A 144,179-nucleotide genomic window follows, 5' to 3' on the forward strand; every position below is an offset into this window, starting at 1 on the left:
AAAGCACTGTAAATGGTTTTTGTGGAAATTGAAGTGAATTACGAATTGTGTTGCCAATTTGTGAATGAAATTATAACTTTGGAAATTTATTGGATTCTTACGGATCATTTGAATAAAATGTTTGGAATTGTTTTGACTCACAATTGGCATGACACTGATACTATGTTCCTCCTCCATTAATGGGGTGAGTGTGATTATTCCTCCCTCTTTGACTTATCAGTCTGGGGTGAGTATGATTATGTTCCTCCCTCTTTGACTTCCCAGTCTGAGGTGAGTATGGATGAGTACTCATTATATAGCTAGCTTCCTCCCTCATTGATTTCGATTATTGGGGTGAGTATGTCTTGTCGTGGTGTACAACACGGCATATATGGAAAAAATTGTGTCATGGCCTAAATTGTGTTATTGATTGGCAACATTGTATTATTCAATTATTTGATCGAATGGTGTTATTGATTTGTAAAACGATATTATTCAGTTATTTGATTGAATTGTGTTATTGATTTGCAAAACGATATTATTCAGTTATTTGATCGAATTGTGTTATTGATTTACAAAAAGGTATTATTAAGTTATTTGATCAAATTGTGCATGAATTGGCAATACGGTATTCTTAAACTATTTGACTAAATTGTGTTATTATGAATTTTGATAATTTGTGAATTGGAGTTTAAATTCCTTATGACATTCATTGTCTTGAATTTAACTATGGTTTTAAGTATCCACTATTGATATGATTTATGAATTGTGAATTAAAATTGTATTTGGTTAATGTTGTGCACCACTGAGACATTGTCTCGTGATAGCTTTATTATTGCCGCAGTAGAGAGACAGTGAGGCAGACTAGGCTGCTAATACATCCAGTGAGGGATTACCTGGTATAATGAGTATACCAATATTTTGCATTTTGTACTGTAATGTATGACACTGTATGTACATTTTGTTTTTGGTTTTGAGCAGTTGTAAATTCAAATTGTACCTTGAAGTTGTAAATTTATTATGAGTTATTTGACTTGTAAAAATTGTATTATATTTCCTTATCTCAGACTTTGAAAAATTTCTATGGAATTGAGTTGAGGAATGTGTTGTATTGAGAAAAATGTTGGAGTTGAGATTTGGAAAATAATTGAAGTGCTTTTTACAGGTTTTCTGAAGAACTGTTTTGTCCAAAATACAAATGGCACCTTGCCAAAATTTTTACAGATATTCCAAATAAATCAAATGAGTTAATTGTTTCACTTGATTCACCAAAGTCTTTAACACCTGTAAATAGTGCTCACCACTGTAAAAGAAGTAAGAAAAGTTTTTAAAATCCCTTGTAGTGTATTTAATGGGTTATCAGTAGACGGAGTTGGTAATTCATTAGGTATACTACGGGATCATGTTATGCCTTACAGAGGGGTAGGGTGTGACATGTTTTAGTGGTATCAGAGCAATGGTTTTAAAGTGAATTTGAATCGTGAATTTGAAATCTTTTTGTCGGTAACTACAACTGCTCAAATGTTTGATACATACAGTACATTACATTATAAATATGCACTAACGGGAGGAAATCTCCTTGTATTATTGTACAGGAGGTCAGGGAAATAAATTTTGATGCATTAGTGATTAGTCCTTGAGATAAGGATTGTGATAATAAGTGAAATTACTTTTGAAAGAGTTTGTCGGCGAAAAGTATTTTCTGACACACCATAAATTATAAAGCTAATTGGTGAGCCTACTTAATGCAAGGCAAGAGGACGTAAAAGTAAGATGCAGTAATGGAATTGCTCTAGATGAGGGCAAGGAGGTTACTGTTAGAAATTGCTAATGGATATTGTAATCAGAATAAGATTCGAATATCAGTGAATTCAAAAAGAATAAAAGATAACAAAGTTTGATCTATTGGGATGTATCGTAGTAACTATGCAATGTTCTTGATGTTTATACTGTAAGTCGCAGACACTGATCGACTTGAGATTATTGTGTAGAGATACGTACTACCGGATAGTATACCTAGATAAGTATAGTTACCAACGGCATCTGCTTTGGTATAGTTATGTTGTGACGAATTTAATTGTTAGAAATAAGTTTGAAAATCCTACTTAGGATCTAAAAATTAAAAGTTAGAATATCGAAAGGTTCTGATCAAAGACAAAAGAAAGTAAGTTATAGAATATTGACAGATAAAAAGAGTTATGGAAGTAAAAATTCGAACAGTTGGTTCAGATATAACAAAGAAATATTACGAATGTGAGGAAGACTATGGACTAGAATGGTCAGAGGACCAATGACTAGATAAATGATTCTAACATGACCTTGAGGGTCATTCAAGAAGGAACATGAATCGAAATATTAGACAGGACAATAGCAAGAGAAGATTGGTGATATACAAACAAATTAAACGTTGTATTAGATTGTTAAAAGTCTTATACAAATTTGAGAAAAAGAAGATTAGTCGATCGTATAAAAAGGAAAAAAATAAACGTATGACTATTGTAAGATAACTATTGGGTAAAATTTCGTGGACGAAATTTATTTAAGGGGGGGAGAATTGTAACACCCCTAAGTTCGGTAGTGCATTCTGCTGTTCCGGTGACCAGTGCTGTCCGGACAGCTAGGATGCCTAGAACCACACCTTGATATGAGAGAGGAGACATAAATAATGAAATACAAGAAAAGAAAATACAAGAAAAACAAAGGAAAAAATCATAGCAAAGAAATGTAACCGAATAAGTGAGCCGGGAAACCTAGCGATGGGTGACCGCACCGGGAAGTCACGGCGTGGACCGTTGACTGGCCCTGGACTGCGGGGAACCCTGGAAAACATTTTTAGGACATAAATAGAACCTTATTGAAGAATAAATATCATTAGAAAGATCAAAGAAAAATTAAATAATTAGTACAAAGAAAAGTGAGAAATCGAAAAACAGACAAAACCCGGTAATACCGAAAAATCGGGAATGCCACCCGAACAGGGGCATTATGGTCATTTGACATCCCGAAGTGTCTTTTGACCTAAATGTCCATTAAAAATAAATAATATTACACTTAGAAAATGAAATGAAAAATTTGTTTAGTGGTACCTAAAATAAATAGCCAAAAATGGAGTGGAAATGGTGTAAATAAAACATTAAACTTATAATATGGTTAAATAATGTGAGTGGGCCACTAAGGGAACAAATTAAAGACATAATGGGGCAGGTGTACACTCATCTCACCATCTGCAATTCATCTTCCTCCTTTAGATTCAAAGTGGCCGAATTCAAGAGAGAAGAGAACCACCATTGATGTTTTGCATGAGCTTCATTCTCTCCCTCCATTCCACCTCTAAACACTTAGGTTCTTTTATGAAAAATGGTCTACACATCACAAGGAAGATATTGATACCAATTTTGAGAAGTTTGGTGAAGGTTTAGCAAGTTACAATTAAAGGTAAGTTTGCATTTTTGAGAATTTCTTTGTTAAAGTTTATGTTCATGTTATGGGTGTTGGTTTGGTGAAGGAAAATTTTGAGTTTGAAGGGTTATTGTTGTTTTCATTTTGGACAGCCATGAGTCACGTTTTTGATGAGATATTTGTGCATATAATTGATGAGAAATGGTGTTGATCATGATGAATTAGTAACCTAGTGAATTATTTCATGTTTATATGGTGATTTATGCACTTGGATGGGAATTGGTAAATTGGATGGCACTTTAATGTTGAAGAATGGTTTATGCAGCTTGGGGACACTTGAGAAAATGTATATATTGAAGGAAGTGTAGGAAGAATATTGACCTAGAAGGATTGATGATATGTATGTAGATTGATATTGTAAAGTGTATGTAAAATTGGTAATGCTTAGGTGTGTATGTAATGGTACTTAGAAATTGTAAATGTGAATTACATTTGGTGTGTTGAGGGTAATGGTAATCTGCCCAAAGTAATGTTAATGTAATGTAGAAAATGCTTTTGGTAATGTACCAAAACAGATTGGTAGGTAAGTAAACAAATTGCAAAGGTAAATGAGTGTTTGAAGTGGGGTGTGAAAGGCATATTGAGGGCAGTGTACATTTTAGCCTATAACCTTAAATGTGTAACCTCAATTGGTATGAGACCAATTTGAGGTGAAACTAGGCACAAAATGTGCCAACTTTCATTGAGAAACCATACCAAAATTCTGCTTGCAAGGTGACCTAAGAAAATGACCAATTCGGATTAGGTGCAATTAGAACCTGAAAAATGACCAATTGGGCAGCAGTGAGTGTTTAGGCCATAACTCACTCAAAACAGGTCCAATTGACCTGAAATTTTAACCATGAATAGTTAAGACCCATACCTACAAGTCTTATGAAGACACCAAAGCCCAGAAATGACCATAAGCAAGTCAAAAAGCTTGCACAAGTTCGGGTCCAAAAACTGGCCGAACCATAGTTGACCAAATTGACCTAAAATTGACCTAAAATGGTACCATTTGACCAGCAATAGTATAATGACCATAACTTGGTCTACTTAACTCGGATTGACCTGAAATTTTGCCCCGCGTGCAATAAGACCTAGATCTACAAGTTTGTAGTTTTGACCGAGACCCAAAAACCGAGGAAACTAGATCGTCCGGTTAGGTCAAACCAGTGTCCCGGAATCCAGCAATTTGCATTAAAATGCACTAAACAAGGAAATGACTTTGGTAAAACGTACCAAACCTAAAACCCTATCGAATGTGACATATTAACGACACTAAAACCTAATTTACCTAAAACGCAACGAGTGTCGGTATATTAGGTGATTAAGTGAATAATTGAGTTCAGTGCATTATTTACCAAACACCATCGATAGAGACAGTTTAATTTGGTACTGAAACACTTCAAATTGTGTTTCTCAGTTAACAAGGACTCAACAAAAGGGAAAGAAATACTGAGTCAGGACCAGGAGACAAATATCAGAGGTTTGTGCACAACGGCTATTTCTTTTGAAATTTTCAATTGAAATAAATATTGACTATTTGTATATTATTGTTTTAAATTGTGGAAATGTGTTTGATGGACACTTATTGATTGAAAAACATTGTGAATGGTTTGAAACTGTGAAAAATTGTTTGAATGATATTGATGGATACTTATTGATTGAAAAGCATCAGTAAATGGTTTTGTGGAAATTGAAGTGAATTACGAATTGTGTTGCCAATTTGTGAATGAAATTATAACTTTGGAAATTTATTGGATTCTTACGGATCATTTGAATAAAATGTTTGGAATTGTTTTGACTCACAATTGGCATGACACTGATACTATGTTCCTCCTCCATTAATGGGGTGAGTGTGATTATTCCTCCCTCTTTGACTTATCAGTCTGGGGTGAGTATGATTATGTTCCTCCCTCTTTGACTTCCCAGTCTGAGGTGAGTATGGATGAGTACTCATTATATAGCTAGCTTCCTCCCTCATTGATTTCGATTATTGGGGTGAGTATGTCTTGTCGTGGTGTACAACACGGCATATATGGAAAAAATTGTGTCATGGCCTAAATTGTGTTATTGATTGGCAACATTGTATTATTCAATTATTTGATCGAATGGTGTTATTGATTTGTAAAACGATATTATTCAGTTATTTGATTGAATTGTGTTATTGATTTGCAAAACGATATTATTCAGTTATTTGATCGAATTGTGTTATTGATTTACAAAAAGGTATTATTAAGTTATTTGATCAAATTGTGCATGAATTGGCAATACGGTATTCTTAAACTATTTGACTAAATTGTGTTATTATGAATTTTGATAATTTGTGAATTGGAGTTTAAATTCCTTATGACATTCATTGTCTTGAATTTAACTATGGTTTTAAGTATCCACTATTGATATGATTTATGAATTGTGAATTAAAATTGTATTTGGTTAATGTTGTGCACCACTGAGACATTGTCTCAAATGATAGCTTTTATTCCGTCGCAGTAGAGAGACAGAGGCAGCAGACTAGGCCGCTAAAACATCCAAAGGAGGGATTACAGTATAATGAGTATACCAATATTTTGCATTTTGTACTGTAATGTATGACACTGTATGTACATTTTGTTTTTGGTTTTGAGCAGTTGTAAATTCAAATTGTACCTTGAAGTTGTAAATTTATTATGAGTTATTTGACTTGTAAAAATTGTATTATATTTCCTTATCTCAGACTTTGAAAAATTTCTATGGAATTGAGTTGAGGAATGTGTTGTATTGAGAAAAATGTTGGAGTTGAGATTTGGAAAATAATTGAAGTGCTTTTTACAGGTTTTCTGAAGAACTGTTTTGTCCAAAATACAAATGGCACCTTGCCAAAATTTTTACAGATATTCCAAATAAATCAAATGAGTTAGTTGTTTCACTTCAGTTCACTAAAGTCTTTAACACCTGTAAATAGTGCTCACCACTGTAAAAGAAGTAAGAAAAGTTTTTAAAATCCCTTGTAGTGTATTTAATGGGTTATCAGTAGACGGAGTTGGTAATTCATTAGGTATACTACGGGATCATGTTATGCCTTACAGAGGGGTAGGGTGTGACACTTTCTTCATGAACGTTGGCACATTCTGTGCCTAGTTTCACCTCTAATTGGCCTCATACCAATTGGAGTCACACACTTAGGGTTATAGGCTCATTTGCACACTGCCCTCTACATGCCTTTCAAACACCAAACCAAACACATTTACCAACTACATCTTCACTTCCCCACACCATTATGCATTTGGCACTAACCATAACCATTCATTACCTTACATTATAGGTCAACTTGGATAGAATATAACAATTTCACAATGCACCAAATGCAACCATAATTCACAAGGTCCAAACCCAACAATATATACACATAAACTTTCTCATTATTACACATACTTCCATTATCAATTTACATACCTTATCACTACTATTCCACACACATATGCTGTCATTTTTTTTGTACAATACTTCAACAACAATTCATGAATTTAAAAATCAACCTTCACCATGAGGCTGCCCAAGTCACACATACATATCAAACTTCTATTTTCACTTTTCAACTTGTAATCACACTTTATACATGGTAATCAACTTCAATACATATAAGCACTTAATTTAACATCATTACCCATCAAATTCATATAAGAACAAACCATTTACCTTACACTTCCATGGCTGCCCAAAATGGTACACTTCAATAACTCACCAAATCTCATAATTTCTTCCATAATCTAACAACCCACAACCTCTACTACAACTTTAATGAAACAAGAATTGAAAACAACCACTTACCTCTTTTGAAGCTTCTTAAAAACTCACCAAAACTTATCTTTCTTGCTCCCTTATTGCTGCCCAAGGTGTGTAGGCAAAGATTAATGAAGGAAACTAGTGGAAAGGAGGGCTTAAATGGAGTTGCATGAAGCTTGGAAAATGGTGCGGCAATGGAGTTTTCATGGTGGATCAATTCGGCTGGATGAGAGGAGGTTGAAGATGATGGCATTTTCTATCCAAAATGGCTTATAAAGGTGTCCCAATTTATGAGTTAGTGGAGCACTAACTTGGATTAAAGTACTAAATTAGTCCAAGTTTCCAATTTGTAATTTTGTCACTATTTCTTTCACTTTTTATATTAGGTATCACACTTTTGATTTTCATGACATTTTCAAAGTTTAATATCATTTATTTTTAATGGACATTTGGGTCAAAAGGCAACTCGGGGTGTCAAATGACCACAATGCCCCTATTTGGGTTGCATTTTCGATTTTTCAGTAACACCGAGTTTTGTCGTTTTCTCTATTTCTCATTTTTCTTTGTACTAATTAATTAATTTTTCTTTGATATTTCTAATGACATTTATACTTCAATAGATGTTTATTTAAGTTTTAAAAATATTTTCTAGGATTCCCCGCTGTCCAGGGCTAGTCAATGGTCCACACTGCAACTTCCCGGTGCGATCACCCATCGCTACGGTTTTCGGCTCGTTTAACTTGGTTACATTTCATTGCTATTATTTTTTATTTATTTTTCTTGTATTTTTCTTTCTTGTATTCCATTATTTTATGTCTCCTCACTAACATTTAAATGTAGTTCTAGGCATCTTAGCTGTCCGGACAGACATTGGTCACCGGAACAGTAGAATGCACTATCGAATACAGGGGTGTTACAGCTTACCCACTTGTTTGAGGATGATAAGCTGTAGATACTCTATGGAAAACACCATATCTCCTCATCAATGTCTCAACAGTTCTATTACAAAAATGTGTGCCTCGGTCACTGATAAAAGCTCTAGGAACTCCAAACCTGCTAAAAATGTTTGACTTAATAAAACCTATGACAGCTTTAGAATCATTAGTCCTGGTGGCACCCATTTCGAAACATAATCAATAGCAAGTAATATATAAATAAAGCCAAAAGAAGAAGGAAATGGACCCATAAAATCAATACCCCACACATCAAAAATCTCACAAATAAGTATTGCATCAAAAATCTCTTTCTTGGCTCTACTCAAATCAAAACGCATAACCTTAGTAACCAAATAATTCACCAAATTAGCATACCAAGGGATCATACCTTGCAATTTAAATAACTGCTCATCAGGAAAAGATTCCTGTAGAGGAATTGTATCTTTTTGTGTCACTAATGTGCTCAAATGATCTACTACCAGGTTTTCAGCTCCTTTCTTATCTTTGATTTGAAGATTAAATTCTTGCAGCAAAAGGATCCATATAATCAGCCTTGGTTTTGCTTCCTTCTTTGCCAAGAGATACTTCAATGCTGCATGATCAGAGAAGATAATTATTTTAGAACCAAACAAATATGACTAAAATTTATCTAAAGCAAAAACTATAGCCAAAAACTCTTTTTTGGTCGTAAAATAATTGTGATGAGCTGAATTGAGTGTTCTGGATGCATAATAAATCACATGAAAGAGCTTCCCAACACGTTGCCCTAAAACTGCTCCCACTACATAATTACTTGCGTCACACATAATTTCAAATGGTATAGTCTAATCAGGAGCCTGAATAATAGAGTGTCACACCCTACCCCTCTGTAAGGCATGACATGATCCCGTAGTATATCTAATGAATTATCAACTCCGTCTACTGATAACCCATTAAATACACTACAAGGGATTTTAAAAACTTTTCTTACTTCTTTCACAGTGGTGAGCACTATTTACAGGTGTTAAAAACTTTTGTGAACTGAAGTGATAGAACTAACACATTTGACTTATTTGGAATTTCTGTAAAAATTTTGGCAGAGTGCCATCTGTATTTTGGATAAAACAGTTCTTCAGAAAACCTGTAAAAAAGCACTTCAATATGTATTTGCAAATCTCAACTCCAACATTTTTCTCAACACAACATTTTTCTCAACTCAAATCCGCAGTGATTTTTCAAAGACTGAGATACAAGAAATATAATACAAAACTATTCAAGTAAATGAAATCTCAAATTTACATTTACAATAATTTACATTTAATTACAAACCAAAATATTTTACAAGAGTTTCTATACAACTGCTCAAATAATTTACATACATATTATTACATGCATACATCAAAACCTATGTACATGGGTATACCTATGATATACCTGGAGCTGATCTGAATATATCTTCAAGGAAATTTACTTACTGCTCTATGCTCTTCTTACTCATGACAAGATACAAAGCTATCATTGAGTGGTGAACTCAGTGGTGCACAACTATAATTTAAAACATAGTACAATATACATTGACAAAATTTACAGTAAATAAATTGGGAATCTGAATACTCATCAAATTTCAAAACTCAAAATATTCGTTGCCAATAATGTAAATCATTTGTATAAATGACTTTGATCACAAAATTCAATTTATCAAATCATGACTAACCATTTAAGTAATTCAACAAAATCAATTATACATAAACCATAATTGAAATCACAATTTCTTACCATTCAAAAGCCATTATGTATCTCAAAAATCAATCTTTATCTCAAAACCATGTTGTATCTCAAAAATCATTCTTTATCTCACTAACTATGCAAGACTAATCCGATAGGGCCATCTTCGATGTGATTCTAACTCCCTATGGTCGGGGAGGTCGAATCATCGTGCACAGTACCATCACAATAATGAATCTTCCGCAAGGGCCATAACGATAAAATAAACTTAGATCTAACCTCAAATCAGAGGAAAATCTAAGCCTGTGCACGTACCATGGTAATCAAAACACAACTAACTCCATTGTCTTCTCAACAAATGAGAGAGACGGGTAATAACCTAGTCAAGCATCTATAGTGAGATATAAAACAATATCACAATCCATTTAGTGAGCATAAATCACAATACAATTCGATTCAAAGTCAATTTCAATATCCAATAAAGTTTTATGCTCATCACAATTCAAATCATACAATTGCATTTTTTCCATGAAAATTTCCATCACAATTCAAAACATGTTCTATCAAAATTTTCTAAAACATAATTTATTCAATCCATAACAATGCTTAATACTTGTGGAAATACCATTTCACAAAGCTGAATTCATACATACTATAACAATTTTCAATAATCATTGAATTAAATCCAATGCTTGTTAAACATAATACATAAGAAAAATATGTCATTTAATCATATGAAATATTCAAAACAAAATCAGTTAAAAACTAGTTGTGCACAAACCTCTGATGACTGTCTCCTGGTCTGGACTCAGTGTTTCCTTCCCTTTTCCTGAGTCTTTACTAACTGAGAAACACAATTTGAAGTGTTTCAGTACTAAATTAAACTGTCTCTATCGATAATGTTTGACAAATAATTCACTGAACTCAAATATTTACTTAGTCAACCTAATATGTCGACCCTCGATGTTTTCTAGGTAAATTAGGTTTTAGTGTCCTTTATATGTCACATTCGATAGGGTTTTAGGGTTGGTACGTGTTACCAAACTCAATTCTATGTATATTGCGTTTTCTTGCATTTCATTGCAAATTGCTGGATTTCGGGATACTAGTTTGACCTAACAGGATGACCTAGTTCCCTCGGTTTTTGGGTTTCAGTCAAAACTACAAACTTGTAGATCTATGTCTTATTGCACGCGGGGCAAAATTTTAGGTCAATCCGAGTTAAGTAGACCAAGTTATGGTCATTATACTATTGCTGGTCAAATGGCATCAAATTAGGTCAATTTTAGGTCAATTTGGTCAACTTTGGTTCGGCCAGTTTTTGGACCCGAACTTGTGCAAGCTTTTTGACTTTCTTATGGTCATTTCTGGGCTTTGGTGTCTTCATAAGACTTGTAGGTATGGGTCTTAACTATTCATGGTTAAAATTTTAGGTCAATTGGACCTCTTTTGAGTGAGTTATGGCCTAAATACTCACTTCTGCCCAATTGGTCATTTTTCAGGTCTTAATTGCACCTAATCCGAATTGGTCATTTTCTTAGGTCACCTTGCAAGCAGAATTTTGGTATGTTTTCTCAATGAAAGTTGGCACATTTTGTGCCTAGTTCCACCTCCAATTGGTCTCATACCAATTGAGGTTACACATTTAAACTCATTGGCTAAAATGTACACTGCCCTTGGTTACTTTGCTTAACACACATCAATTACACACATTTACCTTGCAATATGTTTACTTCCCTACCAAATCTGTTTTGGTACATTACCAAAACTATATATTACTTTACATTAACATCACTTTGGGCAGATTACAATTATCCTCAACATACCAAATATAACTCTAATTCCCAAAGTTCAAATACCATTACACATACACATAAACATCACTAGTTTTTACATACACTTTACACAACAATTTCATACACATATCCTTCAATTCTTAATGCCACAATTCTGCCCATATCTTCATGAACACATACACTTATCCAAGAGTTTCAAGGCTGCTGAAATTGTCCTTCAACACCAAAGTGTCCTACAATTCATTAAATCCCATTCCAAGTGCAAAATTCACCATATACATGTGAAGTAATTCACTAGGTTATTAAATCATCATGATCAACATCATTTCTCATCAAATATATGCACAATTATTTCATCAATTACATGATTACATGGCTGCCCAAAAATGGATATCTCAATACTCTTCAAACTTAAAAATTTTCCTCACAAAACCAACACCCATAACATGTATACAAAGTTTATCAAAGAAATCTTCAAAAATGCTAACTTACCTTATGGTTGGAGCTTGTTAAACCTTGCTTAAACTTCTCAAATTTGGTATCAAACTCTTCCTTGTGATGAGTAGACAAACTTTCATGAAGGGACTTGTTGGATTTATGGCATGAAAGTGAAGATTGGAGTTCATGCATGGAGCTTGGAAGCTTTGGCCATGGAGTTCTTCTTGGAGGCTTACGGCTGAATTTTTGAGGTTGAAGAAGGAAATGAATCTGCTGTCCAAATGCAGATTAAGTGGTCCACTTTAGGTGTGAGTGGAGCACTAAGTGGAAAGATAATGTTAATTTATTCAAAAGTTTCAATTTCCCACATTTAACTCCCCATTTTTGCTATTTACATTAGGTACCCCTAAATTAATTTTTCATTATATTTTCCAAGTGTAATATTATTTATTTTTGATGGACATTTAGGTCAAAAGACAATTCGGGATGTCAAATGACCATAATGCCCCTGTTCGGGTTGCATTCCCGATTTTTCGGTATCACCGGGTTTTGTTCGTTTTTCAATTTCTCACTTTTCTTTGTACTAATTATTTAATTTTTCTTTGATCTTTCTAATGATATTTATTCTTCAATAAGGTTCTATTTAAGTCCTAAAAATGTTTTCCAGGGTTCCCGCAGTCCAGGGCTAGTCAACGGTCCACGCCGTGACTTCCCGGTGCGTTCACCCATCGCTAGGTTTCCCGGCTCACTTAACTTGATCACATTTTTTTTGCTATTATTTTTCCTTTGTTTTTCTTGTATTTTCTTTTCTTGTATTTCATTATTTTATGTCTCCTCCCTCATGTCAAAGTGTAGTTCTAGGCATCCTAGCTGTCCGGACAACACTGGTCACCGGAGCAGTAGAACGCACTACCGAACTTTGGGGTGTTACATAGAGGGTGATCTCAATTTGTCAAAAGCCTCCTTGCACTCTTCACTAAACTCAAAAGAAACATCTTTTTGCAAAAGTATAGACAAAGGCAATGCTATCTTAGAGAAATCCTTAATGAACCTGCGATAGAAACCTGCATGACCAAGAAAAGAGCGTACTTCCCTCACAGTTGTGAGGTAGGGTAAGTTCACAATTAAATCAATTTTAGACTTATCCACCTTAATACCCCTATTAGAGACAACATGACCCAAAATAATCCCCTGTTCCACCATAAAATGACACTTCTCATAATTTAAAATAAGAATTTTCTCAATGCATCTCTCAAAAACATAAGTCAAATGATGTAAACATGCATCAAATGAATCACCATACATAGTAAAATCATCCATGAACACCTAAATGCGAGTATCAATGTAGTCTAAAAATATACTCATCATGCATCTTTGAAATGTGGCAGGTGCATTACAAAGCCTAAAGGGCATCCTTCTAAAAGCAAAAGTTCCAAAAGGGCAAGCGAAGGTAGTCTTCTCTTAATCCTCTAGTGCAATCACAATTTGATTATATCTAGAAAAGCCATCGAGAAAGCAGAAATAAGACTTACCTGCTAACCGCTCAAGCATCTGATCAATGAATTGCAGTGGGAAGTGGTCCTTCCTTGTTGTTGAATTCAGCTTGCTGTAGTCTATCCATATTTGCCATCCACTCTGAATCCTTGTTGGAACAAGTTCATTATCTTGATTTGCTACCACAGTGACTCCTAACTTTTTTAGTACTACTTGGACTGGACTTACCCATTTGCTGTCTGAAATTGGGTAAATAACTCCTGCATCCAGTAGCTTTAAAATCTCCTTCTTCACAACCTCCATCATCTGTGGGTTCAACCTCCTTTAAGCTTCTCTACTTGGTTTAGCCTCATCCTCTAGTAAAATCTCGTGCATGCACACTAATGGACTTATACCTTTGATGTCAGCTATTGTCCATCCAATTGCTTCCTTGTGTACTCTCAGAACTCTAATCAATCCGTCTTCTTGAATCTTTGTTAAATTACTTGAGATGATAATTGGAAGTGTCTCATTGTCTCCTAAGTAAACATACTTCAAATGCTCAGGTAAAGGCTTGAGTTCAAGAACTGGTGCCTGCACCACAGAAGGTAATAATTTTGTGTGAGATAAAGGTAAGTCAATCTTTGATACTCTATACCTTTTTTGAACAGGAGGTAATGACTGCAATGCCATTACCGCATTTTGAACCTCTAAACTTAATGGTTGATTAGTACTGACTTCTTGAATTGCTGCACTAATCACCACTTCTAACTCATCAACAATGCTTAACTCAAGAACATCCTACACAAATGTATCAACAACATCAATAGAAAAAATAGAATGGTCATCAGCAGGATACTTCATGGCATCAAAGATATTAAATTTGACAGTCTCTCCATCAAACTCCATGTTAAGGTACCATCATCCACATCAATTTTTGTCTTGGCAGTTTTTAGGAAAGGTCTTCCAAACAAAATCAAAAGCAGACTTTGATGTGGGAACACTATCCTCCATATCCAGAATGTAAAAATCTGGAGGAAAAATCAATTCTCTAACCTGTACCTGAAGGAACGGAAGCGTGAAAAACACAAGTTTATACCATTGAATTAAAAAATTTTCACCTAGGGTCACATGCATCATGCAAGATTTATTTTTATCTATTTGATTTCAATGATAAACAACATATTAAAACTCTTTTAATATGTTTTTGGATCTGTATTTTCCATTTAAGATTTTTATATTAATTAGATTAATTTTAGAACCCTAGATTAAATCAAGAACGATTACACTAACCTCTTGATGCACTGCAGCGTGTCTGTGCCTTTGAGATTCGTCTTCAGGACATCAGATGTTATCCCTCTAGCTTGTCCACACCAAGAACACCTATGGCAACACTTGAACAGCTTCTAAAGCTTTTTCTATTAATTAGAAATTCAAGTTCTGCCTTTTAACAGATTAGAGATGTAAACAGGACACTAGAAACAATTTCTAGTGTTCTTAATTCAAGAGATTGATGGCTAATCTCTTTGAATTGACGAGAGATGAAGAAGAATAGATGGAGAGCCTCAAAATGGCGTGACAAAGGAGGAGTGGCTGCTGGTTGTCATATTTTTAATTCATAATAACACTTATATAGCTAGGTCAGCACATTAAACCCTTACCACATGTCACCCTTTGATTAGCTCTAGGTTTAACTGACCCAATCACATTGTGCCAAGTGTCAAACCTATATTTAATCTTGATTTTAATCATCTTACATGATTAAAAAACATTTGGCAAGCTTATGTGTAATGCCATGTGTCACCATCTCATGGTGCCACGTGTCACACTGCGAAATGACCAAAATGCCCTTGTGTCTTAATTTTGAGTTCTTAACCCAAAATAATTATTTCTCTTCTTCTAATTAATTTATATCAAATATAAATTAATTAATTAATCTCTATTAATTAATTTCTCATTAATTAAATTTATATTTAAACACTTTAAATGTAAATTTAACTTATACTATACATCCAATAATCTAGATTCGGTTTCAAGTCATGCTAGGGACTTTGTAATCTAATTGCAAACCAAACCTATTTAATTAATCAATTAAACTCTTTATTTAATTAATTAAATCTTATTTAATTAGGTGATAAACTTGTGTATGTGTGTGACTTACTAGGCTCATCACTAATTGGCAATGAGATATGATATCAACTCTTAATACCATCAGAACTCTTTCTTACCATAAATGATTTCTCTAAATCATTTTATGCACCTCATAGACCATGGTTAACACCTAGCATAGCATGCCATGGACACCCAATTAGTAATAAGGTTTACCTTAAATGAACCTATAATCATATGTTACCATGCACTGGAATCTCTCTGTTACAAAATCCTAACTCAAGCTGGAGTCATGGTTTATGTCAAACTCCATTTGCTATGAATATTATGTTCTCTTTTAATTACAGTTCTTGATTAAAAAGATTTTCTCATCAGAAACTCTTTTATGAATAAATCTATCTGTCCTGGCCAGGAACTTGAAACATCAAGAACAATTAAATGAACATAGGATTTTATCTCTATTTACTTAGAGGAACAGATTCCATCTTGATCAACACCTACCTCCATATATAACTAGTAGGAGCCAACAAATGCCCATATACCCATACACAGTAAAGTATGAAAGCAGTATAAAACTCAAACTACCTATATACAAGATCACTGTGCTATCTCAGGTCTAAAGATTATATGCACTGATATGATTTATGACAAAACATTGACAAGAGTAAACTCCATGTGCTTGTCATAAGTGTCACTAGTTCGGCCTACTTATCATTTATAAGTGCCTATCATGTTTGTCATATGGCATGAGACTCACCATTCCATCTTATTTATATCTCATATAAATAACTTGGTAACAAACATGAATACAATCTTTCTGGATAAGTCATGTCCTTATTATGAAGTATCCTCGATTGTGAACCTATTTATGATACTTTGTACTAGAAATACTGTCACTCATATTATTAACAACTTAAGAATAGAATTTCTAACAAAATATCAATGGACCTTTTCTATTACACATAAATATATTATGTAAACGGAAAAGTTGAAATGCCTTTTATTAATAAAAATATGTACAAGATACATACTAAATGATATGCGCTAGGGCATACTACTAGCAATCTCCCACTAGCACTAGGGCCATTCATTACAATATCTTACACCTATCTTCTCAAGATGATGGTCTAGCTGAGTCTGTGACATAGGCTTAGTGAATGGATCAGCTGGATTTTCAGCTGATGCTATTTTCTGCCTAGCCACATCGCCTTGCCCAACTATTTCTCTGATAATGTGGTAGCGCCTTTCTATGTGTTTGGATTTTTGGTGAGACCTTGGTTCCTTAGCCTGTATGACTGCTCAATTATTGTCATAGTGTAATGGAACTGTTGACTCAATGGAAGGAACTACTATAAGTTCTGTCAAAAACTTCTTTATCCAAACAGCTTCCTTTGCAGCATCTGATGCAGCAATATACTCAGCCTCGGTAGTGGAATCTACAGTCGTGCTCTGTTTGGAACTCTTCTAACTGACTGCACCTCCATTACAAATGAACACATATCCAGAGGTAGACTTTCTATCATCGATATCTGATTGGAAATCAGAATCAGTATAACCATCCAATTGCAAGTCTCCACCTCCATAGATCAAGAATAAATCCTTAGTTCTTCTCAAGTACTTAAGGATATTCTTGTGACTATCGATGTTCCAAACTGGATTGGATTGATACTGCTAGTCAAACTAACAGCATATGTGATATCCGGCCTAGTACACAACATTGCATACATTAAACTTCTAATAGCCGAAGCATATGGAATCCTGGCCATCTTATCTCTTTCTTCAGGTGTCTTTGGAGACATCTCTTTAGAAAGATGGATACCATGTCTCACTGGTAACAATCCTCTCTTGGAATCAAGCATGTTAAACCTCTTTAACACCTTTTCTAAGTATAGACTTTGGGATAAACAAATTATTCTTTTCGCTCTATCTCTATATATGCGAATCCCAAGAATATAGGTTGCCTCCCCTAAGTCTTTCAAGGAGAATGTATTTGACAATCATACTTTTATAGTTGTCAACATACCTGTTTCATTACCCATCAACAGTATGTCATCCACATACTGTCACTAACCTTCTTATATACACATGGCTCATCCTCATTTTTGATAAAACCAAAGGATTTAATGGCTTCATCAAAATGGATGTTTCAACTCCTCGAAGCTTGCTTCAACCCATAAATGGATCGCTTTAGCTTGCATACCTTGGAACCATCTTGGGATTCAAAACCCCTAGGTTGTTCCATAAAAATGTTTTCTTCAATGTATCCATTGAGAAAAGCTGTTTTGACATCCATCTGCCAAATCTCATAATCATAGTATGCAGCTATTGCTAATAGAATTCTAATTGATTTAAGCATGGCAACATGCAAGAAAGTCTCCTCATAGTCGATTCCTTGCCTTTGGCGAAACCCTTTCGCTACTAGCCTTGCCTTATAGGTCTCTACCTTTCCATCAGAACCAATTTTTCTTCTTGAAAATCCATTTGTTCCCTATATGTACAATACCTTCAGGTGGGTCAACAAGATCCCAAACTTGATTCTTAGACATGGAATCAATTTCAGATTTCATAGCATCAATCCATTTTGAAGAATCTTTATCTGATATAGCTTCTTCATAGGTAAGTGGATCATCTCCATGATCTACTTCTTCATGAGTAGACAACTCTTGTTCTTCTTCATGAAGGAAACCATATCTCACTGGTGGGTGAGATACCCTAGTTGTTCTACGAGAAACAGCTATAGATGTTTCATCAACGGTTATAGGTTAACTAGATGGATCTATATCCATCTGATTCGTTGATTGGTCAGAATTCTCTAATTCCAACTCTATTTGCCTTCCTTTGCCTCCTTCTTGGACAAACTGTTATTCAAGAAATGTGACATCTCTACTTATCACAACCTTTTGTGAAGTAGGCAAATAAAAATAATATCCAAAACTATCTTTTGGATATCCAACAAATCGACCCTTTTCTGATCTGGTTTCTAATTTATCAATGTTCAGCTTTTTGATATAAACTGGACAACCCCAAATCTTAACATGCTTAAGACTTGGTTTTCTTTCATGCCATATCTCATAAGGTGTGGAAGAAACTGATTTTAATGGAATCCTATTCAGAATATACAAAGCTGATTCTAATGCAAATCCCCAAAAGGAGATTGGCGTATCAGTATAGCTCATCATACTATGTACCATATCCAATAGGGTATGATTTCTCCTTTCTGATACACCATTCAGCTATGGCGTTTCTGGAGGAGTCAGTTGCGAAACAATGCCGTGCTCTCTCAAGTATTCATCAAATTCAGTGCTCAAATATTCACCTCCACGATCTGATCGAAGAGCTTTAATACTCTTTCCTGTTTGATTTTCTACTTCAGATTTAAATTCTTTGAACTTTTCTAAGGATTCATGTTTGTATTTCATCAAATACAAATACCCAAACCTTGATTTATCATCAGTAAAGGTAATAAAATAATGAAAACCGCCTCTAGCCATTTCCTTAAATGGACCACATACATCACTATGTATTAGCTCCAAAATATTTTCAGCTCTTAGCCCTTGTCCAACAAAGGGTGATCTAGTCATTTTTCCCTGAAGGAAAGATTCACAAGTTAGAGTAGGCTCAGAGCCCAATGAAAATAAAATCCCCATTTTCTCCAATTTTGCAATCCTATCTTCAACAACATGACATAACCTTAAGTGCCAAATATATTTTGAACTTGAGTTGGTTTTCACTATGGCATTACATTCTTTTAGATCACTTGCATTCAATTTATGTTTGTCATTATTATCCAAATAATAAAGACCATCATTCATATTACCCGAACCAACATATTTATTTCCAAAATAAATATTACAAACATCTTCTTTGAACTGAAATTCACAGCCATTTCTAGTCAAACTAGATATAGAAATAATGTTCTTAAAAGCATCAGGTACATATAAAATATTATCCAAACACAAAACATGTTCGAACATGGAAAAAGATTTAAATCCTATGGCTAAAGCTTCAACAGTTAAGCCATTGCCAATCCAGACTCTAACATCTTGAGAACGCAAACTTCTACTACTTGCTAGTTCCTGCATATCATTAGAAATGTGTGAACTGGCACTAGTATCTAAAACCCAAGCTGTAGATGAACTATGCATATCATTAGAATCTAAATAACAAGATATGGACATACCTTCCGAAGGTGTATCCTTATTGTCCTTCAGAGAAGCAAGATACTCTGGGCAGTTCCTTTTCCATTGCCCATCTTTTTGGCAGTGGAAACACTTTCCTTTACCTCCTCCAGCTTTAGTCTTCCCTTTCTTTTAAGCTATTTTCTTAGAAGGACCAGGAATCTGAGGTTTCTTTTTCTTATTGCCCTTCTTCTTGTTGGACTTTCCAGTAGAAGAAGATGCAATCAAAGCTACCTCTTTTCCTTTATTGCCCAGCATATTCTTTTGGGCAATAACCAGCATGTTGAGTAAACCAGCTAAGGTGCATTCCTGTTGAGTCATAAGGAAATTTGTCACAAAATTCCCAAAAGACTCAGGCAGGGACTGAAGGATCAAATCTGTCTGTAGTTGGAAATCCATGTTGAAGTCAAGATGTTCCAACTGCTCAATCATCTGAATCATCTTGTGGACATGATCCCTAACATTCTATCCCTCAGACATCCTCATGCAGAACAGCTACTTAGAAATCTCATACCTGGCATTCCTATTGTGCTTACTATACAACTCTTGTAGGTGAAGGAGGATCTCACTTTTACTCTGCATGTTCTCATGCTACTTCTGTAACTCATTACTCATGGAAGCAAGCATGTAACACTTAGCTCTCATATCATGCTCCTTCCACTTGTCCAAAGTTTCATGTTCCTCTTGAGTGGCCTCTGGAGGTAAGGGACCAAGAACATTTGAATCTAGAACATATCCTATATGTTCAAGATTCAGGACAAGTTTCAAATTTCTTAGCCAATCAGAGAGATTAGGTCCTGTCAACCTATTGCGATAAAGTATGCTTGCAAGGATATTAGATGGTGGTGGTTGTTCTGTGCTCATTATTATTAGAAAATTAATTGCAGAAAATAACCAGATTAATTAGTAAATGTATCAAGTAATTAACCAAAATGATTATGGTCTTTTAATCAAATTGGTCCTCCCACTAACTTAGCGAATCCTACACTTCCAAAGTAGAAAATGGAAATCCTAGTTGGATGGATTTCTAGTGGGTGATTGAATTCTTATAATTCTATTGATCATCCTCAGGTACATCCGTTATTGGAATTACAATAAACTATAAGTGAGCAACTTCTTGCCCATCACATCTCATGTGAGGTTCAATCCTTTACCTAGCCCCTAATGCTCAAAATCTCAGGTATATCCATTATTGACTTATCTTGCATTAGTTAGGTTGATCCCATTGAGCCAGTAATTATGCAAATAATTTTAATGTCCTCAGGTACATCCAATATTGGCCACCAAACCATTTACATATTTACAACATCTCATGCTTAACAATTATTCTTAAGAAAATCTCTTAAATTAATTGTATCTCATGCAAGTATTTAAAATTTCTTAAAATAATTACCTCAATGGAGGGCCTATGTTATAATTACTTTAATTATAGCATTTCCAACTTAATCATTTGTTTGGAAGATTTTATCATCATCCTAATTACTATTAAGGTCTCACTTTGCACATTATCCAATTAGCATGCATATATCATATAATTGCATACATTCCCATACATCTCAGGCATTCATGGATAAGCAGTAAATATGGTATGATCATGGACTTTCTAAGGGATTCAATTCTGAGCCACCAAGAATTGAATCAGGGCATTTCTAGGTGCATTTCATTCATTCATTTTACAAGAGTTGCTGAAGCAGTACATAATCAACACTTGATATTGAATTCCTTCCACTGGTCCCACCAATGCTCTTGACCTCCTTGAACTTCTTGCAATCCAATATTACATAGTAATCTTTGGCATACCAAGGCGAATTCACAAGAACTTAAATAAATGAAATTACAACCCAAAAATTATTACAAACTTAGTAATACATGCCCAAAATAAATTAAAATAAATTAATTAATTTACAATCCCAAAGAAACATAAAAGAAATAAATCCAACCACATTGGTCTTTTATAGTCCATGATCATCCATCATGCATATCACTATTTAACAATTAAATAAAACATATATACTTAAATTAAATTGAATATCTCATATTCAACTTAAAATTCAGATTTGAATATGATTCAAATAAATTTAAAAATTCAGATTTGAATCTCATTCAAACAATTTTAAAAATTTAGATTTGAATCACATTCAAACAACCTTAAAATTCAGATTTGAATCACATTCAAACATTTCTTAAAAAATATGATTTGAATCACATTCAAACATTTTTAAAAAAATCAGATCTGAATATTATTCAATCAACTTTAAAAATTCAGATTTGAATATGATTCAAACAACTTTAAAAATTCAGATTTGAATCACATTCAAACAACTTTTAAAATTCAGATTTGAACCACATTCAAATAATTTTTAAAATTCTGATTTGAATCATAATTTAATTGTGTGATTAAAACTACTAATTAAACACTTTAATTAGTCAAAGAATAGGCCTTAGATCATACAACAATTGTAGAATTAAAAGCCAAACCTTGAACCACCCATGGAAGCCAAACATGCACACCATTGATGGTGTTTTTCAAGCATGCCGCCAAACCTCCATTGCAACCAGCAATGGATAAATCATCTCATGATCATAACATACAATTAAATCATATAATCAACAATCTAAATGGCAAATATAGTGGCTCTGATACCTTTTGAAGGAACAGAAGCATGAAAAACACAAGTTTATACCATTGAATTCAAAAATTTTCACCTAGGGTCACATGCATCATGCAAGATTTATTTTTATCTATTTGATTTCAATGATAAACAACATATTAAAACTCTTTTAATATGTTTTTGGATCTGTATTTGCCATTTAAGATTTTTAAATTAATCAGATTAATTTTAGAACCCTAGATTAAATCAAGAATGATTACACTAACCTCTTGATGCACTGCAGCGTGTCTGTGCCTTTGAGATTCGTCTTCAGGATACCAGATGTTGTCCCTCTAGCTTGTCCACACCAAGAACACCTATGGCAGCCCTTGAACAGCTTTTAAAGCTTTTTCTATTAATTAGAAATTCAAGTTCTGCCTTTTAAGAGATTCAAGATGTAAACAGGAGACTAGAAACAATTTCTAGTGTTCTTAATTCAAAAGATTGATGGCTAATCTCTTTGAATTGATGAGAGATGAAGAAGAATAGATGGAGAGCCTCAAAATGGCGTGACAAAGGAGGAGTGGCTGCTGGTTGTCATATTTTTAATTCATAACAACACTTATATAGCTAGGTCAACACATTAAACCTTTGCCACATATCACCCTTTGATTAGTTCTAGGTTTAAGTGACCCAATCACATTGTACCAAGTGTCAAACCTATATTTAATCTTGATTTTAATCATCTTACATGATTAAAAAACATTTGGCAAGCTTATGTGTAATGCCATGTGTTACCATCTCATGGTGCCACGTGTCACACTACGAAATGACCAAAATACCCCTGTGTCTTAATTTTGAGTTCTTAACCGAAAATAATTATTTCTCTTCTTCTAATTAATTTATATCAAATATAAATTAATTAATTAATCTCTATTAATTAATTTCTCATTAATTAAATTTATATTTAAACACTTTAAATATAAATTTAACTTATATTATACATCCAATAATCTAGATTTGGTTTTAAGTCATGCTAGGGACTTTGCAACCTAATTGCAAACCAAACCTATTTAATTAATTAATTAAATCATATTTAATTAGGTGATAACTTGTGTATGTGTGTGACTTACTAGGCTCATCACTAATTGGCAATGAGATATGATATCAACTCTTAATACCATCAGAACTCTTTCTTACCATAAATGATTTCTCTAAATCATTTTATGCACCTTATAGACCATGGTTAACACCTAGCATAGCATGCCATGGCACCCAATTAGTAATAAGGTTTACCTTAAATGAACCTATAATCATATGTTACCATGCACTGGAATCTCTCTGTTACAAAATCCCAACTCAAGCTGGAGTCATGGTTTATGTCAAACTCCATTTGCTATGAATATTATGTTCTCTTTTAATTCCAGTTCTTGATTAAAAAGATTTTCTCATCAGAAACTCTTTTCTTAATAAATCTATCTGTTCTAGCCAGGAACTTGAAACATCAAGAACAATTAAATGAACATAGGATTTTATCTCTATTTACTTAGAGGAACAGATTCCATCTTGATCAACACCTACCTCCATATATAACTAGTAGGAGCCAACACATGCCCATATACCCATACACAGTACAAGTATGAAAGTAGTATAAAACTCAAACTACCTATATACAAGATGACTGTGCTATCTCAGGTCTAAAGATTATATGTACTGATATGATTTATGACAAAACATTGACAAGAGTAAACTCCATGTGCTTGTCATAAGTGTCACTGGTTCGGCCTATTTATCATTTATAAGTGCTATCATATTTGCTATATGGCATGAGACTCACCATTCCATCTTATTTATATCTCATATAAATAACTTGATAACAAACACGAATACAATCTTTCTGGATAAGTCATGTCCTTATTATGAAGTATCCTCGATTGTGAACCTATTTATGATACTTTGTACTAGAAATATTGTCACTCATATTCTTAACAACTTAAGAATAGAATTTCTAACAAAATATCAATGGACCTTTTCTATTACACATAAATATATTATGTAAACGGAAAAGTGGAAATGCCTTTTATTAATAAAAATATGTACAAGATGCATACTAAATGATATGCTCTAGGGCATACTACTAGCAATCTCCCACTAGCACTAGGGCCATTCATTATAATATCTTAGACCCATCTTCTCAAGATGACGGTCTAGCTGAGTCTGTGATATAGGCTTAGTGAATGGATCAGCTGGATTTTCAGCTAATGCTATTTTCTGCATGGCCACTTCTAACAGTACCAACACATCCTCAACTACTCCCAATGGGTAAGCATACTACTAAAAGTACCAACACATCCTCAACTACTCCCAATGGGTAAGCATTAGAACGATAAGCTAATTGAATAATAACACTGGGTAACCAATTCTCGACTGCAACAGAGTCATCTTCTCTCTTGCCATAGAAGTCCACAGCTCCAAACTTCCTTAGCCTTTCCAGGTGTGATTTCTGCTGTGGAGCTGGTGGTGGTGGTGGTGGTGCTGGCATTACCCCAGCCATTTGTCTAAAGAAGTCGACCATTTGTTAAAACATGGCCTGTGGACGCTGAGCAGGCTCTGCTTGAGCTGGTGGAGCAGATTCTCTCATGCCCCCAGTCTCAGCTACTGCAGGTGGAGCATGACTCTCCACTTCCGCCTCAACGGCTCTCTGAGATGAAGGATCCATATCCTATGCAAAATAAGAAAGATAAACAGATCTGCGTTAGTGTCACCTCGACTCTTACAAATGCAATGCATGGTATGGACTCAATCTAGGCCCAGAAACGCCTAAACCGTGCTCTGATACCACTAAATGTGACACCCCTTACCCGTGTACAGTATACCCGAGTAAGTAATGCCACACGGTGTACCGGCACACTCTAATATTCCTCAATTAATTTATATCATGCTTTTGCATATAATTTATGAAATACAATTTATTTAAACCATTTATCAAAAGTATCATTCATTTAAGGTTCCGAAAATTTTAAAGAAAATCCGGCGGAGTATCGGCTAAAAATGGAGAAAACCGTTCTTCGGAACCTGTTAAAAACACTTCCAATATTTTTATTCCATCATCTCAAACTCCAATATCCAAAATCTCAACAATATTTCTCAATAGCAAATTCTCAATAATCTTTTCATTTCACAAACATCCATTTCTCATATACAAGCGATAAATACATGCTCAAATTTTGCATTCATAGTCATAACTTTCATTATTTACATGGACATCAAAATATATTACATGAGTTCAAATACATATGAAAAAGTAAAAATCTGCTACAAAATATCAAAATGACAAAATGACACCTAGTGCCCTACCAATGCACTGCAGGTAGTGAGGTGACACGGACACTGCGCAGAACTGCAGGATGGACTCACCCAGTCTGTGGTCTACTGGGCTCACGATCAGGATCTCCAGTACCTACGCGTGGCAAAAGCAACGCGCTAAGCAATAATGCTTAGTGGTGCAATAATAAAATAACAAGAAATAACAGATATAAATATGTATTGCATGTACATGTTTTGTTTGTCATGTATTTGTATAACCTTTCATTTATTTCTTCTACATTGCTCATTTTCATTCATTTGGTTGCCCAAGTAACCTACACTAGACGACTGGACTGGATAACGGGTAAACTGGCACTGGGTACCTAGTACCTCGGGCCGTCACACCATCGGTTACATATGCATCTCCCGGTGTGCAACAGAACAGCTAACAAGCTGTAAATAATATCAGGCACAAGGCCAAGTCTCAATACAAAGTCAGAATGGCTAAAAGCCATGAAATCACGGAATGGCATATTGCCATGTGCAGTACTGCTAACTGAACCCTATTGGCATGCCAAACTATCCAAACCAATCTTGTTAGGTATACTAGGGCATTTGAAACTTTTAAATTCTTCAATTTGTAAATTTCATGTTTTGGTGTTACTATTCACCTCATTGGTCAACAAAAATGTTGACTTTTGGATAGAAAATATGTTCATTGACTTTGGCACTCCCAACATACCACATTTGGTGTTTAAAACTTGTTGGCATTAAGTGTTAATACCATTTCAAAGTGTAACTCAACACAAGCAGAATTTTCAGTTTTGGTGAGTCAACTTCACTGTTCCATTGGACACTGTTACTGTAGGAATTTGAAGAAATGTAAAACATGAAAGTTGTTCCTTATTTTGTCTAGTTGAATTTCCTTTTTTGAATCACTCCATTTGGAGTTTTTTAGCTCCAGATATGGTCCAAAGACCCAAGCTGGCCGAATGTGCATTCTGCAGAAAATTACCATATCTACAGTGCATGAACAGTAACTAGAGTCACTTGGTTGGATGGGTTCTGGCCATAATTTGGGGTAGGTTCCTTCATGAAAGTTGTTTGTCTATGTCTTAACTTGTTGCTGTAAAAATTTCAGGTCAATTGACCAAATCTACAGTGAGTTATGGCCAAATGAACAGTTACTGTTCATTTGGCCAATTCTGCAGAATCAGTTTCAGGGTTCCGGATTGGGACCAAGTTTTGGTCCTCTTGCTTTGGTCTTTTGGGCATGGTTTCTTCAGCAAAAATGTGCCATTATAAGCCTAGTTTCATGTCCAATTGGCCAAACTTCAATTGGACTAACACAGCCCAAGTTATGGCAGTGCAAAGGGATTGAATTTTCAGTCCCTATGCTGCTGTCCTAGGGCAGTTTATACCTTGACTTTGCCATACCATTTTTCAGTCCAAATTGTATTCAACATACCTCAAATGGTCACTTATTGACCATTAGATTGTTCTTTAACAGTTTAGTAAGTCAAGTCAATTTTTCATGCCTCAAAACCCTAATATTCAATGCAATTTACCCATAAACCTCAACTAGCACCCTAGTTCAACATCTATATAGGTATATAGCTTAAATGTAACCTCCAATTCATGCTAAGTCCATTAAAAACATCCAAAACCATTCCTCTATTAGGGCTGCCAAAATTCAAGTGTTCATACCCATAGGTTTTTTGTTCATTTAAACTACAAATCTTACTAAGTTCAAGTCCAAAATCATGGAAATAAAGAGTTTAATGGGTATAAGTGCACTAACCTTGTTTGGGCAGAATTTCCAAAGCCCTAAACTTCAATTTCCTTCCTCTTGTTGGCTGCCAAGAGCTTTAGCAAGGTGCTAGGGCAAATTTTTGTGAAGATAACTTAAGGTTTTAAGGTTGGATGTTGGAAGGTTTAAAGCTAAACTTGAGCATCAATGGAGGAAAGGGGTATAGGGATTTCGGCTGGTCTTTTGGGGAAGGATGGCTGCTGGTTTTTCTTTCTTATTTTGGTCTTATTTTATGTCTTTTAATAGTTAGTCAAAGGATTGCTTAAGTGTGATTGGTGGAAGTTTTTAAGTGACCTCACATTATGTCATAAATGGGCATTTTATTGCATTTTCTTTTCTTTCCTCCACTACTCATTTTCAATTTAATTTCTAGCAATATTTCTTCATATTTTATGTTATATTAATTATTTACTCAACTGGACAAGTCGGCCAAAAATCACCTCTGAAGGCGAAATGACCAAAATGCCCTCCGTTTGGCTTAACGGGTCAAAATTGTCTGTACCGATTGAAAAATTTTTCTAGGTATTTTCTTGGCATTCTAATGCCATGGGAACCTCAATTACCATTCTATGGAGTCCCAAAAATTATTTTATAATTTTTCCCCCGAGTCTAGGGCTCCTCGTTGCGAGAACCGCAACTTCCCTCCGGTTACCCATCGCTTGGGCACCGGCTCGTTTTACTTGGTTGTATTTTATTTCTAAAATTTTTACTAAGTGTTTCTTATTAATATTTGAGTTAATTATGGTTCCTGACTTTAGTTTAAATATTTTTTCAGACGTTCTAGCTGTCTGGACCGACACCGGTCACCGGAACAGTAGGATGTACGGAGTGGTTACCGGGAGGGTGTTACAACTCTTCCCCTCTAATTTAAATTTCGTCCTCGAAATTTACCTGATGCAAACAGTTGAGGGAACTGTTACCTCATCATTTCTTCACTTTCCCAAGTTGCCTCCTCAGTGTTGTGGTGCCTCCAAAGCACTTTCACCAATGGAATCTGTTTGTTCCTTAACTCTTTCACTTCCCGAGCTAGGATCCGTAGAGGTTCTTCTTCATATGTCAAATCCGGTTGTATTTCAATTTCTTCTCTGGAGATGACATGCGAAGGATCTGAGCGGTATCTTCTAAGCATGGACACGTGGAACACATTGTGGATCTTGTCCAGCTCTGGTGGTAAAGCTAGCCTATAGGCCACTGGACCCACACGTTCAATAACTTCATATGGGCCAATAAACCTAGGGCTCAACTTACCTTTTCTTCCAAACCTCAACACCTTTTTCCACGGTGACACCTTGAGGAACACTTTGTCGCCAACCACATATTCTATTTCTTTTCTCTTCAGGTCGGCATAAGATTTTTGTCTGTCTGAGGCAACCTTCAAGTTGGCTTTGATTAGTTTCACTTTCTCCTCAGTCTGTTTCACCGTGTCCAGCCCTACCGCTTGTTCGCCAATTCAGTCCCAAAGACACCGAGTTCTACATTTTCTCCCATACAGCGCTTCATATGGGGCCATTTGAATGCTAGCTTGGTAGCTATTATTGTATGCAAACTCTGCCTGTGGGAGGTATCTATCCCAACTTCCCTCAAACTCAATGACACAACTCCTCAGCATATCCTCAAGGACTTGACAAGTATTTCACGTTATTGTTATCATTTCAAATCAATATTTGTATCAATTTCATTGGTTTCAATTGTTTACCTGGATTACTCTTTCTGATTGCCCATCCGTCTGAGGATGGAAAGCTGTGCTGAAATGGAGTTGTGTACCCAAGGACTCATGTAACTTCTTCCAGAATCTCGATGTAAACCTTGGGTCTCGATCAGATATGATGGAAAGTGGAATTCCATGCAGTCTAACTATCTCACTGATATACAATTCTGCTAACCTCTCTAGTGAGTAGTCAGTCCTAACTAGCAGAAAGTGTGCTGACTTTGTCAATCTATCAACTATCACCCATGCTGCATCATGTTTCTTCCGGGTGAGAGGTAGCCCACTTACAAAATCCATGGTGACCCGATCCCATTTCCATTCAGGTATGCGTATAGGCTGTAGCAAACCTGATGGAACTTGATGTTCTGCCTTGACTTGCTGACATGTCAAGCATTTAGTCACGTAGTCAGCTTTGTCCTTTTTCATACCAGGCCACCAATACTGAAGCTTCAAATCATGATACATTTTTGTACTTCCTGGGTGCATAGCATATACACTGGTGTGTGCCTCTTTTAGAATAGTGGCCTTCAATTCCCCATCATCTGGTACACACAGTCTTCCTTTGTAGTACAGACACCCATCTGCTTTCACCTCATAGTCAGTTGCTTTTCCCTCTGGGATTTTGCCCATAATAGCCATTAGCTTCTCATCTACCTTCTACCCATCTAAAATCTACTGTAGCAGGTTTGGCCTCACTTGCAACTTAGCCAAGATAGCTCCATCACGAACCAAAGATAGACGGGCATTCAATGATCTCAAGGCTGTTATGGATTTTCTGCTCAAAGCATCAGCAACTACATTTGCCTTCCCAGGATGGTAGTCAATTACACAATCATAGTCCTTCAGGAACTCAATCCATCGTCTCTGTCTAAGGTTGAGCTCCTTCTGGGTTGGCAAGTATTTCAGGCTTTTGTGGTCTGTGTAAATGTAGCACTTTTCACCATACAAGTAATTCCTCCATATCTTCAGTGCGAAGATAATTGCTGCAAGCTCTAGATCATGGGTAGGGTAATTCTGTTCATGTGGCCTCAACTGCCTGGAGGCATAGGCGACCACCTTCCCCTCTTGCATCAATACACACCCTAACCCATTATGAGAGGCATCACTGTAGACCACAAAGTCCTTTCTCGACCTCGTTGTGTTAACACTAGTGCCTCACAACATAGCCTTCAATCTCTCAAAGCTGGTCGACATTTGTCATTCGGTCAAATCTGACATTCTTGTGTAACAACTTGGTCATTGGAGCAGCTATTAGGGAAAATCCCTTCACAAATCTTCTGTAATACCCAGCTAGCCCCAAGAAGCTTCTGACCTCAGTTGTGTTTCTGGGAGGCTTCCATTCCATCACTGCTTCTATTTTCTTGGGATCCACCCTAATCCCATCAGCTGACACTATGTGTCCAAGGAATGCAATCTCATTCAGCCAAAAGTCACATTTGGACAACTTAGCATACAGCTTCTTTTCTTTCAGGGTTTGCAGAACAATCCTCAAATGCTCATCATGTTCTTCCCTAGTCTTGGAATACACCAAAATATCATCAATAAAGACCACTACGAACTGATCTAAGTATGGATGGAAGATACGGTTCATAAGGTCCATGAATGCTACTGGTGCATTTGTTAGGCCAAAGGGCATCACTAGGAACTCATAATGCCCATATCGGGTCCTGAATGCAGTCTTTGGCACATCTGCATCCTTCACCCTCAACTGATGATACCCTGATCTGAGATCAATCTTAGAAAATACTCCTGCTCCCTTCAACTGATCAAACAGATCATCAATTCTAGGCAACGGATATTTGTTCTTCACAGTCACTTTATTCAACTGCCGGTAATCAATACATAGCCTCAAAGTCCCATCCTTCTTCTTTACAAACAGCACTGGAGCTCCCCATGGTGACACACTGGGGCGTATGAACCCCTTATCAAGCAACTCTTGCAACTGAGTTTTCAACTCCCACAATTCAGTGGGTGCCATCCTATAAGGAGCAATAGAAATGGGTGTCAGACTTGCAGTGTCTCAATAGCAAATTCGACTTCCCTTTCTGGTGGCAAACTAGGCAACTCTTCAGGAAATACTTATGGGAAGTCTCTCACTGTGGGTATGTCACTCAAGTTTGGCTTAGCCTGCCTAGTATCCACCACATGTGCTAGGTAGGCTTCACAGCCTTTTCTCATCATTCTTCTTGCAACAGTGGCTGAGATGACATTGGACAAGAAATCTGTCCTTTCACCCACAACTGTAATTTCATTACCCTCCGGAGTTTTTAGAGAAATCCTCTTCAGTTTGCAATCAACTATTGCCTGATGACGTGACAACCAGTCCATTCCCAAAATCACGTCAAACTCATGAAAAGGCAACTCAATCAAGTCTGCCAAGAATTCATACCCCTGAATCCTTAACGGGCAACCCTTGTATACTTTGTTCACCACTACACTGTGGCCCAATGGATTAGTGACCAGAATGTCTTGGTCACTCTCCCCTATCAGTATCCCCCTTTCTATGGGTAGGTTGATGCAAATGTAGGAATGAGTGGATCCTGGATCCACCAATGCATGCACAGGTGTAGTGTAGAGGAAGAACGTACCCCTGATGACGTCCAGGGCATCTTGCTCCTCCTGAGCTCTCAGGGCATAATTTCTGGCAGGTGGTCTGTTATCTGGCCTCTCTGCTGGCTCAGATGTAGGCCTCTGAGATGGTCCCACAGCTTCGGATTTACCAGACCTTCTACCCCTTGGTGGTGCAGGAGCAGGTCTGTTTGCTTGTGTTGGAGCAGTTGTAGTGGTTCTGCGTGGACAATTTCTCAACTGATGCTCTGCTGACCCACACCTCAAGCAAGCACCAGTCACTCTCCAACACTCCCCCTTATGCCATTTCTGACAGTGTGGACACACAGAAGATCTCGGGCCGGGTCCTGAACCCCATCCTCGAGAGCCGCCCACCGATGGTGTGGGTGACCTCTCCTAGGGGTGAGCGTGGCTGGCCCCGAGATCGACCTTGACCCTGTGGCTGACCCGAACTCTGTGCAGGAGGACCCTTAAACTTCTTCCCAAATCCAAGAGCGGAACTAGAATGACCTGGTCCCCTCTTCTGCTGTCTATCCCTTCTGGTCTGTTCACTGATTCTTACTTTTTCCACTTTTATTGCAGCTTCCACTAACTTGGTAAATTATGTGATTCCCAAGGCAGTGAGCTGGATCTTGATGTTGTCATTTAGTCCCTCTTCAAATCTCTTGCATCTTTCAGCTTCATTTGGGACTATCTCCCTTCCATAGCGGCTCAATCTTACAAATTCCTTCTCATACTCACCACCGACAATTGTCTCTCGCCTGGGTTAATAAATTCTCTTCTTCTCTCTTCCGTATATACAAGACCACATATTTCTTCTTGAATTCAGAGAGGAAGAAGTCCCAAGTTCTGACTTCGCTGCACTTTATCGGGACAGTGTCCCACCACTCATAAGCATCATCTTGCAAGAAAGAGATGGCGACTTCAGGTTTTGCTCGGAGTGCGGTGAAGTTGTTTTAGTACTCGCCTGCTCTGCTCAACCAATTCTACCGCAATGAGTCATCTTCTCTCTTGCCATAGAAGTCCACACTCCAAACTTCCTTAGCCTTTCCAGTGTGATTTCTGCCGTGGAGCCGGTGGTGGTGGTGGTGGTGCCGGCATTACCTGACCATTTGTCTAAAGAAGTCACCATTTGTTGGAACATGGCTCGTGGAGGCCGAGTGCTCGCTTGAGCTGGTGGAGCAGATTCTCTCATGCCCCAGCCTCACCGCTGCAGTGGAGCATGACCCTCCACTTCCTCCTCAACGGCTCTCTGAGATGACGGATCCATATCCTATTCAAAATAAGAAAGATAAACAGATCTGCGTTAGTGTCACCTCGACTCTTACAAATGCAATGCATGGTATTGACTCAATCTAGGCCCAGAAACTCCTAAACCTTGCTCTGATACCACTAAATGTGACACCCTTACCCGTACAAGATACCCGAGTAAGTAATGCCACACGGTGTACCAGCACACTCTAATATTCCTCAATTAATTTATATCATGCTTTTGCATATAATTTATGAAATAAAATTTATTTAAACCATTTATCAAAAGTATCATTCATTTAAGGTTCCGAAAATTTTAAAGAAAATCCATGGAGTACGGCTAAAAATGGAGAAAACTGTTCTTGAACTGTTAAAAACACTTCCAATATTTTTATTCCATCATCTCAAACTCCAATATCCAAAATCTCAACAATATTTCTCAATAGCAAATTCTCAATAATCTTTTCATTTCACAAACATCCATTTCTCATATACAAGCGATAAATACATGCTCAAATTTTGCATTCATAGTCATAACTTTCATTATTTACATGGACATCAAAATATATTACATGAGTTCAAATACATATGAAAAAGTAAAAATCGCTACAAAATATCAAAATGACAAAATGACACCTAGTGCCGTACCAATAATCGCAGTAGTGAGGTGACACGGACATCGCGCAGAATCGCAGGATGGACTCACCCGATGCGTGGTCTACTGGGCTCACGATCAGGATCTCAGTACCTACGCGTGGCAAAGCAATGCGCTAAGCAATAATGCTTAGTGGTGCAATAATAAAATAACAAGAAATAACAGATATAAATATGTATTGCATGTACATGTTTTGTTTGTCATGTATTTGTATAACCTTTCATTTATTTCTTCTACATTGCTCATTTTCATTCATTTGGTTGCCCAAGTAACCTACACTAGACGATCGGATGGATAACGGTAACCGCACTGGGTACCTAGTACCTCGGGCCGTCACACACCATCGGTTACATATGCATCTCCCGTGCAGGCAAATGCTAACAAGTCGTAAATAATATCGGGCACAAGGCCAAGTCTCAATACAAAGTCGAATGGCTAAAAGCCATGAAATCACGAATGGCATATTGCCATGTGCGATCGCTAATCGAACCTATTGGCATGCCAAACTATCCAAACCAATCTTGTTAGGTATACTAGGGCATTTGAAACTTTTAAATTCTTCAATTTGTAAATTTCATGTTTTGGTGTTACTATTCACCTCATTGGTCAAAAAAAATGTTGACTTTTGGATAGAAAATATGTTCATTGACTTTGGCACTCCCAACATACCACATTTGGTGTTTAAAACTTGTTGGCATTAAGTGTTAATACCATTTCAAAGTGTAACTCAACACAAGCAGAATTTTCAGTTTTGGTGAGTCAACTTCACTGTTCCATTGGACACTGTTACTGTAGGAATTTGAAGAAATGTAAAACATGAAAGTTGTTCCTTATTTTGTCTAGTTGAATTTCCTTTTTTGAATCACTCCATTTGGAGTTTTTTAACTCCAGATATGGTCCAAAGACCCAAGCTGGCCGAATGTGCATTCTGCAGAAAATTACCATATCTACAGTGCATGAACAGTAACTAGAGTCACTTGGTTGGATGGGTTCTGGCCATAATTTGGGGTAGGTTCCTTCATGAAAGTTGTTTGTCTATGTCTTAACTTGTTGCTGTAAAAATTTCAGGTCAATTGACCAAATCTACAGTGAGGTATGGCCAAATGAACAGTTACTGTTCATTTGGCCAATTCTGCAGAATCAGTTTCAGGGTTCCGGATTGGGACCAAGTTTTGGTCCTCTTGCTTTGGTCTTTTGGGCATGGTTTCTTCAGCAAAAATGTGCCATTATAAGCCTAGTTTCATGTCCAATTGGCCAAACTTCAATTGGACTAACACAGCCCAAGTTATGGCAGTGCAAAGGGATTGAATTTTCAGTCCCTATGCTGCTGTCCTAGGGCAGTTTATACCTTGACTTTGCCATACCATTTTTCAGTCCAAATTGTATTCAACATACCTCAAATGGTCACTTATTGACCATTAGATTGTTCTTTAACAGTTTAGTAAGTCAAGTCAATTTTTCATGCCTCAAAACCCTAATATTCAATGCAATTTACCCATAAACCTCAACTAGCACCCTAGTTCAACATCTATATAGGTATATAGCTTAAACGTAACCTCCAATTCATGCTAAGTCCATTAAAAACATCCAAAACCATTCCTCTATTAGGGCTGCCGAAATTCAAGTGTTCATACCCATAGGTTTTTTGTTCATTTAAACTACAAATCTTACTAAGTTCAAGTCCAAAATCATGGAAATAAAGAGTTTAACGGGTATAAGTGCACTAACCTTGTTTGGGCAGAATTTCCAAAGCCCTAAACTTCAATTTCCTTCCTCTTGTTGGCTGCCAAGAGCTTTAGCAAGGTGCTAGGGCAAATTTTTGTGAAGATAACTTAAGGTTTTAAGGTTGGATGTTGGAAGGTTTAAAGCTAAACTTGAGCATCAATGGAGGAAAGGGGTATAGGGATTTCGGCTGGTCTTTTGGGGAAGGATGGCTGCTGGTTTTTCTTTCTTATTTTGGTCTTATTTTATGTCTTTTAATAGTTAGTCAAAGGATTGCTTAAGTGTGATTGGTGGAAGTTTTTAAGTGACCTCACATTATGTCATAAATGGGCATTTTATTGCATTTTCTTTTCTTTCCTCCACTACTCATTTTCAATTTAATTTCTAGCAATATTTCTTCATATTTTATGTTATATTAATTATTTACTCAACTGGACAAGTCGGCCAAAAATCACCTTTGAAGGCGAAATGACCAAAATGCCCTTCGTTTGGCTTAACGGGTCAAAATTGTCTGTACCGATTGAAAAATTTTTCTAGGTATTTTCTTGGCATTCTAATGCCATGGGACCTCAATTACCCTTCTCTGGAGTCCCAAAAATTATTTTATAATTTTTCCCCCGGGTCTAGGGCTCCTCGTTGCAAGAACCGCAACTTCCCTCCGGTTACCCATCGCTTGGGCACCGGCTCGTTTTACTTGGTTGTATTTTATTTCAAAAATTTTTACTAAGTGTTTCTTATTAATATTTGAGTTAATTATGGTTCCTGACTTTAGTTTAAATATTTTTTCGGACGTTCTAGCTGTCCGGACCGACACCGGTCACCGGAACAGTAGGATGTACGGAGTGGTTACCGGGAGGGTGTTACAATTATTTCATAATAAATTTCATAATTTATACATTCATCATGCTATTCATACTTTTCTTACATCATTCATAATGATCACAATTCACAACAATGGTGTTCGTATACCATTGTACTCAAAATATTATTCCTTTTTCTTATAAATAGAATTAATGTTTCATTTATATTTTCATGTGATTCATTTATTCATTACAATATTTATATGAATTCATAACTCATACAAGGTGTTATTATCTTATTTGTAATGGAAACATAAATCCTAATGTAAACCTCATCCCATTTATACTCAACAATCCATCTAGGTTAATGTCATTTCATATTCAAGTGGTATTACTTATGTTTTATTAGACCTACAAGTAATGGAAATAAATCTTAACTATATACTCACATAACTTAAATGTTCATTAAGCCATTTAGGTGAATTACTATTTCTATTCCAAATAATCCATGAATGTTTCATGGATTCTAAATTTTCATACCTTAATTTCCTCTACCAATTTAGTTATTATACTTTGTGTCTTTGTATTACTATTCACATTACTATTCACTCAAATTGTTGAATTTTTAATACATAATAAATTTATTGAACCTAAGTTCTCCAAGATACCACATTTTGCATTCAAAATTTGTTGGTATTGGTTGCCAATACCATTTCCAAGCTTAATGTTAATTGGGCAGAATTTTCAGTTTTCATGCCTTGTATTTACTGTTCTATTGGTCAATTTTGCAGTGGCAATTTAGCAAACTGATCAACATGAAAGTTGTTCCTCATTTTGTCTAGTTGAATTTCCTTTTTTGAATCGCTCCATTTGGAGTTTTTTAGCTCAAGTTATGGCCTAAAAACCATGACTGGCCGGATTGGGCAGAACCCAAAATTCTGGGTAAAATTGTTTCTGCCAGATTTGGTAACTCAAGTTTGGTTGGCAATTTGACTAGGTTATTATCATAATTTGGGTCAGGTTTCTTCATGAAAGTTTTTGTTCTATATCTCAACTTGTTGCTGGTAAAATTTCAGGTCAATTGGACTTTGCTACATTGAGTTATGGCCAAATGACCAAATACTGTTTATTTGGTCATTTTGCCCAGGCAGATTGCAGGTCACCCGGATTAGGGCAAACTTTTGGTCAAGTTGGTTTGGTTTTCTGGGCATAGTTTCTTCACCAAAGTTGTGCCATTATGTGTCTAGTTTCACCTCCAATTGGCCTCATACCAATTGGAGTCACACAACCTCAGTTATAGGTCAAACAATGCCCTGGACTCATAGGTCCAAATTTCCTGCATAAGAGAAGCACTCCCAATTTTCAATTTCACCCAACTTCCAAACTTCAATTCGCATTTATAACACTTCTAATAGTCAATAATCAACCTCAACATCATCAAATTCAAGTCACAACACAAAATTCCATATTTGAGCAAACCCTAAATCAACTTGCATAAATTTTAAATTCCAAGAGAATTTCTAGCACTAACCTTATTCCTTAGCTTCACTCAACTTCAATTCAACCTTCTAATCAATCAAAAACTTGAAGCTCCTTCTTGGTCCACCTTGGCTGAAGTTCCTCTTGCCCCAAACTCAATTTCTTTTGGTTTTTTTTGAGTGCTTTCTACTAATTAGGCTTTAGTTTAGAGTGGGCTATAATTTTTCCAAGAAAAAATTTGGTTGAGACTTAGGGTTTTAAGCTTTGGATTTTAGGTTTTAATGGAAAATTTTAGAGAAGAAGGGAAGAAAGCAAATGGATGGGAAGAAGGGAAAAAATGCAGATTTTTATTCAATAATTAACCTATATAATAATTAAATATTTAATGGCAATATGGTAAATAAGTAGAATGGCAAATTTGAAATTATTTTGAAGTTTATAATCATTATAATTTGACTTTTCAATAATTATTTTTAATTTTCATAATTTCAATTAATTAAATTAATTTAGCTTCATTAAATTAATAATCATCATTTTTGGTCAATATTGAACCCTCAAATTTAATTGACCAAATTTTGCTCTTACCGAGTTGTCGGTTTATCTTTCTTTCTTCTTTCTTTTACTCATTTTTAATTTAATTTTCATCAATATTTATTCCTATTTTATGTCATAATAATTATTTACTTGGACAAGTTGGTCAAAAATCATCTCCGAAGACGAAATGACCAAAATGCCCTCCGTTTGGCTTAACAGACTAAAATTGTCTGTACCGATTGAAAAATTTTTCTAAGTATTTTCTTGGCATTCTAATGCCATAGGAACCTCAATGACCCTTCTCTGGAGTCCCAAAAATTATTTTATGAATTTTCTCCCGGGTCTAGGGCTCCTAGTTGCGAGAACCGCAACTTTCCACAGGGTTACCCATCGCTAGGGCACCGGCTCATTTAACTTGGTTGTATTTTATTTTTAAAATTTTTCCTAAATTTTTCTTATTAATATTTGAGTTATTTATGACTCTTCACTCTAGTCTAATTATTTTTCCAGACGTTCTAGCTGTCCGGACCGACATCGGTCACCGGAACAGTAAAATGTACGTAATTGCTGCAGTGAGGGTATTACAATTCTTCCCCTCTAATTTAAATTTCGTCCTCGAAATTTACTAGGTGTTTTGGATTCTAAGATAATTCTTTTACCTTTCTATTGCTCCCTCTGTCTACTTCTTTTATATATATGGTACTATTTAGTCTTTTCAAATCTATTACTATACACTTAGGCATATCATAAAGGAAGGATACTTTACCTCAAATTCACATCTGGGGCTTCTTGCTCCTCTCCGACTTGGGTGACATTTGGAAGTGATGTTACTATTGTACTTGGTCCTTCCACGACCTCTGTCTGGGTCCGTGGTAAATTCCTCTTAGGACAATCTTTTAGACGATGGTCTATAGCCCCACATCTGTAACAGGCTCCAGTCAATCCTCTACATTCACCTTTATGCCACTTGTTACAATGGCCACATTTTCTTGCTAGTCCTGGTGCACTCACTATTAGTGTTTCTGGTTGATCTCTTCTGGGTATAGGCCTGGGTCTAGATCTCCTACTTTGATCAGATGTCTGACTTAACTGTTCTCTTGGCCTCTTATTACTAGATTGTCCAAATTTCCCCTTTTGCTGATCACCATTCCTCGTTTGTTCCTCTTCATGAACACAGCTAATATATTTCTTTCTGAACTCTATCAGAAAGAATTCCCAAGTTACGTCGGCTGGTGGCACTACCTTGGTTACAACATCCCACCACCGATATGCAGCTTCTTGTAATAATGAAACTGTACACTCCAAACTCTGTTCTGGTGTGCAATGGAGCTGCTGCAGGACTCTTTTAGTCCTTTCTAACCAATACTCAGCCACTTAAGAATCATCTTCCTTTCTACCATTGAAATCTATAGCTCCATACTTCCTAATTTTTCCTAGAGGTGATTTTCGCTGAGGCAGTGGTGGAATAACCCCAGTCATCTGTCGAAAGAATCCAGTCATCTGCTCAAACAAGGCCTGTTGGGGTTGTACAGGCACCTTTTGCACTGGTGGAGTAGGATCTCCTCGATTTCCAATATCACTCCCAGTCGAGATACGACTTACTACTTCTTCTTCTGCTGCCCTCTACGATTCTGAGTCCATACCTTAACCTAAAATAACCAAGAAAACATATCTGCATTAGTGTCACCTCAACTCATATGAATGCAATGCATGTTATGCACACTATCTCATTCTATCTATCTATGTCTAGGAACGCCTAAACCACGCTCTGCTACCAATAAATGTAACACCCCTCACCCTACTACAGTGTAGCCGAGCAAGGCGTGCTACATTCGGTGCTGGAGCACCCTAACTTATCTTACTTTATTTTTTTTTAAATAATTTTGAATTCATTTAATTTAATATCAATTATTTTTTTGACGGAGAAACCAGTGGAGTTTCCACTATTTTATTATCGTTTGGCATATTTCAATATTCACCTGTTTGAAATTCAATTCAATAATATTTCTAAAATAAAATCTTATCCATGCTAATCATAATTATCTCATCAATCATTCTCATAATTTTCTCATATTTCAAATCTCATCCAAACATTTCAATTTCATAATCATTTCCATACATTTCCATTCATACTCAATTCATATGTAAACATTCTCAAATTACATAAGCAAAATTTTCAAATTTTCTTAATTTACATAATTTACAAAATAATTACAAATTTTCATAATTTACATGATATATAAATTAATTACATATGAAAAAGCTAATTAATTAATTTACATCGCATTTCTATTAATTACCTGTTCATAATATACATTACAATACAACATTTTGTACAAAATATAAAATATAATATATATATATATATATATATATATATATATATATATATATATATGGGTCCTATCTACATGCATTGCTGAGGAGGTGACAAACTTTGACACTCTGCAGATCAAAACTCCCAAAATTCCCAGTCAAACGTCCATTGGGTTCTAGCTTCAGTACATGCGTGAAGGAAACAATTCCATCGCACTAAGCATTGCTGCTTAGTGGTGCAATAATATAACAAGGAAATAATATACAAATAAAGATAGAAATAAAACATAATTCAAATAATTAAGATTTATTTATACTTCACATGCGGTTTCTAAAATTTAATATGTTTTATCCTAATTTAGTCTTCTTTGAAAGTGTTTATTTCGCCAATGTACAGTAATAATGTACAAAGAAAAATGATATGAAAATAATAAATTTATGCTTATATTATTATATAAGTCACATTTGCAATATTTATTTATGTTATAATTTTCTTTGCTAATCTTTTAGCATTTTTTTCTATACTTGCTAGGTTGTCTCAGATTATTTCATAATAAGTAAATTTTGATATCGGTCCAGTTTATTTCGATTCTTTCTAATAAATAACTATTCTAATTTGTTTTAGGTCATCTTACTCATTTATTTAATTTCTAATATTTTTAATTGCTAATATTCTTAACTTATCTCAATAAATTTCACTGCCCAAGTAACCTATGACAGGCTGACTAAACTGGATAACGGGTCGTTGGCACTGGACACCGCGGTGCCTCGGGCCGTCATACCATGGGACGCGGAACGTTAACCACGTATGCAGTCAGTATGGCTAAAAAGCCATGATAACACATAATCGGGCATAAAAGCCATGAATACAGGCATAAAGCCATGAATGCGGGCATAAAGCCATGAATACAGGCATAAACCTTTGAATATAGGCATAAAAGCCTTTCGCAGTACTGCTAAAACAATACCCTATTGGCATGCCAAACTATCCAATCTGACACACATGTCTAGGCAATACAAGGGCACATAATATCATTAAATATTAATATATTGCGTTTTATGACTTTATTATTTCATAATAAATTTCATAATTTATATATTCATCATACTATTCATACTTTTCTTACATCATTCATAATGATCACAATTCACAACAATGGTGTTCATATACCATTGTACTCAAAACATTCTTCCTTTCTCTTATAAATACAATTAATGTTTCATTTATATTTTCATGTGATTCATTTATTCATTACAATATTTATATGAATTCATAACTCATACAAGGTGTTATTATCTTATTTGTAATGGAAACATAAATCCTAATGTGAACCTCATCCCATTTATACTCAACAATCCATCTAGGTTAATGTCATTTCATATTCAAGTGGTATTACTTATGTTTTATTAGACCTACAAGTAATGGAAATAAATCTTAACTATATACTCACATAACTTAAATGTTCATTAAGCCATTTAGGTAAATTACTATTTCTATTCCAAATAATCCATGAATGTTTCATGGATTCCAAATTTTTATACCTTAATTTCCTCTACCAATTTAGTTATTATACTTTGTGTCTCTGTATTACTATTCACATTACTATTCACTCAAATTGTTGACTTTTTAATACATAATAAATTTATTGAACCTAAGTTCTCCAAGATACCACATTTTGCATTCAAAATTTGTTGGTATTGGTTGCCAATACCATTTCCAAGCTTAATGTTAATTGGGCAGAATTTTCAGTTTTCATGCCTTGTCTTTACTGTTCTATTGGTCAATTTTGCAGTGGCAATTTAGCAAACTGATCAACATGAAAGTTGTTCCTCATTTTGTCTAGTTGAATTTCCTTTTTTGAATCATTCAATTTGGAGTTTTTTTTATCTCAAGTTATGGCCTAAAAACCATGACTGGCCGGATTGGGCAGAACCCAAAATTCTGGGTAAAATTGTTTCTGCCAGATTTGGTAACTCAAGTTTGGTTGGCAATTTGACTAGGTTATGATCATAATTTGGGTTAGGTTTCTTCATGAAAGTTGTTGGTCTATATCTCACTTTGTTGCTGGTAAAATTTCAGGTCAATTGGACTTTGCTACATTGAGTTATGGCCAAATGACCAAATACTATTCATTTGGTCATTTTGCCCAGGCAGATTGCAGGTCACCCGGATTAGGGCAAACTTTTGGTCAAGTTGGTTTGGTTTTCTGGGCATGGTTTCTTCACCAAAGTTGTGCCATTATGTGTCTAGTTTCACCTCCAATTTGCCTCATACTAATTGGAGTCACACAACCTCAGTTATAGGTCAAACAATACCCTGGACTCATAGGTCCAAATTTCCTGCATAAGAGAAGCACTCCCAATTTTCAATTTCACCCAACTTCCAAACTTCAATTCACATTTATAACACTTCTAATAGTCAATGATAAACCTCCACATCATCAAATTCAAGTCACAACACAAAATTCCATATTTGAGCAAACCCTAAATCAACTTGCATAAATTTTAAATTCCAAGAGAATTTCTAGCACTAACCTTTTTCCTTAGCTTCACTCAACTTCAATTCAACCTTCTAATCAATCAAAAACTTGAAGCTCCTTCTTGGTCCACCTTGGCTGAAGTTCCTCTTGCCCCAAACTCAATTTCTTTTGGTTTTTCTTGAGTGCTTTCTACTAATTAGGCTTTAGTTTAGGGTGGGCTATAATTTTTCCAAGAAAAAATTTTGTTGAGACCTAGGGTTTTAAGCTTTAGATTTTAGGTTTTAATGGAAAATTTTAGAGAAGAAGGGAAGAAAGCAAATGGACGGGAAGAAGGGGAAAAATGCAGATTTTTATTCAATAATTAACCTATATAATAATTAAATATTTAATGGCAATATGGTAAATAAGTAGAATGGCAAATTTGAAATTATTTTGAAGTTTATAATCATTATAATTTGACTTTTCAATAATTATTTTTAATTTTCATAATTTCAATTAATTAAATTAATTTAGCTTCATTAAATTAATAATGTCACACCCTACCCCTCTGTAAGGCATAACATGATCCCGTAGTATACCTAAAGAATTACCAACTCCGTCTACTGATAATCCACTAAATACACTACAAGGGATTTTAAAAACTTTTCTTACTTCTTTTACAGTGGTGAGCGCTATTTACAGGTGTTAAAAACCTTTTTGAACTGAAGTGATAGAACTAACACATTTGAATTATTTGGAGTTTCTGTAAAAATTTTGGCAGAGTGCCATCTGTATTTTGGATAAAATAGTTCTTCAGAAAACCTGTAAAAAGCACTTCAATAGATTTCCAAATCTCAACTCCAACATATTTCTCAACACAACACATTTCTCAACTCAAATCCACAGTGGTTTTTCAAAGACTGAGATAAAAGAAATATAATACAATTTTTACAAGCCAAAATAACTCATAATTATTTTACAACTTCAATGTACAATTTTTATTTACAACTGCTCAAAACCAATAACAATATGTACATACAGTGAACATACATTACATTACAAAATACAAAATATTGGTATACTCATTAAACCCGGTAGTCTCTCACTGGAGATACTAGCAGCCTAGTCTGTTGCCCTGTCTGTCTGTCTACCTAAGACAGCAATAAAAAGCTATCGCTGAGACAATGTCTCAGTGGTGCACAACATTAACCAAATACAACTTTAAATCATAATTCATAAATCATTCAAATAGTGGATACTTAAAACCATAGTTAAATTCAAGACAATGAATGTCATAAGGAATTTAACACAATATCACAATAAATCTCAGTAATCAAAACATGGTTAAATTCAAAAGACAGTGAATGTCAATAAGGATTTAAACTCCATTTCACAATATCACAATAAATCTCAATAATCAAAACATGGTTAAATTCAAAAGACAGTGAATGTCAATAAGAATTTAAACTCCATTTCACAAATTATCAAATTGCATAATAACACAATTTAGTCGAATAATTTAAGAATACAGTGTTGCCAATTCATTCACAACTTAGGCCATGACACAATTTTTCTGATCAATGCTAGCATTTAAGGGTACTTACCAAAGCACCTGCAGGCATTACGTATCGCCGTCCCTGCAAGCCCTTGGGTGGTACCTATCAGAGCACTTGCAGGCGTTACGTATCACCATCCCTGCAAGGTCTTGAGTTCACTCGTGAGAGTTCCCAAGAATCATAGGCGTTACATATCGCCGTCCCTACTTTGCTCTGATAACACTAAACACCTTTTATCTCAAAATTTCCAAAGTCATAATTTCATTCACAAGATGGCAACATAATTCATAATTAACTTCAACTTTCACAAATCACACTAAATCAATTTTTTCACAGTTTCAAACCATTTACAATGCTTTTCAAGCAATAAGTATCCATCAATATCATTCAAACAATTTCTCACAATTTCAAACCATTTACAGTACTGTTCAAGCGATAAATATTCATTCAAACACATTTCCACAATTTAAAACAATAATATACAAATAGTCATAATTCATTTCAATTGAAAAATTCAAAAGAAATAGTTGTTGTGCACAAACACAATTTAAAACAATAACATACAATTAATCATATGAAATATTATTCAGAGCAAAATCAGTTGAAAACTAGTTGTGCACAAACACAATTTAAAACAATAATGTACAATAGTCATAATTCATTTCAATTGAAAAATTCAAAAGAAATAGCCGTTGTGCACAAACACAATTTAAAACAATAACATACAATTAATCATATGAAATATTATTCAGAGCAAAATCAGTTGAAAACTAGTTGTGCACAAACCTCTGATAATTGTCTCTCGGTCTGGATTCAGTGTTTCCTTCCCTTTTCCTGAGTCTTTAGTAACTGAGAAACACAATTTGAAGTGTTTCAGTACTAAATTAAATTGTCTCTAACGATAATATTCGATAAGTAATTCACTGAAGGCTATTATTTGCTCAATCACCTAATATACCGACCCTCGATGCGTTTTAGGTAAATTAGGTTTTAGTGTCATTAATATGTCACATTCGATAGGGTTTTAGGGTTGGTACGTTTTACTAAACTCATTTCCTTGTTTAGTGCATTTTAATGCAACTTGCTGGATTCCGGGATACTAGTTTGACCTACCCGGACGACCTAGTTCCCTCAGTTTTCGGGTTTCGGTTAAAACTACAAACTTGTAGATCTATGTCTTATGGAACGCGGGGCAAAATTTTAGGTCATTCTCAGTTAAGTAGACCAAGTTATGGTCATTATACTATTGCTGGTCAAATGGCATCAAATTAGGTCAATTTTAGGTCAATTTGGTCAACTTTGGTTCGGCCAGTTTTTGGACCCGAACTTGTGCAAGCTGTTTGACTTGCTTCTGGTCATTTCTGGGCTTTGGTGTCTTCATAAGACTTGTAGGTATGGGTCTTAACTATTCATGGTTAAAATTTCAGGTCAATTGGACCTGTTTTGAGTGAGTTATGGCCTAAATACTAACTGCTGCCCAATTGGTCAATTTTCAGGCCTCAATTGTACTCAATCCGAATTGGTCATTTTTCATGTCACCTTGCAAGCAGAATTTTGGTATGCTTTCTCAATGAAAGTTGGCACATTTTATGCCTAGTTTCACGTCCAATTGGTCTCATACCAATTGAGGTTACACATTTAAAGTTATAGGCTAAAATGCGTACTGCCCTTAATTACCTTGCTTAAACATACATCAATGACACATTTACCTTACTATATGTCCACTTCCCTTACCAATTCTGTTTTGGTACATTACCAAAACCATATACCACTTCACTTTAAAGTCACTTTGGGCAGATTACACACATCCTCAATACACCAAATAAACTCAAATTTACAAAGTCTAAGTACAATCACATATACACCTAAACATTACTTATTCTTACATACACTTTACACAACCAATCTATATACATATCCATCAATCCTCAATGTCAATATTCTGCCAATACCTTCATGAACTCATACATTTATCAAAGTGTCCCAAGGCTGCCGCAAAGCTTCACCATGCCAAAGTGTCCATAATTCGTCAACTTCAATCCCCATTGTACAATCACCACATATACATGGAATTTAACTACTAGGACATTAAATCACCCTATTCATCATAATTTCTCATCAAATATATGTAAAATGAATCATCAAATACACAACTCCATGGCTGTCCAAACTGGATATATCAAGAACTCTTCAAACTTGAAAATTTTCTTCACAAAGCACACACCCATAACATGTACACAAAGTTTAACAAAGCAACATTCAAAAATGTAAACTTACCTATGGTTGGAGCTTGCTAAACCTTGATTAAACTTCTTGATTTTGGTATCAAGCTCTTCCTTATGATGTGTAGACAATCTTTAATGAAGAAACCTAAGTGATTAGAAGTGAAATGAGGGAGAGGATGAAGCTTCAAGCTACACGGCAATGGAGGACTTTCAATTCGGCAAAGTTGAGAGGGTTTGGAGAAGATGAAGTTTCAGGTTGGATAATAGATGTACACCTGCCCCATTATTCTTAGTTTATTCCTTTAGTGGTCCACTTACACTAATTAATTCATATAATATGTTAAAGGTGTTATTTACACCATTTTCACTCCACTTTTGGCTATTTACTTTAGGTACCACCAAATTAATTTTTCATTTTATTTTCTAAGTGTAATATTATTTATTTTTAATAGACATTTAGGTCAAAAGACAATTCGGGATGTCAAATGACCATAATGCCTCTGTTCGGGTTACATTCCCGATTTTTCGGTAACACCGGGTTTTGTCTGTTTTTCGATTTCTCACTTTTCTTTGTACTAATTATTTAATTTTTCTTTGATCTTTCTAATGAGATTTATTCTTCAATAAGGGTCTACTTAAGTCCTAAAATGTTTTCCAGGGTTCCCCGCAATCCAGGGCTAGTCAACGGTCCATGCCGTGACTTCTCGGTGCGGTCCCCCATCGCTATGGTTCTCGACTCGCTTAACTTGGTTACATTTCTTTGCTATTATTTTTCCTTTGTTTTTCTTGTATTTTCTTTTCTTGTATTTCATTATTTTATGTCTTCTTACTCATATCGAAGTGTAGTTCTAGGCATCCTAGCTGTCCGGACAACACTGGTCACCGGAGCAGCAGAACGCACTACCGAACTTAGGGGTGTTACAAATAATCATCATTTTTGGTCAATATTGGACCCTCAAATTTAATTGACCAAATTTTGCTCTTACCGAGTTGTCGGTTTATCTTTCATTCTTCTTTCTTTTACTCTTTTTTAATTTAATTTTCATCAATATTTATTCCTATTTTATGTCATAATAATTATTTACTTGGACAAGTTGGTCAAAAATCATCTCCGAAGACGAAATGACCAAAATGCCCTCTGTTTGGCTTAACAGACTAAAATTGTGTGTACCGATTGAAAATTTTTTTTAAGTATTTTCTTGGCATTCTAATGCCATAGGAACCTCAATGACCCTTTTCTGGAGTCCCAAAAATTATTTTATGAATTTTCTCCCGGGTCCAGGGCTCCTAGTTGCGAGAACCGCAACTTCCCACAGGGTTACCCATCGCTAGGCATTTAACTTGGTTGTATTTTATTTCTAAAATTTTTCCTAAATTTTTCTTATTAATATTTGAGTTATTTATGACTCCTCACTCTAGTCTAATTATTTTTCTAGATGTTCTAGCTGTCCGAACCGACACCGGTCACCGAAACAGTAAAATGTACGTAATTGCTACAGTGAGGGTGTTACAGGACACATGTCAGTAGCATGACCCAAACCCGAACAAATTCCACATATCTTAACAGTTTGCATATTCCCTACAGCCAACTGCCTTACTAAAGAAGTTAAATCAGAAATCTGTTTCTCAAGGTTAGATGTACTTACCTCATTGACCTTCATAGGTGTGTGATCCATTCTTATTCCAAACTGCCGAGTATTTGCTGCCATGTTAGCAATCAGCCTCCTTACCTCTTTTGGTGTCTTGTCAACCAAAGCTCCTCCACTAGCAGCATCTATCATACTGCAGTCCATTAGTAGAAGTCTCTCATAGAAATACTGAATCAAAAGCTGCTCACTCATTTGATAATGGGGATAACTTGCACATAGTTTCTTAAATCGTTCCCAATACTCATACAAACTCTCTCCATTGTACTGCCGAATGCCATAAATTTCTTTTCTTATGTTGGCAGTACGGGAAGTAGGAAAATACTTCTCCAGAAATAATTGTTTCATCCCATTCCATGAGTTGACAGGCTCTGACGAAAGTTAATACAACTAATCATTAGCTGTGCCTTCCAGTGAGAAAGGGAAAGCTCAAAGCTTGATTTGATCCTCTGAAACTCCTTGAGGTTTTATGTTGGAACCCACAACATGAAATTCTTGTAAATGCTTATGTGGATCCTCACCTGCAAGACCATGAAACTTAGGCAACAAATGGATTAGACCAGATTTCAACTCAAAAGCAACATTTAAAGCAGGGTATTGAATACACAAACGCTATTGGTTTAGATAAGGAGCAACCAACTCTTTCAAGGTTCTAGCAGCCATGGTTTCGTTTTTAGAATTTGAATCCAAATCCGAATATGAACTTAACTCCCTTGGAGATTGGACTCCTTCAGATGTACTCAGAATCTGCTTAGCCAATTTTCTCAACTGTTTAGTTGTTTTTTCAACTTCTGGATCAAAGATCAACTCACCATATTGAGAAGTTTTTATCATAAACAAAAAGAAATCGAAGTAAAAATAGAAAAATGCCTCAAAACCCTAAAAAACAATGGAATTTGTAAAAGGGTGGGGCCAAGGAATCCCATGGATTGATTGGTCTTGATCAGAACGTCGTTTCCTTCAAAATAGCTATGGGCTGCCCTTCAAATTCAACCAAAATTCTTAATGAATAGTAACACCGTAATTTTTTTTTTTGAAAACCTAAAAACAGCAACAACTCACAAACAAAATTAATAACATAATATCCTAACACTAAAAACATCAAATCCAATAAATTTCACTCCCCGGCAACGGCACCAAAATTCTTGATGGCTATCGAATCCACCAAAAATTAAATTAACTGAAATCATTAATAATGAAATATTTTCTGCAGTAAGTGGTAAATCTAGGTTGAACCCTAGAGACTAAATTATTAAATTTCGTGCACTTGTATAATGGAAAAAGAAACAAAGGTTGGGGGAGTAATTCACAATCCAAAGAAGAAATAAAAAATCAGAAATTAAGAACTAAAATTAAATATGAAATTCTTAAATTAAATAAACTTCAATCCAAGGTAATTTGCATTCCAATGCATTGATTTGATCATAGACAAAAGAAATACAATTATCTCTTATTGAATACTTAACTTAGATTTACCAAACAGCGAGGTAAAATCCCTAACTTCCCTATACTCATCAATTCGAGCCCAGCACTCTTGTTGACTCTAATTATTAACTAAATTGGTGTTAGTAGTATGCCCTAGAGCATATCATTTAGTATGTATCTTGTACATATTTTTATTAATAAAAGGCATTTCTACTTTTCCGTTTACATAATATATTTATTTGTAATAGAGAAGGTCCATTGATATTTTGTTAGAAATTCTATTCTTAAGTTGTTAAGAATATGATTGATAGTATTTCTAGTATAAAGTATCATAAATAGGTTCACAAGGATACGTGACAATAAGGACATGACTTATCCAGAAAGATTGTATTCATGTTTATTCCCAAGTTATTTATATGAGATATAAATAAGATGGAATGGTGAGTCTCATGCCATATGACAAACATGATAGGCACTTATATATGATAAGTAGGTCAAACCAGTGACACTTATGACAAGCACATGGAGTTTACTCTTGTCAATGTATTGTCATAAATCATATCAGTGCATATAATCTCTGGACCTGAGATAGCACAGTTATCTTGTATATAGGTGGTTTGAGTTTGATACTACTTTCATACTTGTACTGTGTATAGGTATATGGGCATGTGTTGGCTCCTACTAGTTATATATGGAGGTAGGTGTTGATCAAGATGGAATCTGTTCCTCTAAGTAAATAGGGATAAAATCCTATGTTCATTTAATTGTTCTTAATGTTTCAAGTTCCTGGCTAGGACAGATAGATTTAATCAGAAAAGAGTTTCTGATGAGAAAATCTTTTTAATTAAGAACTGGAATTAAAAGAGAATATAATATTCATAGCAAATAGGATTTAACATAAACCATGACTCCAACTTGAATTGGGATTTTGTAACAGAGAGATTCTAGTGCATGGTAACATATGATTATAGGTTCATTTAAGGTAAACCTTATTACTGATTGGGTGGCCATGGCATGCTATGCTAGGTGTTAACCATGGTCTATGAGGTGCATAAAATAATTTAGAGAAATCATTTATGGTAAGAAAGAGTTCTGATGATATTAAGAGTTGATATCATGTCTCATTGCCAATTAGTGATGAGCCTAGTAAGTCACACACATACACAAGTAATCACCAAATTAAACATGATTTAATTAATTAATTAAAGAGTTTAATTGATTAATTAAATAGGTTTGGTTTGCAATTAGATTGCAAAGTCCCTAGCATGACTTGAAACCAAATCTAGATTATTGGATGTATAGTATAAGTTAAATTTATATTTAAAGTGTTTAAATATGAATTTAATTAATGAGAAATTAATCAATAAAGATTAATTAATTGATTTATATTTGATATAAATTAATTAGAAGAAGAGAAATAATTATTTCGGGTTGAGAACTCAAAATTAAGACACAGAGGCATTTTGGTCATTTCACAAGGTGACATGTCACGACCCAGGGATGGGGTTGGGACGTGCTTGTTCAACCAGCTACGCACTGGGGTGGAAACTTCGTGTCCCACATCGGAAACGGGAAGAAAATATTTGGGCCATATATGTGGGAGCTTTCCTCACCTGGTCAGCGCGCTTTTGGGAATGAAACCTCCCAAGGGACAAATCCGTGAGGCCCATGGGCCAAAGCGGACAATACTAACTGGAGAAGGATCGGGCTGTTACATGACATGTGGCACCATGTGATGGTGACACATGGCACTACACATAAGCTTGCCAAATGTCTTTTTATCATGTAAGATGATTAAAATTAAGATTAAATATAGGTTTGACACTTGGCACAATGTGATTGTGTCAATTAAACTTAGAGCCAATTAGAAAGTGACATGTGGCAAGGGTTTTAAGTGGTGACCTAGCTATATAAGTGTTGTTATGAAAAGAAAAAAAAAAAAGCTGCTACCTCTTCTTTGTGCCGCCACCTTGAAAGGCTTCTCCCTTCTTTTCTTTTCATCTCTCATCTATTCTAAGAGATTAGCAAACAATCTTTTGAATTAAAAATACTAGAAATCGTTTCTAATGTTCTGTTTACATCTTTAATCTCTCAAAAGGCAAAACTTGATTTTCTAATTCATAGAAAAAGCTTTAGAAGTTGTTCAAAGGCTGCCATAGGTGAACTTAGTGTGGAAAAGCTAGAGGAACAACATCTGGTGTCCTAAAGATGCATCCCAATGGTACAAATACACTGCAGTACATCAAGAGGTTAGTGTATTTATTCTTGATTTAATCTAGGATTCTAAAATTAATCTGATTATTTCTAAAATCTTAAATGGCAAATATAGATCAAAAAATATATTAAAAGAGTTTTAATATGTTGTTTATCATTGAAATCAAATAGGTAAAAATAAATCATGCATGATACATGTGACCCTAGATGAAAATTTTTAAATTCAATGTTATAAACTTGTGTTTTTCATGCTTCCGCTCCTTCAATTGGTATTAAGCAATCCTCATCAAATTAATAATTGCTTTAAGAATAGAAGGTAGTTAAGCTGAACAACAATTTTTGAAGTATAAATCATTTAATTCACCCTATTATTTCCTTAAATTTGTATCGAAAACTGGGATCATAATCAATAAAACCTAATTGCTACTCATGTTCAATCTTACACAACAGTTATGGATTATGAAGATGAACTAGCAATTGATCACATCAAACAATTAACTAATAGGCCTTTTTAGCAAATCATTCAATAGATCAAAGACAATGAAATCAGAAAACAATAGATATTCAAAAAGACATAAATTAAATTAAGAACCTGATCTCACAAATCACGCAAAAGAACTTGAATCCCTTGAACTGAATTAAAAACTTAGCCACTCATGTTCATGGCTTATAGAAAATTAAAGAAGAAAATTGAAAAAAACTAGAATGTGAATTGAGAACGAAAGTCTGATTCTAAGGTCGAGAGGCTGCTAAATGCTTTTTGTTGGCTGCTGCCTCTTCTATATATAATAAATCGCCTAGGGTTAGGTTTAAGAGTCTTTCTCTCTATCAAAAACTGCAACTGGAGCAAAATTAGGAAACTGATTATTGACAGATACACGACCCGTGTATCACTACATGGCCCATGCCCGTGTAACTTACTAGAGCTAAATGGGTATGTCTTGCATTGGCACAGAAGGTTACACGAGTGTCCAGGATTTACACGGGTCAAGTTACAATGCCCGTGTACTTTGTTTCTTCCTCGATTCTCTGGATTTCTTCTGGTAGAATGTTACACGGGTTCATGGTTGTACTTACACGACTCGTGTACTTTGTAGCAACAACGCTTCTCAATCCTTTGACCTTTCCAAGCTTCCTTCCATACTTCTATGTTCTGGGATTTCACCAAAACCATGAAAAATACAGTAAGAGTCAAATTATTGCAAAAGCTAAAAATTTCTCCATTTAACATAATTATTTCATTAACTCTCTAAATATATGCCTAAAAGATAGTTATACTTTAATCAACTGAATTAGGCATAAAAATATCCTAGAAACACTAAATGTGATGGGAGTAAAATTAATAAATTATGCACTTATCACACTTCCTTTGTAACACCCCTATATTCGATAGTGCGTTCTATTGTTCCAGAGACCAGTGTCTGTCCGGACAGCTAGAATGCTTGGGACTACACTTAAATGTTAGTGAAGAGACATGAAATAATGAAATACAATAGAGGAAAATACAAGAAAAACAAAGGAAAAATAAGAGCAATGAAATGTAACTAAGTTAAACGAGCCAAAAATCGTAGCGATGGGTGACCGCATTGGGAAGTTGCGGCGAGGACCGTTGATTAGCCCTGGACCGTGAGGAACCCTGTGAAGTATTTTTAAGACTTAAATAAACATCAATTGAAGTATAAATGACATTGGAAATGTCAAAGAAAAATTAATTAATTAGTACAAAGAAAAATAAAAAATCGAGAAACTGATAAAAATCGGTGCTACCGAAAAATTGAAAATACAATCTGAAGAGGGGCATTTTGGTCAATTGGCATGCCGAGTTGCCTTTTGACCTAAATTTCCATTAAAAATAAATGATATTAAACTTTGAAAATGCCATGAAAATTAAAAGTGTGGTACATATTATAAATAGTGAAAGTGTGGTGGCAAAATTGCAAAATTATGAAACTTTAATTAATTAAACCTTAAAATTAAGTTAGTGCTCCATTAAGGGGAACTAGTGGACATATAGTATAGCATATTGGGATAGAAAATCTGTCATCTTCAACCTCACAAACAAACCAGTCAAAAACCTCCCAAGAAGTTCCTCCATGGCCGAACTTGAAGGACCTCTATGCATCCTTGATCCAAGCTTCCATTTGTTAAGGTTTCTTCATTAAAAGTGATCACCACATCATGAGAAACATATAGGCAGCAAAAGGAAGAAGGAATTTGAAGATTTACAAGCTTGGAAAAAGTTAGATTCAAGGTAAGTGCTCATTTCCTCTCCATTTCTTCATTAATGTTTGTCTTGGTGTTGAGATAAGTTGACTTGTTAAAGAAATTGAAAGTTTTGATGAATATGGACAAAGCACCAAATTGGCAGCCATGGAATATCAAGGTTAATGAATTATTTCTTCATGTAAATGGTGTTTTGAGGTGTTGATTTAAGTTCTTGAATGTATAGGAGTGATTTACCATGTATATAGTTTGAATTGTAAGTTTAAAAATTGAAAATGGAAGCTTAATGTATATGTGTAACTTGGGCAGCCTTATGGTGAAGATTGGAAGTGTGTAATTCATGGAAAGTTTGTTAAATTAGGGTACTAAAAGTGGCAGCATATGTATATGATTTAGTAGTTAATATATATGTAATTTGATGATGAAAGTTATATATAATGGTTAGGAGTATTATGTGGATATATTGTTTAGAATTGGATATTGTGAATTGGAAGTGTAATTGGTGCATTGTAAATTGGTTATATTCTGCCAAAGTGACTATAATGTAAAGTGATGAATGGTTGTGGTATGATACAAATGCAGAATTAGGTTTAGGAAGTGAAGTATAGCTAGTTGAATGTGTGATTGGTTGATGCTTCAAAAATGTATTAAGGGCAGTATGTGTTTTAGGCTATAAATGGAATTGTGTGACTCCAATTAGTATGAGGCTAATTGAAGGTAAAACTAGGCACAAAATGTGCTAACTTTCATGTTTGAAGCCTACCTAAATTCTATCCAGAAAGTGACATGAAAATTGACCAAATCCGGATTGGTGACTTTTGCAAACTTGAAAATTGACCATTTGAACAGCAGTCAGTATTTTGGCCATAACTCACTCAAAACAGATCCAAATGACCTGAAATTTATATGGTTGGAAAGCTTAGACATAGGGCTATAATTTTGGTTAAGACCACCAAACCCAAAAATGACCATAAGCAAGTCAAAATGCTTGCACAATTTCGGGTATAAAACCTGCTAGAGTTGGAAATTAAAAATGACCTAAGTTTGCCATTTTAGTGCAACCTGTCCAGCATTGGTAAAATGACCATAACATGGTCTAGTAAACTCTAAATGACCTAAAATTTATGACAAAATTTCAATAAGACATAGAGCTACAAGTTTGTAATTCTGACCAGAACCCAGAAACTGAGGGAACTAGGTCATCCGGCTAAGTCAACACAGCATACCAAAATCCGATAAATTGCAATAAAATGCAATACACTTGAAAATGAAATTGGTAATATATACCAACACTAAAGGACTATAAAATGTGACATATTGGTAACATTAAAATTAATTCATCTAGTGTGTATTAAAGGTCAACATTATAGGTTGACTAATGAAATGAATTGAAGGGAATAGTACTAAGAAAATTAGATATTGGATTTTATTGTTAGAAATAATTTAAATGAGTACTGAAACACTTTAAATTGTGTGTTTCAATTAGCAAAGACTCAGGGAAGGAGAAAGAACCACTGAGTCAAGGCCAAGAGGCTATTGATTAGAGGTTTATGCACAATAGTTATTTCTTTTAAATTTTCAGTTAAAATAAATTATGACAATTTGTATTTTATTGCTTAAATTGTAGAAAATTTGTTCGAATGATATTTGATGGATACTTATTACTTGAAAAATATTGCAAATGGTTTGAAACCACAGCTACCATTTATATTGATTAAATTCCTCGCTAGCTTATCTAGTGGGATGAATTGGCTTTGAATTCTGTCTCTGGCTGAAGTGTTGAGGTGTGTGCCAGTTGAGGATGAATAGGATGAGTGCTCATATAATTGCTAGCTAGCTATGTTATTCCTCATTAGGCATTGACTTTTGGGACAAATTGGACTTTGGAATCATGATTAAGCTGTGTGTGTGATTTATTGATATTCATTGAGACATTGTGAAATGGAGTTTAATTCTTTATGACATTATCTGCCTTTTGAATTTAACTATGATTTTAAGTATGCATAGTTTATATGATTTATGGTTTTAAATTGCATTTTCTTAATGTTGTGCACCACTGAGACATTGACTCAGCGATAGCTTTTTCATTGTTGTCGCAAGTAAGTAGACAGCAGACAGAGCAGCAGAGTAAGCTGCTTGTGCTACACTTTTGGGATTTTACCGGGTATATTGAGTATACCACCTCCTTGTAATTTCTGTTGTAATGTATGTGAACTGTATGTATATATTGTACTTGGTCTTAAGCAGTTGTAAACTAAAGTTGTAATATATTTATTTCTTATCTCAGCTTTTGAACTACTCAGTCATTTTGTAGTCTATCTTTGGAAATACTAAAAATTAATATTGAATTGAGTTTGACAAATGTTGAGAAATTTATTTGTGTTGAACTATTATTGGAGTTTGGGATTGAACAAATATATTGGAAGTGCTTTTTACAAGGTTTTGAAGAACTGTTTTATTCAAAATACAGATGGCACTCTGCCAAAATATTTAGAGAAATTATTGATACTTCAGATGTGTTATTTGGTTTCACTTCAGTTAAAAAAATTTTTTTAACACCTGTCAAAAGTGCTCACCACTGTAAAAAGAAATAAGAATAGGTTTAAAAATCCCTTGTAGTGTATCTAATGGGTTATCAGTAGATGAAGTTGGGTAATTCATTAGGTATACTACGAGATCATGTTATGCCTTACGGAGGGGTAAGATGTGACATGTCTTAGTGGTATCACAGCTAGTTTTTAAATTCTGTTTTAACCTGTAAATTGAACATTCTTTCTTCATAGTACAACTACTCAATGTCATGATTTGATACATACAGTACATTACATTATAAATATGTACTAACGGGAGGAAATCTCCTTATGTTATTTGTTCAGAGGGTATAATATCCTCTAATTGACTATGGAAGAAGGGGATCGTTCAGCCGATCAATCAATAGAGGCTGAGGAACAAGGGGAAGCCCCAGTCCTTCACAATGTGAGTGGATTAGCCGCACCAGCCATCTCAGTACCGCAATTCCCTGCTCAGTTTGCTCAACAGATAGCTGCAATGTTCCAACAGATGGTTGGTAATATGCCTACTCAAGCCCCACTACAGACACCAGTGGTACAACCAAAGCCTTCAGCTAGGCAATACGACAAGCTGATTAAATATGGGCCTACTGAGTTGTAGGGGATAGTAGATCCACTAGAGGCAGAACAATGGTTGGAGAGAATGGATAGGTGTTCAAGAAACTGCACTGCACAGACGAGCTAAGATTTGAGTATTCAGTGTCACTACTACAGGGGGATGCATATGACTGGTGGAAAACCATTCCTCATAGTTCGGTGGAACCTCCAATGCTAACCTGGGATGACTTTCTTCGGGAGTTCAAACAAAAATATGTCCCAGATGCCTATGTAGACCAGAAGCTACAGGAGTTCTTAAGTCTAAAATAGGGAAGTAGATCAATGGCAGAATATGAAAGGGAGTTTTCCCGCCTGAGCCACTATGCAGGAAGTCTCATTTCTACTAGTAGAGAAAGATGTAAGAGGTTTGAAACCGGCTTGAAGCCTAGTCTTAGACTACAAGTGGTTGGATTCAAACATAATAACTTCTCTAAGCTCATTTCTCAAGCACTTGAATTAGAAAGAATTGAGTCAGAAGAGGCCCCAGAGAAAAAGAAAACAGAGAAGACAGAAAAAGAGAAAGAGAGGAAGTCAGTAGATCAGAGTTCCAGTGGTCCTCTTGGAAAGAGGAAGAACTTTGGAGGACACAACAGGGGTGGTAAAAAGTCTGGTAGGGGAAGATTTTCGGGACAGAAACCTCCTCTATCTAGTCAGCAGACTACCAGAAATTCCTAGCCTCCCCGTCAATGTGAAACTTGTGGAAGAAATCATGGTGGGATATGCTACAAGGCCATAGGAGCCTATTATAATTGCAGGGGTACAGGACACATTGCCAAAGATTGCACCAATGCCCGTAGAGTTGGGCCACCTCCTACTACTGCAGAAGGGTCAGTTCAGAATCTTGCCACCAGAGGTTCACAACCACCTAGCAGAGGTAGGTGCAGGGGTAGAGGTAGTCCATCAGGCAGCCAAGGCACAGTGAATCAGTCAGAGCAAGGTAGTGCTTCAGTCAGAATCTACACAATGAGACAAAGAGAAGAAGCTGAGACATCTGATATTGTGGCTGGTACCTTCTCAACTTTTAATCAAGATGTGTTTGTGTTATTTGAACCGTGTTCTACCCACTCCTATGTGAGTGCTAGCATCATTGATTGCATTGCTGTTCCGTGTACAAAAATGGACTTTGAGGTGCTAGTAACAAGTCCACTAGGACAAGAGGTCAGGGTCAATAGAATGTATAGGGATTGTCCTTTGGTGATCCAAGGATATACTTTTCTGTCTGATCTCATTGAAATACCCTTCAGAGATTATGATATCATCTTGGGCATGGATTGGTTAGCCAGGCATCATGCCATGATTGACTGTAGACTGAAGACAGTCACTTTTGGTCTCCCTCAGTACAGTGATGTGGTAATACATGGGAAGAGGCAGCTATAGCCATCAAACATTATTTCAGCTGCACTAGCTAGAAAAATGATCAGAAAGGGGTGTGAAGCATACTTGGCACATGTGGTAGACACCCAAGTGGGGAGCCTAGCATTGAGGGACATCCCTAGAGTATATGACTTTCCAAATGTGTTTCCTAATGAATTGCCAGGATTACCTCCAGAAAAAGAGGTGCAGTTTGAGATTAATGTTATGCCTAGTGTGGATCCAATCTCCATAACACCATACAGAATGGCACCAGTAGAATTGAAGGAGTTGAAGTTATAGTTGCAAGAACTACTTGAAAAAGGCTTCATCTGCCCTAGTGTGTCACCTTGGGGAGGGCCAGTATTGTTTGTTAAGAAGAAAGATGGCGCTTTCCGCCTATGTATTGACTACCGGTAGTTGAATAAGGTGACAATAAAGAATAGATATCCATTACCTCGCATTGATGATCTGTTTGATCAGTTGAAGGGTGCAGCTGTGTTCTCCAAAATTAATTTGTGATCTGATTATTATCAGTTGAAAATACAAGAGCAGAGTATTCCAAAAACTGCTTTCAGAACTTGATATGGCCACTATGAGTTTTTGGTAATGCCATTCGGATTAACTAATGCTCCAGCTGCTTTTATGGATCTGATGAACACTATCTTCAGACCATACCTCTACCAATTTGTGGTGGTGTTTATTGATGATATTTTGACATATTCGAGGAATGCAGAAGAGCATGACAGACATCTGTGGATTTTACTACAGACCTTAAAAGAGAAACAGCTATACGCCAAATTGTCAAAATGTGAATTTTGGCTAAAAGAAATCTCTTTCTTGGGACACGTTGTGTCAGCTGAAGGGATCAAGGTAGATTCCAACAAGGTAGAAGCTATCCTTAATTAGAAGCCACCCAGGAATATCACAAAAATTCACAATTTTCTAGGCTTAGCTAGATACTACCGCTATTTTGTGAAAGGGTTTTCTATGTTGGCTTCTCTACTGACCAAGCTGCTTCAGAAAGATGTGAAATTTCAGTGGATGGTTAATGCCAACAGAGTTTTGATGAGTTAAAGAGGTGTTTGACTGAAGCTCCGATCCTTACTTTACCTACCCCGGGTAAAGAATACACAGTTTATAGTGATGCTTCTCACAATGGGTTAGGCTGTGTACTGATGCAAGATTAGAATGTCATTGCTTATGCATCACGCCAACTAAAACTGCACGAGAGGAACTATCCGACACATGACTTAGAGCTAGCAGCTATTGTTTTTGCTTTGAAGATTTGTAGACATTACTTATATGGGGAGAAGTGTTATATCTACACAGATCACAAGAGCTTGAAGTATTTGGGCACTCAAAAAGAATTGAACTTGAGACAGAGGAGATGGTTAGAACTGATTAAAGACTATGATTGCTTAATAGATTATCAGCCAAGGAAAGCAAATGTGGTGGTTGACACCTTAAGTCACAAGACTATGGCAAGTCTCAGAGTTTCTCCTTTGTCCATGGTACATGAGTTGAAAGCACAGCATGCCAGTTTGGAGATTGATAATGAGGGACAGACAGTAGTTGCGTGGCATGTACAGCCAGTGTTGATTGATCAGATCAGAATGGCTACTCAGAATGATGAAAAATATCAGAAGCTACTGAAAGAAGTCTAGAAGGGCAAGAAACTTGAATTCTCTATGAGAGATGATGGTTTATTGCTACATCAGGATAGAATGTGCATTCCTAATGATGTGGAATTAAGACAGATCATTATGAAGGAAGCATATGAGTCTCCTTTTGCTATGCATCCTGGTGGAACTAAAATGTACAGAGGGCTGAAATAGTAATACTGGTGGATGGGTATGAAAAGGGATGTAGCTGATTTTGTTTTCCAATGCCTAACTTGTCAATAAGTGAAGGCAGAACATCAAGTACCAGCTGGTTTATTACATCCATTGCCAGTATCAGAGTGGAAATGGGAACGGATAACTATGGATTTTGAGATGGGACTTCCGAGGACAAAGAATAGCCATGATGTAGTATGGGTTATAATTGACAGACTGACCAAGTCTGCTCACTTTCTGCCAGTTCGGATGGACTATAGCCTGGAAAGATTGGCCAAATTGTACATAGATGAGATTGTAAGATTACATGGAGTGCCAGTATTGATTGTATCAGATAGAGATCCTAGGTTCACTTCTAGATTTTGGGGTAGTCTTCAAAGAGCCCTAGGAACTAGATTGAACTTTAGCACGACATTCCACCCACAGATAGATGGCCAGTCTGAGAGGGTAATTCAAATATTGGAGGATATGCTAAGGGCTTGTGTGATTGAGTTTGAAGGTAGTTGGGATACACACTTGCCTTTGATTGGGTTTGCTTATAGCAACAAGTACCAATCAAGCATTGGGATGCCTCTATATGAAACTTTGTATGGAAGAAAGTGTAGAACTCCCTTATGTTGGGATGAGGTAGGTGAAAGAAAGATGATTTGGCCAGAAATTGTTCAGCAGACAGAGGAAAAGATCAGATTGATTAGAGATTAACTGAAGGCTGCATCAGACCGTCAGAAGTCCTATATTGATCTGAAGAGAAGAGATATTGAATATGCAATGGGTGATAAGGTATTCCTCAAAGTTTCTCCTTGGAAGAGAATTATGAGATTTAGCAGAAAGGGGAAACTGAGTCCTCGCTTTATCGGACCATATGAGGTTCTGGAAAGAGTGGGTCCTTTGGCATATCGGTTGGCATTACCTCCATAGCTAGAAAGGTACACAGTGTCTTCCATGTGTCCATGTTAAGGAGGTACAGATCTGACTCATCTTATGTTCAATTAGTTGAAGAGGTTGAGGTAAATCCGGACCTTTCATATGAAGAAGAACCCATAGAGATTCTGGCATATGAGGTGAAGCAGCTGAGGAACAAACAGATATCCCTGGTTAAAGTGCTGTGGAACTATCATTCAGACCAGAAAGCTACTTGGGAATGTGAAGAGGACATAAGGAGACAGCACCCACAACTGTTCAAAGAGTAAAACAAGGTAAAATTTTGAGACAAAATTTATTTTAATGGGGGGAGAATTGTAACACCCTTATATTTGGTAGTGCATTCTACTGTTCCGGTGACCAGTGTCTGTCCGGACAGTTAGAATGCTTGGAACTACACTTAAATGTTAATGAGGAGACATGAAATAATGAAATACAATAGAGGAAAATACAAGAAAAATAAAGGAAAAATAAAAGCAATGAAATGTAACTAAGTTAAACGAGCCAAAAACTGTAGCGATGGGTGATCGCATCGGGAAGTTGCGGCAAAGACCGTTGACTAGCCCTGGACCACGAAAAACCCTAGGAAATATTTTTAAGACTTAAATAAACATATATTGAAGTATAAATGACATTGAAAATATCAAAGAAAAATTAAAAATTGAGAAACCGACAAAAATCGGTGTTACCGAAAAATTCGAAATACAACCCGAAGAAGGGCATTTTGGTCAATTGACACACCGAGTTGCCTTTTGACCTAAATTTTCATTAAAAATAAATGATATTAAACTTTGAAAATGCCATGAAAATTAAAAGTGTGGTACATATTATAAATAGTGAAAGTGTAGTAGCAAAATTGCAAAATTGTGAAACTTTAATTAATTAAACCTTAAAACTAAGTTAGTGCTCCACTAAAGGGAATTAGTGGACATATAGTATAGCATATTGGGATAGAAAATCTGTCATCTTTAACCTCACAAACAAACCAGCCAAAAACCACCCCAAGAAGTTCCTCCATGGCCGAACTTGAAGGACCTCCATGCATCCATGATCCAAGCTTCCATTTATTAAGGTTTGTTCATTAAAAGTGATCACCACATCATGGGAAACATATAGGCAGCAAAAGGAAGAAGGAATTTTGAAGATTTACAAGCTTGGAAAAAGTTAGATTCAAGGTAAGTGCTCATTTCCTCTCCCATTTTTCATTAATGTTTGTCTTGGTGTTGAGATAAGTTGATTTGTTAAAGAAATTGAAAGTTTTGATGAATATGGACAAAGCTTCAAATCGGTAGCCATGAAATATCAAGGCTAATGAATTATTTCTTCATGTAAATGGTGTTTTGAGGTGTTGATTTAAGTGCTTAAATGTATAGGAGTGATTTACCATGTATATAGTTTGAATTGTAAGTTTGAAAATTGAAAATGGAAGCTTGATGTATATGTGTAACTTGGGCAGCCTTATGGTGAAGATTGGATGTGTTTGATTCATGAAAATTTTGTTAAATTAGTGTACTAAAAGTGGTAGCATATTTATATGATTTAGTAGTTAATATATATGTAATTTGATGATGCAAGTTATATGTAATGGTTAGGAGCATTATGTGGATATATTGTTTAGAATTGGATATTGTGAATTGGAAGTGTAATTAGTGCATTGTAAATTGGTTATGTTCTGCCAAAATGACTATAATGTAAAGTGATGAATGGTTGTGGTATGATACAAATGTAGAATTAGGTTTGAAAAGTGAAGTATAGTTAGTTGAATGTGTGATTGGTTGATGCTTTAAAAATGTGTTTAGGGCAGTATGTGTTTTTGGCTATAAATAGAATTGTGTGACTCCAATTGGTATGAGACCAATTGGAGGTGAAATTAGGCACAAAATGTGCCAACTTTCATGTTATAAGCCTACCTAAATTCTGTCTAGAAAGTGACATGAAAATTGACCAAATCCGGATTGGTGACTTTGCAAACCTGAAAATTGACCATTTGAACAGTAGTCAGTATTTTAGCCATAACTCACTCAAAACAGATCCAAATGACCTGAAATTTATATGGTTGGAAAGCTTAGACATATGGCCATAATTTTGGTTAAGACCACCAAACCCAGAAATGACCATAAGCAAGTCAAAATGCTTGCACAATTTTGGGTATAAAACCTGCCAGAGTTGGAAATTAAAAGTAACCTAAGTTTGCCATTTTAGTGCAACCTGTCCAGCATTGGTAAAATGACCATAACTTGGTCTAGTAAACTCCAAATGACCTAAAATTTGTGGCAAAATTTCAATAAGACATAGACCTACAAGTTTGTAATTCTGACTAGAACCTAGAAACTAAGGGAACTAGGTCATCTGGCTAAGTCAATATAGCATACCAAAATCCAATAAATTGCAATAAAATGCAATACACTTGAAAATGAAATTGGTAACATATACCAACACTAAAGGACTATAAAATGTGATATATTGGTAACATTAAAATTAATTCACCTAGTGTGTATTAAAGGTCAATATTATAGGTTGACTAATGAAATGAATTGAAGGGAATAGTACTAAGAAAATTAGATATTAGATTTTGTTGTTAGAAACAATTTAAATGAGTACTAAAACACTTTAAATTGTGTGTTTCAGTTAGCAAAGACTCAGGGAAGGAGAAAGAACCACTGAGTCAAGGCCAAGAGGCTATTGATCAGGGGTTTGTGCACAACAGTTATTATTTTAAAATTTTCAATTGAAATAAATTATGACAATTTGTATGTTATTGCTTAAATTGTGGAAAATTTGTTTGAATGATATTTGATAGATACTTATTGCTTGAAAAATATTGCAAATGGTTTGAAACCACTTCTATCATGTATATTGATTGAATTCCTCATTAGCTTGTCTAGTGGGACGAATTGGCTTTGAATTCCCTCTCTAACTGAAGTGCTGAGGTGTGTGCCATTTGAGGACGAATAGGATGAGTACTCATATAATTGCTAGCTAGCTATGTTGTTCCTCATTAGCCATTGGCTTTTGGGACGAATTGGACTTTGGAATCAGGATTAAGCTGTGTGTGTGATTTATTGATATTCATTGAGACATTGTGAAATGGAGTTTAATTCTTTATGACATTCTCTGTCTTTTGAATTTAACTATGATTTTAAGTATCCACAGTTTATATGATTTATGGTTTATAGTTTTAAATTGCATTTTCTTAATGTTGTGTACCACTGAGACATTGGCTCAGCGATAGCTTTTTCATTGCTGTCACAGGTAGACAGACAGATAGAGCAGCAGAGTAGGCTGCTTGTGCTACACTTTTGGCATTTTACCGGGTATATTGAGTATACCACCTCCTTGTAATTTCTGTTGTAATGTATGTGAATTGTATATATATATTGTACTTAGTCTTGAGCAGTTGTAAACTAAAGTTGTAATATATTTATTTCTTATCTCAACTTTTGAACTACTCAATCATTTTCTAGTCGATCTTTGGGAATACTAAAAATTAATGTTGAATTGAGTTTGAAAAATATTGAGAAATTTATTTGTGTTAAACTATTATTGGAGTTTGGGATTGAACAAATATATTGGAAGTGTTTTTTACAGGTTTTTGAAGAACTATTTTATTCAAAAAATAGATGGCACTCTGCCAAAATTTTTACAGAAATTATTGATACTTCAGATGTGTTATTTGGTTTCACTTCAGTTAAAAAATTTTTTTAACACCTAGCAAAAGTGCTCACCACTGTAAAAAGAAATAAGAAAAGGTTTAAAATCCCTTGTAGTGTATCTAATGGGTTATCAATAGATGAAGTTGGGTAATTTATTAGGTATACTACGGGATCATGTTATGCCTTACGGAGGGGTAAGGTGTGACATCCTTCATGGAAGTTGTTGCTCTATGTCTTACCTTTATTTTCCTTTTTGAATCATGTCAATTTGATTTTTAGAACTCAAGTTATGGTCGGATAACCAAAACTGACTCATTTCCAGATTCTAGTTCCATAACTGGGTGGCTTTTGGACTTAGAGTTTACCTAATTAATGGAACATGTTGCAGTCACTTTTAGGCATGGTGATCTTCATAAACGTTGTTTCCCTATGTCTTATGATCACTTATAATTTTTAATCACAAATTTTCAAGTTTTGTGGAGTTATTTACGGCCAAATAACTGATCTAGGCTCATGTACCCTGTGCCAATAGGGGCTCAGTTCAGGACAGTGATTGTAGGTCACTTTTTGAGGTTCTTACAAGCTTAATTTGAGGAAGGTCTGTAAAATACATTTGTAGCCCTGTCTCTCAGGTATCTAGAAAGGTATGGCTCATCTCAATTGGATTTTTCTAGTGAGAGTTATGACTAAAAGATTGTTCTGGGGTCAAGTGAAGTTTGGTCAGATTGCAGGTTTTAATACAGTGATTTGTTCTAACTATTTGACCTAATTCTTTAGATTTTTGGGTTTTGGTCAAAATACCAATTTTGTAGGTCTGTGTCTTGTGGATATTTTTTCACTGGTTTTATTGCATTTTAGTTCTTGTAGATCAAGTTATGGCCATTTTGACAAAACTGGTTGGGTGAGTTCATGTCCAGCAGTTTATGGGCAACACTGGTCTGGACAGTTTTGTGACCCAACTTTGGCTAGTAATTTGGTTTGGTTTTTGGCATTTTCTGGGTTCAGTGGTCTTCATGAAAATTGTAGCCCTATATCTAAGCTTTCAAATGGTATCAAATTCAGGTTATTTGGACCAATATAGAGGGAGTTATGACCAAAAGACTTATTACTGTTCATATGGTGAAATTCAGGGTTCACATTGTAGGAAATCCGGATTTGGTCACTTTTTAGGTCACTTTCTAAGCAAAATTTTGGCATGACCTCCACTTGAAAATTGGTCTATTATAGGTCATATTTCACCTCCAATTGGCCTTATACCAATTAGGGTCACACAATTTCATTTATAGCCTAAAATGTATATTACCCTCAACAAACACAACCTACACAAAATAGCACTCCCAATAATTCATTTGTCCTCTAACTTCCTTACTTCAATTTGACATTCAAGGCACTTCTAAATATCATCAACACATCTCAACGATCCCAATTGTAAGGTATAATACAAAAATATCAAAGTTAGGTCAAACCCTAACTAACAATTTCAACCTCATAAAATATCAATGTAAATCAACTTCTAATACTTATAAATGCATCAACCAACATCATTAAATCACTTTATATACATTAAAGTCATCAAAGACCCTCACGTACCATGGGTACCGAAATTTACTTCCTTCATAATTCACCAATTTCTTTTAGTTTCTTATAATTTTCACTTCATTTTAACCTTAACTCAAGGATTAATAAAGGGAGAAAAGAAGATTAGGCACTAACCTCTTGTGACCCACTTCAAACTTCAACCTTTCTTCTTCTTATGGGTATCTAAAGCTTCCCTATGGAGTGGGCTAAATTTTTAATGAAGAGAGGTTAAGGTTTTATGGGGAGGAAGCTTGGGAAATCAAGCTTTGAAAAAGAAGAAAATGGAGAGAAAGAGCTTCCATGGTGGCCGGCTCAAAGGAGGGAGAAAAGAGATGAGGAAGATGACTTGGTAGGTAGATTTTATCTCTTGTGCCATTTATATATTCTATAATTATTGTACCTTAGTCTTTATTTTATGTCATAAGCTTTTTTTTTTCTCTTCTTGTTTTTCCTATTTCAATTTCGTAAACTTATAATTTTAATTTATGTTAATTATTTCATTCTCTAAATTTTAATTAAAATGACTAAAATGCCCTTCATAGTGCATATTGGGTTATTTTTATTATTTTTGTACCAATTAATAAATTCTTCTTAAAATTTATTTTATTTTCTCTAAATTTTCTTTAACATCTTTAATGTCATTTTTACCTAAATAAACCTTAAAATTGGGTCCCAAAATTATTTCCTATATTTATTAAATTTTCTTTATATTTATTTCATCAATTTATGCTTCCTCACTATAGTTTAAGTGTAGTTCCAGACATTCTGGCTGTCCGAACAAATATTAGTCATCAGAACAGTAGAATGTACGGACTACCTATGGTAAGGGCATTACAATTCTTCCCCTCTAAATAAAATTTCGTCCTCGAAATTTACCTGATGTGAAGAGCTGAGGGAACTACTGCCTCATCATCTCCTCTCTCTCCTATGTAGCTTTTTTCGTGTTGTGGTGTCTCCACAAGACTTTCACTAATGTGATCCTCTTGTTTCTGAGTTCTTTCACTTTCTGTGCCAAGATTCTGACTGATTCTTCTTCATATGTTAAATCAGGTTGTACAATTATCTCCTCTGCTGAAATGACATGTGAAGGATATTGTAACACCCTTATATTTGGCAGTGCGTTCTACTATTTTAGTGATCAGTGTCTGTCTGGATAGCTAGAATGCCTGGAATTACACTTAAATGTTAGTGAGGAGACATGAAATAATGAAATACAATAGAGGAAAATATAAGAAAAACAAAGGAAAAATAAGAACAATGAAATGTGACTAAGTTAATCGAGCCAAACCCATAGCGATGGGTGACCACACCGGGAAGTTGCGGCGAGGACCGTTGACTAGCCCTGGACTGCGGGAAACCCTGAAAAGTATTTTTGGGACTTAAATAAACATCTATTGAGGTATAAATGACATTAGAAATATCAAACAAAAATTAATTAATTAGTACTAAGAAAAACGAAAAATCGAAAAACCGACAAAAATCGGTGTTTTTGAAAAATCGGGAATACAAACTAAATAGGGGAATTTTGGTCAATTGACACCTAGAGTTGACTTTTGACCTAAATGTCCATAAAAATAAGTGGTATTACATTTTGAAATTTTAATGAAAAACAGGAAATTTGACATATAATATAAATAGTGAAAGATTGAGGGTATAATTACAATTTAAGGGACTTTGGATTAATTAATGTTTTAATCAACATTAGTGCTCCACTAAGTGTGATTTAGTGGACCTATATAAGCCAAAAGTGGGCATATTTAACTTCATCTTCCTCATACCTTCACATTGCCGAATCCAATTATTCCCAAAACGTCCATTTTCATCCCAAGCAAAAGCTTCCATTCACCTATGATCAACCCATGGAATCATCAAGTCTTCTTCATTAAAGTTAGAGTACACATCATGGGCAACATAAAGACAGCGAAAAGGAGAGGAAATTCCATTGATTTGTGAAGCACAAGTTGAGGTAAGTGCCCATTTTCTTCCCTTATTTAACTAAAGTTTGTGTTAGTGTTGAGATGAATTGATTTGTTGAAGAAATTGAAGGATTTGATGAGTTATGGGGGTGTTCCATTTTGGCAGCCATGATTGTTGAAGAAACTTGATGTATTTTCACTTGTATTTGATGGGTAATGAGGTTAATTAAAGTGCTTAAATGTATAAGAACTTGATTACCATGTGTATGTGTGAATTGTACATTAAAAAAGAGGTTAGGAAGTCAATATGGGAGATTGAAGTATATGTGTAAATTGGGTAGCCTTGTGATGCATGGTAGTGTGTTTAAATTCATGAAATAGTTTAGTGAATTATGGTACCAAGGATAGCAGAATGTATGTGTAAATATTGGTGGAAAATTAGATGTGTTAATGGGAGGTATTCATGTGTAGGTATTGTTGAAATTGAACTTTAAAATTCTGAGTTGTAATTGATGTATTGTGAATTATTATATTCTACCTAAGTTGACCTAAATGTGATGTGTTGAGTGGTTATGGTTTAGTACCAATTCAGAATTTGGTAGAGAAGTGGACTTATAACAAGATTAATGTGTACGTGGATTGGTGTTTGAGAGACATGGAAAAGGGCAGTATGTGTTTCAGGCTATAAATGGACTTGTGTGACTCCAATTGGTATGAGGCAAATTGGAGGTGAAACTACGCACAAAATTTGCTAGCTTTCATGTTGGAAGCCTACGTAAATTCTGTCCGAAAGGTGACATGAAGATTGACCAAATCCGGATTGGTAACTTTGCAAACTTGAAAATTGACCATTTGAATAGTAGTCAGTATTTTGGCCATAACTCACTCAAAACATCTCCAAATGACCTAAAATTTATGTGGTTGGAAAGCTTATACATAGGGCTACATCTTTTGTATAGATCACAAAACCTAGAAATGAACATAAGCAAGTCAAAATGCTAGCATAAATTCGGGTATAAAAACTACCAGAATAGGAAATGACCTAAGTTTGCTATTTTAGTGCAACCTGTCCAACATTGGTAAAATGACCATAACTTGGTCTAGTGAACTCCAAATGACCTAAAATTTGCGGCAAAAGTTCAATAATACATAGACCTATAAGTTTGTAATTCTGACCAGAACCCAAAAATCATGGGAACTAGGTCATCCGGCTACGTCAAAACAGCATACCAAAATTTGATAAATTGCAATAATATTCAATCCACTTGGAAATGAAATTGGTAACATATACCAGCACTTGAGGACTATAAAATGTGACATATTGATAATATTAAAATTAATTCACCTAGTGTGCATTAATGGTCAATATTATAGATTAACTAATGTAATGAATTAAAGAGAATAGTACCAAGTAAATTTAGATATTCGATTTTATTGTTAGAAACAATTTAACTAAGTACTAAAACACTTTAAATTGTGTGTTTTAGTTGAAAAGGATATTGAAAGCATAAGGAACATTGAGTCAAGGCCTAGAGGCGACTTAAATCAGGTCTGTGCACAATAGTTTTTATATTCACTGCTTTTACTAGAAAAATTATTTAGAGAAATGAGTTATGAATAATTTTTTATTATTTTGGCTTTGGAAATTTTATTGGAAATTATTGTGTTGCCTACTTTGTAAATGGAAATTCTGAGATAAAATGTGATTTATGGTTTGTATGAAATATTTAAATATATGTGATTTGAAATTGTTTTTGATTCACACTTGGCATGGCAGTCCCTTACTATGTTCCTCTTCCATTTGTGGGATTGAGTTTGATATTTGATTATTTTCCTCCCTCTCTGGCTTGCCAGTCTGAGGTGAGTTTGGATGAATACTCACTATCTAGTTAGCCACCTCCCTCATTGATTTCGATTGGTGGGGTGAGTATGCCTTGTCGTGGTGTACAACACGGCATGTTTGAAAAAATTTGTATCATGGCCTAAGTTGTGTTATTGATTGGCAACACTGTGTTATTCAATTGTTTGATCAAATTTGTGTTATATGAGCTTTGAAAATTGTGATATGAAATTGTGAATTATTTGAATTGTAAATTGTCAATAAAAGTTTTATATACAACATTTTAAATTATTATTATGCACCAGTGAGTAAATTTTACTCAGCGATAGCTTTTTCATTGCTGTCGCAGGTAGACAGACAGATAAAGCAGCAGAATAGGTTGCTTGTGACTTCACTTTGGGATTTTGCCGGGTATATTGAGTATACCACTTCCTTGTAAATATTATTATAATATATGTGAACTATATGTATATATTATACTTGGTCTTGAGCAATTGTAAACTAAAGTTGAAAAATAAAGTTATAAATTATTTTGGCTTATCAAAATGTTGCATTACAATTCTCTTATTTCAGCTTTTGAAATACTCATTTATTTTGCACTTTATCTTTGGAATTGCTGAAAATGATATTGAATTGAGTTTGAACTGTGTTGAGGACACTGATTTGAGTTGAGCCATGTTGGAGTTTGGGATTGAACAAATATATTGGAAGTGTTTTTCACAGGTTTTTGAAGAACTGTTTTGCTCCAAATACAAACGGCACTCTGCCGAAATTTTTACAGAAATTATTGATACTTCAGATTTGTTATTTAATTTTACTTCAGTTAAAAAAAAATTAACATCTGTCAAAAGTGCTCACCACTGTCAAAGGTTTAAAATCCCTTGTAGTGTATTTAATGGGTTATCAGTAGACGAAGTTTGGTAAATCATTAGGTATACTGCGAGATCATATTATGCCTTATGGAGGGGTTAGGTGTGACATATTTTAGTGGTATCAGAGCTAGTTTTTAAATTCTGTTTTGACCTGTAATTTGAATATTCTTTCTTCATAGTACCACTGCTCAATGTCATGGTTTGATACATACAGTACATTACATTATAAATATGCACTAACGGGAGGAAATCTCCTTATGTTATTTGTTCATGAGGTATAATATCCTCTAATTGACTATGGAAGAAGGGGACCATTCAATCGATCAATCAGTAAAGGCTGAGGTGCAAGGGGAAGCCCCAGCCCTTCAAAATGTGAGTGGATCAGCAGCACCAGCCCCCTCAATACTGCAGTTCCCTGCTCAATTTGCTTAGCAGATGGCTGCGATGTTCCAATAAATGGCTGGTAACATGCCCACTCAAGCCCCACTGCAGACACTAGTAGTACAACCACAGCCTTCAGTTAGACAGTACAACAAGCTGATTAAGTATGGGGCTATTGAGTTCAAGGAGACAGTGGATCCACTAAAGGCAGAATAATGGTTGGAAAGGATGGAAAGAGTTTTTAGGAAGCTGCACTGCACCGATGAGCTGAAGTTTGAGTACTCAGTCTCACTTTTACAGGGGGATGCATATGACTGGTGGAAAACCATTCCCCATAGTTTGGTGAAACCCCCAGTGCTGACATGGGATGACTTTTTTAGAGAGTTCAGACAGAAATATGTCCCAGATGCCTATGTGGACTAAAAGCTACAGAAGTTCTTAAGCCTGAAGGAAAGGAACAGAACAGTGGCAGAATATGAGAGAAACTTCTCTCGATTGAGTCATTATGTAGGAAGCCTGCTTACCACTCCTAGAGACAGATGTAAAGTTTTGAGGCCGGGTTAAGGCCTAGTCTAAGAATGCAAGTTGTGGAGTTTCGACACCAGAAATTCTCAGAGCTAATATCGCAAGCCCTGGAATTAGAAAGAATTGAGAATGAAAAAACAGTTAAAATGGGTACAAAAGAAAAAGAGAAAATTAGAAAGACTACTGATCAAGTTCCTGATAGTGGGTTAGGAAAGAGAAAGCACTTTGGAGGATCTAGCTCACGCGAATCGGGTAGAGATAGATCTTCTGGACATAAACCATCCTGATCCGATCAGCAAAATTAGCAAAGACCCAGAAATGCGCTGTTGGATCGACTTTGTGAAACTTGTGGTAAACCACATAGTGGGGTATGTTATAAAGTCATAGGAGCATGTTTTAATTATGGAGAGACTGGTCATTTTGCTAAGGATTGTATAAATCCACATCGTTCTGGATCATTTATTACACCAGAAGGATCAGCCCAAGTTTCTACCCCAAAGAGTTCAACATCAGTTAGTAGAGGCAGAGGTAGAGGTAGGGGTAGTACACCTGGAAATCAGAGTACTGTGAATCAGCCAGAACAAGGTAATGCTTCAGCTAGAGTATACACTATACAGCAAAGGGAAGAGGCTGAGACTTCTGACATTGTTGCTGATACTTTCTCAATTTTTAACTAAGATATATATATGTATTATTTGACTCTGGGTCTGCATACTTTTATGTTAGTGCCAACATTGTTTGCCTTCCTACTGTCCCTCATATAAAAAAATAAATTTTGATATGTTAGTGATTAGTCTTTTTGGAATTAGTTATGAAAGAGTTTGCTAGCGAAAGACATTTCCTAGAATACGATAAATTATTGAAAATCGATAGATAAAAGAGTTGTGGAAGTTAAAATTTGAACAGTTGGTTTAGATATAACAAAGAAATGTTATGAATATGAGTAAGATAGTTGACTAGAATGGTCAGAGGACCAATGATTGAGTAAGATAGTTGACTAGAATGGTCAGAGGACCAATGATTAGATAAATAATTCTAACATGACCTCAATGGTCATTCAATAAGGAAACATGAATCGAAATATTAAATAGAACAATAGTAAGAAAAGATTGGTGTTATACAAATAAATTAAATGTTATATTAGATTGTTAAAGTCTTACACAAACTTAAAGGAAAGAAGATTATACGATTCTATAGAAATGAGAAAAACTAAGTTCTCACTCCATAGGATTACACAAGGTCCTAGAAAGAGTGGATTCATTAGCACACAAAATTGCTTACCTCCTAAAAGGTGATATGAATTTAAATTCAATGTGTGATGGGGAAACTCATAAAGATCATAGTACATGAGGTGAAGCAGCTGAGAAATAAATGTATACATTTGGTTAAGGTGTTATGAACCATCATTTAGGACAGGAAGTTAATTACGGATGAGAGGAAGATATGGGGAGGTAGCACCCATAGTTGTTCAGAGACTAAAATTAGATAAAATTTCAAGATGAAATTTATTTTAAGGGGGGGAGAATTGTAACACCCCTATATTTTGTAGTGCTTTCTACTGTTCCAGTGACCAGTATCTATCTGAACAGCTAGAATGCTTGGAACTACACTTAAATGTTAGTGAGGAGACATGAAATAATGAAATACAATAGAAGAAAATACAAGAAAAACAAAGAAAAAATAAGAGCAATGAAATGTGACTAAGTTAAACCAGCCAAACCCATAGCGATGGGTGACCGCATCGGGAAGTTGCGGTGAGGACCATTGACTAGCCCTGGACCGCGGGAAACCCTGGAAAATATTTTTGGGACTTGAATAAAAATATATTGAGGTATAAATGATATTAGAAATGTCAAAGAAAAATTAATTAATTAGTACAAAGAAAAATGAAAAATCGAGAAACTAAAAAAAAAATGATGTTATCGAAAAATCGGAAATACAAACTGAATAGGGGCATTTTGGTCAATTGATACCTAGAGTTGACTTTTGACCTAAATGTCCATAAAAAATAAGTGTTATTACATTTTGAAAATTTATGAAAAAGAAGAAATTTGACATATAATATAAATAGTGAAAGATTGAGGGTGTAATTGCAATTTAAGGGACTTTGAATTAATTAATCTTTTAATCAACATTAGTGCTCCACTAAGTGTGATTTAGTGGACCTATATAAGCCAAAAGTGGGCAGATTTAACTTCATCTTCCTCATACCTTCACATTGCCGAATCCAATTATTCCCAAAACCACCATTTTCATCCCAAGCAAAAGCTTCCATTCACCTATGATCAAGCCATGGAATCATCAAGTCTTCTTCAATAAAGTTGGAGTACACATCATGGGCAACATAAATACAGCAAAAAAGAGAGGGAATTCCATGGATTTGTGAAGCACAAGTTGAGGTAAGTGCCCATTTTCTTCCCTTGTTTAACTAAAGTTTGTGTTATTGTTGAGATGAATTGATTTGTTGAAGAAATTGAAGGATTTGATGAGTTATGGGGATGTTTCATTTTGGCAGCCATGATTGTTGAAGAAACTTGATGTATTTTCACTTGTATTTGATGGGTAATGAGGTTAATTAAAGTGCTTAAATGTATAAGAGCTTGATTACCATGTGTATGTGTGAATTGTACATTAAAAGTGAGGTTAGGAAGTCAGTATGATAGATTGAAGTATATGTGTAAATTGGGCAGCCTTGTGATGCATGGTAGAGTGTTTAAATTCATGAAATAGTTTAGCAAATTATGGTACCAAGGATGGCAGAATGTATATGTAAATATTGGTGGGAAATTAGATGTGTTAATGGGAGGTTTTCATGTGTAGATATTGTTGAAATTGAACTTTAAAATTCTGAGTTGTAATTGATGTATTGTGAATTGTTATATTCTACCCAAGTTGACCTAAATGTGATGTGCTGAGTGGTTATGGTTTAGTACCAATTCAAAATTTGGTAGAGAAGTGGACTTATAACAAGGTTAATGTGTATGTGGATTGGTGTTTGAGAGACATGTAAAAGGGCAGTATGTGTTTTAGGCTATAAATGGACTTGTGTGACTCCAATTGGTATGAGGCTAATTGGAGGTGAAACTGGGCACAAAATGTGCCAACTTTCATGATGGAAGCCTACGTAAATTCTGTCCGAAAAGTGACATGAAGATTGACCAAATTCGGATTGGTGACTTTGCAAACCTGAAAATTGACCATTTGAACAGTAGTCAGTATTTTAGCCATAACTCACTCAAAACAGGTCTAAATAACCTGAAATTTATATGGTTGGAAAGCTTAGACATAGGGATACATCTTTTTTAGAAATCACAAAACCCAGTAATGACCATAAGCAAGTCAAAATGCTTAAACAACTTCGGGTATAAAAACTGCCAGAATTGGAAATGACCTAAAAATGACCTAAGTTTGCCATTTTAGTGCAACCTGTCCAGTATTAGTAAAATGACCATAACATGGTTTAGTGAACTCCAAACAACCTAAAATTTGTGGCAAAAGTTCAATAAGAAATAGACCTACAAGTTTGTAATTCTGACCAGAACCCAAAAACGGTGGAAACTAGGTCATCTGGCTAGGTCAAAACAGCATACCAAAATCTGATAAATTGCAATAAAATGCAATCCACTTGGAAATGAAATTGGTAACATATACCAACACTTGAGGACTATAAAATGTGACATATTGGTAAAATTAAAATGAATTCACCTAGTGTGCATTAAAAGTCAACATTATAGGTTGACTATTGAAATGAATTGAAGGGAATAGTACCAATAAAATTTAGATATTGGATTTTATTGTTAGAAACAATTTAACTAAGTATTGAAACACTTTAAATTGTGTGTTTCAGTTGAAAAGGATATTGAAAAGCATAAGGAACATTGAGTCAAGGCGTAGAGGGGACTCAAATCAAGTCTGTACATAATACTTTTTATATTCATTGCTTTTACTAGAAAATTTATTTGGAGAAATGAGTTATGAATAATTTTTTATTGTTTTGGCTTTGGAAAGTTCATTGGAAATTATTGTGTTGCCTACTTTGTAAATGGAAATTTTGAGATAAAATGTGATTTGTATGAAATATTTAAATATTATGATTTGAAATTGTTTTTGATTCACACTTGGCATGGCAGTCCCTTACTATGTTCCTCCTCCACTTGTGGGGTTGAGTTTGATATTTGATTATTTTCCTCCCTCTCTGGCTTGCCAGTCTGAGGTGAGTTTGGATGAGTACTCATTATCTAGGTAGCCACCTCCCTTGTTGATTTCAATTAGTGGGGTGAGTATGCCTTGTCGTGGTGTACAACACGGCATGTTCGGAAAAATTTATGTCATGACTTAAGTTTTGTTATTGATTGGCAATACTGTGTTATTCAATTGTTTGATCAAATTTGTGTTATATGAGCTTTGATAATTGTGACATGAAATTGTAAATTATTTGAATTGTAAATTATCAATAAAAGTTTTATATGCCACATTTTAAATCGTTATTGTGCACCAATGAGTAAATTTTACTCAGCGATAGCTTTTTCATTGCTATCGCAGGTAGATAGATAGAAAAAGTAACAGAGTAGGCTGCTTGTGACTTCGCTTTGGGATTTTGCCGGGTATATTGAGCATACCACTTCCTTATAAATATTATTATAATGTATGTGAACTGTATGTATATATTGTACTTGGTCTTTAGTAGTTGTAAACTAAAGTTGTAAAATAAAGTTATAAATTATTTTGCCTTATCAAAATGTTGTATTACAGTTCTCTTATTTCAGCTTTTGAAATACTCATTTATTTTGTACTTTGTCTTTGGAATTGCTGAAAATGATATTGAATTGAGTTTGAACTCTGTTGAGGACACTAATTTGAGTTGAGCCATATTGGAGTTTGGGATTGAACAAATATATTGGAAGTGCTTTTCACAGGTTTTTGAAGAACTGTTTTGCTCTAAATACAGACGGCACTCTGCCGAAATTTTTACAGAAATTATTGATACTTCAGATTTATTATTTGATTTCACTTCAGTTAAAAAAAAAAAAATTAACATCTGTCAAAAGTGCTCACCACTGTAAAAAGAAATAAGAAAAGGTTTAAAATCCCTTGTAGTGTATTTAATGGGTTATCAGTAGATGAAGTTTGGTAATTCATTAGGTATACTACGGGATCATGTTATGCCTTACGGAGGGGTAAGGTGTGACAGATATGATCTGTATTTCCTGAGCATCGACACATGAAATACATTGTGAATCCTATTCAGCTCAAGGGGTAAAGCTAGCCTGTAGGCTACTGGACCCACACGTTCAGTGACATCGTATGGACTAATAAACCTGGGGCTTAACTTACACTTCTTACCAAATCTTAGCACTTTCTTCCAAGGTGATACCTTGAGAAACACCTTATCACCAATCTCATGCTCTATATCATTTCTCCTCAGATTGGCATATGACTTCTGTCTGTCTGAGGCGGCTTTCAAATTGTCTCTGATGAGTTTCACTTTTTCTTTAGCCTGTCTCACTAAGTCTGGGCTCACTACTTTCTCTTCCCCCATTTCTGTCCAACCTAAGGGAGTCCTGCATCTCCCATACAATGTTTCATATGTAGCCATTTTTATGCTGCCTTGGTAGCTGTTGTTGTAAGAGAATTCTACCAAAGGAAGATATTTCTCCCAATTCCCTTCAAAATCGATGATGCAGCTTCGTAACACATTTTTCCAATACATATCATATAATTCATGTCATATCATTACTATCATGTCTTTAACATCTATAACAATTTTAATAAGTTCTAAGGGTTACCTATATCACCCTTTTGGACTGTTCATCCATCTAGGGATGAAAAGCCATACTGAAGTGTAGTTGAGTGCCCAATGATCCTTGTAACTTCTGTCGAAGTAAATCTCAGGTCTCGGTCAGATATGAGCGATATTGACACTCCATGTAACCGTACTATCTCAGCTACGTAGATCTCTGCTAATCCTTAGTCTGTCTTACTAGATCTAGGTCTATAATCTTATCCCCATCTCGATTTACTATCAGAAATACTTAGTTCTACACAATTGTCCTAAGTTAGTACTATAATCTGTAGCTTACAACACAAACATCGAGAACATTGCATAGTTACCATGGTATATCCCAATAGATCAGGTTTTTCCTATACTTATCCTTAATTAGTTCTGCACTCATCATCTTTCATCTCATATACAATCTCTTTCTTATTTCCATCTATTATCTTTAACACGATACTTTTCGGTTGATAATCTACAATCACCTGATGACCTAAAAGGGTTGGTGACAAGTATGTCATCTTATAACCCATCTATCGGTATCCTCTTCCAACTGGAGGTATAGTGCATATATAAGGGTGAACATAATTAGGGTCTATCAATACATATTTGAAGGTGTTATAATTAGAAAATGTACCTCTAATAACGTCTACCAGGTCTGGCTCCTTCCAAGCCATAGCATATATGTGGGGTGCTACTTCAACCTCGGGCTGTTCTATAGTCTCATAAGCTCTCTGTGATGTACCAGCTATCTCTAGTCTCATCGGTCTTTTACCCCTCTGTACTATCCGGGTAGACCTCTGAGTCTATGGTGGAGCTGTGGGAGCTCTCCCCTGTGGGCAATCTCTCAAAAAATGCTCTATGGACCCATATTTGAAACATCCACCTGTCAGCAGTCTACACTTTCCTCTGTAGTTCTTCCCACAATGTGTACAAACTGGTACCGGGGTTGATCTCCATGCTATAGGACCCACAGAATTGCCAACTGATACACCCGTCTGACCTCCTCTCCTCGGGGCAAACTAGAACCTCTGCCTCTATTCTCTGCTCTGAATTTGAACCTAAGACCCCTTGGGTCTCTTGCTCTCTGTAGTAGCTATGTTGGACTGGCCAGGTCCAGACCCTTTTTTGCGCTGCGTGTCCCTCCTGAACTGCTCATCATTTCTAACTCTCTTTACTGGGGCCCTATGTACTAGTTGGGGAGGTGGTGGCATAGCTCCGATAACCTGACGGAGCAATTGAGTCATCTGCTCTAGGAAGGCCTGCTGTGTCCTTACTAAAGTACCCAATGATGGTTTTGTTCTACTGCTAGTACGCCCCCGACTAGATGCAGGTGCAGGTGTGTGACTTTCTACCTCTTCCTCTATCAGTCTTGGAGACCCGTACTTTGATGGATCGGATGCCATCTGTGACACCCCTTACCCATCTACAGTGCAGCCGAGTAAGATATGCCATACAGTATACCGGAACACCATATTTTATCTCAATTATTTTTATCCTTCCTTGTTTTATTTCTTTATGGTGATGAAATGCAATTTGTGAAATTTGACTCATTTAAGTCATTTATTGAAATTACAAATTCATTTGAGGTTCCACAAATTTTATAGAAAATCCGGCGAAGTATCGGCTAAAAATGGAGAAAATTGTTCTTCAGAACCTGTGAAAAACACTTCCTATACATTTTCAATCATTCCCAAACTCCATTATATCAACAAAATCTCAATATTTCTCAACCATTTCTCAAAAATTCTTCTCTTTCTCATTCATTCATTTCACATGATAATCATGTAGAAATCATAAATAAATACTCAATTTTCATTTATAAACACAAATTATAAATATTTACATTAATATCAAAATATATTACATGAATCTCAACTATACATAAGAAAAATAAATGTTTAATTACAACATACAAACGGTACAAAATACCAAAATGGGACCTAGTGTCCGACCAATGCACTGAAGTCTGTGAGGTGACACGGACACTATGCAGAACAATGGATGGCCTTACCCAATCTGTGGTCTACTGGGCTCTCTGTCAGTCTCTCCAGAACCTATGTGTGGCAAAAAGCAACGCGCTAAGCAATAATGCTTAGTGGTGCTAATAATAAAATAAAAAGAACTAAAAGAAAATAAATATGTAGTGTATATATTGATATCTCATGCAGACAAATTTTTGTTAATTATTTGTAGTCTATTTATTTGGCACTTGTTATATCAATTATTTCATTAAATTTATCAACTTCCATTTTTGGTTGCCCAAGTAACCTATACTAGATGACTGGACTGGATAAAAGGGTAAACTGGCACTGCGTACCAAGTACCTCAGGTTGTTACACCATTGGTCACGTATGTATCTCCCGGTGTGCAATAGAACAGCTAATAAGCTGTAATAGTTTTTAGGCACAAGGCCAAGTATCACCATAATATCAGAATGGCTAAAAGCCATAAAATCACAGAATGGCATAATGCCATGTACAGTACTACTAAATGAACCCTATTGGCATGCCAGCCTATCCAAACCAATCTTACTAGGTGTATTAGGGCACATTACAAAGTTATTGATTGAATTTTTATGCTTTACATGTAAGGTTACTATTCATTTTACTATTTTGGTCAAATTATTGACTTTTCAATGCATAATAGCTACACGAGTCCTAATCACATAAATTTACCACATTTTGGTTCCCAAAAGTGTTGGCATTAGTTGCCAATCCATACTTTTAACCAATGGAGAAAAAATCAAAAATTTCAGTTTTGGGTGCTAGAGTTCACTGTTCCATTAGGCCATTCTACAGTGAGAATTTGGCTAAATGTTCTTCATCAAAGTTGTTCCTTATTGTGTCTAATTACATTTCACTTTTTGAATCACTCCATTTGGAGTTTTGCAGCTCAAGTTATGGCCTAAGTACCATAACTGGCCGGATTGCAATTTTTCTAGAATTTCTGGGCAGAATCAATTTTGCAGTTTTTGTACACTGACTGCAGGTTAGTTTTTAGACATGTTATGGTCAAAATTTGGGTTTGTTTTCTTCATGAAAGTTGTAGGACTATGTCTCAGCTTTCTATTGGTATAAAATTCAGGTCAATTGGACCTTTATACACTGAGTTATGACCAAATGAATGAACACTATTCATTTGGTCATTTTCCAAGGACTGCATATTGGTCACCCGGATTAGGTCAATTTTTAGAGCCATTTAGGTTGATTTTCTAGGCAGGGTTCCTTCATCAAAATTGTGGAATTATGTATCTAGTTTCACCTCCAATTAGCCTTACACCAATTGGAGCTGCACAAGTTTAGTTAAGGCTCTCCAAACACACTGGATTCCAAGAGTCCATACTACAACACACAAGGTAGCCTATCCTTTCCAACATTCAATGACTCAATTCACTTCATATTAAGTTTAAAACTTACCAAATGGTCACTAATTGACCGTTAAAATGTTCCTACACCATTATAGGAGCAAAACCTTAATTTGGTCAAAACCCTAAGTTCTCAATTTCTCTATTCTTCCATTAACTTACAATTTAAAGTGCTAAGTGTTAAGTTCATATCAAAGGGTAGCTTATACACTCATTTAAACCAAAGAAATAATCAAAACCCTAATAAGTCCATGGCTGTTGAAAATAGTAAAAATTCATCATGCAATTTTTGTGTAATTTCACTTAATTTTCTCACTCAATTCTTACTCCACATAAGGTATACATAAGATTTCTAGAAGGAATTGGCACTAACCTTGTTGGAGCTAACTCCCAAGTTTGGAAAACCTTCTTTTTCCTTCTTCTTTTTGCTGGTTAAAGAGAGTTTAAGGGGTGAGGAAGAGGTTTTGTGAAGCAAGCTTAAAATTTGATGGTGGTTTATCAAGAATTCCTAGTGAGAAGTTTTGAGCAACAATGGTGAGAGAAAAGAGAGGAAACAGCCAACTGAAAAGGAAGATGGTAGCAGAATTTTCTTTTTAATTTTTCCTCAATTTATTTGTGTTTATCTCTTTTTATTTGGTTTGTCCATTTCCCATTGGTTAGAATTTAAAATTTGTTGGGATTTTCTTTTTATGCATTATGACATAATTGCTTATGTAATAATTCAATTTACATTTTATTTTCTTTTTAATTATTTTCTCACAAATATTAATTCATATTTTATGTCATAATAATTATTTAGTTAATTGGACAAGTTGGCCAAAAATCATCTTTGAAGGTGAAATGACCAAAATGCCCTCCGTTTAGCTTAATGAGCTAAAATTGTCTGTACCAATTGAAAATTTTTTCTAAGCCTTTTCTTGGAATTCTAATGCCATAGAAACCTCAATGACTCTTCTCTGTAGTCTCATAAATTATTTTATGAATTTTCTCCCACGTTTAGGGCTTCTAGCTGCGAAGGCCGCAACTTCCCACTAGGTTACCCATCGCTAGGGCACCGGCTCATTTAACTTGGTTGTATTTTATTTCTAAAATTTTTTCTAAATTTTTCTTATTAATATTTGAGTTAATTATGGCTCCTCACTGTAGTTTAAATGTTTTTCCAGACGTTTTAGCTGTCCGGACTAACATCGATCACCGGAATAGTAGAATGTACAGAATTGCTACAGTGAGGGTGTTACACCATCGATCCTATAAAACAGACAAGGAACAAATCTGCATTAGTGTCACCTCAACTCTCTTTAAAGGCCCATGCATGTAATGTACTCTATCCATTTCTAACTATCAAGGTCTAGGACCACCTAAACCTTTGCTCTAATACCACTAAAATGTGACACCCCTTACCCATCTACTGTATAGCCGAGTAAGAAGTGCCACATTCGATGCCGAAGCACCCTATCTTGTCTTATCATGCTCATTCTAAATTTTTAATATCATTTAAAAATAGGTATTCCATATGTGAAAATTTTTTTTTTAAATAATTTATTTCTGTGGACACCTGAGCAGAGCCTCCTCTGTTTAATTGGCATATGGCGGGTTTCACTAGCTACCTATTAACAACAATTTTATATCTCTAAATGTCATATCATGTTATTTCTGCTCATATAATTTCAAATTCATTCATTCATCTAGAAATTCACATGCAGAAATTCATAACTTTATTTATAATCCAAAATATGTAATTACAATTTTTATTTACATCACAAACTAGTCATTACATCATGATTATACACAATAAACCAAAATACTAGTCTATACATGGGCCCTACAAAAATAAAAAAAGATCAATAAGGTGAACTCTAGACTGTATGCAGATCTGGTCAACTACGGTCAGAACACTATTGTGGCTGCTGCTGCTGTAGCGGCTGCTAATCTTTAGTACCTACGCGATGGAAAATCCAACGCGCTAAACAAATTGCTTAGTAGTGCATAATCTTAAAGCAGAATAACTAAATGATTTAAAATGATAATAATATGTGTAATTTCATAATTCTAGGTCAATTTGCATATTTTATAGAACTTTGGAATCAATATATTTATTAGGATCTTATCTATGCATATATTTCATTTTCAGTCTCCTTAAACTCATATTAGTGATTTTTTCATCAATTCTAAGACATTTATACATTTATATCATTTAGTATGTATCTTGTACATATTTTTATTAATAAAAGGCATTTCCACTTTTCCGTTTACATAATATATTTATGTGTAATAGAAAAGGTCCACTGATATTTTGTTAGAAATTCTATTCTTAGGTTGTTAAGAATATGAGTGACAAAATTTCTAGTACAAAGTATCACAAATAGGTTCACAATCAAGGATACTTCAAAATAAGGACATGACTTATCCAAAAAGATTGTATTCATGTTTGTTCCCAAGTTATTTATATGAGATATAAATAAGATGGAATGGTGAGTCTCATGCCATATGACAAACATGATAGGTACTTATAAATGATAAGTAGGTCGAACCAGTGACACTTATGACAAGCACATGGAGTTTACTCTTGTCAATGTATTGTTATAAATCATATCAGTGCATATAATTTTTAGACTTGAGATAGCATAGTTATCTTGTATATAAGTGGTTTGAGTTTGATACTGCTTTCATACTTGTACTGTGTATGGGTATATGGGCATGTGTTGGCTCCTACTAGTTATATATGGAGGTAGGTATTGATCAAGATGGAATCTGTTCCTCTAAGTAAATAGGGATAAAATCCTATGTTCATTTAATTGTTCTTGATGTTTCAAGTTCCTGGCCAGGATAGATAAATTTAATCAGAAAAGAGTTTCTGATGAGAAAATCTTTTTAATCAAGAACTAGAATTAAAAGAGAACATAATATTCATAGCAAATGGGGTTTGACATAAACCATGACTCCAGCTTGAATTGGGATTTTGTAACAGAGAGATTCTAGTGCATGGCAACATATGATTATAGGTTCATTTAAGGTAAACCTTATTACTGATTGGGTGGCCATGGCATGCTATGCTAGGTGTTAACCATGGTCTATGAGGTGCATTTAGAGAAATCATTTATGGTAAGAAAGAGTTCTGATGATATTAAGAGTTGATATCATATCTCATTGCCAATTAGTGATGAGCCTAGTAAGTCACACACAAACACAAGTAATCAGCAAATTAAATATGATTTAATTAATTAATTAAAGAGTTTAAATGATTAATTAAATAGGTTTGGTTTGCAATTAGATTGCAAAGTCCCTAGCATGACTTGAAACCAAATCTAGGTTATTAAATGTATAGTACAAGTTAAATTTATATTTAAAGTATTTAAACATTAATTTAATTAATGATAAATTAATTAATAGAGATTAATTAATTAATTTATATTTGATATAAATTGATTAGAAGAAGAGAAATAATTATTTTAGGTTGAGAACTCAAAATTAAGACACAGGGGTATTTTGGTCATTTCACAGGGTGACGTGTGGCACTATGAGATGGTGACACATGAAATTACACAAAACTTGCAAAATGTCTTTTAATCATGTAAGATTATTAAAATTAAGATTAAATATAGGTTTGACACTTGGCACAATGTTATTGGGTCAATTAAACCTAGAGCCAATCAGAAGGTGACATGTGACAAGAGTTTTAAGTGGTGACCTAGCTATATAAGTGTTGTTATGAAAAGAAAAATTATAACCAGCTGCTGCCTCCCTTTGTGCCGCCACCCTTGAGGCTGCCATTCTCTCTTCTTCTTCATCTCTCATGAATTCCAAGAGATTAGCAAGCAATCTCTTGAATTAAAAATACTAGAAATTGTTTCTAGTGTTCTGTTTACATCTCTAATCTTTTAAAAGGCAAAACTTGATTTTCTAATTCATAGAAAAAGCTTTAGAAGCTATTCAAGGGCTACCGTAGGTGATCTTGGTGTGGACAAGCTAGAGGGACAACATCTGGTGTCCTAAAGATGCATCCCAAAGGTGCCAAACACACTACAGTGCATTAAGAGGTTAGTGCACTTGTTCTTGATCTAATCTAGGGTTCTAAAATTAATATGATTAATTCTAAAATCTTGAATAGAAAATACAGATCCAAAAAAATATTAAAATAGTTTTAATATGTTGTTTATCATTGAAACCAAATAGATAAAAATAAATCTTGCATGATGCACGTGACCCTAGGTGAAAATTTTTGAATTCAATAATATAAACTTGTTTTTTTTTCATGCTTCTGCTCCTTCAATTGGTATGAGTTTAAGATTAAAATTAAGATTAAATATAGGTTTGACACTTAGCACAATGTGATTGGGTCAATTAAACCTAGAGCCAATCAGAAGGTGACATGTGGCAAGGGTTTTAAGTGGTGACCTAGCTATATAAGTGTGAGGATGAAAGAACAAAACATAACCAGCTGTTGCCTCCCTTTGTGCCGTCACCCTTGAGGCTCCCATTCTCTCTTCTTCTTCATCTCTCATCAATTCCAAGAGATTAGCAAACAATCTCTTGAATTAAAAATACTAGAAATTATTTCTAGTGTCCTGTTTACATCTTTAATCTCTTAAAAGGCAAAACTTGATTTTCTATTTAACAGAAAAAGCTTTAGAAGCTGTTCAAGGGCTACCATAGGTGATATTGGTGTCGAAAAGCTAGAGAAACAACATTTGTTGTCCTAAAGACGCATCCCAAAGGTGCCAAACACACTACAATGCATCAAGAGGTTAGTGCACTTGTTCTTGATCTAATCTAGGGTTTTAAAATTAATCTGACTAATTCTAAAATCTTGAATGGCAAATACAGATCCAAAAACATATTAAAAGAGTTTTAATATGTTGTTTATCATTGAAATTAAATAGATAAAAATAAATCTTGCATGATGCATGTGACCCTAGGTGAAAAATTTTGAATTCAATGATATAAACTTGTGTTTTTCATGCTTCCGCTCCTTCAATTGATATCAAAGCCACTATATTTGCCATTTAGATTGTTGATTATATGATTTAATTGTGTGGTATAATCATGAGATGATAGATCCATTGCTAGTTGCAATGAAAGGTGGCGGTATGATGGAGTGCACCATGGGTGCGCATGGTTTGGCTCCTCCCATGGTGTGCGCAAGGTTTGGCTTTTTAATTTGCAATTGTTGTATGATCTAAAAGCTCATCCTATGTCTAATTAAATTGTTTAATTAGAGTTTTAATCACACAATTAAATTTTGATTCAAATAAGAATTTTTAAAATTGTTTGAATGTGATTCAAATCTGATTTTTAAAAATTGTTTGAATATGATTCAAATCTGATTTTTAAAAATTGTTTGAAAGTGATACAAATCTGAATTTTTAAAAATTGTTTGAATGTGATTCAAATCTGATTTTCAAAAATTGTTTGAATGTGATTCAAATATGAATTTTTAAGGTTATTTGAATGTGATTCAAATCTGAATTTTTAAATTTGTTTGAATGTGATTCAAATCTAAATTTTTAAATTTGTTTGAATCATATTCAAATCTGGATTTTTAAGTTGAATATGAGATATTCAATTTAATTTAAGTATGTATGTTTTATTTAATTGTTAAATGGTGATATGCATGATGGATGATCATGGACTATAAAAGATCGATGTGATTGGATTTATTTCTTTTATGTTTCTTTGGGATTGTAAATTAATTAATTTATTTTAATTTATTTTGGGCATGTATTATTAAGGTTGTAATAATTTTGGGTTATAATTTCATTTTTTTAAGTTCTTGTAAATTCGCCTTGGTATGCCAAGGATTACTATGTAATTGGATTGCAAGAAGATAAAGGAGGTCAAGAGCATTGGTGGGACCAGTGGGAGGAATTCAATATCAAGTGTTGATTATGTACTCCTTCAGCAACTCTTGTAAAATGAATGAATGAAATGCACCTAGGAATGCCCTGATTCAATTCTTGGTGGCTCATAATTGAATCCCTTAAAAGGTCCATAATCATACCATATTTACTGTTTATCCATGAATGCATGAGATATATGGGAATGTATGCAAGTATATTATATATGCATGCTAAATGGATAATGTGCAAAGTGAGACCTTAATAGTAATTAGGATGACCATAAAATCTTCCAAACAAATGATTAAGTTGGAAATGCTATAATTAAAGTAATTATAACATGGGCCCTCCATTGGGGCAATTATTTTAAGAAATTTTAAATAGTTGCATATGATGCAATTAATTTAAGAGATTTTCTTAAGAATAATTGTTAAGCATGAGATGTTGTGAATATGTAAATGGTTTGGTGGCCAATATTGGATGTACCTGAGGACATTAAAATTATTTGCATAATTACTGGCTCAATGGGATCAACTTAACTAATGCAAGATAAGTCAATAATGGATGTACCTGAGATTTTGAGCATTAGGGGCTAGGTAAAGGATTGAACCTCACATGAGATGTGATGGGCAAGGAGTTGCTCACTTATAGTTTATTGTAATTCCAATAATGGATGTACCTGAGGATAATCAATAGAATTATAAGAATTCAATCACCCACTAGAAATCCATCCAACTAGGATTTTCGTTTTCTACTTTGGAAGTGTAGGATTCGCTAAGTTAGTGGGAGGACCAATTTAATTAAAAGACCATAATCATTTTGGTTAATTACATGATATATTTACTAATTAATCTGGTTATTTTCTATAGTTAATTTTCTGATAATAATGAGCACAGAACAACTACCACCATCTTATATCCTTGCAAGCATACTTGATCGCAATAGGTTGATAGGACCTAATCTGTCTGATTGGCTAAGAAAATTGAAACTTGTCCTGAACCTTGAATATATAGAATATGTTCTAGAATCAAATGTTCCTGGTCCCTTACCTCCAGAGGCCACCCAAGAGGAACATGAAACTTTGGACAAGTGGAAGGAGCATGATATGAGAGCTAAGTATTACATGCTTGCTTCCATGAGTAATGAATTACAGAAGCAGCATGAGAACATGCAGAGTGCGAGTGAGATCCTCCTTCACCTACAAAAGTTGTATGGTGAGCACAGTAGGAATGCTAGGTATGAGATATCTAGACAGCTATTCCGCATGAGGATGTCTGAGGAACAGAATGTTGGGGATCATGTTCACAAGATGATTCGGCTAATTGAGCAGCTGGAACATCTTGACTTCAACATGGATTTCCAACTACAGACGGATTTGATCCTTCAGTCCCTTCCTAAGTCTTTTGAGAATTTTGTGACAAATTTCCATATGACTAAATAGGAATGCACCTTGGCTAGTTTACTCAACATGCTGATTATTGCCCAAAAAAATATGCCGGGCAATAAAGGAAAAGAGGTAGCTTTGATTGCATCTTCTTCTACTGGAAAGTCCAACAAGAAGAAGGGCAATAAGAAAAAGAAATCTCAGAGTCCTGGTCCTTCCAAGAAAATAGCTAAATAAAAAGGGAACACTAAAGCTGATGGAGGCAAAGGAAAGTGTTTCCACTGCCAGAAGGATGGGCACTGGAAAAGGAACTGCCCAGAGTATCTTGCTTCTCTGAAGGGCAAGAAGCATAGACCTTCAGAAGGTATGTCCATATCTTGTTATTTAGATTCTGATGATACTCATAGTTCATCTACAGGGGTTTTACATACTGGTGCCAGTTCTCACATTTCTTATGATATGCAGTGTGACACCCCTTACCCGTCTACATTGTAGCCGAGCAAGTTATGCCACTCAGTATGTCAGAGTACCAATTTATGTTTCTATTACAATTTATCCCTTTTAATTCATTTATTTTCAATTTTTGATAAATCTAAATTTTTCCGCAAATTTTATAGAAAATCCGGCAGAGTGCCGGCTGTAAATTGGAAAAACAGTTCTTCTGAACCTGTTTAAAAACACTTCCAATATAATTTCCAAATCCAAACTCCATTATACACACATATCTCAACCCAATCTCAACATCTCAATACTATTTTCAAAACTTTTCTGTTCACTTCATCACTAGAAGCTCATTCATAAATATTTCTCAATATTTCATTTATCAACATACATTATACAGAAATTTTCAAAAACATGAAACTTCATATATTTACATTATTACATAATCACAAGAGTTTATAGTTACAAACCAAAATTAATACAAAATGCAAAATGCAAAGTGCTACCCCAAAATCCCAATGTCCTACCATATGCACTGCAGAGGTGAGGTGAAATGGATACTATGCAGAACTGTGAAATGCCTTACCCAATCTGTGGTCTACTGGCCCTCTGTCCAAATCTTCAGTACCTACGCGTTGCAAAAGCAACACGCTAAGCATAAAGCTTAGTGGTGCCAATAATACAAGAAAATATAATATGCAAATAAAAATAATAATTTCCTAGTTATTATGTTCATAAAAAAAATAATTACTAACTTATTATTTAGTCGAGGGCTAATTACATTTTATGATATTAACTCCTTCTAGCATTTTATTAATCGTTTTCTTAATGATTTTAAGCTTCTTTATTTTATTGTAATTATTCTTGATCTTTATCTTAATATTTAATTTCTGTATTTTCTTTAATAATCAGTTTAATTACAATTATACTTTTCCATACCCAAGTAACATATAAAAATTGACCGGACTGGATAAACGGGTAAACTAGCACTGGATACTAGGTACCTTGGGCTATCACACCATTGGTTACAATGTGTCTCCTGGTGTACAAACAGAATGGCTAATAAGCCATAAAAGCAATAAGGCATAAAGCCAAGTATAAAATCATAATCAGTATAGCCATAGGCTATCATCACAGAATGGCAGTGAAGCCATACATCATATGCAGTACTGCTATCAGAACCCTATTGGCATGCCAACCTATCCAAACCAATCACATTAAGCCTACTAGGGCATATTACAAAGTCATTTCTTGAATATTTGTACTTTATATGTAAAGTTTGTACTTTATATGTAAAGTTACTATTCATTTTATTAGTCAACTAAAATGTTGACTTTTTCATAGATAATATGTATATTGGTTCAAATATCACCAACATACCACATTTCGCATTCCAAAGTTGTTGGCATTAGTTGCCAATTCCATTTCAAAGCTTAGTGTTAGTTATTCACAATTTTCAGATTTCAAGCCCCATGTTTGTTGTTCCATTGGTTATTTGTACAGTATGAATTCGGTAAAATTGTCTTCATGAAAGTTGTTCCTTATTGTTTCTAGTTACATTTCCTTTTTAGAATCACTCCATTTGGAGTTTTGTATCTCAAGTTATGGCCTAAATATCATAACTAGCCAGATTGGACAGAATCCAAAATTTTGGGCAAAACTGGTTCTGCCAGATTTGATAACCTAAGTTTCATTGGCAATTTGACTAGGTTATAGTCAGAATTTGGATTTTGTGTTCTTCATGAAAGTTGTAGATCAATGTCTCAGCTTTTTTCTGGTAAAATTTCAGGTCAATTGGATCTTTCTACACTGAGTTATGACCAAATGAATAAATACTGTTCATTTAGTCATTTTGCCCAGGCAGAATGCAAGTCACCCGGATTAAGGCAATTTTTAGGTCAACTTGGTTTGTTTTTCTGGGTAGGGTTTCTTCATCAAAGTTGTGCCATTATGTGTCTAGTTTCATGTCCAATTGGCCTTGCACCAATTGAACCTCTACAACTCCATTTATAGCTGCCCAAACATGCTGGACTCACATCTAGACCTGCAGGGCACTCAAGGGTAGCATACCTAACTTCAATTCCCATGGCACAAATCACTTTATTTCCTAATCAAACATAGCCAAATGGTCACTAATTGACCATTACAACTTTAGTTTATGTCCATTTTCATCCACCACTAAAATTAAATTTCAAAACCCTAACCCTAATTGACTAAGCCTCCAATTCATGCATCTTACCCCTAATTTACTATACTAATCATATAATTTATACTAGGGGCAGCTAATATGTCACTTTAAATCAAAGAATTCTCCTAACTCTAACCCATGTCAAGGCTACCAAAATTTCATGGAACATAATCATGCCTCATTAATTCAATTTTTATCAAATTCTCAACTTAACTTAGCTTAAATTCATGTTTAGAAAGATGTAAAAGCAAAGAATATGGCACTAACCTCTTTGGTGATTTTCTAAGCTTATTCACACCTCACTTTCTTCCACTTTCTCATCTTCTAATGGCTGCCCAAGTCTAGCTCTAGTGGTAGAGACAAATTTTTGTGAAGGAAAGATGAGGTTTTGAGGTGGTTTTGGTAGAGGTTTGGAAGCTTGGGTGAAGCTTCAATGGTGGAAGGGTGTGGGAAGTGGGTTACGGCTGATTTTGGGAAGAAGAAGAAGGCTGATTGTTTCTTCAATTTTTCTGCCCATTTTAGGCTTTTAATTATATTTATAGATAGGTGTCACAATGTGATTGGGTGGGAGTGTTTTAATGACATCATGTGATGTCATAATTCCTAATTTCTTTCATTTTTCTTTTCTTTTATTTTCTACTTAATTTCAATTAAATTTTTAGCAATATTTATTTTTATTTTATGTCATAATAATTATTTACTTAACTGGACAAGTCGGCCAAAAATCATCTTTGAAGACGAAATGACCAAAATGCCCTCCGTTTGGCTTATTGAGCCAAAATCGTCTGTACCGATCTAAAAATTTTTCTAAGCATTTTCTAAGCATTCTAATGCCATAGAAACCTCAATGACTCTTCTCTGGAGTCCCAAAAATTATTTTATGAATTTGCTCCTAGGTTTAGGGCTCCTAGCAGCGAGGACCGCAACTTTCCACTAGGTTACTCATCGCTTGGGCACCGGTTCATTTAACTTGATTTTATTTTATTTTTAAAATTTTTCCTAAATTTTTATTATTAATATTTGAGTTAATTATGGTTCTTCACTTTAGTTTAAATATTTTTCTAGACGTTCCAGCTATCCAGACCGACACCGGTCACCGGCACAGTAAAATGCACGGAATGGATACAGTGAGGGTGTTACAACTAACTGTTTTATCCATTTTTAGCTGGTACTCCGCCGGATCTAAATGTGACACCCCTTACCTGTCTACAGTGCAGCCGAGCAAGTTATGCCACTCAGTGTGCCAGAGCACCAATTTATGTTTCTATTACAATTTATCCCTTTTAATTCATTTATTTTCAATTTTTGATAAATCTGAATTTTTCCGTAAATTTTATAGAAAATTCGGCAGAGTGCTGGCTGTAAATTGGAAAAACAGTTCTTCTGAACCTGTTTAAAAACACTTCCAGTATAATTTCTAAATCCAAACTCCATTATACACACATATCTCAACCCATTCTCAACATCTCAATACTATTTTCAAAACTTTTCTGTTCACTTCATCACTAGAAGCTCATTCATAAATATTTCTCAATATTTCATTTATCAACATACATTGTACAGAAAATTTCAAAAACATGAAACTTCATATATTTACATTATTACATAATTGCAAGAGTTTATTGATACAAACCAGAATTAATACAAAATGCAAAATACAAAGTGCTATCCCGAAATCCTAATGTCCTACCATATGCACTGCAGAGGTGAGGTGAAATGGATATTATGCAGAACTGTGAATGGCCTTACCCAATCTGTGGTCTACTGGCCCTCTGTCCAAATCTTTAGTACCTACGCATTGCAAAAGCAACGCGCTAAGCATAAAGCTTAGTGGTGCCAATAATACAAGAAAATATAATATGCAAATAAAAATAATAATTTCCTAACTATTATGTTCATAAAAAAAAAATAATTACTAACTTATTGTTTAGTCGAGGGCTAATTACATTTTATGATATTAACTCCTTCTAGCATTTTCTTAATCGTTTTCTTAATGATTTTGAGCATGTTTATTTTATTGTAATCATTCTTGATCTTTATCTTAATATTTAATTTCCGTATTTTCTTTAAATAATCAGTTCAATTATAATTATATTTTTCCATGCCCAAGTAACCTATACAAATTGACCGGACTAGATAAACGGGTAAACTAGCACTGGGTACTAGGTACCTCAGGCCGTCACACTATCAGTCACAATGTGTCTCCCGGTGTGCAAACAGAATGGCTAATAAGCCATAAAAGCAATAAGACATAAAGCCAAGTATAAAATCATAATCAGTATAGCCATAGGCTATCATCACAGAATGGCAATGAAGCCAAACATCATACGCAGTACTGCTATCAGAACCCTATTGGCATGCCAACCTATCCAAACCAATCACATTAGGCCTACTAGGGCATATCATAAAGTCATTTCTTGAATATTTGTACTTTATATGTAAAGTTTATACTTTATATGTAAAGTTAGTATTCATTTTATTAGTCAACTAAAATGTCGAATTTTTCATAGATAATAGGTATATTGGTTCAAATATCACCAACATACCACATTTTGCATTCCAAAGTTGTTGGCATTGGTTGCCAATTCCATTTCAAAGCTTAGTGTTAGTTATTCACAATTTTCAAATTTCAAGCCCCATGTTTACTGTTCCATTGGTTATTTGTACAGTATGAATTTGGTAAAATTATCTTCATGAAAGTTGTTCCTTATTATGTCTAGTTACATTTCCTTTTTTGAGTCACTCCATTTGGAGTTTTGTATCTCAAGTTATGGCCTAAACACCATAACTAGCCGGATTGGATAGAATCCAAAATTCTGGGCAAAACTGGTTCTGTCAGATTTTATAACCTAAGTTTGATTGGCAATTTGACTAGGTTATAGTCAGAATTTGGATTTGTGTTCTTCATGAAAGTTGTAAATCTATGTCTCAGCTTTCGTCTGGTAAAATTTCAGGTAAATTGGATCTTTCTACACTAAGTTATGACCAAATGAATAAATACTGTTCATTTAATCATTTTGCCCAGGCGGAATGCAAGTCACCCGGATTAAGGCAATTTTTAGGTCAACTTAGTTTGGTTTTCTGGGCAGGGTTTCTTCATCAAAGTTGTGCCATTATGTGTCTAGTTTCATGTCCAATTGGCCTTGCACCAATTGAACCTCTACAACTCCATTTATAGCTGCCAAAACATGCTGGACTTACATCTAGACCTGTAGGGCACTCAAGGGTAGCATACCTAACTTCAATTCCCATGGCACAAATCACTTCATTTTCTAATCAAACAAAGCCAAATGGTCACTAATTGACCATTACAACTATAGTTTATGTCCATTTTCATCCACCACTAAAATTAAATTTCAAAACCCTAACCCTAATTGACCAAGCCTCCATTTCATGCATCTTACCCCTAATTTGCTATACTAATCATATTATTTATACTAGGGGAAGATAATATGTCACTTTAAATCAAAGAATTCTCCTAACCCTAACTAATGTTAAGGCTACCAAAATTTCATGGAACATAATCATGCCTCATTAATTCAATTTTTATCAAATTCTCAACTTAACTTAGCTTAAATTCATGTTTAGAAAGATGTAAAAGCAAAGAATATGGCACTAACCTCTTTGGTGATTTTCTAAGCTTATTCACACCTCACTTTCTTCCACTTTCTCGTCTTCTAATGGCTGCCCAAGTCTAGCTCTAGTGGTAGAGATAAATTTTTGTGAAGGAAAGATGAGGTTTTGAGGTGGTTTTGGTAGAGGTTTGGAAGCTTGGGTGAAGCTTCAATGGTGGAAGGGTGTGGGAAGTGGGTTACGGCTGATTTTGGGAAGAAGAAGAAGGCTGATTGTTTCTTCAATTTTTCTGCCCATTTTAGGCTTTTAATTATGTTTATAGATAGGTGTCACAATGTGATTGGGTGGGAGTGCTTTAATGACATCATGTGATGTCATAATTCCTTATTAAGCCAAAATCGTCTGTACCATTCTAAAAATTTTTCTAAGAATTTTCTTGGCATTCTAATGCCATAGAAACCTCAATGACTCTTCTCTGGAGTCTCAAAAATTATTTTATGAATTTTCTCTCAGGTTTAGGGCTCCTAGCTGTGAGGACCGCAACTTCCCACTGGGTTACCCATTGCTAGGGCACCAACTCATTTAACTTGGTTTTATTTTATTTTTAAAATTTTTCCTAAACTTTTATTATTAATATTTAAGTTAATTATGGTTCTTCACTTTAGTTTAAATATTTTTCCGGACGTTCTAGCTATCCAGACCGACACCAGTCATCGAAACAGTAGAATGTATGGAATGGATACAGTGAGGGTGTTACATGCAGGAACTAGCAAATAGTAGCAGCTTGCGTTCTCAAGATGTTAGAGTCTAGATTGGCAATGGCTCAACTATTCAAGCTTTAGCCATTAGATCTAAATCTTGTTACATGTTTGGACATGTTTTGTGTTTGGATAATATTTAATATGTACCTGATGCTTTTAAGAACATCATTTCCATATCTAGTTTAACTAGAAATGGTTATGAATTTCAGATCACAAATGATGTTTACAATATTTATTTTGGAAATAAATATGTTGGTTCGGGTTATATGAATGTTGGTCTTTATTATTTGGATAATAATGACAAACACAAAATGAATGCAAGTGATCTAAATGAATGCAATGCCATGGTGAAAATCAACTCAAGTTCAAAATATATTTGGCACTTAAGGTTATGTCATGTTACAGAAGATAGGATTGTAAAACTGGAGAAAATGGGGATCCTTTCCCCATTGGGCTCTGAGCCTACTCCAATTTGTGAATCTTGCCTTCAGGGCAAAATGACTAGATCACCCTTTGTTGGACAAGGGCTAAGGGCTGAAAATATTTTGGAGCTAATACATAGTGATGTATGTGGTCCATTTAAGGAAATGGCTAGAGGTGGTTTTCATTACTTTATTACCTTTACTAATAATAAATCAAGGTTTGGGTATTTGTATTTAATGAAATACAAACATGAATCCTTTGAATTGAAAAGTTCAAAGAATTTAAATCTGAAGTAGAAAATCAAACAGGAAAGAGTATTAAAGCTCTTCGATCAGATCGTGGAGGTGAATATTTGAGTATTGAATTTGATGAATACTTGAGAGAGCACGGCATTGTTTCCCAGTTGACTCCTCCAAGAACACCACAACTGAATGCTGTATCTGAAAGGAGAAATCATACCCTATTGGATATGGTACGTAGTATGATGAGCTATACTGATATGCCAATCTCCTTTTTGGGATTTGCATTAGAATCAGCTTTGTATATTCTAAATAGGATTCCATCAAAATTAGTTTCTTCCACACCTTATGAGATATGGCATGGAAGAAAACCAAGTCTTAAGCATGTTAAGATTTGGGGTTGTCCAGCTTATATCAAAAAACTGAACACTGATAAATTGGAAACCATATCAGAAAAGGGTCGATTTGTTGGATATCTAAAAGATAGTTTTGGATATTGTTTTTATTTGCCTGCATCACAAAAGGTTGTGATAAGTGGAGATGCCATATTTCTTGAACAACAGTTTATTTAAGAAGGAGGCAAAGGAAGGCAAATAGAGTTGGAATTAGAGAATTCTGACCAATCAAGAAATCACATGGATATAGACCCATCTAGTCAACCTACACCTATTGATGAAACATCTACAGCTGTTCCTCCTAGAACAACCAGGGTATCTCACCCACCAGTGAGATATGGTTTCCTTCATAAAGAATAACAAGAGTTGTCTACTCATGAAGAAGTAGATCATGGAGATGATCCACTTACTTATGAAGAAGCTATATCAGATATAGATTCTTCAAAATGGATTGATGCTATGAAATCCAAAATTGATTCCATGTATAAGAATCAAGTTTGGGATCTTGTTGACCCACCTGAAGGTATTGTACCTAGAGGGAACAAATGGGTTTTTCAAGAAGAAAATTGGTTCTGATGGAAAGGTAGAGACCTATAAGGCAAGGCTAGTAGCGAAAGGGTTTCACCAAAGGTAAGGAATCGACTATGAGGAGACTTTCTCGCCTGTTGCCATGCTTAAATCAATTACGATTCTATTAGCAATAGCTGCATACTATGAATCCCCAGATGGTTCCAAGGTATGCAAGCTAAAGTGATCCATTTATGAGTTGAAATAAGCTTCGAGGAGTTGGAACATCCACTTTGATGAAGCCATTAAGTCTTTTGGTTTTATCAAAAATGAGGATGAGCCATGTGTATATAAGAAGGTTAGTCACAGTGCTATCACTTTCCTTATCTTATATGTGGATGACATACTGTTGATGAGTAATGACACAGGTATGTTGACAATTGTAAAGGTATGGTTGTCAAATACATTCTTAATGAAAGACTTAGGGGAGTCAACCTATATTCTTGGGATTCGCATCCATAGAGATAGAGTGAAAAGAATAATTAGTTTATCCCAAAGTTTATACTTGGAAAAGGTGTTAAAGAGGTTTAACATGCTTGATTCCAAGAGAGGATTGTTGCCAGTGAGACATGGTATCCACCTTTCTAAAGAGATGTCTCCAAAGACACCTGAAGAAAGAGATAAAACGGCCAGGATTCCATATGCTTTGGCTATTGGAAGTTTGATATATGCAATGTTGTGTACTAGTCCGAATATTGCATATGCTGTTAGTTTGACTAGTAGGTATTAATCTAATCCAGGTTTGGAACACTAGATAGCTCTGTCAAGAACATCCTTAAGTACTTGAGAAGAACTAAGTATTTATTCTTGATATATGGAGGTGGTGACTTACAATTGGATGGTTATACTAATTCTGATTTCCAATCAGATATCGATGATAGAAAGTCTACCTCTAGGTTTGTGTTCATTTGTAATGGAAGTGCAGTGAGTTGGAAAAGTTCCAAACAGAGTACGACTGCAGATTCCACTATAGAGGCCGAGTATATTGTTGCATCAGATGTTGTAAAAGAAGCTGTTTGGATATATGGAACCTCAGTCTCATTAAAAAATCCAAACACATAGAAAGACACTACCACATTATCAGAGAAATAGTTGGGCAAGGCGATACAGCCATGCAGAAAATAGCATCAGCTGAAAATCCAGCTGATCCATTCACTAAGCCTATGTCACAGACTCAGCTAGACTGATATCTTGAGAAGATGGATCTAAGATATTGTAATGAATGGCTCTAGTGCTAGTGGGAGATTGTTAGTAGTATGCCCTAGAGCATATCATTTAGTGTGTATCTTGTATATATTTTATTAATAAAATGCATTTTCACTTTTCCTTTTACATAATATATTTATGTGTAATAGAAAAGGTCCATTGATATTTTGTTAGAAATTCTATTCTTAAGTTGTTAAGAATATGAGTGACAGTATTTCTAGCGCAAAGTATCATAAATAGGTTCACAATCGAGGATACTTCATAATAAGGACATGACTTATCCAGAAAGATTGTATTCATGTTTGTTCCCAAGCTATTTATATGAGATATAATTAAAATGGAATGGTGAGTCTCATGCCATATGACAAACATGATAGGCACTTATACATGATAAGTAGGTCGAACCAGTGACACTTATGACAAGCACATGGAGTTTACTCTTGTCAATGTATTGTCATAAATCATATTAGTGCATATAATCTTTAGACCTGAGATAGCACAGTTATCTTGTATATAGGTGGTTTGAGTTTGATACTGCTTTCATACTTGTACTGTGTATGGTATATGGGCATGTGTTGGCTCCTACTAGTTATATATGGAGGTAGGTGTTGATCAAGATGGAATCCATTCCTCTAAGTAAATAGGGATAAAATCCTATGTTCATTTAATTGTTCTTAATGTTTCAAGTTCCTGGCCAGGACAGATAGATTTAATTAGAAAAGAGTTTATGGTGAGAAATTCTTAATCAAGAACTGGAATTAAAAGAGAACATAATATTCATAGCAAATGGGATTTGACATAAACCATGACTCTAGCTTGAGTTGGGATTTTGTAACAGAGAGATTCAAGTACATGGTAACATATGATTATAGGTTCATTTAAGGTAAACCTTATTACTGATTGGGTGGCCATGGCATGTTATGCTAGGTGTTAACCATGGTCTATGAGGTGCATAAAATGGTTTAGAGAAATCATTTATGATAAGAAAGAGTTCTAATGATATTAAGAGTTGATATCATATCTCATTTTCAATTAGTGATGAGCCTAGTAAGTCACACACATACACAAGTTATCAGCAAATTAAATATGATTTAATTAATTAATTAAAGAGTTTAATTGATTAATTAAATAGGTTTGGTTCGCAATTAGATTGCAAAGTCTCTAGCATGACTTGAAACCAAATCTAGGTTATTGGATGTATAGAATAAGTTAAATTTATATTTAAAGTGTTTAAATATGAATTTAATTAATGAGAAATTAATTAATAGAGATTAATTAATTAATTTATATTTGATATAAATTGATTAGAAGAAGAGAAATAATTATTTTGGGTTGAGAACTCAAAATAATTATGTTGTTTATCATTGAAATCAAATAGATAAAAATAAATCTTGCATAATGCATGTGACCCTAGGTGAAAAATTTTGAATTCAATGATATAAACTTGTGTTTTTCATGCTTCTGCTCCTTCAGAGAACAGTTAAATTTAATAGTATCTTTTCTATTCATTTCTTATATAGTCTAAGTCATTTATGACTTTTCTGTACTTTGGAAATAAATTAATTATCTGTATCTTTTCTGAGTATAAATTTCATTCTCTAGCTTTTTAAACTCATATCTGAGTCTTTGGAATCATATCAGTGTATTTCATATCATATCTGTATATTTGTGCCCAAGTAACCTATAACAAACTATAATGTTGGATACACGGGAGTATACGGGTTAAACAACCATATGTCTACCCTATATATATCTGTCAGGTAAGAGGCCTGCTGTCAAGCTCGTAAAGCCAGAAATAAGGTTAGGCACAATGGCCAATGGGTAGGCATGTAGCCTGTAGAACAATCATATCAGACATATATTGTCAGTTCATGATTTGCTCTATAAGTAGTACTCGTCTCTGTGGTCCCTAATTAGTATACCAATCGATCCAACTATATATATATAATCCTATGTATACTTTGGGCAAATTAGTACTATTAAGCACTTATAGTTTTATTATTTCATGCTATGTAATATTAAGGATTCATAACATATTGTTATTTCACTTCATGTACTACCTATGCTTTATACTATTTTCATGTCATTATAATGGGAACATAAGTCCCAAGCACTTATTCGTATAACTTATGTATTCATCACTCTCATTATTTTATGTCACGTACTATACATACTTATAGTATTGTAATTTCATATATGATGGAAACATAAGTTCCAAGTGTATTTTCCTATGACTTATGTGTGTTAGTAGTATGCCCTAGAGCATATCATTTAGTATGTATCTTGTACATAATTTTATTAATAAAAGGCATTTCCACTTTTCCGTTTACATAATATATTTATGTGTAATAGAAAAGGTCCATTGATATTTTGTTAGAAATATTATTCTTAAGTTGTTAAGAATATGAGTGACAATATTTCTAGCACAAAGTATCATAAATAGGTTCACAATCGAGGATACTTCATAATAAGGACATGACTTATCCAGAAAGATTGTATTCATGTTTGTTCCCAAGTTATTTATATGAGATATAAATAAGATGGAATGGTGAGTCTCATGCCATATAACAAACATGATAGGCACTTATAAATGATAAGTAGGCCGAACCAGTGACACTTATGACAAGCACATGGAGTTTACTCTTGTCAATGTTTTGTCATAAATCATATCAATGCATATAATCTTTAGACCTGAGATAGCACAGTTATCTTGTATATAGGTAGTTTGAGTTTGATACTGCTTTCATACTTGTACTATGTATGGGTATATGGGCATGTGTTGGCTCCTACTAGTTATATATGGAGGTAGGTGTTGATCAAGATGGAATCTGTTCCTCTAAGTAAATAGAGATAAAATCCTATGTTCATTTAATTGTTCTTGATATTTCAAGTTCCTGGCCAGGACAGATAGATTTATTCAGAAAAGAGTTTCTGATGAGAAAAATTTTTTTAATCAAGAACTGGAATTAAAAGAGAACATAATATTCATAGCAAATGGAGTTTGACATAAACCATGACTCCAGCTTGAGTTGGGATTTTGTAATAGAGAGATTCTAGTGCATGGTAACATATGATTATAGGTTCATTTAAGGTAAATCTTATTACTAATTGGGTGGCCATGGCATGCTATGCTAGGTGTTAACTATGGTCTATGAGGTTCATAAAATGATTTAGAGAAATCATTTATGGTAAGAAAGAGTTCTGATGATATTAAGAGTTGATATCATGTCTCATTGCCAATTAGTGATGAGCCTAGTAAGTCACACACATACACAAGTTATCACCTATTTAAATATGATTTAATTAATTAATTAAAGAGTTTAATTGATTAATTAAATAGGTTTGGTTTGCAATTAAATTGCAAAGCCCCTAGCATGACTTGAAACCAAATCTAGATTATTGGATGTGTAGTATAAATTAAATTTATATTTAAAGTATTTAAATATGAATTTAATTGATGAGAAATTAATTAATAGAGATTAATTAATTAATTTATATTTGATATAAATTAATTAGAAGAAGAAAATAATTATTTTGGGTTAAGAACTCAAAATTAAGACACAAGGGCATTTCGGTCATTTCACAGTGTGACTCGTGGCACCATGAGATGGTGACACATGGGATTACACATAAGCTTGCCAAATGTTTTTTAATCATGTAAGATGATTAAAATCAAGATTAAATATAGGTTTGACACTTGGCACAATGTGATTAGGTCACTTAAACCTAGAGCTAATCAAAAGGTGACATGTGGCTAGGGTTTAATGTGTTAACCTAGCTATTTAAGTGTGGTTATGAAAAGAAAAAAATAACCAGCAGCCTCTCCTCTCATTTGTCACGCCACTTTGAGCCTCTCCAGCTATTTCTCTTCATCTCTCATCAATTCAAAGAGATTAGCCATCAATCTCTTGAATTAAGAACACTAGAAATTGTTTCTAGTGTCCTGTTTACATCTCTAATCTCTTAAAAGGCAGAACTTGAATTTCTAATTAATAGAAAAAGCTTTAGAGGCTGTTCAAGGGCTGCCATAGGTGTTCTTGGTGTGGACAAGCTAGAGGGACAACATTTGGTGTCCTGAAGACGAATCTCAAAGGCGCAGACACGCTGCAGTGCATCAAGAGGTTAGTGTAATCGTTCTTGATTTAATCTAGGGTTTTAAAATTAATCTGATTAATTTTAAAATCTTAAATGGAAAATACAGATCCAAAAACATATTAAAAGAGTTTTAATATGTTGTTTATCATTGAAATCAAATAGATAAAAATAAATCTTGCATGGTGCATGTGACCCTAGGCGAATTTTTTTTGAATTCAATGGTATAATCTTGTGTTTTTCACGCTTCTGTTCCTTCAATGTGTTTAGCAAACCATTTAGGTAAATTTACATTTTATGTATCAACTAATTTCATGTCACCTTATAGTGGAAGGGCAGGTCCCACATACCTATTTCATGTAATTAAGCAGGTAATGACTTATTAGGGATAAGTCATTACTAAAAACAATTTAATTCAAGAACCTTTCTTTAGGTTCAGCTTCATTGTTTTGACTTTACATATCAAATTCAGCAACTCTTGTAAAATGAATGAATGAAATGCACCTAGGAATGCCCTGATTCAATTCTTGGTGGCTCAGAATTGAATCCCTTAGAAAGTCCATGATCATACCATATTTACTGCTTATCCATGAATGCATGAGATGTATAGGAATGTATGCAATTATATGATATATGCATGCTAAATGGATAATGTGCAAAGTGAGACCTTAATAGTAATAAGGATGGCTATAAAATCTTCCAAACAAATGATTAAGTTGAAAATGCTATAATTAAAGTAATTATAACATAAGCCCTCCATTGGGGTAATTATTTTAAGAAATTTTAAATAATTGCATGAGATGCAATTAATTTAAGAGATTTTCTTAAGAATAATTGTTAAGCATGAGATGTTGTAAATATGTAAATGGTTTGGTGACCAATATTGGATTTACCTGAGGACATTAAAATTATTTGCATAATTACTGACTCAATGGGATCAACTTAACTAATGCAAGATAAGTCAATAATGGATGTACCTGAGATTTTGAGCATTAGGGGCTAGGTAAAGGATTGAACCTCACATGAGATGTGATGGGCAAGGAGTTGCTCACTTATAGTTTATTGTAATTCCAATAATGGATGTACCTGAGGATGATCAATAGAATTATAAGAATTCAATCACCCACTAGAAATCCATCCAACTAGGATTTCCGTTTTCTACTCTGGAAGTGTAGGATTCGCTAAGTTAGTGGGAGGACCAATTTGATTAAAAGACCATAATCATTTTGGTTAATTACATGATACATTTACTAATTAATCTGGTTATTTTCTGCAGTTAATTTTCTGATAAAAATGAGCACAAAACAACCACCACCATCCAATATCCTTGCTAGCATACTTGATCACAACAGGTTGACAGGACCTAATGTGGCTCAGTGGCTAAGAAATTTGAAACTTGTCTTGAACCTTGAACATATAGGATATGTTCTAGATTCAAATGTTCCTGGTCCCTTACCTCCAGAGGCCACACAAGAGGAACATGAAACTTTGGACAAGTGGAAGGAGCATGATATGAGAGCTAAGTGTTACATGCTTGCTTCCATGAGTAATGAGTTCTGAAGCAACATGAGAACATGCAGTGCGAGTGAGATCCTCCTTCACCTACAAGAGTTGTATGGTGAGCACAGCAGGAATGCTAGGTATGAGATATCTAGACAGCTATTCCGTATGAGGATGTCTGAGGGACAGAATGTTGGGGATCATGTCCACAAGATGATTCGGCTGATTGAGCAGTTGGAACATCTTGACTTCAACATGGATTTCCAACTACAAACGGATTTGATCCTTCAGTCCCTTCCTGAGTCTTTTGGGAATTTTGTGACAAATTTCCATATGACTCAACAGGAATGCACCTTAGCTGGTTTACTCAATATGCTGGTTATTGCCCAAAAGAATATGCCAGGCAATAAAGGAAAAGAGGTAGCTTTGGTTGCATCTTCTTCTGCTGGAAAGTCCAACAAGAAGAAGGGCAATAAGAAAAAGAAACCTCAGATTCCTGGTCCTTCTAAGAAAATAGCTAAACAGAAAGGGAAGACCAAAGCTGACAAAGGCAAAGGAAAGTGTTTCCACTGCCAATAGGAAAGTGTTTCCATTGCCAGTAAGAAAGTGTTTCCACTGGCTATAGTATAGCAATCTAAAAGAATGCAATGCCATGGTGAAAACCAACTCAAGTTCAAAATATATTTGGCACTTAAGGTTATGTCATGTTGCAGAAGATAGGATTGCAAAATTGGAGAAAATGGGGATTCTATCCTCATTGGGCTCTGAGCCTACTCCAACTTGTGAATCTTGCCTTCAAGGCAAAATGACTAGATCACCCTTTGTTGGACAAGGGCTAAGAGCTGAAAATATTTTGGAATTAATACATAGTGATTTATGTGGTCCATTTAAAGAAATGGCTAGAGGGAGCTTTCATTATTTTATTACCTTTACTGATGATAAATCAAGGTTTGGGTATTTGTATTTGATGAAATACAAACATGAATCTTTTGAAAAGTTCAAAGAATTTAAATCTGAAGTAGAAAATCAAACAGGAAAAAGTATTAAAGCTCTTCGATCAGATCGTGGAGGTGAATATTTGAGTACTGAATTTGATGAATACTTGAGAGAGCATGGCATTGTTTCTCAGCTGACTCCTCCAGGAACGCCACAACTAAATGGTGTATCTGAAAGGAGAAATCGTACCCTATTGGATATGGTACGTAGTATGATGAGCTATACTGATATGCCAATCTTCTTTTGGGGATTTGCATTAGAATCAGCTTTGTATATTCTGAATAGGATTCCATCAAAATCAGTTTCTTCCACACCTTATGAGATATGGCATGGAAGAAAACCAAGTCTAAAGCATGTTAAGATTTGGGGTTGTCCAGCTTATATCAAAAAGCTGAACACTGATAAATTGGAGACCAGATCAGAAAAAGGTCGATTTGTTGGATATCCAAAAGATAGTTTTGGATATTAATTTTATTTGCCTACTTCACAAAAGGTTGTGATAAGTAGAGATGCCACATTTCTTAAACAACAGTTTGTTCAAGAAGGAGGCAAAGGAAGGCAAATAGAGTTAGAATTGGAGAATTCTGACCAACCAACAGATCAGATGGATATAGATCCATCTAGTCAACCTATACCCATTGATGAAACATCTACAGCTGTTCCTCGTAGAACAACCAGGGTATCTCACCCACTAGTGAGATATGGTTTTCTTCATGAAGAAGAACAAGAGTTGTCTACTCATGAAGAAGTATATCATGGAGATGATCCACTTACCTATGAAGAAGCTATATCAGATATAGACTCATCAAAATGGATTGATGCTATGAAATCTGAGATTGATTCCATGTATAAGAATCAAGTTTGGGATCTTATTGACCCACCTGAAGGTATTGTACCTATAGGGAACAAATGGGTTTTCAAGAAGAAAATTGGTTCTGATGGAAAGGTAGAGACCTATAAGGCAAGGCTAGTAGCGAAAGGGTTTCGCCAAAGGCAAGGAATCGACTATGAGGAGACTTTTACTTTGTTGCCATGCTTAAATCAATTAGGATTTTATTAGCAATAGCTGCGTACTATGATTATGAGATTTGGCGGATGGATGTCAAAGCGACTTTTCTCAATGGATACATTGAAGAAAACATTTTCATGGAACAACCTAAGGGATTTGAATCCCAAGATGGTTCCAAGGTATGCAAGCTAAAGCGATCCATTTATGGGTTGAAACAAGCTTCGAGGAGTTGGAACATCCGTTTTGATGAAGCCATTAAATCCTTTGGTTTTATAAAAAATGAGGATGAGCCATGTGTATATAAGAAGGTTAGTGACAGTGCTATCACTTTCCTTGTCTTATATGTGGATGACATACTATTGATGGGTAATGACACAGGTATGTTGACGACTATAAAGGTATGGTTGTCAAATACATTCTCCATGAAAGACTTAAGGGAGGCAACCTATGTTCTTGGGATTCGCATCTATAGAGATAGAGCGAAAAGAATAATTGGTTTATCCCAAAGTCTATACTTGGAAAAGGTGTTAAAGAGGTTTAACATGCTTGATTCCAAGAGAGGATTGTTACCAAGAAGACATGGTATCCATCTTTCTAAAGAGATGTCTCCAAAGACACGGAAGAAAGAGATAAGATGGCCAGATTCCATATGCTTGGCTATTAGAAGTTTAATGTATGCAATGTTGTGTACTAGGCCTGATATCGCATATCTCGTTAGTTTGACTAGGTGTATCAATCTAATCCAGGTTTGGAACACTGGATAGCTGTCAAGAATATCCCTAAGTACTTGAGAAGAACTAAGGATTTATTCTTGATTTATGGAGGTAGAGACTTGCAATTGGATGGTTATACTGATTCTGATTTCCAATCAGATATCAATGATAGAAAGTCTACCTCTAGATATGTGTTCATTTGTAATGGAGGTGCGATCGGTTGGAAGAGTTCCAAACAGAGCACGATCGCAGATTCCACTATCGAGGTCGAGTATATTGTCGCATCGATGCCGAAAAGAAGTCGCTTGGATAAAGAAGTTCGTGATGTAACTTACAGTAGTTCCTTCCATTGAGTCGCCAGTTCCACTACATCGTGACAATAATGGAGCGATACAAAGCTAAGGAACCAAGGTCTCACCAGAAATCCAAACACATAGAAAGGCACTACCACGTTATCAGAGATATAGTTGGGCAAGGCAATATAGCCACGCAGAAAATAGCATCAGCTGAAAAATCCAGCTGATCCATTCACTAAGCCTATGTCACAGACTCAGTTAGACCGACATCTTGAGAAGATAGGTCTAAGATATTGTAATGAATGGCTATAGTGCTAGTGGGAGATTGTTAGTAGTATGCCCTAGAGCATATCATTTAGTATGTATCTTGTACATAATTTTATTAATAAAAGGCATTTCCACTTTTCCGTTTAAATAATATATTTATGTGTAATAGAAAAGGTCTATTGATATTTTGTTAGAAATATTATTCTTAAGTTGTTAAGAATATGAGTGACAATATTTCTAGCACAAAGTATCATAAATAGGTTCACAATCGAGGATACTTCATAATAAGGACATGACTTATCCAGAAAGATTGTATTCATGTTTGTTCCCAAGTTATTTATATGAGATATAAATAAGATGGAATGGTGAGTCTCATGCCATATAAAAAACATGATAGGCACTTATAAATGATAAGTAGGCCGAACCAGTGACACTTATGACAAGCACATGGAGTTTACTCTTGTCAATGTTTTGTCAAAAATCATATCAGTGCATATAATCTTTAGACCTGAGATAGCACAGTTATCTTGTATATAGGTAGTTTGAGTTTGATACTGCTTTCATACTTGTACTATGTATGGGTATATGGGCTTGTGTTGGCTCCTACTAGTTATATATGGAGGTAGGTGTTGATCAAGATAGAATCTGTTCCTCTAAGTAAATAGAGATAAAATCCTATGTTCATTTAATTGTTCTTGATGTTTCAAGTTCCTGGCCAGGACAGATAGATTTATTCAGAAAAGAGTTTCTGATGAGAAAAAATTTTTTAATCAAGAACTGGAATTAAAAGAGAACATAATATTCATAGCAAATGGAGTTTGACATAAACCATGACTCCAGCTTGAGTTGGGATTTTGTAATAGAGAGATTCTAGTGCATGGTAACATATGATTATAGGTTCATTTAAGGTAAATCTTATTACTAATTGGGTGGCCATGGCATGCTATGCTAGGTGTTAACCATGGTCTATGAGGTTCATAAAATGATTTAGAGAAATCATTTATGGTAAGAAAGAGTTCTGATGATATTAAGAGTTGATATCATGTCTCATTGCCAATTAGTGATGAGCCTAGTAAGTCACACACATACACAAGTTATCACCTATTTAAATATGATTTAATTAATTAATTAAAGAGTTTAATTGATTAATTAAATAGGTTTGGTTTGCAATTAAATTGCAAAGTCCCTAGCATGACTTGAAACCAAATCTAGATTATTAGATGTGTAGTATAAATTAAATTTATATTTAAAGTGTTTAAATATGAATTTAATTAATGAGAAATTAATTAATAGAGATTAATTAATTAATTTATATTTGATATAAATTAATTAGAAGAAGAAAATAATTATTTTGGGTTAAGAACTCAAAATTAAGACACAGGGGCATTTTGGTCATTTCATTACAGACTCGTGGCACCATGAGATGGTGACACATGGGATTACACATAAGCTTGCCAAATGTTTTTTTAATCATGTAAGATGATTAAAATCAAGATTAAATATAGGTTTGACACTTGGCACAATGTGATTAGGTCACTTAAACCTAGAGCTAATCAAAAGGTAACATGTGGCTAGGGTTTAATGTGTTAACCTAGCTATTTAAGTGTGGTTATGAAAAGAAAAAATAACCAGCAGCCTCTCCTCTCATTTGTCACGCCACTTTGAGCCTCTCCAGCTATTTCTCTTCATCTCTCATCAATTCAAAGAGATTAGCCATCAATCTCTTGAATTAAGAACACTAGAAATTGTTTCTAGTGTCCTGTTTACATCTCTAATCTCTTAAAAGGCAGAACTTGAATTTCTAATTAATAGAAAAAGCTTTAGAGGCTGTTCAAGGGCTGCCATAGGTGTTCTTGGTGTGGACAAGCTAGAGGGACAACATTTGGTGTCCTGAAGACGAATCTCAAAGGCGCAGACACGCTGCAGTGCATCAAGAGGTTAGTGTAATCGTTCTTGATTTAATCTAGGGTTCTAAAATTAATCTGATTAATTTTAAAATCTTAAATGGAAAATACAGATTCAAAAACATATTAAAAGAGTTTTAATATGTTGTTTATCATTGAAATCAAATAGATAAAAATAAATCTTGCATGGTGCATGTGACCCTAGGCGAAATTTTTTTGAATTCAATGGTATAATCTTGTGTTTTTCACGCTTCCGTTCCTTCAATGTGTTTAGCAAACCATTTAGGTAAATTTACATTTTATGTATCAACTAATTTCATGTCACCTTGTAGTGGGAGGGCAGGTCCCACATACCTATTTCACGTAATTAAGCAGGTAATGACTTATTAGGGATAAGTCATTTCTAAAAACAATTTAATTCAAGAACCTTTCTTTAGGTTCAGCTTCATTGTTTTGACTTTACATATCAAATTGAGCAATTACACATTATTACTTATTTCCTTGAAATGTACATATTACTTTATAGTGGAAAAATAGGTCCCACATACCCCTTTCATGTAATTTAGTGTTTAATAGCTTGTTAGGGTTAATTTCCTATCATAAGATAATTTATCTCATGGACCTTTTGTAACACCCTCCCGGTAACTACTCCGTACATCCTACTGTTCCGGTGACCGGTGTCGGTCCGGACAGCTAGAATGTCCGGAAAAATATTTAAACTAAAGTCAGGAACCATAATTAACTCAAATATTAATAAGAAAAATTTAGTAAAAATTTTTGAAATAAAATACAACTAAGTTAAACGAGCCGGTGCCCTAGCGATGGGTAACCAGAGGAAAGTTGCGGTTTTCGCAACGAGGAGCCCTAGACCCGGGGGAAAAATTATAAAATAATATTTGGGACTCCAGAGAAGGGTTATTGAGGTTCCCATGGCATTAGAATGCCAAGAAAATACCTAGAAAAATTTTTCTATCGGTACAGACAATTTTGACCCGTTAAGCCAAACGGAGGGCATTTTGGTCATTTCACTTTCCGAGGTGAATTTTGGCCGACTTGTCCAGTTGATTAAATAATTAATATGACTTAAAATATGAATAAACATTACTAGAAATCAAATTGAAAATGAGTAGTGGAGGAAAGGAAAGAAAATGAGAAAAAAAGCTTAATTATGGCATCATGGTGATGTCATTAAGGAAATTTGGACCAATCACAATTAAGCCATCCTTTGACCAACAAATAAAAAGACTAAATGAAGACTAAATGAAGACTAAATAACTAAAAATTTCAGCAGCCCCTCCTCATTCTCTTACCAGCCGAAACCCTAGTGTTCCCAAACCACCATTGACAACCTAATCAAAGCTCAATTCCCTCCTTTATTTCACTCTAAAACCCATAAGTCCCTTCATCAAAAATTAATCCCACACCTAGACAAAACTTTTGGCAGCCAAGAAAAAGAAAGAAAGTGAAGTTCGGGCTTTGGAAATTCTACCCATTCAAGGTTAGTGCTACACTTTCATTCTCCTTCTTTTAAATCTTAGTTAGAACATCATTTTGAGCTAAGAAATTTTAAGAAATTGAAGTAAATTATATGTGTCATGGTATCTTCAATTTTCAGCAGCCCTATGAAATTATGAGGTGGATTGTTTTAATAAATTTAGAGTGGCTAGAAATAATGGTTAAGGTATTAATATACATGGACATTAAACTAAGTATGCTAATTAAGGTTATGAGTAAATTGATTTGGATATTAGGGTTTGGAAAGGTGAAAATGTGACTTGGTTTATTAAACTGTTAAAGAACAATCTAATGGTCAATAAGTGACCATTTGAGGTATGTTGAACACAATTTGGACTGAAAAATGGTATGGCAAAGTCAAGGTATAAATCGCCCTAGGACAAAGAAAGATAGGACTGAAAATTTAGTCCCTTTGCACTACCATAACTTGGGCTGTGTTAGTCCAATTGAAGTTTGGCCAATTGGACATGAAACTAGGCTTATAATGGCACATTTTTTCTGAAGAAACCATGCCCAAAAGACCAAACCAAGAGGACCAAAACTTGGCCCCAATCCGGATACCCTGCAGCTGGTTCTGCAGAATTGACCAAATGAACAGTAACTGTTCATTTGGCCATAACTCACTGTAGATTTGGTCAATTGACCTGAAATTTTTACAGCAACAAGTTAAGACATAGACAAACAACTTTCATGAAGGAACCTACCCCAAATTATGGCCAGAACCTAACCCAAATGGCTATGGCAATTACTGTTCATGCTACTATAAATATGGTATTTTCTGCAGAATGCAAATCCGGCCAGCCTGGGTTTTTGGGTCATATCTGGAGCTAAAAAAACTCCAAATGGAGTGATTCAAAAAAGGAAATTCAACTAGACAAAATAAGGAACAACTTTTATGTTTTACATTTCTTCAAATTCCTACAGTAACAGTGTCTAATGGAACAGTGAAGTTGACTCACCAAAACTGAAAATTCTGCTTGTGTTGAGTTACACTTTGAAATGGTATTAACACTTAATGCCAACAAGTTTTAAACACCAAATGTGGTATGTTGGGAGTGCCAAAGTCCATGTACACATTTTTATTCTAAAAGTCAACATTTTTGTTGACCAATGATGAATAGTGACACCAAAAATTTGAAATTTACAAATTGAAGAATTTAAAAGTTTCAAATGCCCTAGTATACCTAACAAGATTGGTTTGGATAGTTTGGCATGCCAATAGGGTTCAGTTAGCAGTACTGCACATGGAAATATGCCATTCTGTGATTTCATGGCTTTTAGCCATTCTGACTTTGTATTGAGACTTGGCCTTGTGCCTGATATTATTTACAGCTTGTTAGTCGCTCACTGCACACCGGAGATGCATATGTGACCGATGGTGTGACGCCCGAGGTACTAGGTACCCAAAGTGCGGTTACCCGTTATCCATCCATTGTCTAGTGTAGGTTACTTGGGGCAACCAAATGAATAAAAGTGAACAACGTTAACGAAATAATGGATATACCAATACCAAACAAAGAAAGCATACACATTCTATACACATTCATTTTCTTGCTATTTTCTTCTATTATATTATTGCACCACTAAGCATTATTGCTTAGCGCGTTGCTTTTGCTACGCGTAGGTACTGGAGATCCCGATCGTGAGCCCAGTAGACCGTAGACTGGGTGAGTTCATCCTGTAGATCTGCACAGTGTCCGTGTCACCTCACTACCTACAGTGCACTGATAGGGCACTAGGTGTTATTTTGTCATTTTGATATTTTGTAGCAGATTTTTTTTACTTTCTCATATGTATTTGAACTCATGTAATATATTTTGAAGTTCACGTAAATAATGAAAGTTATGACTATGAATGCAAAAATTTGAGCATGTATTTATCGCTTGTATATGAGAAATGGATGTTTGAGAAATGAAAAGATTATTGAGAATTGAAATTGAGAAATATTGTTGAGATTTTGGATATTGGAGTTTGAGATGATGAAATACAAATATTGGAAGTGTTTTTAACAGGTTCCGAAGAACTGTTTTCTCCATTTTTAGCCGGTACTCCGCCGGATTTTCTTTAAAATCTTCGGAACCTCAAATGAATAATGCTTTTGATAAATGGTTAAAATAAATCATATTTCATAAATTAACTTCAAAAGCATGATATAAATGAATTGAGGAATATTAGAGTGTGCCAGTACACCGTGTGGCATTACTTACTCGGGTATACTGTACACGGGTAAGGGGTGTCACATTTAGTGGTATCAGAGCATGGTTTAGGCGTTTCTGGGCCTAGATTGAGTCCATACCATGCATTGCATTAGTAAGAGTCGAGGTGACACTAACGCAGATCTGTTTATCTTTCTTATTTTGAATAGGATATGGACCCTTCATCTCAGAGAGCAGTCGAGGAGGAAGTGGAGAGTCATGCTCCACCAAAGGAATGAGACTGGGGCATGAGAGAATCGCCCGCCAGCTCAAGCAGAGCTCGCCAGCCTCCACAGTGCCATGTTTCAAAGAAATGGCCGATTTCTTTAGACAAATGGTGGGTAATGCCAAAGACCACCACCACCACCACCTCCACGCAGTAAATCACATCCGGAAAGGCTAAGAAAGTTTGGAGCGGTGGATTTCTATGGCAAGAGAGAAGATGACTCATGGCAAATTAAAAATTGGTTGAACAGAACGGATGAGTCTTAAAACAACTCCACCGCACCTCGAGCGTAACTTAGAAGTCTTGTATCCTTGTTACAAGACGATGCCTACGAATGGTGGGACATCGTGTCCAGTGAAGTGTAGCCGTGTCAGAATTTGGGACTTCTTTCTTCGTAATTTAAGAAGAAATATGTGGGTATCAGATACCGGAAGAGAGAAGAAGAGAATTTATTAACCCGAGGCAGAGACAATTGTCGGTGAGTATGAGAAAGAATTCGTCCGATTAAGCCGCTATGGAAGGGAGATAGTCCCAAATGAAGTGAAAGATGCAAGAGATTTGAAGAGGGACTAAATGACAACATCAAGATCCAGCTCACCGCCTTGGGAATCACTGCACTTACCAAGTTAGTGGAAGCTGCAATAAAGGTGGAAAAAGTAAGAATTAGTGAGCAGACTGTATGGGATAGACAGAGAAGAGGGACCAGTCGCCTAGTTCCGCTCCCGGATTTGGGAAGAAGTTTAAGGGTCCTCCCGCATGCAGTTCGGTCAGCCACAGGTCGTGGTCACCCTCAGGGGCCTGTGCCACGCTCACCCCTAGGAGAGGTCAATCCACACCATCGGTGGGCCTCTCTCAGAGATGGGGTTCAGGGACCAGCCTCAAAGATCTTCTCGCGTGTCCACACCGCCGAAATAGCATAAGGGGGAGTGTTGAGAGTGACTGGTGCTTGCTTGAGGTGTGGGTCAACAGAGCATCGCTTGAAGAACCGTCCCACGCAGAACTACTACACCTGCTCCAACACAAGCGCATGCACCGCCTCCCGCACCACCAAGGGGTAGAAGGTCTGGTAAATCCAAAGCTGTGGGACCATCTCGCAGGCTCGCATCCGAGCCAGCAGAGAGGCCGATAATGTACCACCTGCCGTAAATTATGCCCTGAGAGCTCAGGAGGAGCAAGATGCCCCGGACGTCATCAGGGGTACGTTCTCCCTCTACACTACACCTGTGCATGCATTGGTGGATCCAGGATCCACTCATTCATACATCTGCATCAATCTACCCGTAGAAAGGGGGATACTGGTAGGGGAGAAAGACCAAGACATTCTGGTCACTAATCCATTGGGTCACAGTGTGGTAGTGAACAAGGTATACAAGGGTTGCCCTTTAAGGATTCAGGGTATGAATTCTTGGCAGACTTGATTGAGTTGCCTTTCCATGAGTTTGACGTGATTTTGGGAATGGACTGGTTGTCACGTCATTAGGCAATAGTTGATTGCAAATTGAAGATAATTTCTTTGAAAACCCCTGAGGGTAATGAAATTACAGTTGTGGGTGAAAGGACAGATTTCTTGTCCAATGTCATCTCAGCCACAGTTGCAAGAAGAATGATGAGAAAAGGCTGTGAAGCCTACCTAGCACATGTGGTGGATACTAGGCAGGCTAAGCCAAACCTGAGTGACATACCCACAGTAAGAGACTTCCCAGAGGTATTCCTTGAAGAATTGCCTGGTTTGCCACCAGAAAGGGAAGTTGAATTTGCTATTGAGACACTGCCGGGTACAACACCCATTTCCATTGCTCCTTATAGGATGGCACCCACTGAATTGAGGGAGTTGAAAACTTAGTTGCAAGAGTTGCTTGATAAGGGGTTCATACGCCCCAGTGTGTCACCATGGGGAGCTCCAGTGCTGTTTGTAAAGAAGAAGGATGGGACTTTGAGGCTTTGTATTGATTATCGGCGCTTGAATAAAGTGATCGTGAAGAACAAATATCCGTTGCCTAGAATTGATGATCCGCTTGATCGGTTGAAGGGAACAGAGTATTTTCTAAGATTGATCTCGCATCGTGGTATCATCGATTGAGGGTGAAAGATGTAGATGTGCCCAAGATCGCGTTCAGACCCGGTATGGGCATTATGAGTTTCTCGTGATGCCCTTTGGCCTAACAAATGCACCAGCGTTCATGGACCTTATGAACCGTATCTTCCATCCATACCTAGATCGGTTCGTAGTGGTCTTTATTGATGATATTCGTGTACTCCAAGACCAGGGAAGAACATGATGAACATTTGAGGATTGTTACGCAAACCTCGCGGGAAAAGAAGTCTGTATGCTAAGTTGTCCAAGTGTGACTTTTGGTGAATGAGATTGCATTCCTTGACACATAGTGTCACTGATGGGATTAGGTGGATCCCAAGAAAATAGAAGCAGTGATGGAATGGAAGCCTCCCAGAATACAACCGAGGTCAAGCTTCTGGGGCTAGCTGGGTATTACAGAGATTTGTAAAGGGATTTTCCCTAATAGCCGCTCCAATGACCAAGTTGTTACACAAGAATGTCGATTTGACCGAATGACAAGTGTCGACCGCTTTGAGAAGTTGAAGGCTATGTTGACAGAGGCACCAGCAGCAACACACCAAGGTCGAGAAAGGACTTTGTGGTCTACAGTGATGCCTCTCATAATGGGTTAGGGTGTGTATTGATGCAAGAGGGGAAAGTGATCGCCTATGCTTCTAGGCAGTTAAGGCCACATGAACAGAACTACCCTACCCATGATCTAGAGCTTGCAGCAATTATCTTCGCACTGAAGATATGGAGGCATTACTTGTATGGGGAAAAGTGCTACATTTACACAGACCACAAAAGCCTGAAATATTTTCCAACTCAGAGGGAGCTCAACCTTAGACAGAGGCGATGGATTGAGTTCCTGAAGGACTATGATTGTATAATTGACTACCATCCTGGGAAGGCAAATGTAGTTGCTGATGCTTTGAGCAGAAAGTCTATCACAGCTTTGAGATCATTGAATGCCCGTCTAACTTTGATTCGAGATGGAACTATTTTGGCTGAGTTGCAAGTGAGGCCAAACCTGCTACAACAGATTTTAGATGGGCAAAAGGCAGATGGAAAGTTAACAGCCATTATGAGCAAAATCCCAGAAGGAAAAGTAACTGACTATGAGGTAAAAGCAGATGGGTGTCTGTACTACAAAGGAAGACTGTGTGTACCAGATGATGGGGAATTGAAGGTCAATATTCTAAAAGAGGCACACATTAGTGTATATGCTATGCACCCAGGAAGTACAAAGATGTATCATGATCTGAAGCTTCAGTATTGGTGGCCTGGTATGAAGAAAGACATAGCTGACTATGTGACTAAATGCTTGACATGTCAGCAAGTCAAGGCAGAACATCAAGTTCCATCGGGCTTGCTATAGCCTATACGCATACCTGAATGGAAGTGGGATCGGGTCACCATGGATTTTGTAAGTGGTCTACCTCTCACCCGGAAGAAGCATGATGCAACATGGGTAATAGTGGATAGATTGACCAAGTCAGCACACTTTCTGCCAGTTAGGACTGACTACTCACTAGAGAGGTTAGCAGAATTGTATATCAGTGAGATAGTTAGACTGCATGGAATTCCACTTTCCATCATATCTGATCGAGACCCAAGGTTTACATCGAGATTCTGGAAGAAGTTGCATGAGTCCTTGGGTACACAACTCCATTTCAGCACAGCTTTCCATCCTCAGACGGATGGACAATCAGAAAGAGTAATCTAGGTAAACAATTGAAACCAATGAAATTGATACAAATATTGAGTTAAAATGATAACAATAACGTGAAATATATGTCAGGTCCTTGAGGATATGCTGAGGAGTTGTGTTATTGAGTTTGAGGGAAGTTGGGATAGATACCTCCCACTGGCAGAATTTGCATACAACAATAGCTACCAAGCTAGCATTCAAATGGCCCCATATGAAGCACTGTATGGAAGAAAATGTAGAACTCCAGTGTGCTGGACTGAATTGGGCGAAGACAAACTAGTAGGGCCAGACCTGGTGAAACAGGCTGAGGAGAAGGTAAAATCAATCAAAGCCAACTTGAAGGTTGCCTCTGATGCATGTAAATCTTATGCCGACCTGAAGAGGAAAGAAATAGAATATGTGGTTGGCGACAAAGTGTTCCTCAAGATGTCACCATGGAAGAAGGTATTGAGGTTTAGAAGGAAAGGTAAGTTGAGCCCTAGGTTCATTGGCCCATATGAAATCATCGAACGTGTGGGTCCAGTGGCCTATAGGCTAGCTTTACCACCAGAGCTGAACAAGATCCACAATGTGTTCCACGTGTCTATGCTCAGAAGATACCGCTCAGATCCTTCACATGTCGTCTCCAGAGAAGAAATTGAAATATAGCCGGATTTGACATACGAAGAAGAACCTCTACGGATCTTGGCTCGGGAAGTGAAAGAGTTGAGAAACAAGCAAATTCCATTGGTGAAAGTGCTTTGGAGGCACCACAACACCGAGGAGGCAACTTGGGAAAGTGAAGAGACGATGAGGCAACAGTTCCCTCAACTGTTTGGATCAAGTAAATTTCGAGGACGAAATTTAAATTAGAGGGGAAGAGTTGTAACACCCTCCCGGTAACTACTCCGTACATCCTACTGTTCCGGTGACCGGTGTCGGTCCGGACAGCTAGAATGTCCGAAAAAATATTTAAACTAAAGTCAGGAACCATAATTAACTCAAATATTAATAAGAAAAATTTAGTAAAAATTTTAGAAATAAAATACAACCAAGTTAAACGAGTATGTTGCCTAGCGATGGGTAACTGGAGGGAAGTTGCTGCAACGAGGAGCCCTAGACCCGGGGGAAAAATTATAAAATAATTTTTGGGACTCCAGAGAAGGGTTATTGAGGTTCCCATGGCATTAGAATGCCAAGAAAATACCTAAAAAAATTTTTCTATCGGTACAGACAATTTTAACCCGTTAAGCCAAACGGAGGGCATTTTGGTCATTTCACTTTCCGAGGTGAATTTTAGCCGACTTGTCCAGTTGATTAAATAATTAATATGACATGAAATATGAATAAACATTACTAGAAATCAAATTGAAAATGAGTAGTGGAGGAAAGGAAAGAAAATGAGGAAAAAAGCTTAATTATGGCATCATGGTGATGTCATTAAGGAAATTTGGACCAATCACAATTAAGCCATCCTTTGACCAACAAAAAAAAAAGACTAAATGAAGACTAAATAACTAAAAATTTCAGCAGCCCCTCCTCATTCTCTTACCAGCCGAAACCCTAGTGTACCCAAACCACCATTGACAACCTAATCAAAGCTCAATTCCCTCCTTTATTTCACTCTAAAACCCATAAGTCCCTTCATCAAAAATTAATCCCACACCTAGACAAAGCTTTTGGCAGCCAAGGAAAAGAAAGAAAGTGAAGTTGGGGCTTTGGAAATTCTACCCATTCAAGGTTAGTGCTACACTTTCATTCTCCTTCTTTTAAATCTTAGTTAGAACATCATTTTGAGCTAAGAAATTTTAAGAAATTGAAGTAAATTATATGTGTCATGGTATCTTCAATTTTCAGCAGCCCTATGAAAGTATGAGGTGGATTGTTTTAATAAATTTAGAGTGGCTAGAAATAATGGTTAAGGTATTAATATACATGGACATTAAACTAAGTATGCTAATTAAGGTTATGAGTAAATTGATTTGGATATTAGGGTTTGGAAAGGTGAAAATGTGACTTGGTTTATTAAACTGTTAAAGAACAATCTAATGGTCAATAAGTGACCATTTGAGGTATGTTGAACACAATTTGGACTGAAAAATGGTATGGCAAAGTCAAGGTATAAACTGCCCTAGGACAGCAGCATAGGGACTAAAAATTCAGTCCCTTTGCACTGCCATAACTTGGGCTGTGTTAGTCCAATTGAAGTTTGGCCAATTGGACATGAAACTAGGCTTATAATGGCACATTTTTGCTGAAGAAACCATGCCCAAAAGACCAAAGCAAGAGGACCAAAACTTGGCCCCAATCCGGATACCCTGCAGCTGGTTCTGCAGAATTGACCAAATGAACAGTAACTGTTCATTTGGCCATAACTCACTGTAGATTTGGTTAATTGACCTGAAAGTTTTACAGCAACAAGTTAAGACATAGAGAAAAAACTTTCATGAAGGAACCTACCCCAAATTATGGCCAGAACCTAACCCAAATGGCTATGGCAGTCACTGTTTATGCTACTGTAGATATGGTATTTTCTGCAGAATGCAAATCCGGCCAGCCTGGGTTTTTGGGTCATATCTGGAGCTAAAAAACTCCAAATGGAGTGATTCAAAAAAGGAAATTCAACTAGACAAAATAAGGAACAACTTTTATGTTTTACATTTCTTCAAATTCCCACAGTAACAGTGTCCAATAGAACAGTGAAGTTGACTCACCAAAACTGAAAATTCTGCTTGTGTTGAGTTACACTTTGAAATGGTATTAACACTTAATGCCAACAAGTTTTAAACACCAAATGTGGTATGTTGGGAGTGCCAAAGTCAATGTACACATTTTTATTCTAAAAGTCAATATTTTTGTTGACCAATGATGAATAGTGACACCAAAAATTTGAAATTTACAAATTGAAGAATTTAAAAGTTTCAAATGCCCTAGTATACCTAACAAGATTGGTTTGGATAGTTTGGCATGCCAATAGGGTTCAGTTAGCAGTACTGCACATGGCAATATGCCATTCTGTGATTTCATGGCTTTTAGCCATTCTGACTTTGTATTGAGACTTGGCCTTGTGCCTGATATTATTTACAGCTTGTTAGCTGTTCTGTTGCACACCGGGAGATGCATATGTGACCGATGGTGTGACGGCTCGAGGTACTAGGTACCCAGCGCTTACCCGTTATCCATCCACTGCCTAGTGTAGGTTACTTGGGGCAACCAAATGAATAAAAGTGAACAACGTTAACGAAATAATGGATATACCAATACCAAACAAAGAAAGCATACACATTCTATACACATTCATTTTCTTGCTATTTTCTTCTATTATATTATTGCACCACTAAGCATTATTGCTTAGCGCGTTGCTTTTGCTACGCGTAGGTACTGGAGATCCCGATCATGAGCCCAGTAGACTGCAGACTGGGTGAGTTCATCCTATAGATCTGCACAGTGTCCGTGTCACCTCAGTACCTGCAGTGCATTGGTAGGGCACTAGGTGTTATTTTGTCATTTTGATATTTTGTTGCAGATTTTTTTTACTTTCTCATATGTATTTGAACTCATGTAATATATTTTGAAGTTTATGTAAATAATGAAAGTTATGACTATGAATGCAAAAATTTGAGCATGTATTTATCGCTTGTATATGAGAAATGGATGTTTGAGAAATTAAAAGATTATTGAGAATTGAAATTGAGAAATATTGTTGAGATTTTGGATATTGGAGTTTGAGATGATGAAATACAAATATTGGAAGTGTTTTTAATAGGTTCCGAAGAACTGTTTTCTCCATTTTTAGCCGGTACTCCGCTGGATTTTCTTTAAAATCTTCGGAACCTCAAATGAATAATGCTTTTGATAAATGGTTAAAATAAATCATATTTCATAAATTAACTTCAAAAGCATGATATAAATGAATTGAGGAATATTAGAGTGTGCCAGTACACCGTGTGGCATTACTTACTCGGGTATACTGTACACGGGTAAGGGGTGTCACACCTTTCTTTGATTTCAATTTTTGTGCCTTACTTTTCCCTATCCATATGATCAGTTTGTAGCCACTGTTTGGCCACACTTCCTTCATGGAAGTTGTTCCTCTATGTCTTATCTTTATTTTCCTTTTTGAATCATGTCAATTTGATTTTTAGAACTCAAGTTATGGTCAGATAACCATAACTGACTCATTTCTAGATTCTGGTTCCATAACTAGGTAACTTTTAGACTTAGAGATTACCTAATTAATGGAATATGTTGCAGTCACTTTTAGGCATGGTGATCTTCATAAAAATTGTTTTCCTATGTCTTATGATCACTTAGAATTTTTAATCACAAATTTTCAAGTTTTTTGGATTTTTTTTAGGGCCAAATAACTAACCCGGGCCCATGTACCCTGTGCCAATAGGGGCTCAGTTCAGGACAGTGACTACAGGTCACTTTTTAAGGTTCTTACAAGCATAATTGGAGGAAAGTCTCCGAACTAAAGTTGTAGTCCTATCTCTCAGGTTTTTGGAAAGGTATGGCTCATCTCAATTGGATTTTTCTAGTGGGAGTTATGACTAAAAGACTATTATGGGGTCAAGTGAAGTTTGGTCAAATTGCAGGTTTTGATGCAGTGAATTATTCTAACTATTTGACCTAGTTCTCTTGATTTCTGTGTTTTGGTCAAAATACCAATTTTATAGGTCTGTGTCTTGTGGATATTTTGCCACTGGTTTCATTACATTTGATTTCTTGTAGACCAAGTTATGGCCATTTTTCCAAAATTGGTCCAGTGAGTTTATGTCTAGCAGTTTTTGGGCAACACAAGTCTGGACAGTTTTGTGACCCAACTTGGGCCACCAATTTGATTTGGTTTTTTGCATTTTTAGGCTCAGTTGTCTCCATGAAAATTGTAGCCCTATATCTAAGCTTTCCAATGGTATAAAATTCAGGTTATTTGGACCAGTATAAAGGGAGTTATGACCAAAAGACTTGGTTACTGTTAATATGGTGAAATTCTGGGTTCACATTGTAGGCAATCCGAATTTTATCACTTTTTAGGTCACTTTCTAGGAAAAATTTTAGCATGACCTCCACATGAAAATTGGTCTATTATAGGTCATATTTCACCTCCAATTGGCCTCATACCAATTGGGGTTACACAATTTCATTTATGGCCTAAAATGTATACTACCCTCAACAAACACAACCTGCACAAAATAACACTCCCAATAATTCATTTCTCCTCCAACTTCCTTACTTCAATTTGACATTCAAGGCACTTCTAAATATCATCAACACATCTCAACAATCCCAATTGCAAGGTATAATATAAAAATATCAAAGTTAGGTCAAACCCTAACTCACAATTTCAACCTCATAAAATCTCAATGTAAATCAGCTTTTAATACTTATAAATGCATCAACCAACATCATTAAATCACTTTATATACATCAAAGTCATCAAAGACCCTCACTTACCATGGGTACCGAAATTTACTTCCTTCATAACTCACCAATTTCTTTTAGTTTCTTACAATTTTCCCTTCATTTTAACCTTAAATCAAGGATTAATAAAGGGAGAAAAGAAGATTAGGCACTAGCCTCTTGTGACCCACTTCAAACTTCAACATTTCTTCTTCTTATGGGTATCTAAAGCTTCCCTGTGGAGTGGGCTAAATTTTTGATGAAGAGAGGTTAAGGAAGCTTGGGAAATCAAGCTTTGAGGAAGAAGAAAATTGAGAGAAAGAGCTTCCATGGTGGCTAGCTCAAAGAAGGGAGAAAAGAGATGAGGAAGATAACTTAGTAGGCAGATTTTGTCTCTTGTGCCATTTATATATTCTATAATTATTGTACTTTACTCTTTATTTTATGTCATAAGCTTTTGTTTTCTCTTCTTCTTTTTCCTAATTCAATTTAACTTATAATTTTAATTTATGTTAATTGTTTCATTCTCTGAATTTTAATTTGACATTTAGGTTAAAATTTACCTCTGGGGTGAAATGACTAAAATGCCCTTCATAGTGCATATCGGGTTATTTTTATTATTTTTGTACCAATTAATAAATTCTTCTTAAATTTTATTTTATTTTCTCTAAATTTTCTTTAACATGTTTAATGTCATTTTTACCTAAATAAACCTTAAAATTGAGCCCCAAAATTATTTCCTATATTTATTAAATTTTCTTTACATTTATTTCATCAATTTATGCCTCCTCACTATAGTTTAAGTATAGTTCCAGATATTCTGGCTATCCGAATAGATATTAGTCATCGGAACAGTAGAATGTATGGACTACCGACGGTGAAGGCATTACAGGCCTTGTGGCTGACATGACAGATGCCATTATGCATAACTTTATTTCTAGCTTTACAAGCCTGACAGTTGGCCTCGTGCCTGATAGATGTATACAGGATAGACATATGGCTGTCTAACTCGTGTACTCCCGTGTATCTAGCATTATAGTTTGTTATAGGTTACTTGGGCACAAATATGTAGATATGACATGAAATATACATATATGACATGAAATACACCGATATGACATAAAATACACTGATATGATTCCAAAGACTCTAACATGAGTTTAAAAAGATAGAGAATGAAATAAATACATAGAAAAGATACTGCTAAATAATTTATTTCCAAAGTGCAGTAAAATATGCAAATGACCTAGAATTGCAAAAGTTTACATAGAATTATTATTTATAATTATTTAGTTGAATTTCTTTAAGATTATGCACCACTAAGCAATTTGCTTAGCGCGTTGGATTTTCCATCGCGTAGGTACTAGAGACCAAACATAGCAGCCACCATAGCAGCAGCAGCTATAGTAGTACTCTGATTACAGTTGTTCAGATCTACTACAGTCCAGAGTCCAGAGTCACCTCATCAGTTATAATATTTTGGTAGGGCCCATGTATAGATTAGTATTTTGGTTTATGTAATTATAGTTGATGATGTAATAAATTGTATTGATATTTTTGGGACTGTAAAAAAATAAGCTTATGAACTTTTGTGTATAATTTCCATATGAATGAATGAATGAAAAATATTATTTTCTTGAAATTGAATGAACAAATATGATATGATATGTTATATGATAAGATGAATAGAACAGATATAGATATGAAATTATTTTTAACAGGTAACTATTGGAACCCACCAGATGCCAATAAAACAGAGCAGGCTTTGCCCGGGTTTCCACATAAATAATTTGTGATAAAAAAAATTATTATCACATGTTTTCTACAAAGTTTAAAAATTAACAATGGACAAGACAAGATAAGATAGGGTGCTCTGGCACTGAATGTGGCACGCTTTACTCTGCTATACTGTAGACGGGTGAGGGGTGTTACAAAATGTATCAAGTAATTAATCAAAATGATTATAGTCTTTTAATCAAATTGGTCCTCCCACTAACTTGGCGAATCCTACACTTCCAAAGTAGGAAACGAAAATCCTAGTTGGATGGATTTCTAGTGGGTGATTGAATTATTATAATCCTGTTGATCATCCTCAGGCACATCCATTATTGGAATTACAACAAACTATAAGTGAGCAACTCCTTGCCCATCACATCTCATATGAGGTTCAATCATTTTTCTAGCCCCTAATGCTTAAAATCTCAGGCACATCCATTGTTGATTTATCTTGCATTCGTTAAGTTGATCCCATTGAGCTAGTAAACATGCAAATAATTTTAATGTCCTCAGGCACATCCATTATTGGCCATCAACTATTTACATATCTACAACATCTCATACTTAACAATTATTCTTAAGAAAATCTCTTAAATTAAATGCATCACATGTAAGTATTTAAAATTTCTTAAAATAATTGCCTCAATGGAGGGCCATGGTATAATTAAAGATATAATTACTTTAATTATACCATTTCCAACTTAATCATTTGTTTGGAAGATTTAGTAGTCGGCTTAATTCCTATTATGGTCCCACTTTACACATTATCCAATTGGCATGCATGTATCATATACTTACATACATTCCCATATATCTCATGCATACATGGATAAATAAATAATATGGTATGATAATGGACTTTCTAAGGGATTCAATTCTGAGCTACCAAGAATTGAATCAGGGTATTGCTAGGTGTATTTCATTCATTCATTTTACAAGAGTTGCTGAAGGAGTACATAATCAACCCTTGATCTTGTTTTCCTCCCACTAGTCCCATCAATGCTTTTGACCTCCTTGATCTTCTTGCAATCCAATTACATTGTAATCCTTGGCATACCAAGGCAAATTTACAAGAATATGGACTTTAAAGTCCTCAAATAAATGAAATTACAACCCGAATTCTTATAACATTTATAATACATGCCACTAAAATAAAATTAATTATTTTACAACCCAAAGAAAAATAAAAGAAATAAATCCAATCACATTGGTCTTTTATTGTCCATGATCATCCATCATGCATATTAAAATTTAACAATTAAATAAAATATACATACTAAAAAATTAAATTGAATATCACATATTCAACCAAAAAATTCATATTTGAATCTCATTCAAACAAATTTAAATTTAGAAACCTTTCCAAATTTAATACATTGAAAACATTTTTCAAAAAATTAATTGTGTAATTAAAATGTATAATTAAACAATTTAATTGGGTATGGGCCTAATTATGGGCCTTAAAATATACAACAATTGCATAAAGAACCCATAAACCAAGCGCATACAACCAAACACTCCCTTAGGGTGTTCTTCACAACCATGCCACCACCTTTGATTACCCAAACAGCTTTGAATCAATCCAAATTTGATCCAATCACATAATTAAATATCATATACAATCTTAATAGCAAATATAGTGGCTCTGATACCAATTGAAGGAGCGGAAGCATGGTAATTGGTGCATTGAATTTCAAAATTTTTTCTTATAGTGTTTCATGCATCATGCCACATCTCTTATGTGTCTAATTAATTTCAATGCTCAATTGCATATTAAAAAACTTTTAATATGTATTAGGATCTTCATTTGCCATTTAAGGTTGTGAATTAACAAATTAATTCAATTAAACCCTAATTTGAAAGAGGAATTTAGGCACTAACCTCTTTGATGCAATATGGATGCAATTGACACCTTTAGGAAGCTCTTAGGACCCCAAGTGTTGTCCCTCTAGCTTGTCCACACCAAGAACACCAATGGAAGCCCCCAATTTTGCTTCTCAAGTCTTTGCCAACCAATTATAATTTGGGGTTTTGCTTTTAAAGAGGTTATATGTGTGAATAGGACATTAGAAATAATTTCTAGCAATTTTAATTCAAAGGGAATGAATAATTCTCTTTGAATTGATGAAGAAAACAAGAAGAGGGAGAGGGAATAGTGGCTGCAGCCACCCTTAGAATAGAGAGAGTTCTATTTTTAATTCTTCTTTCTTTCCCTTTTATAGTTAGGTTAAATAATCACTTAAACCCTTTGCCATATATCACCACCACATTGCATCTTATTTTTAATTGACTTAATCACATTAAGCCAAGTGTCAAAGATAGACTTAATCTTGACTTTGATCATCTTACATGATATGAAGATAAATGGCAAGCTTATATGGTGCCATGTGTCACCATCTCATGGTGCCACATGTCTCTGTCATACCTTACCCTTCTGTAAGGCATAACATGATCACGTAGAATATCTAATGAACTACCGAACTTCACCTACTGATAACTCATTAAGTACCCTACAAGGGATTTTAAAACAATTTTCTTACTTTTATAAGTGGTGAGCATTTTCTAATAGGTATTAAAATCATTTATTTGAAGATTTAAAACTAGTAAAAAATTTTTGTCCCATTTTATTTTTCCGCAAATTTTATAAAAATTTTGACAGAGTACCATCTGTATTTTGAGAAAATAGTTCTTCAAATACCTGTAAAAAGCACTTCCAATTATTTATCTCAACCACTGCTTCAAATTCACAATCATCCCAATCAATTTCAATATCATTTATCCATTTCCAAAAATTCAAATCCACAATTTCCAATATTCAACAATCAACAAAATACTATTAATCAATTTCATTCAATTTTAAGCAAAATACTTCCATTCATATTTCATTAAAGATAAAACAATTTATATACATCATTACAAAAATTTACACTAAAAGAAATTCAAACTAAAATTTATTACAAACTTTATACAAACTGTTCAAGACCATCGCTGAGTACTAGGACTCAGTGGTGCACAACATACTAAAATAATATTTATGCAGAATTTAAATCATATTTATTCAAAAATTGGAATGAACATGAGAATTAAATGCAAAACATGATTTATGAGATTTTAATCCAAACAATTTCATTTTGAAGTGTTAAAACCAATTTCACAAAACCTACAGTTATATCATGCCATTTGAAATAAATATAATTTCAATAGCCAGAGGCTAAGGAGAAGTCATATCACAAGGCTAGCTAGCTCAAATATATGGATATCCATTCAATTTCTTCTTCTACTGGCACACACCTCAATACTTCAGCCAGAGAAGGAATCAAAATTCGAAACTGATTACCCCCACTAGTCATGCTAGTGAGGTGTTCAAATATATGGTCATGACACTGTGGTTTCAAAACTTATCTTAACAATTTACTAAACATTGCCATTTCAAATATACACAAATAACTTTCAATAATTTAAATCAAAGCATCATAAATACTTCATCATAGTAATGTCACAATTCAATATTTCAAATTATTCAAAATAATATGCAGAAGATAATTTACAAAAATTATACGTTATGCATAAACCTTATACGAGTCACCTCTTGGCCTTAACTCGATCCCTCGGGTTCTTTCTCAGTATTCTTTTTCACTGAAACACACAGTTTCACAGTGTTTCAGTACCATAACTTAGCATAAATCCAAAAATAAATTCAAATTCACTTTTATCTAGCTTATATATGCTAAACTTGACGTTCTTTAAAATTTGTGTTTCGGGGCTACTATTCACTACACTATTCAAGTCAATTTGTTGACTTTCTAAGGCTTAATAGGTATGGGAAATACAACTATACTCACATACCACATTTTGGTCACAAATTTTGTTGGTTTTGGTTGTTTTCTCAAAACTTATGTCTTTTAGGTAAATTTGCAAATTTTCAGTTTTGGTATCTTATGTTGCACTGTTCCATTGGTCATTTTGCTGTTAGAATTTGGAAAAATTTTCTTCATAGAAAATGTTTCCTATTGTCTTAACTTTATTCTCCTTTTTGAATCACTCCAATTGGAGTTTTGTAGCTCAATTTATAGTCATTTGAATCATGGCTACCGGATTGGACTTAACCCAGATTTTCTGGGCAAATTATGGTTCTGGCAGTTTTAGGTCACCAACTTTGGGTGGCTAAATGACTTGGTTAAGGGCATAATTTGGGTTTGTATTCTTCATGAAAGCTTTAGGTCTATATCTCAGCTTTCAACTGGCAAAATTTCAGATCATTTAGACTTGCCTAGCCCAAGTTATGGCCAAATGACACTGCTCATTTGGTCATTTTTGTACAGATCAGATTGCCTAATCCGGATTTGGTCAATTTTTTCACTAGGTTTTGGTCACTTTTTGGGCATGATTCCTAAATGAAAAATGTGTCATTTTGTATCTAGTTTCATTCCAAATTGTCCTCACACCAATTGGGCTTGTAAATTTTCAGTTTTGGTCCCTGAAAGGGACCTAGGTCATGCTGCCTGCAAATTGACCCTCTCCAATCCGAATTTAAACTTGTTTCCAACAATTCATACACATCACAAATGGTCACAATTGACCATTTCTCAGCTCAAATAAGATTAATAACATCATTTGGCCAATTCTCATATTTTTCTTCAATTTTTCACATGCTCAAAACCCTAGGTACACACAAAGCTCAATCGAATGCAATTTAAAGTGTCTATTCATGTTCTACACACCTAATTCACCTCAAATAACCATTCAAAACCATCAAATTCATTCATATCAAACCCTAACCTAGCTGGATGAATTTTCTATTTGGTCCCTCAACAATTATTTTTGTTTGGATTTAAGTTAAAATCTAAGTTAACTAAACTAAAACATAATCATTTAACTACAAATTTTCAAGTTTAAATTACTAACCTTGTGTGACGCTTTTCTATCCTTCTAATTCTTCAAATTTTCTTCTCTTTATTGTTCCCATTATCTTGTCCAAGATTGATTATCAAAGTTTTGTTGAAAGAACTTCTAATTTTAGGGTGAGAGTTTAAGGTTTGCAAGAGCTTTTAGGTTCATCAATGGTGGAACTAAGGAGAAAGAGAGAGGTAGGGAGAGATGGACATTTTTTTTACTTTGAAGAAGAAGAATGAATTTTTTTTTTTTTTTGTCTTTTAATTGTTAGGATTTATCCCAAAATTCAAATTTTAAATATTAGATTTATTGCATCATGCTTATGTCATGCATGATGCAAATAAACTTTTTCTGTTCTTTCTTTTTCTTTTTCATTTATTTCTCTATTAGTTCTTTAATTTAATTCTTGATCCCAAAATTTTCTTTTCTCTAATTTTATTAAACAGTTAGGTCAGGTGTCAGCTCTAGGGGTGAATTGGCCAAATTGCCCCTCGCCGGTTCGACCCGATTTGTAAATAATTCAATATTTCTTCTGGATCTCTGACCTAATTATTTGACCGGCTTAACATTTCTTTTTTGTGATTTTCTCTTTTCCACTGTGTTCGCAATAGTCCTAAGGACTGCAGCGTTACATTTTACAGTTCGAAATTTGAGTTTAAATTGAGTTTGCAATCCTTCCCGAGAAAGTCACCCATCACTGTGACTCTCGGCTCATTTAACTTCTTATGTTCTGTTTTTCTTATTCATACTTAACTAATTGGCAATTACTAATTATTTGAGTTTATGGCTTCTCTAGTCATCTTAAGTGTGGTTCTAATCCCCTTAATTTTCCAGACTGGTTCCGGTCAACAGAATAGTGAAATATACCAGGCTGTGCAAATAGGGGTGTTACATGTCACTGTCACACCTTACCCCTCTGTAAGGCATAACATGATCCCGTAGAATACCTAATGAACTATCGAACTTCACCTACCAATAACTCATTAAGTACACTACAAGGGATTTTAAAACAATTTTCTTAGTTTTATAAGTGGTGAGCATTTTCTAATAGGTATTAAAATCATTTATTTGAAGATTTAAAACTAGTAAAAAAATTTTGTCCCATTTTATTTTTTCTCAAATTCTATAAAAATTTCAGTAGAGTACCGTTCGTATTTTGAGAAAACAGTTCTTCAAATACCTGTAAAAAGCACTTCCAATTATTTATCTCAACCATTTCTTCAAATTCACAATCATCCCAATCAATTTCAACATCATTTATCCATTTCCAAAAATTCAAATCCACAATTTCCAATATTCAACAATCAACAAAATACCATTAATCAATTTCATTTAATTTTAAGCAAAATACTTCCATTCATATTTCATAAGATAAAACAATTTATATACATCATTACAAAAATTTACATTAAGAGAAATTCAAACTAAAATTTATTACAAACTTTATACATACTGCTCAAGACCAGTTTTACATGTCTATACCTTTACATACATTACATACATCAAAATAATTTTTTTTACAGTCCGGGTATAAAATATACCCGATAACTCCAAGCAAGTAGCTCCTCAGTCCTCAGCAGCTCAATCTGCTGCTCCTCTAGTCTCTAAATCTGCGACAGTAATAACAGCCATCGCTAAGTACTTGGACTCAGTGGTGCACAACATACTAAAATAATATTTATGCAAAATTTAAATCATATTTATTCAAAAATTGGACTGAACATGAGAATTAAATGCAAAACATGATTTATGAGATTTTAATCCAAACATTTTCATTTCGAAGTGTCAAAACCAATTTCATAAAACCCACAGTTATATCATGCCATTCGAATCAAATATAATTTCAATAGCCAGAGGCTAAGGAGAAGTCACATCACAAGGCTAGCTTGTAACACCCCTATTTGTATAGCCTGGTATATTTCACTGTTCCGGTGACCGGTGTCGGTCCGGACAATTAAGGGGATTAGAACCACACTTAAGATAACTAGAGAAGCCATAAATACAAATAATTAGTAATTGCCAATTAGTTAAGTATAAATAACAAAAACAGAATATAAGAAGTTAAACGAGCTGAGAGTCACAGCAATGGGTGACCTTCTCGAGAAGGACTGCGAAGTCATTTTAAATTCAAATTTCGAACTGTAAAATGTAACGCTGCAGTCCTTAGGACCCTTATGAACACAGTGGAAAAGAGAAAATCATGAAAAAGAACTGTTAAGTCAGTCAAATAATTAGGTCAGGGAGCCGGAAGAAATATTGAATTATTTGCAAACCAGGATGAACCGGTGAGGGGCAATTTGGTCAATTGACCCCGAGAGTTGACTCCTGACCTAACTGTTAAATAAAATCGGAGAAATGAAAATTTCAGAATCGAGAATTAAATTAAAGAACTAATAAAAAAATAAAAAGAAAGAAAATGAAAAAGCGTAGGGAGATGACATCATGCATGACATCATGCATGATGCCATAAAAGTAATAATTAATATATTTAATTAATTAGATTTTTTTTGGGGTCTTCCATAAGCTAAAATAGATAAAAGAAAAGAAAAAAAAAATAAAGTCATCTTCCTTACCCAAACTTGCCGCCTCACCTCTCTCTCTCCATTCTTTCACTTGTTCCACCATTGTTAAGGGAAATGAAGCTTGAATTTCCCTACTCTATCCCATAAATTCACAAAGTCCCAACACAAAAAAATTCTCCTTACATGTTGAGGAAACATTAGAGAGTAAAAAGAAGAAGAAAGAATTAAAGAAAGGAAAGCCTAGAAATCCTCCAAGCAAAGGTTAGTATGCTAACTTTCAACTTTCTACTTTAAATGCATATTTAGTTATTGAAATGAGCTTAGAAACTAAAGAAATGAAATAAAAATATGTGGGGAGGACCAAACTGAAATTTTGGCCAGCTTGAAGGGGAGTATGATTTGCATGGTTTGATGGATTTGAATGAGTTTATGGACCTCCATTAGTTGAAGGATTATAGTTAAGAGCTTTGAAATTAGCTAAATGCAATAATTTAGTAAGTTTGGGTTTTGGGACTTAGGGTTTATGGACCAAAAATGTGAGAAATGAGTAAATGATGTTTTTGACCTATTGTGAAGTGAAAAATGGTCATTTGTGACCAAATGAGTTGTGTTGGAATGGTTGGAATTAAAGTTAAATTCGGAGGGAGTGTGGTCATGCTGCTGGCAGCATGACCAAGTCAATTTTGAAGGACCAAAAATGAAATTTTACAAGTCCAATTGGTATGGGACCAATTGGGGATGAAAATAGACACTAAATGACACAATTTTCATTTAGGAAGTATGCCCAAAAAGTGACCAAAACCTAGTGAACAAATTGACCAAAGTTGAAAAATTGCAGGCTACCTTGCACAAACCGACCAAATGAATAGTATTTGTTCATTTGGTCATAACTCGAGGTAGGCAGGTCAAAATGACCTGAACGTTTACCAGAGGTTAGATGAGATATAGAACTAAAACTTTCATGAAGAACACAAGCCCAAATTCTGCCAGCAACCAAGCCATTTGGCCACCCCAAGTTGGTGACCCAAAACTGCCAGCACCAAAATTGCCTAGAAAATCTGGGTTGTGTCCAATCTGGCAGCCATGGTTCAAATGGCCATAACTTGAGCTACAAAACTCCAATTTGAGTGATTCAAAAAGGAGAATAAACTTAAGACAATAGGATACATTTTCTATGGAGAAAGGTTTGCCAAATTCTAACAGTAGAATGACCAATGGAATAGTGCAACTAGGGACACCAAAACTGAAAATTTGACAATTTTGCCTAAAGGACTTAAGCTTTGAGAAAATGACCAAAACCAACAAATTTAATAACCAAAATGTGGTATGTAGGTGATGTTGGAGTTCCCATACCTATTAAGCCTTAAAAAGTCAATAATTTGACTTGAATAGTGTAGTGAATAGTAACCCGAAACACAAAAACTTCGAGAACGTCGAATTTAGCACATTAAAGCTAGGTAAAAGTGAAGTTAAATTTATTTTTGGATTTATGCTAAGTTATGGTACTGAAACACTGTGGAACTGTGTGTTTCAGCTGAAAAAGGCTTGGAAGCTCTGAGAGACTGAGTCAAGGCCTAGAGGCGACTCACGTCAAGTTTGTGCATAATAATTCTTGTTTAAATATTTTATTCTCAAAAATTTGACTTCTGTGATTAATTATGTACTGTGTTGCCATTTTATAATCGCAAATATGACTTTGGAAATTGATCAGATTTCTCATAAATTATTTAAATAAATTGTTTTAAAGTGATTTTGTGTTCACACTTAGCATGACAGTATCACATTATTCCTCCTCCATTTATGGGGTTGAGATCGTTTATTTTCCTCCCTCTCTAGCTTGCCAGTTGAGGTTGAGATCGGATGAGTACTCATTAGCTAGCTAGCCACCTCCCTCATTGATTTCGATTAATGGGGTTGTAGATTGCTTTGTCGTGGTGTACAACACGGCATTGATTAGAAATTTTGTGTCATGGCTTAAGTTGTGTATGATTTTGGCAACACTGTGTTTATTAAATTATTTGACTAAATTGTTTTATTATGAGCTTTGATGATTTGTGAAATGTGATTGAGAAATATTTAAATTGTGTTTCATTAATGAATGATTTATGTATTGTATTTTAAATTTTTATTGTGCACCACTGAGTATTTTTGTACTCAGCGATAGCTTATTTTGCTATCGCAGATAAGAGCAAGGAAAATGCAGCAGAGTGAGCTACTATTGAATTGAGGACCGCACTGATCTTTTGTACGGGTATTATTTTATACCCTTGTAGTTAATTTTGATGTAAATATTATAACGCTTTATGTATCAATGTAAAGTTGAGCAGTTGTAAAATAAATTGTAATAATATTATTTTTGGATTTCCTTCTGTAAATTAATATTTGTACTTGTGAATTTCATACTTTATGCCTTGTGAATGAAGTTATTAAATATTTTGAGATGATAAATTTTGATTTGGATTGTGGAATTATTTTGAAGTGAATTGAATTGAGTTGATTTGAGACTAATTGAAGGTTGGGAGTTGAGAAAATTATTGAAAGTGTTTTTTTTTAGGTATTTGAAGAACTGTTTTCTCCAAATACAAATGGAACTCTGTCAAAATTTTTATAAAATTTGCGGCAAAATTAAAATGGACAAAAATTTTTACTAGTATTTAAACTTTGAATAAATAGTTTTTAATTCCTACCAAAATGCTCACCACTTCCAAAATGCAAGAAAATTGTTTTAAAATCCCTTGTAGGGTACTTAATGAGTTATCGGTTGGTGAAGTTCGGTAGTTCATTAAGTATTCTACGGGATCATGTTATGTCTTACAGAGGGGTAAGGTGTGACATAGCTAGCTTAAATATATGGATATCCATTCAATTTCTTCTTCTACTGGCACACACCTCAACACTTCAGCCTGAGAAGGAATCAAAATTCGAAACTGATTACCCCCACTAGTCATGCTAGTGAGATGTTCAAATATATGGTCATGACACTGTGGTTTCAAAACTTATCTTAACAATTTACTAAACATTACCATTTCAAATATACACAAATAGCTTTCAACAATTTAAATCAAAGCATAATAAATACTTCATCATAGTAATGTCACAATTCAATATTTCAAATTATTCAAAACAATATGCAGAAGATAATTTACAAAAATTACACATTGTGCACAAACCTTATACGAGTCGCCTCTTGGCTTTGACTCGATCCCTCGGGTTCTTTCCTGGTATTCTTTTTCACTGAAACACACAGTTTCACAGTGTTTCAGTACCATAACTTAGCATAAATCCAAAAATAAATTCAAATTCACTTTTATCTAGCTTATATATGCCAAACTTGACGTTCTTTAAAATTTGTGTTTCGGGGTTACTATTCACTACACTATTCAAGTCAATTTGTTGACTTTCTAAGGCTTAATAGGTATGGGAAATACAACTATACTCACATACCACATTTTGGTCACCAATTTTGTTGGTTTTGGTTATTTTCTCAAAACTTAAGTCTTTTAGGTAAATTTGCAAATTTTCAGTTTGGTGTCTTATGTTGCACTGTTCCATTGGTCATTTTGCTGTTAGAATTTGGCAAAATTTTCTTCACAGAAAATATTCCCTATTGTCTTAGCTTTATTCTCCTTTTTGAATCACTCCAATTGGAGTTTTGTAGTTCAAGTTATAGTCATTTGAATCATAGCTACCAGATTGGACTTAACTCAGATTTTCTGGGCAAATTCTGGTTCTGACAGTTTTAGGTCACCAACTTTGGGTGGCTAAATGACTTGGTTAAGGGCATAATTTGGGTTTGTGTTCTTCATGAAAGTTTTAGGTCTATACCTCAGCTTTCCACTAGCAAAATTTCAGGTCATTTAGACCTACCTAGCCCAAGTTATGGCCAAATGAAACGGTTCATTTGGTCATTTTTGTACAGATCAGATTGCCTAATCCGGATTTGGTCAATTTGTTCACTAGGTTTTGGTCACTTTTTGGGTATGATTCCTAAATGAAAAATGTATCATTTTGTGTCTAGTTTCATTCTCAATTGTGCTCACACCAATTGGGCTTGTAAATTTTCAGTTTTGGTCCCTAAAAGGGACTTAGGTCATGCTGCCTGTAAATTGACCCTCTCCAATCCGAATTTAAACTTGTTTCCAACAATTCATACACATCACAAATGGTCACAATTGACCATTTCTCAACTCAAATAAGATCAATAACATCATTTGGCCAATTCTCATATTTTTCTTCAATTTTTCACATGCTCAAAACCCTAGGTACACACAAAGCTCAATCTAATGCAATTTAAAGTGTGTGTTCATGTTCTACACACCTAATTCACCTCAAATAACCATTCAAAACTATCAAATTCATTCATATGAAACCCTAACCTAGCTGGATGAATTTTCGATTTGGTCCCTCAACAATTATTTTTGTTTGGATTTAAGTTAAAATCTAAGTTAACTAAACTAAAACATAATCATTTAACTACAAATTTTCAAGTTTAAATTACTAACATTGTGTGAAGCTTTTCTATCCTTTTAATTCTTCAAATTTTCTTCTCTTTATTGTGCCCAATATCTTGTCCAAGATTGATTATCAAAGTTTTGTTGAGAAAGCTACTAATTTTAGGGTGAGAGTTTAAGGTTTGCAAGAGCTTTTAGGTTCATGAATGGTGGAACTAAGGAGAAAGAGAGAGGTAGGGAGAGATGGACATTTTTTTACTTTGAAGAAGAAGAATGAATTTTTTTTTTTGTCTTTTAATTGTTAGGATTTATCCCAAATTTCAATTTTTAAATATTAGAATTATTGCATCATGCTTATGTCATGCATGATGCAAATAAACTTTTTCTTTTCTTTCTTTTTCTTTTTCATTTATTTTTCTATTAGTTCTTTAATTTAACTCTTGATCCCAAAATTTTCTTTTCTCCAATTTTATTAAACAGTTAGGTCAGGTGTCAGCTCTAGGGGTGAATTGACCAAATTGCCCCTCACCCGGTTTGTAAATAATTTAATATTTCTTCCGGATCCCTGACCTATTTATTTGATTGGCTTAGCATTTCTTTTTTGTGATTTTCTCTTTTCCACTGTGTTCACAATAGTCCTAAGGACTGCAGCGTCACATTTTATGGTTCAAAATATGAGTTTAAATTGACTTCGTAATCCTTCTCGAGAAGGTCACCCATCGTTGTGACTCTCGGCTCATTTAACTTCTTATGTTCTGTTTTTCTTATTCATACTTAACTAATTGGGAATTACTAATTATTTGTATTTATGGCTTCTCTAGTCGTCTTAAGTGTGGTTCTAATCCCCTTAGTTGTCCGGACTGGCTCCGGTCAACGGAATAGTGAAATATATCAGGCTATGCAAATAGGGGTGTTACAATTCTCCCCCCCCCCCCCCCGCCTTAAAATAAATTTCATCTCGAAATTTTACCTGGTATCAATCTCTGAACAGCTGTGGGTGCTGTCTCCTCATATCCTCCTCTCGTTCCCAAGTAGCCTCCTGGCCCGAATGATGGTTCCACAGCACTTTTACTAGCGGGATCTGCTTGTTCTGTAGCTGCTTCACCTCATAAGCTAGAATCTCTATGGGTTCTTCTTCATATGTGAGGTATGGATTCACTTCAATTTCTTCTACTTATATTACATGAGATGGGTCTGATCGATACCTCCTTAACATAGACACATGGAAGACATTATGTATCTTCTCCAACTCTGGAGGTAGTGCCAATCAATATGCCAAAGGACCCATTCTTTCCAGAACCTCATATGGCCCAATGAAATGAGGACTCAGTTTCCCCTTTCTGCCGAATCTCATAATTCTCTTCTAAGGAGAAACCTTGAGGAATACTTTCTCACCCACTGCATACTCAATATCTCTTCTCTTTAAATCAATGTAGGACTTCTGACGGTCTGGTGTAGTCTTAATTTCTTCCTAATTACCTTTTATACATAATTTTATTTTTCATGGCATTTTTAAAATTTAACACTACTAATTTTTTATGGACATTTAGGTCAAAAGTTAACTCTAAGTGTCAATTGACCAAAATGTCCCTCTTCGTGTTGTACTTCAGATTTTTCGGTACTACCGATTAATTCCTTGTACTGCCGATTTCTTTACTTTTTTTTATTTTCATTTACACTGACTTACTTATTTTTCATTGACATTTTCATTGTCAATTACACCTCAGTAGACCTCTAATTAGGTCCCGAAAATATTTTCCGGAGTTCCCCATGGTCCCGGGCTAGTCAACGGTCCCCGCCGTAACTTTTCGGTGTGGTCACCCATCGCTAGGGTTTCGGCTCGCTTAACTTAGTCATATTTCATCTCTTTAATTTTTTCTTAATTTTTCTCATCACATATTTCATTATTTTATACTTTCTCACAATCAATTAAGTATAGTTCCAGACATTTCGACTTTTCGGGCTGACATTAGTCACCGGAACAGTCGAATGTACGTACAAGCTAAAGTGAGGGTGTTATAATTCTTCCCCTCTAAATAAAAATTTCAGCCTCGAAATTTACCTAGTGCAACTAATTGAGGAACCACTATATCCATGTCTTTCCGCTTTTTTGTGTTATAATACTTTACTTTCTCTTTAGTCTGTCTTATTAGTCCTAGTTTTACAATCTTATCCTCATTTCGATTTCCTATCGTAAATACGTAGCTCTATACAATAGTCCCAAGTCAGTACTGTAATCTGCAGCTTACAGCACAAACATAAAAAACATTACGTAGTTACCATGGTATGTCCCAATAGATTAGATTTTTCCCATGCTTATCTTTTTCGAATCTATGACTTTCTGTGGACCGAGATCCATAACTTAACCTAAAATAACCAGAGAAAATAGATCTGCATTAGATTCACCTCAACAATTACAATGCAATGCATGATATGCAATCTATCTAGACCGAGAAATGACTAAACTGTGCTCTAATACCACTAAATATAACACGCCTTACCCATCTACAGTGTAGCCGAGCAAGGCATGCCACACGGAGTGCCGGAGCACCTGATCTTATCTGATTTCATTACAGTTCTTAATTACTTGTTCAAAAACTTTATCTAAGGTTTAGGCTATTTTTACTGTTTATCAAAATCTGACTAATTTCAAAATTTTGAAAATTTTAACGACAATCCAGCAGAGTGTCGGCTACAATTTAAACTAACAGTTCTTCTGAACTTGCCAAAAACAGTTCATAACATATTCAAATTCACAGCTCAATTTATCTCAATAATATCTCATCAGTTTCTCAAACTCAGAATCAATCTCAAAATTTCTCAAACTTAATTTAGATCAGAATCATCAAGATCAGATAATCATCTCATCAACTCGTATATCATAATTTCTCAATTTGATAAATTTACATAACTTATAAATTAGTTACAAAAGTTTCTTTTGTACAGGATATACATAAAATTTACAATATGCTAAGAATGAACAATATACATAACATGTGTAATATGAGCCCTATCTACATGCATTGCTGAGGAGGTGATAACCTTGTACTCTTCTGACACTTCTGCAGATCTGGACTCTAAAAATCTCAGTGGACAGTCTACTAGTTTTACCTTTAGTACCTGCGCGAAGAAGCAATTCCATTGCGCTAAGCATTTCTGCTTAGTGATGCAATAATACAACAGAGAAATAATATATACAAATGAATAAAGAAATAAATCATAATTTGGATACTCAGGAAATTAACTTAATTTAGTATGATATTTCTAGTACTCTTAATACTGATACACCTTATAGACTGGTATTTTGGTATTTTATAATCAAGTTATGCATTTATTACTTTTTATGTCTTTATTTAGTAATTATTTATTTAAATGTATTTTAGTTATCCCAAGTGACCTAGATTGCTGACCGGAATGGATAACGGGTGATATAGGCACTAGGTATCAATTACCTCGAGCTTTCACACCATCGGTCACAAAGTGCCTCCCGGTGCGCAGGTATGGCTAACAAGCCATATAAATACAGGTATGGCTTGTAACACCCCTATTTGTATAGCCTGGTATATTTTACTATTTCGGTGACCAGTGTCAGTCCGGACAATTAAGAGGATTAGAACCACACTTAAGACAACTAGATAAACCCTGAACACAAATAATTAGTAATTGTTAATTAGTAAAGTATAAATAAGAAAAACAGAACATAAAAAGTTAAACGAGCTCAGAGTCACAGCGATGGGTGACCTTCTCGAGAAGGACTGCGAGGTCAATTTAAACTCAAATTTCGAATCGTAAAATATGACGCCGCGGTCCTTAGGACTATTGCGAACACAGTGGAAAAGAGAAAATCACGAAAAAGAATTGTTAAGCCGGTCAAATAATTAGGTAAGGGATCCAGAAGAAATATTAAATTATTTACAAACCGGGTCGAACCGGCGAGGGGCAATTTGGTCAATTGACCCCGAGAGCTGACTTCTGACCTAGCTGTCCAATAAAATCGAAGAAAAGAAAATTTCAGAATTGAAAATTAAATTAAAGAACTAATGGAAAATAAATAGAAAAAAAAAAGAAAAAGGAAAAGTGAAAGGTGATGACATCATGCATGATGCAATAAACACTAACTAAAAAAAATAAATTATGGATAATTATTGGTTTTCAATAAGGATAAAAAAACATAAAAGAAAAAAAAAAGCAAAAAGGTCATCTTCTTCAACCAAGTTGCCGTCCCTCTCTCTTCCTCTCCCTCACCCATAATTCACCATTAAAGCTAATCTTTGAGCTTGCAAATCTCAAAACCCCACCATAGAAAATTGTTTTGCCAAGGTTAAAAATTGTTTGGGCGACTAAAAAACAAGGTCCAAGAAGAAAGAAAGAAGAAAATAAGAGGTTTGAAGAGGAAAAATTTTCTGCATTGAGGTTAGTAAACTAAACTTAATTTTCTAGTTGAATTAATGGTGATTATAGCTTAATGAACTTAGAAATATGCTTAAAATGAAACAAAAATAATTGTTGGAGGACTAGATGTAAATTAGGCCAGCAGTAAGTTGAGGTTTAAAATGAGTAAATTTGATGTATTTGAAGGTTTGTTTAAGTTGAATGATGTGTGTAAGCTATGGATTGGTGATTGGAATGTATTAGACTTGAAGTGTATGAAAATTAGGGTTTGGCACCTAGAGTTTTGGGACGAAAAATGTGAGAATTTGTTAAATGAGGTGTTTGACCTTGTTGGAGCTGAAAAATGGTCATTTGTGACCAATTGAGGTATGTTGGAAGTGTTAGAATTAGGTTCAAATTCGGATTGATTAGGGACATGCTACAGGCAGCATGACCAAGGTCCTTTTCAGGAACCAAAACTGAAAATTTACCAACCCAATTTGTGTGAGGCCAATTGAAAATGAAACTAGACACAAAATGTCACATGTTTCATTTAGAAATCATGCCCAAAAAGTGACCATAGCATAGTGAACAAATTGGCCAAATCCGGATGTGAGTGTTCTGCCCTGTACAAAAATGACTAAATGAATAGTATTTGTTCATTTAGCCATAACTTGGGCTAAAAAGCTCTAAATGACCTAAAATTTTACTAGTAGAAAGCTGAGATATAGACCTAAAACTTTCATGAAGAACACAAATCCAAATTATACCCTTAACCAAGTCATTTAGCCACCCAAGGTTGGTGACTTAAAACTACCAGAACCAGTTTTGGTGCCCAAAAATCTTGTTTAGACCAATCCGGCAGCCATGATTCAAATGGCTATAACTTGAGCTACAAAACTCCAAATGGAGTGATTCAAAAAGAAGAATAAAGTTAAGACAATAAGGAAAAATTTAAATGAAGAAAACTTAGCCATATTCTAACAGCAAAATGACCAATGGAACAGTGCAATATAAGACACCAAAACTGAAAAATTACAAATTTGCCTAAAGGACTTAAAATTTGAGTAAACAACCAAAACCAACAAATTTAGTGACCAAAATATGGTATGTGGGTGAAATCGGAATTCCCATACCTATTAAGCCTTAGAAAGTCAACAAATTGACTTGAATAGTGTAGTGAATAGTAACTGTCACACCTTACCCCTTTGTAAGGTATAACATGATCCCGTAGAATACCTAATGAACTATCAAACTTCACCTACCGATAACTCATTAAGTACCCTACAAGGGATTTTAAAAAATTTTTCTTACTTTTGATAAGTGGTGAGCGTTTTCTAATAGATGTTTAAAACATTTAATTGAAATTAAAAAAAACTAGTTAAAACTTTTGGCCCATTTTATTTTTATGCAAATTTTATAAAATTTTGACAGAGTTCTGTCTGTATTTTGAGGAAACAGTTCTTCAAATACCTGTAAAAAGAACTTCTAAAAATTTTTCTCAACCACTACTTCAAATTCTCAATCAATTTCAAATCTCAAGATTCCACAATCAACATTTCTTAATTTCCAAAATTCAATAATCCTCAAAATACTAGCAATTCATCTCATTCAAATTAAATAAAATAGTTCCACTCATATTTCATTAGAGACAAAACAATTTATATATATACATCATTACAAAATTTACATCAAAGGAAATTCAAACTAAATTTTTATTACAAACTTTATACAAACTTAGTACAAGCTGCTTAAGACCCATTTTACATGTCTATACATTTATGTACAATACATACATCAAAAGAAATATTTACAGTTAGGGTATAAATTATACCCGAATTCTTCAAGCAGGTATCTCTCCTGTCCTCAGCAGCTCAATCTGCTGCTCCTCTAGTCTCTAAATCTGCGACAGCAATAAAAGCTATCGCTGAGTACTAGGACTCAGTGGTGCACAGCATACTAAAATAATCTTTATGCAGAAATAAAATCACATTTATTCAAAATTTGCACTGAGCATGCGAGTTAAATGCAAACATAATTTATGAGATTTTAATCCCAAACAATTTCATTTTGAAGTATCAAATCACATTTCATAAAACCCACAGTTAGATCATGCCATTCGAAACAAATAGAATCTCAATAGCCAGAGGCTAAAGAGAAATCACATCACAAGGCTGGCTAGCTCAAATATATGGATATCCATTCACATCCTCTTCTATTGGCACACCTCAACACTTCTCCAGAGAAGGAATCAAAATTCGAAACTAATTACCCCCACTAGTCGTGCTAGTGAGGTGTTCAAATATATGGTCATGACACTGTGGTTTTAAAACTTATCTTAACAATTCGCTAAACATTGTCATTTCAAGTATGTACAATAACTTTCACAATTTAAATCAAAACATCATAAATAGGGTCACAATACTTTCAATAATTCAAAGCAAAAGTAAAATGCATATTTCATTCACTTAATCAATAAATTTTAAAGCATAGTGATGTTGTGCACAAACCTCAAGAGAGTCGCCTCTTGGCCTTGACTCGGTTCCTCAGGTTCTTTCTCGGTATTCTTTTCAACTGAAACACACAATTTCATAGTGTTTCAGTACCATAACTTAGCATAAATCAAAAAATAAATTTAACTTCACTTTTATCTAGCTCAAATGTGCTAAACTCGACGTTCTTGAAATTTTTGTATTTCGGGTTACTATTCACTACACTATTCAAGTCAAATTGTTGACTTTCTAAGGCTTAATAGGTATGGAAATTCCAACTGCACCCACATACCACATTTTGGTCACTAAATTTATTGGTTTTGGTCATTTTCTCAAAACTTAGGTCTTTTAGGCAAAATTGCCAATTTTCAGTTTTGGAGTCCTAAGTTGTACTGTTTCATTGGTCCTTTTACTGTTGGAATTTGGCAAAACTTTCTTCATAGAAAATGTTTCCTATTGTCTTAAGTTTATTCTCCTTTTTGAATCACTCCAATTGGAGTTTTGTAGCTCAAGTTATAGCTATTTGAACCATGGCTGCCGGATTGGACACAACCCAGAATTCTGGGCAATTTTTAGTGCTGGCAGTTTTAGGTCACCAACTTAGGGTGGCCAAATGACTTGGTTAATGGCATAATTTGGGTTTGTGTTCTTCATGAAAGTTTTAGGTCTATATCTAAACTGTCCACTGGTAAAAGTTCATGTCATTTTGACCTTCCTAGCTCAAGTTATGACCAAATGAACAAACACTGTTCATTTGGTCAGTTTGTACAGGGCAGCCTACAATTTTCCAACTTTGGTCAATTTGTTCACTAGGTTTTGGTCACTTTTTAGGCACGCTTCCTAAATGAAAATTGTGTCATTTAGTGTCTATTTTCAGTCACAATTGGTCTCATACCAATTGGACTTGTAAAATTTCATTTTTGGTCCCTCAAAGGTAACTTAGTCATGCTACTAGCAGCATGACCACACTCAATCCGAATTTGGCCTTAACTCCAACCATTCCAACACACTTCATTTGGTCACAAATGACCATTTCTCACTTCACATTAGGTCAAAGACATCATTTACCACTTCCTTACATTTTTTTGTCTCTAAACCCTAAGTCCAAACCCTAACCACAGTAAATTGTTGCATTTAGCTAATTTCAAAGCTTTTAACTATAATCATTCAACTAATGGAGGTCCATAAACTCATTCAAATCCATCAAACCATACAAATATACTCCCATACACCTATTGGCCGAAATTCAGTTTGGTCCTCCACACATGTTTTTATTTCATTTCAAGTTTATTTACAAGTTAATCATGCTATAAA

At 35.0% G+C, this 144,179-nt stretch overlaps 1 non-coding gene across 1 annotated transcript; it reads left to right on the forward strand.

Annotated features, from left to right (window-relative positions):
• Positions 1 to 48,637: 48,637 nt before the first annotated feature.
• Positions 48,638 to 48,744, forward strand: LOC131179732 (small nucleolar RNA R71). Its single transcript, XR_009148619.1, has one exon. It is a non-coding gene; the product is annotated as a small nucleolar RNA R71 (small nucleolar RNA).
• The last annotated feature ends 95,435 nt before the right edge of the window (positions 48,745 to 144,179 follow it).

Source organism: Hevea brasiliensis, chromosome 4, assembly GCF_030052815.1.
Source record: "Hevea brasiliensis isolate MT/VB/25A 57/8 chromosome 4, ASM3005281v1, whole genome shotgun sequence".
Taxonomy (NCBI): Eukaryota; Viridiplantae; Streptophyta; class Magnoliopsida; order Malpighiales; family Euphorbiaceae; genus Hevea; species Hevea brasiliensis.